This window comes from Chiloscyllium plagiosum, unplaced genomic scaffold, assembly GCF_037043375.1.
Source record: "Chiloscyllium plagiosum isolate Xiang-an unplaced genomic scaffold, Cpla_swu_hap1 HiC_scaffold_52, whole genome shotgun sequence".
In the NCBI taxonomy this organism is placed as follows: domain Eukaryota; kingdom Metazoa; phylum Chordata; class Chondrichthyes; order Orectolobiformes; family Hemiscylliidae; genus Chiloscyllium; species Chiloscyllium plagiosum.
The window spans coordinates 23,239,440-23,383,618 of record NW_028270190.1 but is presented as its reverse complement, the minus strand read 5'-3'; positions in this window follow the sequence as shown (position 1 = coordinate 23,383,618).

Below are 144,179 nucleotides of genomic sequence, written 5' to 3'. Positions count from 1 at the left end.
ATGATAATTGGGTTTAAAAATAAATCGAAAAAAAATTACGGTTCTTCTCTTCCCATAAGGCGGATGTGTAATGAAGTTGACGACATGTAATGTACCGTTAACATAAAGTGAAACCATCAAGCACCTGCCATGTGAGTGACTCGCAGGCAGATTGCACTGGACAATTTAAAGATGTAACATTAATATGTAAACTTTGCTGTCACCGAGATACCTCAATTGATTTCACAGCGGTTCAAATTTAACCAATCAGCTGACATTATGCCTTGAGTTACTAAATCCAAATTGATTTGAATTTTACACTTTTGACAACATTGAACGAATGAAAGATCCGATTATTGAGTTATAAAACGCATGTATTATGGGCAGTTAGGCTGAATAAGTAATACCACCCATTTCAAGTACTGCTACTCAGCATATTGTCTGTCAAATGTATTTTATCACCTGAAACATCTTTGCAACAGAACACCAAAGATGACTGAGGGAGATCTACAATCAAAGGAAGGTCAACACCGGAGACGACAGCTGATGTTCACTTTCTTTTAAAATTGAGTTTCTGTAAGTTTAATAAAGGATTTATTGGATCAGTATGCTGTTATAGGGTTGGAGGTGGATCACAAATCTGTAAGAAGAGTCAGACTTATTATTGTAAATAGCTGTTCTTTTAATGTTCACTTTCAGAGTTAAAAATTAAAGTGATTTATTTTAAAATAGTGGAATTTGGCTAGCTATTTATTACTCATTCTTTAATAGATTATGAACCAATGTGAGCTTTTCCATCTGTTTGGCATAATTAGCAGAAGGTTTGACCTGAGTGTTGTAACATTGTTCAGAGTGAGAACACGGTGGACGAGGTGAATTGTCTTGAACAAATCGATACGAAGGAAGCTGATGTGCTGGAAATGCTGGTGACAATTAACATGGATATTTCTCCCGGGCCATAACAGACATCCCAAGGATACTACAGGAATCGAAGCACGAGATTGATGTGCCTTTGGTTCTGATATTTGCATCCTTACTCTCCACAGGAGCTGTACTGGATGACTGGATGGAGGTCAATATATTTCCTCGGTTTAGGAAAGTAAAAAGGGAAATCCCTGGGAAGTAAAGATCAGTCAGTCTTAGGTCTGTGGTAAACAAGGTACTAGAAAGGAGAGAAAGGACTTATGACGCTTTGGAAAGAAAAAAAAAAGTTTGATTAAAGATAGTCCGCATGGCTACGTGAGGGACAGATGATGCCTCACAAGCCATATTGAATTTTTTGAGAATGTGAAGAGACAAGTTGATGAAGGTCGAGCAGTGGATGTGGTGGATATGGATTTTAGAAAGACACTCAGAGTCACAGAATCAGAAAGATACGCAGGACAGAAACAGACCCTTCTCTCCAACTCGTCCAAGCCGACCAAATATTGCAACCCAATCTCGTCCAACCTGCCAGCATCGGCCCATATCACTCCAAACCCATCCTGTTCAAATACCCAGCCAGATGCCTTTTAAATGCTACAATTGTACTCACCTCCATCACTTCCTCTGGCAGCTCATTCCATAACGGACCACCCTCTGAATGAAAAAACAATCCGTTCGATCTCTTTGAGATCTTTCCCCTCTCAAACTAATCCTATGTCGTCGAGTTCTGGTCTCCCCCAACCCAGGGAAAGTGCATTGTCTATTTATCCTATCCGTGTCCCTCATGACTTCATAAAACTCTATAAGATCACCCCTCCGCCGCCGACATTCCAGAGAAAAACCCTCTCGCCTATTCAACCTCTCCCTACAGCCCAAATCCTCCAAAACTGCCATGATCCTTGTAAACCTATCCTGAAACCTTTCAAATTTCAGAATATCTTTCCGAAAGGAAGGAGACCAGAATGACATGCAATATTCCAAAAGAAGCCTCACCAATGTCCTGTACGGCAGCAACAAGACCTCTGAACGCCTGTACTCCATGCACTGTCCAATAAAGGAAAGTATACCAAATGTTTTTTTTTCACTCTCCTGTCTGCCTGTGACTCCACTTTCAACGAGCTATGAACCTGCACTCTAAGGTCTCTTTGTTCAGCAACACTCCCTCGAACGTAAGTGTATAATCTCTTCTAAGATTTGCTTTCCCAAAATGCAGCAACTCGTATTTATCAAATTTAAACTCCATCTACCACTCCTTAGCCCATTGGTCCATCTGATCAAGATCGCGTTTTAATCTTAGGCATCTTTCTTCGCTGTCCACCACACATCCAATTTTGGTGTTACGAATTATACCTCTCAATATGACGTCCAAGTCATTTATATAAATGACGAAAAGTCGTGGAGCCAACACTAATCCTTGTGGCTTTCCGCTGGTCATAGACTTCCAGTCTGGAAAAACAACCCTCCAACACCACCCCTTGTCTTCTACCTTTCAGCTAGTTCTGTACCCAAACGGCTAGTTTTCTCTGTATTACATGAGATCTAACCTTGCGAAGCAGTCTCCCATGGGGAACCTTGTCGGACGCCTTAATGAGGTCCATATAGAGCACGTCTACTGCTCTTCATACATCAATCATCTTTGTTACATTTTCAAAAGAAAACTCAAGCAAATTCCTGAGACATGCTTTCCAATCACAAAGCCAGGTGTGATCAGATTCCCCACGGTAAGCTCATTCAGAACTTTAGGACGTATGGGGTATACGACATTTGGCTGTCTGGATACAGGATTTGCTGGCCAAACGAAGACAGCCAGAGGTAGTGGATGGAAAGAATTCCACCTTGAGGTCGTAGACGACAGGTTTACCACAGGGATCTTCACTTGGACTTCTTATTTTTATAGTTTTTATGAATGACTTGGATGAAGAAATGGAAGGTTGGGTTCAAGAGATGACATAAAGATTGGTGCTGTTGTAAATCGTGTCGAGGCCTATTGCAAGCGACAAAATGGCATTGCCAGGATGCAGAACTGGGTTGAGAAGTGGCAAATGGAGTTTAAACTGGATAAATGCGAAGCGACTCATTTTGGAAGGCCAAATTTGAATGCTGAATACACGGTTAAAAATAGGATTATTGGCAATGTGGAGGACCAGCGGGATCTTGAGATCCATGGACATAGAATCGGTCAATTTTGACAGCCCAGTTGATAGGGTTGCGAAGAAGAGGCATTGTGTTTTATCTTTCATTAACAGGGGATTGAGTTTAAGAACCACGAGGCGTTGATACAACTCTATAAAACCGTGGTTACACCATATGTGGAATACTGTGTCCAGTTCTGATCGTCTCATTATAGGAATGATGGAAATGTTTCAGGGAGGTTGCACTGGAGGTTGACTACGAGGCTGCCTGGATTGGAGGGCGTGGATTGTGAAGAGCGTTTGCGTGAGCTAGTGGCTTTGCAAACTGGAGAAAGGAAGGAAGTGAGGTGACTTGATATCCGTGCACAAAGTAATGAGAGCAGTAGACAGAGTACATCGCCAGATACAGTTTCATGGGCAGAAGTAACTGCAACGAGGTGCCATAGTTGTGTATGATTTCAGGACGATATTGGGGAAATGTCAGAGTCTTGGATATGTGGAATACTCTGCCAGCAGTGGTAGAAAAGTCAGAGACCGTCAGAACATTTATCGACTGCTGGACAAACAAACAGACGGCAGGTAGTTGATGTGTGTTTCGACTAGGTTGCCTTTAGATTTAGATAAATGCTGGGCACAACATTGTCTGCCGAATTACATGTACTGTGCTGTTATATTCTACGTTCTATAATTCTTTTATTTATCCGCCAGTGCAATGCCATCCTTACCGTACTGTGGATTCCAGATGTTTGTGGGAGTTCAAAAGACAGGACGAGGCTCATAATCTAATGTACATGCTGGACACAGATGAGGGTAAATTCTTCACTCTCCAGAAACCGTGAGACTGTGAAATTCTTTGCCTCAAGTCACATTCGAAGCCAAAACACTGACTACTTTTGTGAGTGTTTGTACCTGGTTCGAATTGCAACTTCTGGTGCTGCCTATGGCTGAAAACAGTATAGAATAGCGGAAGATGCTTCTCAGTTGACAGAAATTCTCTGTGAAAATTATTGGCTGAAGTTGTAGCTAGTTTATCTTCGTAACAAAATTAACTCTATGTTTCGGACTTTTAGTACAATGTAACTTTAATCAACTAAGCCAATGGAGAGAGGAATTGCAGGTATAGATTTATTTACATAATTGTGCTCCGTTGCATTCTGGTCAGGAAAGCCAGAGCAGGAGCAGACATTTCATGACAAGGCTCTGAGGGGCGCGTGGCCGAACATAGACATCGAGGGGTTGGGGGGGGGGAGCAATTCTACGAAAACGTTGAAAGTGGTGTGACAGTTAAGCAGCGTGGTGAAGTTGGCATTGGCCGTCATCAACCAGAGCATTGAGAAGGGAGTTTCGATGTCATGTTGCGGTTTTAAAAAGCATTAGTATGGTTACATTCAATTCTGGTTACCATAGTATCAGAAGAATGCAATTAAATTGGAAAGGGTGCAACAATGATTTGCAAGAATATACCTGCAAGTAGAAGTTTTGAGTTGTAAGTAGTGTCTGGATTGGCCAATACTTCTTCTTTCCTTGAGATTTAGCAGGATTGTGAGTTACCTTATAAACGTTTCGAGGGCTTGAGGGGAATGGATATGGTGAATTCCAAAGGTAACTTTAAAAAAAGTAGAGGATTACAAAATTAGAATGCGTCGGTTTTAGCTCAGAGGGGAAAGGTTTCAAACGGACCTGAGGGGTAACGTTTTTCATATACAGTGTGGTGCTTATATCGAGGGAGCTATCAGCAGAAGTAGGAGAGGCCTGTACAAGTGCCAGATTTAAAACACATTTTGACAGGTGCATAGTTTCGACGGATAAGTACCAAATGCATGCAAATGGTACTAGTTTGATTGAGGAAATCTGATCAATATGGTTGGACTACGTTGGAATGATGAGTCTGTTTCCATGCTCTGTGCCTCTCGACAGGCAACTATCCTATATCCACTGTCAACTACCTGAACGTCCGACCCTGCTGTCTACAAGGACCTGAGGCCCTGCCAAGCAGTAATCTCCTCTACTTTATAAAGATGGGAAATCACACGGGATTCGGAGTAATCTGGAAATATTTTTGAAAAATTAGCTTCGTGACATGAAGGTCATTGTGGAAGGCAGTTTGCATATGATTGGAATACAGTGACATATCAGAGGGATCAGAACTGGGTTGCTATTATTTGCTACTCCCTTAAAGAACTCTGATGAGGATGTGGTGGAAAATAAGCAAGATTGCAGACGACACTAGTATTAGAAAGGTGAGAAGGGAGGTGTTAACGCTGTAGGACGATGCAGATGCATCGGTCACATCACTGGTAGCTTGCGTTTTCCACGAACAATCTTTCGAAGAAGTATAGAGTCAAGGGAGGACTCAATGAATGGACAGATACCAAGAGGCTTTGAGCGCGTTTGGGTCCACAGATCACTGAATGTAGCAGGATAAATTAATTAGCTAAAACTGAAAATATGTTGCTGGAAAAGCGCAGCAGGTCAGGCAGCATCCAAGGGCAGGCGAATCGACGTTTCAGGCATGAGCTCTTCTTCAGGAATGAGGAAAGTGTGTCCAGCAGGCTAAGATAAAATGTAGGGAGGAGGGACTTGGGGGACGGGCATTGGAAATGCGATAGGTGGAAGGAGGGTGGGGCTGGATGCCGAGAGGTCAGGAAGAAGATTGCAGGTTAGGAAGATGGTGCTGAGTTCGAGAGTTGGGACTGAGATAAGGTGGGGGAGGGGAAATGAGGAAACTGGAGAAATCTGAGTTCATCCCTTGTTGTTGGAGGGTTCCTAGGCGGAAGATGAGGCGCTATTCCTCCAGTCGTCGTGTTGCTATGGTCTGGCGATGGAGGAGTCCGTGGACCTGTATGTCCTTGGTGGAGTGGGAGGGGGAGTTGAAGTGTTGAGCCACGGGGTGTTTGGGTTGGTTGGTCCGGGTGTACCAGAGGTGTTCTCTGAAACGTTCCGCAAATAGGCGGCCTGTCTCCCCAAAATAGAAGAGGTCACTATATTAATTGGCCAGTAAAATAGGAAATTAATTGGCTAGTCAAGAAGGCATACAGAACACTTGCTTTTTACAGTTGGGCTTCAATTATAAGAACAGAGTCGTTACTAGGGCTGGCAAATAACTTTGCTCAGACCAGAACGAGAGGACTGTTTGCGATTCTGGTGTCTGCACAACGGGAAGGATGTGATTGCACTCGGCAGGATGGGGGATGTCGGGTGGAGTGAATAGGGGATTCACTAGCGCGTTGCCGTGGGATGGATCTTTTTATCTATGAAGAGAGGCAGGAGAAGCTCGGGTTGAAATTGGTTGGAAAAGGGATGGTTGAGGGAGAAACTGGTCCCTCAATCACAAGATCACTCGATCACAAGGGACATGGAGAGGCATGAAGAAACGTCAGCTGCTCCACTGAGTTGAAGCGTCAATAAGGGTGCATTATTTGGAAGTGAAAGCAGGGGCTTGAGTGAGGATTCGGGTTTAGTTTTCACACTGAGTGTGTTAGGATTCTGGAATGCACCGCCTTGGAGAATAGTTGAAGCAACCAAACTCGCAACAATAAAAGTCTACTCAGATGAGCACTTCCAATGTCATAATGCTGAAGGCCAATGTTGGAACGTTTGGTGGTTGCCAGAAACAGTAACATATTGGATGGACAGAATGAATGACCTAAAGGGATGTTTTTTCCAATGTCGGATTCTATAATCTCGTAAACGGTCAGAGATGACAATTTTTTTTACTTCAAGCCACCAAAGGTCTTCTGTTCGAGCTGGAGACTGGAAGAGACCAGGGGTGTTCCCGTTGAGGGGAATTACGTTCTGGGAAAGGTATTCCAAGAGTTCACTGAACCACATCTGCGAAGGGTCAGGGAGTGGCGAGGCTGTGGAAGGACTTGGAAAGGCAGACGAATAGCAAAGATGTGATTCATAGAAAGCAATGAGATAAAATGTGAAGTTGTGGAACTTTATATAATGTATACATGCACAGTCTATTTTCTGAATGGGAAAATGTTCAATAAAAGTGTATCTTCTGCACTCCCGCATCCCTCCAAGTACAATTACTTCCTTCCTGCATTGCAGACACCAGAATTGCAAACAGCCTCCAGTTGTGGTCTGAGCAAAGTTTTTTTTTGCACTTGAATGGTAGGAAGGGAAGCGGCTGAGGACGATATTTTCATTTTTTATATCTAATGTATATCCAGAAACCACGGTATCTTTTATGCATAGCTATTTGTAAACTTTTTTTACCGGTCAATATCTAATAGTCATACCACTGCTCAATTGATGGTTCCATGGCTGACGATTGAAAGCATAACTGCAACACCATGTGGGAAAATGTCACATATCGTAAATTTACGCAAGGAAAATGCCAGCGTGCGAAAAGATTGCCAAACTATTACTCAGTTTTTAGAGATATGTCCAAAGTCGTCTCTTAAATTAACCTTCTTAAGCCGCACCATTCACCGTGAAAATCCTACTTAATTTCAGTTCAAAAATGCAAGACTTCACACTTATGTATATTAAACTCAATTTGCCATTTTTTTGGCACACTTCTCCAGCTTATCAAGGTCCTTCAGTAGTTTCTGATAATCTTCCTCACTGCCCACGATGCTGCTTCTTTTTGGGCCATCTGTAAAGTTAGGTCTGTGGAAATCATTGTCCCTGATCGTTATGCAGGTCAAACTATTGCGTACAAGTAATACATAGATCCATCTTTCCTTCAATGTTAAGGTCATCAAAGTAGGGAGAAGGCAGGCGAATAGGTTCGAAAAAGATATTGGCAATAGTGGAATGGCGGAACAAGATCATACAGTCATAAAATACGCAGAAATGTACAGCACAGATACAGAGCCTTCGGTCCAGCTCATCCATGCCAAGCAGGTATTCCATCCTAATCTCGCCCAACTGCCAATGCACAGTACATCTCCCTCCAAACCCTGCCTATTCGTATACCATCCAGATGCCTTTTAAATGTTGCAATAGTACTAGCCTCCACCAGTTCCTCTGGCAGCCCATTCCACAAGTCACCACCCTCTGCGCGCAAAGGATGCCCCTTAATTATCTTCTTTATCTTCCCCTCTCACGATAAACCTATGTTTTCTAGTTATTGATTCCCCTAACCCAGGGAAGAGTCCTTGCATATTTAACCTATTCGTAGCCCGGTGGTTTCATAAACCTTTGTAAGGTCAGCCATCACTACAGGGAAAACATCCCCAACCTATCCAATTGGCTGAACGGCCGGATTATGCTCTAATATCTTATGGTATTAGCAGGCATCGGTTGAGTGTCCATAAATCCTGTTCTGATTTGGCAGGCAATGTTGAATCAGAGTGGAAGCAGACAGAAACCGTGTTAAAAGTCTGAAGGTGACACGACTCAACTCCAACATTACAAAAAGGATTTGAGAAACGTCTTGATTCTGGAAAACGGGAACACGGTAAAAACATTCAATCCCTTCAGCCTGTTCCAAACAATCAGTGGGATCGTTGTTGATTGTCCAACTTAGATGGGCTCTCTGAAACCCGCTTGCGATCACTTTGGAGCTAGATCGCAACATCATTATGTTGAACATGCAATGTTTTGACCTCCCGGCTCCACTCTCAAGCAAATAATAACATAGGCTCACACCTGCCTATCCCTCTCCTCTGAATGAAGAAATTCCCCTTCAATTCAGCTCGACGAAATCTCCTCAATCTGTGACTCATCGAATCCGGTCTGATTCCAAGTCCTTTTGAATATACTTCTTGTATTGTCCCGTCTCGTCCTTTTCCAGTTTTAACAGTGAGCAGATGCTCGACCTCCTCGTTTCTTATTAACTTCCAGTGAATCATAGTCCGAACTGATACTGTCACTGCTTGCTCCCCATAACTCAGTGTCCCCGTCAATGCTTTCAGTGTTTCATTTATGTAGGTGCTAGACTGAAGGGATATATGAACACATTGTTTGATCGTCCTCTAAACATTTCCTGGGTGACAGTGTCGTTCCCGGTGTTTGTGCAGCACCTCTGGAACTGGAGATTAAACCTTAATTCTTGGATGCATGCGGACACATACATCAAATAACCCAGATTCTCCATTCGCTCAAATATCAAAGTCACCCTAAACACTGCACACAACATAATGAAATTTGCATTAATAACAAATAATAAAATCATAGATTGCCTTCCACTCTTGGGCTCTCCCCATTGCTGTGAGTACTCACTGAAATGTGGGCTATGCTACTCACTGAAATCTATCTTACGCTGAAAATATTGAGCAACAAAATCATTGCAAGTGGAGCACAAGGTGTGATAATGTTGTGAGAAACTTCAACTGAGTTCTATAATTGTATTTTTGCATCACTGTGTTCCATACCAGAAAACACAAGAATATTCGAGAATCCATAATTAATGTTATGCATAATATTGCAGTTGTTCCTATTTGAATAGTTCAGCACAGTCACTGTTCTGAATACTGAAGCCACTACATTCTCATTACAATATTTACTTTTCAGCTTCTGGCAACAAATGACCACACATCGACCGAAGTGAATGGGGAAGTGAACCAAGCTAAGCAGTCAGATGCTGCATAAAACAGAACAGCGTGAATGATAGACCCATCGATATCATTCGGGAAAAGAATGTATTCCGAAAAAAAGAGTAGGTATATGTCTCAATATCACTCAAAGCTCACCACCAACTGATCTGCCATCGCCCTAGCCACGAGTTACCGAGATACTGTGAGACTGGTGAGTCCACACCTCCACTGGATAGGATCACAATCGTTGCTGCACTAAGTGATGAAAAAGAAACATCGATATAATAAGGATATCTGATGGGGGGCAACTATTATGTTCATCAACCACTGCATCCACAAATGATGCACAGTTGTGACGGTGGTATGATTGTACAATGACGGTTGTACATTGCAGTCCCCTTGAAACTGTCATTCTCCATCTCCTCCGAGGCATTTATAGCGTGTATCATTTGGTAATGTTTGCAAATGCGATTGAACAAATATGTGACAGTTTGCGATAGTTTGCATGTAAATTTGCATGTGTGTGCTCCAATGTCAGTTTTCTGTGCAAGAGGTGATGTGTGCAAGCGAAAATGAGTCAGCGTGTGTTTGTATGTTCATGTGAGACACAGGGTGTGTGTGAGAGATAGAAATTGCTCATGTGTGTCAGCGACTGTATGTGGGAAATAGTGAGTAAGTGTCTGTGTTACGTCCGATAAAGCAAGCATATGACTGAATGTGCGTGTGAGTAAATGAGCAAGACTGTGTGTGTGACTTTGAGTTAGTGTTCAGGATGCAAAGAGAATATTTGAGAAAATGTATGTGAGAGTATTTGTGAACGAATGTGGTGTGAGACAGAGATACTATCTCTGTGAGAGTATGTATGCATTCATGTGTGGTTGACATGAGAACACCTCCTTGAAGTACAACATTAGTAGCTCGTCAGTATTATGTACAAACCCTTGATAGTCAAGGAAACAAATATTGCCAACACCCTGAGCAGTTTGCATGTTGTCCTTCTGCACTTGCCTCATGAGCCTAGTTCAGTACAAGCAAAATTAGCAGTATTCAGTTAATCCAAATTGTCTACAATAGTCACTGTGTAGTCGGTGTAATGTAGACTGGTCTAACATAGGCTTACAATGCTCTGTGTGCTTTAAAAATATTGAGAAGGAAACAATAGCCCATCGAGAAGTAAAGATGGACCAAATTGGTTGTATCTGTTAGTCTCACGGGACGATGGATAAGCGCCTGGGAGTCTTGCTTCAATCTTTGGTAGTAGAGCAGCGTCTGCTGTGGCTGTGGAAGCCCACACGGAAGTGGCAGTTATTACTGAGGAGACTGCACTTGAAGGCGCTGTTTTCCAGTGTTGTCTTGGTGTTTTTTTTTAAATCGGTGACTGCGGTTTTCTTCAGTAGCAAACTTCACCTTCTCTTTTCCTCCTTTTAGACCAATGTGTAATTCCAGCCTCCAGCAAGAGTGTTAACTTGAAATGTCCTCATGGCTCATCCAGCGGAGACAACGGTGTTGGAGCAAAGTGAAGAGGCTAGGCATCTGGGCGCCGGCGTGGATCTTACTTTTGGTGCCTTATCCATCCATGGGGTGTTACAATTGTTCTTCTGAATGTGTTGCCAGAGCCGTGTCGTCTGCAGACAACTTGACCTGATGAGTACTTCAGGAGTTCTTGCCCTCAGGCGGAGCACACTGAACAGCTTCCCATCTGACCTGGTGTGGAGGTGGACACCATCAGTTGAAGTGTCCAAAGGCTTGCTTCTGCGTGACGTTGAATTAGAAATCGGATTGGGTTCGGGGAAGGCACACGGCTCTGCTTGACGCCAGTGCGAATGTTGAAGTCCTCTGATGAAGAGCCGTCAATCGGAATGACACCCTTTATATCTGTGTGGGATGACTGAATTATCCTCAGGAGTCTCGGAGAACAGTTAATCCTGACGTGAATTTTAAACAGACAGTCTCTGATCACAAGGTCAAAGGCCTTCATAAGTTCAATGTCGAGCGTAGCATTTGCTTCTTGCGTTTTTAATATATGTGCTAAAGGAAGAAGATTGCATTCCTTCGGCGATGCTTTGCAGTTCATGCAGGCCCACGCGGGTAATGACCGTCCCAAAAATGTTCTGGAAGGATATTCGCGTGTATTTTTCCAGTTGCATCTGCCCCTTTTGTTCTTATATAGTTGCAGTCTCTCATGTCTTGCGGAAATCCTCTGTCTTTCCAGCATTCGTGCAGATTTTCATGCAGGCGATTTAGCAGAACGCTATTCGTGCACGTGATGGCCTCTCTTGGAATGCCAGCCATTCCTGGCGCTTTCACAGTCGTCAGTTTGTAGATTCCTTGACTCAACGTTTTGGCAGTTGGCAATGCATCCAATTCCTTCGTGACAGACGTCCAGTTGCTTCATTTCACGATGTCTAGATCTCTGTCTGAGATGCAGTTTTCTCCGGAATACAGTTCATAGTAATCCATCTGTCCATCTGCTTGGTTTTGTCTTTGATGGTCTATCCTGTAATTATTTACAGTCGACCTCTCTGGCATTTGGTTGAACCGATGGTTTTCCTGATCCCCTTGTAGTCTCCACGGATGCTGCCAGTCTCAAATGATGACTGAACACTTTCACGTAGTTGTAGCCAATAATCATTTGCACAGTGTCTGGCTGATTACTTGGTCTTGCGTCTTGTTATCCGTAACACTTGCAATGTTGCCTGGGCAAAGTTCCATTTGTCCTCCAGCAGTGCAACACACTATGCTTCCATGACAGCCATGAGCTTCCTTGAGCTCTCTTCAAACCAGTCCTGGTTCTTGCCCTGTTTATTGCTGAAGACCTTGAGTGCAGTGCTGTGAATGCTGTTCCTGAGCGAGTCCCAACCTCTGCTGAGCATCTCCTTCTGGTAAGTCTGCAAGGAACGCATGTTCCAGTGACTTGCTGAACTTCACCGCATTGTTTAGGCGTAGGGTCTTAATGATAATGATGACCTGCCTGCCTGGATGCTTGGCACAGTGCATCTTCTTTTGCCGAATACTGATTTTGCAGCAAAACAGAGAGTGATCTTTTGTTGCAGGGGGCATTCAGAAAGGAGCGAATCATGAGCACGATTCTCAGGTGGTGGTGTCTTGTGAATATCAGGTCTATCTGATGTCTATCTGGTGTCAGCAGAGAATCGACATACGATTTGTGCTGAACTTTGGTCTGGAAGTAAGTGATGCCGACACACCACTCATGAAGCATGCAAAGATCAAGCAGTTGTTGCCCATTGTCATTCATCCTGCCAGTCCTACACCATCCCATGCAGCTTGGAACAAGATTCATGGTCGCCGTCCATTATGGCGTTGAAGTCACCAAATAGCAACTACTGTTCATGACTTTGGATCCCTTGTATTATCATTGAGAGCTTGTTGGGGAACTCATCCTTTGCGGTGTGTGTAGTGTTAAGGGTTGGGGCAGAGACACTGACAAGATTGACGGGCCTGTCAGATGCGAGGAGTCGAAGTGAGAAAATCTAGTCCGTCCGGTTCTTGCTTGGGTCAGCAATGAGTTCTTCATGGCCAAACCGATACCATGCTCTCTGCTTTCATCAGAGCGCTTCCTCTGCCAGGAAGTACAGACTCTGTCGTGCACGGTTCTCAGTTCTGTGGGATGTTTCTCTTGGAGCATTGCGATGCCCTCTTGAAGTCGCAGCAGTTCATTGCTAATCACTGCTGTCTTGCATGCGTCGCTGATCTGCTGAAAGTTCTCTGATATAACAGTGGTCGTCGTCCGTATGTTCCAGAATCCAAGTCTCAGTGCTGGCTTATTTCTTTGTCTGCTTGTTGTGCTTGCTGTGGTATAAACAGTCCGCAGTTCGGGCTACTTGTCTCCCTAAGACCCAACGAACCCAGTGAAGCGGGCGAACTGTGGCGGGTCTGCACATAATCAGCTGGGTGCTGCCCAGTTTGAGGCGGGTAGTAACTGTCCAATGAGGTACGATGATATCTCCCTCCGTTGAAAGCGTCCCCTGCTACGTTGGTCGAGCCCAATAGAATGCAGGCATATAACTGGTAGACTGCTGTTTTGCGAGTTGTCCGTCACAGTGAAGTGATGCTTCAGCATTCTCTCCAGTGTGCAGGTCTGGTCACATTTGCATGGAGAATCAGCAGTTGCACAGTAACTGTTTGAGTCAATATTTAGACCGGTTGGATCTTAGGCTTGCATAGGCGAAAGTGGGGACTGCTGATGCTGGTCAATAGAGTCGAGAGTAAGGTGCTGGAAAAGCGCAGCAGGTCAGGCAGCATTCGACGAGCAGGAAAATCGACGTTTCGGGCAATAGCCCATCATCAGCCCTTCATAGCCTTACATGCCTTGACAGCTCAAGTGCACATCGAAATAATTCTTCAAAGCTGTGAACAGCTCTCACTCGACCAACATTCCAAAGCGTGGTCTCCAGATTGCCACCACCCTTTGCTTGCAAAAAATGTATCTGTTTAAATTCCATCTAAATGTTCTTCACCTTACCTTTAATGCACGCCCACAATCATTAATTCCTCTGTCAAGAGACAACGTTTATCCTGTTTCCACGACTGCGCTCTTCGTATCTTTATTTACATTTCATTCACGTCCCCTCCCAAACTTCCCTGTTCGAAATTAAATAGCACAAATCTGTGCAATACTGTTTCAGTTTTTAACCCTGTTGTCTCACAGTGGCAGGGACTCGGGTTTATTGCCAGCTTGGGGCGACTGTATTTGTGGAGTGCGCACCTTCTTTATTTGTCTGCATGAGTTTCCTCCCAAAGTCCAAAATTGTGCAGTTAGGGTGATAGTCCCATGCCCATCATGTCAGGAGATATGTTAATGTGGTGAACCTTGCATGAGAAACGCAAGGTTACGTGGATACAGATGGTAGATCAATCTGGGAGGGATTCTCTCCACACAGTTGGTGTGGACTTGCCGGGCTGAGTGGTCTGTTTCTGCAATATAGCGTTTCTATGATTCTGCATGAATAGATCACTCCAGTCCGTGGAACATTTTGGTAAATTTTCTATTCATCCTCGCTGACCATTCAGTTCCCTCCAATATTGAGGATTCCAGACATACACGCTATACACCAGCTGTGGCTTAATCAATATTGAATACAATTCCAGCATCACTTCCCTGCTCTAAAACTCTATGTCTCGACTAACAAAGGCAAATATACTTCGTGCCTTCTTTGCCCTAGGTTTTCAGTAATTTCATGATGTATGCTAGACAACGTTATTGTCAGGCCTTGCGATCTGACAATTTTGCACATTAATTCACGTTCCAATCTTAATGGATATGCATATTCTCAGAGATTTGCCAGGCTCGCTTATCTTTGTGAGTAACATTCGAATTCTGTGAGTCGTTGCATTCATTTCTTTACTCATTTATTCACCTTATATTTCCCATTATCCTAATGTTAGGCAATGCACCAGGACGTGGTGGTCGAGTGGCATTGTCGCCGGCCTGTTAACCCAGAAACCCCAGTCATGTTCTGGATGCCTGGGTTCGAGTCTCCTGCCTTGGCTATGGAGTGAAGTGAATTCAGTAAAATCTGCAAATAAGAGTGAATGATGACAGTGAATCCATTTGTGAATGTTGGAAAAGCCCACCTTGTTCGCTAATGTCCATTAGGGAGGGAATCTGTCTTTCTTGCCTCCATAAGACTTCAGATCCACAGTCACATAGTTCGCTTAAACTGTCATCTGGCAATTCGGGATATACGATAAATGTTGCTAAAATATGCTAATTCCAAATAATTGCTATGCATTTCATGACATCACTTCTGAGTTTGTATATTATGTAAAGTTACGTGGTTACTGCGAATGTTATCATTATCATGCTCCAAGTTGTGAGCATCATCAGTCTCACCTCACCTTAAATGACTAGACAATCTTTGCTCCTCTAACGTGGAACTCCATACATTAGTATTCCATTTTTTAAAAGTTTGTCTTAAAGAGGACTTTGCTTCTAAGAGTAAATTTACTGACCCTTATGTAAATGTTGCTACACTGACACTTTTACTTCTTAAGACAAAATAGATTCAATTAATATTCACAAGATTTAAACATTTTTGCAGCTCAACAAGATTCTCTGAACACTTCAGGTTTTATCAAATTTATTCTTCCTTGCCTTTTACCTTATTGTTTATCTTTGTCATTTCTCCCTTGATTCGCATCTGAATGAATTCATTTCAGTTGTCTCGGTCATCATTGACTGACTCACTGTATCGGTCGTGATGCTGTCATTGTTTAACTTCTCGAAGTCAGGCTGGGATCTTTCAGATGGTAACTGATGTCCCGTTTATTGTTCAGTCACACCTTCTGACGAGATGGGGGTCTCCTCTCCACCATCTAAAGCCCCTTTTTAAAGGGAGTTAGCCTAATTTCTTACGTTAGGATTGTTATTTTGTGTGTAATTTATATTTCTTTCTTTCTCAATGTCAAATAACAGTCTTTCTGATGGTAGGAGAATTTTTTCATTTTAATTCTTGCAAAATGCCATGACGGAGTTTTCCGTGTCTAATCCCCTCTTGAACATGTATACCGTTTTGGATACTGTTGGGAGGATAGCCTCTTGGAACAGTACAACAGAGCAGCCAAGCTGGTGGCACCACAACTGACTCTGCTGTACATCAGGGTAGGGCAGAGTCCAAGCGATCGATAGTGATCGGCGACTAGCTAGTTCGGAGCACAGATAGGCGTTTCTGTGGTCACGTTCGAGACTGCAGCGAAACATGTTGCCTGGTGGGTGCCAACGTGTTGACCTCTCTAAACTGTAGTATGACATTCTGAAGGGGGGAGATTGAGCGGCGAGAGCTCGTTGTGCAGACTGGTGGCAGGACATAGGGAAAAAGAGTGGTGAGGTCCTGCGTAGTGAATACAAGAAGTTTAGAAAGTGACCGAAAAGAAGGACTTCAAGGTTTGTAATCTTTGGGTTATTACCAGTACCATGTGTTTGTGAGGCAAAGAATTGGAAGGAAGGACAGATGAACATGTGGCGAAGGAACTGGTCTAAGGGCAGTATTTCAGGTTTCTTGATTATTGGGGCATCTTGTACATGGGTGTCCTGTACAAGAGAGACGATAAGCACTTAAACTGGTGAGGAACACATACATTCGCATGATGGATAGCTAGTGCTACCCTCGACGGCTTATACTCGAGTGGCAGTTGGTTTAGATCCAGAGCAGCAGATCAGCAAGTAGAGGATTAGTGAAATAAATCTTCCTACCAGTAAATGGGAAAGGAATGACAGGCCAAAACAGGTAGATGAACACAATGGTAATCATAAGTTGATGTATTTTTATTTCAATGCAAATATGACAGGTAAAGCTAACCTCCTGTATTAGTTCATGGTAAAATAATGCTGTGGCCATTACAGACCTGGCTGAGCAATGGATAGGACAGGGTGCTCAATGTTCCAGCGTTTCATTATTTTAGACCAGGTAGAAAAGAAGGGAAAAGACATGAACGAGTTACATTATTAATTAGGGAATCAAGAGAATACATTGGATGGCTCATCCACTGAGACAATATGGGCAGAGCTCAAAAATACGATTGGTGCAATTACTCTGGTAGGATTGTACTATGGGCTCCCCAGCAGCCATCGAGTTATTGTCAAAGAAACGTCGAGGCAGATAATAGAAAGATGCAAGAGCAACACTTTTGTCATAGTGATTGAGTTTACGTTCCACAATATTAACTGGAATTCACTTACAGCAATATACTTAGGGCAGAATTTGGATGTAGATTTGCTCAATGAGATGCAAGGTACATTTTCAGACATTTCATCATCATGCTACATAACGTCGTCAGTAGGCCTCTGGATGAAGTAGAGGTGATACCACCTGCCTTTTATTTATGTGTTTAGGTTTCATTGAGTTGGTGACATCACTTCCCGCGGTGATGTTATTTCCCGTGGTGATGTCATTTCGTGTTTTTTTCTCGGTTGTTTGGAAATGCAGTCCAAGTCAATGTGTTTGTTTATAGAGTAACAGTTGAAATGTCATTCTTCCAGGAATTATCGTGCGTGTTTCTGTTTGGCTACTCCGAGGATTAATATGTTGTCCCAGTCGAAGTGGTGTCCTTCCACATCAGAATGTAAAGCTACGACCGAGAGTGGATGATTTCTTTTTGTGGCTAGTTGATGTTCATATATCTTGGTGGCTCGTTTTCACCCTGTTTGTCCAATGTAGTATTTGCAATGTATTTGTAAATTACATTAATTTTGCTTGTTTTCTATATAGGCTCTTTCAAATTCATTTGTTGCTGTTTTAGTGTGTTGATGGATTTGTAGGCTACATGACGTTGGGCAGAATTTGTTAAATGCATCGAAGAATATTTCCTGAAAAAGTATATGGATAGTCAAACTAGTGGAGTAACCATATTTAATCCTGTATTGGATAATGAGCCTGGCCAAGTGACTAACCATTCGGGAGAGAACATCTTGGAAACAAAGATTACCTCCCCTAACGTTTTAAGGTAGCTATGAATAAGAATAAATCAGGAACTTCCGGAGTGGTACTAAATTGCAGAGGGAAAACTATGTCAAAATTAGTGGAGTGCTAAATGGGAGGAGCTATTATCCACGTCTGACTTGTGGGAATTTTTCAACGATCTGCTGATAAGAGTTTGGGACCGACAGGTTCCACTGGGGAGAAAGCACCAGTATGTCAAGGTAAGGGTTGAGGGAGATTGTGAATTTAATGAAAGAGGGAAGAAAGAAACGTTTATTAAGTTTAGGAAGGTAAAATCAGACATAGCCCTTGCGGAATAAGATGAAAGTACAATAAAACTGAAGTCGGAGACAAAGGCGGCGTCATAATAACGACATAAATAGAATCCCAAGACAGTTAAAAGCAGGACGATAGCGCGGGTGAGATTGGGACGAAACTTGCATTTGATACACAGGATATGGACGAATCATAATTGAGTTCTTTTTGCTCCTGTATTCTCCGAGGAGAAGGATATAGAGGACACTGATATTAGTCTCGGACATGTTGGTATGGCAGCTTGAAATCAAAAACCCTGTGGGGTTAAGTCTCTTGACGTATGTTAAGTTGTATAAGTACACAGGGCCCGGTGGATTCGAACCCACGTATTGAGAGAGTCAAGAGATAAGATTGGTGGAATCTTCATCAAGATCTTTCTCTCATGTGCATTGACTGGAGATGTCTTGGTGGCCTGACGAGTAGCTAATGCTGTTCCTCTGTTCAAGAAGGGGAACAGAGATAATCCAAGAAATAATGAGTGAGTCTTGCATCATTGGTTGGGCAGCTTATGCAGAGGATTCTTAGATATCGGAATAATGTGTATGAGGAAAGGCATGGCCTATTTTAGAAAATCAGCATTTCATTGTGCATGCAGGTAGTATATTACTGACTTTATTGATTGTTTTAAGGAGGTGAGTAGGTGAGTGATGATGGTAGAGCGGTGGATGTTGTTTACATCGTTTTTAATTGTGCATTCGTCGAACTTTCGCCTGGTAGGCTCATCAATAGAATAAGATGCACGGTATCCACTATGACTTGACAATTTTGATTTAGAATTGCCTTGCACAAGAAAGACAAAGAGTAGTGGTGGATAGATGTTCCTCTGACTGGAGGTCGTGACTCTTGGTGTTCCGCAAGGATCCGTACAGGGAGCTCTGCAGTTTGTGGTTTTTACAAATGAATTGGATGAAAGCGTAGGAAGGTTGGTTAGCACGTTTGCATAAGACGCAGAAAGCGAGGGAGTTGTGGATTGTGTAGAATGTTTTCAACTGTACAGGATATATATCAGTTGCCGATATGGGCGGAGAAACATCACATAAAATTTAATCTGGCCAAGTGTGAGATGTTCCTGTTTGGTAGAACAAATATTAAGAAAAAGTATACAGTCAATGGCAGACCCGTTTACAGCATTGATGCGCAGAGAGAGCTTAGGGCCCTGGTCCATCACTCCCTGAAAGTGGTCACGTATGTAGCCCGTTGCAGCTGCTCGAATTGAAACAGTTGTATTCAAAACGCTACACTGTTTACAGGAAAGGCATTTTACTGTTTTACCAAGACAGTAGATATTTAAATTTAGCCAATTATTTTAAAACATGCACTAAGGACCAATTAAATTTAAAACTGATTGTTTTGATAACCTAGGATCCTTCCAATTGTACAGAAATGAATAGGTCATGAGGGGTATAAATGAAGAAGTCGTTTGAAAATCGGTGGAAAGCAAACTATCACCTGGAGAGATTAGCTCTCTCAGATCTTAGAGTAACTATCATCTGACGAAAGGTACAGTGGCAATATTAATGAATTTTCCTGACGCATAAATTCTATGGAGAATGGCGCTGCTGTTGCAAGTAGTGGGTATTCCAGAAGGAAGATCAGTGGAGACAATGTGTAACTTTGGTAAGACATATCCCAGCTGGAAATTCAAGAGGGTCAATTCTATTGTTTTGTTGCATATGTGGGACTTTTATTTGTTAAAATAGCACTGCACTTCCATTTTGTTATATTCAGGAACAGTTAGTAGTTACAGGGGAATTGTTTGGTTTGTTACTGGTTCTTTTCATTTCATCATTGTTGGTGTTAAATAAATCAATCTTTCCTTCTTGATTAAGTGAAAAAATGTCATTTGAATTAACCACTCTGTTATAGCAGATTGGGAGGGTGAGAGGTAGGTAATAACAGTGTTCATGCGTCTTTTAACAGAATATGAAGCGAAAATTAGGCTACAGATGCTTTAGATTAGAGTCAAGACTGTAGTGCTGGTAAAGCACAGCAGGTAAGGCAGCTTCCGAGCAGCAGGAAAATCGACCTTTTGGGCAAATTGTTCATCGGGAGTTGAGAGATTATTAAACTAGGCGAAACTCTCTGGGTGTTTCAGTTTCAGTTACCAGAAATGAATCGACATTCACTTTTTAAAAAAAAACTGACTATCAGAATAAGGGTTTTTTTGACCACAGAATGAGTTCAGCGAAGATTTATCTATATTTACTGGAGTTCAGAAGGACTGGGGCAGGATCTCACAGGAACATCATGGTCAACGCACGATTAGAACACAGCAAGGATTTTCTCCCTGCCACAGCAGTACACAAATGAAAGGTTACGTCTATGGGTAGTGAGGGATTGACTTGGGATGGTGACAGAAACGATAGCGCCTAGTTTATTGGTTTCAGGCCAAGCAATGATGCGAACTTCGGGGCGGGAGGTGGAATAGGAGATATTGGTCCTGTGGTTTTGCCGTGGGAAGAGCAACCACAGTAGTTGTGGAGAGTGGGAGAACAGGTCACGAGGTTTTCTGGGTTTGGTTTCAGGGAAGGGGTTGGTGGCGAGGAGAAAAACAGGGGTAGAGACCTCAGCTGAATTCGTGACAGGTTAGTTGTATGGGTGTCAAATTGCATGGATAGAGTCACCTATTGTTGCGAAATTTGCGTGTAAAACTTTAATATTTCAAAGTGGGGAAAGCACTGCGTTGTGCTTTTAAAGGATGGCGTTTTTCTTAAGCTTAGAGATTGAAAGATAATGCATATGCCTTTTCAGGTGCACAGAGACACTGAATTTAATTATGTATATCAACACTGCTGTGTGGTCAGCATTCCATGCAACAGTTTTGTTTTTCTTTAAAAACAACTTTGAATTTGGCTAATCAATTTAAATCAGGCCTTTAGATGACAAAAACCCTATTAAATTTAAGTCTGATGTTTATCACAACATAGAACCAATCGGATTGTAAAAAAGCTGAGAGGTCGTCAAGGGTATAAAAGATGAGGTCACCTTGAAAATCGCACACCACTCACTGCCATTTGCCAGATATCAGTCTTCAGCTCTCTCTCTCTCTGTCTCGAGAGAGAGAGAAATTAACTCTCAATGTCTTCTATGTATTAGGGAAAGTACAAACTTAATAAGCAATTTACATCACATCAGTACTAACGTAGGAGACAGCATTTCGACAGAGGAAAACGTCAGCGAACTTATTTCGGGGAGAGGGAAACGATGGAAGAATGCACAGAACATTACAAAAGATTTGACCTGGCTGTCCTTGGGCATCTCCCAGTGTACTATGACGCAATACTTGAACAATGACTTTTGCTCAGGAACCAAAGTGACTGGTATGATCATCAACATTACGTATTCCTTCGTCACTAATCAGACCATAATGGCGGGCATATGTAAAATGTTAGGTACCTCATGCTGTTTTAATATTCCTGATGAGTCCCAGAATAACACTCGTGTAATAAATCATATGAAGGCGGCGATACGATCGCCTCCCCCAACAGATGACTCCTCGTTCCGATGGCTCACCTCCCTTTGGGGAGAATAGGGGCATTGTATTATAAACGTTCTACAAGTTATAGGAATGGTCATAATCATTGTGCTTTGCAAAGGATTCGGCTTGTGTAACTACCTATACCATTTGCTTATGAGTGCATTGGGATACCAAATGGTAAAACGATCAATGGCCCCACAGCAGAAAGATTGGAGTGTGAGGACTCCATCATACTTTGACGTTGAAGTGTGTGACGTGTGAAAATGGGCAATGTACAGGGCACACCAGAGCAAGCGATGATACTACCACAAAGCTGTGTTATAGATCGGTAGTTTCTGAGGAAAGGCCTGGTGCTCCCTCAGGAATGTAATCTACAGCCATCTGGCTCTGCACATTTGTTTTGTTTCTGTCATTGTTGTCATAAAGTGATAAAAAAAGGGGAAACTTAATGGAAATTAACATTTGTTTGAAATCTGAGAAAGAATACTTTGCAAAGTTTTGCAGGAAGGCAGAAAAGCAATGTCAGGAAAAATGTAAAAGTTAAACCAGACTCACAGTCGTCTCAGAAGGACAGTCAACTATCTTATCAACAGTCAAGGAGTGAGAAAAACAACCCAATGTGTGGAAAGGAGCTCGAATGTTCCCAGATGTGATAAGAGTAAGCGAAGTTTAGTATAAAGGGAATATGTGAAAGCTATTCAGGCACCCCTTAAATGATGCATTTTGGCAAATGTTTTGCGTCGATTCTGCAGATTCCGAATAAACTTTTTCTTTTCCTTTGCTAGCATTTGAGTCGACTCAATTTAATTTGCACGACACAAGCAGGAGAGATTTCAGAGACCAATCCATACAGGAACCATTTGCTGATGCTTGATTGCATCCTCTCGACTGCAGAATCTCATAACTGCCTTTGCTAAAACGAAACCAAACTAGGAAAGACATGAACTTAGAGAACTGGCCACTCCCTACCATTGTTGAACTCTGTCACATAGAAGCCTCTTGGTTTGCTCCGTACATCGAGGAAGTGTGTTCCAGATAGAAAAAACTTAGGAATTGACCAGATGAATTGGGATTTAGGAGGAGATAATGGAGATATGGAGCGATATACCTGGGTGTTTATAAACCAGGCCTTGGTAACTGTACTTCATTTTGACGTGAGGATGGAGCTAAGCACTGAGTATCAGAAGTATTCTGGCTGTTTCCGTCTCTGAGTCTCTGTGTGTGAGAGAGGCCATGGAGGTACGGCTGGAATCTCAAATCCAGGGTACAACTTTATCACACCCCCGACACTGAAAGTTCCAGGGTGAGCCAAACCACAGGAGAAATTTCTGTCATTCACGGGGGAGTTGGATTGTGTGAAAGCACCGAGAGAGAGAGAGAGGGAGAGAGAACTCAGACCCTCAGGAAAATTGAATAGCGTCTCTTCAGACATCGTGCCTTTCCTGAACTACTGTCTCTCTGACTGATCTCTCTGTTCTTCTTCTCTCTGTCTGTCTCTTGTTCTCTTCTCCTCTCTCTTTCTTTTTCTCATTTTTTCTGTCTCGTTCTGTCAATGTCTCTTCACTTGCTTCTGTTTTGTACTCTCTCTCTCTTTCTCGGGCTCCCTCTCTTTTTGTCTCATTCTCACTCTTTCTCTCGTCTTTGTCTCTTGAGTCTCTCTTTCATTCTTCCACTTCCTGGCACCCTCTCTGTCTATGTTCCCGCCCGCCCTCTCCCTTTGCCCACTCCTTCTTTCTTTATCCCCTCCCTCTTTTTCTCTTTTTGTCTCCCCTTCTCTCTTTGTCTCCATGTTTCTCTCTCTCTTTGCCAGCATTCTCCTTTCTCTGTCTGCCTACTCCCATTATTTTCTCTATCTCTCTGTTTTCAATGTTTCTCTCTTTTCTTATTTCAACACCAAACCCCAAAATATTTGGCTTCATCCAGAATTGCCGCAATTGTTTCCCACAAATATACCCCACGAAAATATAGTCCCACAATACTCCTCCCTTAAATATGATTGTTTCCCTCAAATTCCCCGACACTCAAACATGCACTCAAACAAACTGTGTTATCTAATTTTCAGTCCCCATATATCCCTTCATGGCACATCCCTCCCTTCTTCTATTTTAAGCCTTTCAGATATTAGCCCAAGAAAATTCACTGAGTTCCGCATTTGCCCATCTCTTTGCACCCAGAGGTATGTCCTCAATTTTGCCCCCTTCAAAGTTTGTGCTATCCAAAGCAATAGTGCACACTATCAGATATTCACTCCTCCACACAAATGCACGTCTTTCCAAATATTGTCTCATCAAATATTATGTTTCCTTATTTTCATCCCCTAAATATTGCAACCAATGATTGCACTCCATCCCAATTCTAAACCTCCAGTTTCATCGCCCATGAAATATTTCCACCCATAACGTTTTACACCCCTTTAATTATTCACTACCCTGATATTCCACCAACATCCACTTTGAACTCTTAAAATATTTGAAGCCTCAATTTCTAATAAGCACCCTCAATTCTGTGCAGCTTCACCACTCTCCTAATTCCTCCATGACTCCCTCAGGACCTGGAGGGCACTGGAAATATGGCCAGAAAATGACTGGCCTTCTATCTGGGTGTCTTACTGCACAGCAAGCTCCCAGTCCCCAGGAAGATGTCCTCCCACTGAGAAAGGTACTTGATCTTACAAAACCGTTACCTTTCAATTTGGGGAGATTGGGGTGGGTGAGTGGTGAAACGATTCTAACTCAGGCAGGGCGAGGGACAGAAAGATGCAGCTACATTACCAACCCGTACAGGCTGAAGGACAGTGACGGAGATCTTGTAGTGAATGGAGAGAAAGAGAGAGAGAGAGGGGGAGAGAACGAGAGAGAGAGGATCCAAGAACCAGAGGGAGACAGACGGAGAATTGTGAGCAGGGGAACAAACAGACAGAGTTACAGACAGACAGACAGATTTTTATGTGTTAACATGAAATAAACAACATTTCCCATTAGGATGGATGAATCCTGTGAACTTCCAATCTAACTTGTTTTCTAGTTCTTCAAAATTCACATCGAACTGGATGCAGACGTTCACCCCAAAATGCTGGCCTCATAAAATGTATGAGGGAATGTGTTCCTTTGGATGGAACACATTTCTTGCTATCTTGACTGTCATGTTTCTCTCCCTTTCCATTCCCTTAACAGTTTGATCCATGATTCTTCAGAAGCTTTCGTGAAGATTCAGAATTTCCGTTTTGCCTGCACCAACTGCCTCATCACCTTCTCTACGTCCAGTCCCCCATCGGATGGTCTTAAGGCTGTCTGCATCTTCATTGTGAAGGTGTGGTCATGAGTGCCAACATGCCTACCCCTTTCTGGGCTACGTGGAACATTCCTTGTTCCAGTTTTACACAATTCCCTCCTCACAAGTATGCCACTGCTCCATCGATGACATCATCGGTGCTGCATCTCCCTCTCGTTTGGATTTGGAGAAGTTTATCAATTTCACTGCCAATTTACATCCTACTCTCTTCCACACCTGATCCATCTTTAACTGCTCTCTTCCAATCCTCGACATCTTTGTTTCGATTTCAGGGGACAGGCTAGTCATTGTTTTCCAGTACAATCCCATCGAAACCCAGTTACCTTGACTATGCATTCACAAACCCAACTTTCAGCAAGGACGTCATTCCATTCTCGCTGTTTCACTATCTTTATTGCAAGTGTTATTTTGATGCCACCTTCCATGAATGGGAGATGGGTGGCGTGCTCAGAAACTTCTCCACTTTTCCCAAGTGAAAATTCCACACCACCCTTCAAACACAGAACATATAACTGTACAGCGCTGTAAAGGGCCTTCAGCCCTCGATGTTGCACTGGCATGTGAAATTAATCGGATGTGCTTTAACCTACAGCGTTCCATTATTATTCATGTACATGTCCAATGCCCGTTTAAGTGCCCTTAATGTCAGCGAGTCTGCTACTGTTGCAGGCAGGCCGTCCCACGCCCCTACTACTCTCTGAGTAAAGAAACTACCCCTGAAATCTGTCCTAAATATATCACCACTCATTTTAAAGCTGCGTCCCTTCGTATGAGCTTTAGCCATCCGAGGAAAAAGACTGTCACTGTCCGCCCTATCTAACACTCTGACTATCTTTTACGTCTCGATTACATCACCTTTCATCCTTCCTCTCGCCAACAATAACAGCTCCCCCCGCCTTTCCTCGTAAGACCGTCCTTCCATACCAAGGAACACCCGAGTAAGTCTCATCTGAACCATTTCCAGAGCTTCCACATCCTTCCTCTAATGCGGTGACAAGAACTGTGCACAATTGTCCACGGATGTATGCAATTGATTTCGTGTACACCTGCGCTCCTCCAACAACAACATAGACTTTAAAGTCGGAAAATTGCAGAGTTAGAAAGCCAAAGCAGCTTAGGTGGTATCGGAGAAGCAGGGAAGTTGACGTTTCCAGTCGGGAACATTATCACTAATCTGGTCTTTACTCTACCAAGCTCCATATTCGAAGGACCATAAGCCATAATTTTTGCTTCCCCTCGCAGGATGCCATAACTGGGCATACATTCCCCTTCGTCCATGTGAGCATTTGGCAGGGATTGTTCCTGTAAGGTCATACTGCTCCATTCTTCCATTCTCAACACCTCCTAAATACACTTCCCATGCAATCGCAGAATCTGCAACACTTCCTGTTTACCTCTTCCTCCACATTTTCCATGCTTCCATACTCTCCTTCCAGGTGAACCAGTTGATGTTAGCAGCTAGCAATGTTTATCTCCAACATGAAACTGGCTAAACGTTTTTTCAACCAACGTTATCAATTAATCAAACAAAAGCACACTGTTTCGAAATCTTTGTTTTCGCTGGAAAAATCAAAATCTTTCAATGATATCTTGAACATTTTGAAACCTGCGATTATGTGTCATTTTGGTTGTCCAGAATATTTGATCAAATGACACACTTCCTGGTTCCATAGGTGTCTGTTAAGAATAGATTAGCTGCTATGCAAGATGCTAAATAGGATTGAAAAAGTAGATCGACTTCTAGGAGCTTGCACGCACTCCCTGGGTCTGCGTGAGTTTCCTTTGGGTGCTCCAGTTTCCTCCCACAGCCAAAAGATGTGATGGTTATGTCAATTGGCCATGCTAAATTGTCCATACTTTTGGAGATGTGCAGGATCGATAGATTAGCCTTGGGGATATCAGTATTGGAGTGACAGGGTTGGGGGTAGTTCGGGTCAAGATGTCCTTCGGACGGTTGGTGTGGATTTGATGGGCCAAATAGCCTGCTTCCACTCTGTAGTGAATCAAGTCTGTTATAAACAGTGGAGGGACAACCGTCAAAACATTCAAGAATTATTGAGACGGGCACATATGATATTAAGGCATATAAGGCTGTGGGTCATGCGCTGACAAATGGGACTTGTACAGTTAGGATTGGCTTTTAATTGGCAAATGGGCTTCAGAGCCTTTTCCTATGCTCTGAATTTCAATGACTCTGTGATTTAGTTAACAAGACACTGAAAGAAACCGGTTTACAAAATTGACAAGAACTGCATTGCTTGAGAGATCTTATGAATCCAGAGGTAAAGGAAACGGAACTCATTTGATCCAAGGTTTCACCACTCCAGAACTGAGAGGAAAGGACAATCACTTCTTTGTGCATCCTTGTGATTATGAATGTTCATTTTATCACGAAAAGTAATGAAATATTGGCACCATTCTCAACAGGTTTGAAAAATTGTACAAGTAAAACACTTAGAAATAGTGCTTCTGAAAAGACTTACAAAATTAACATGTGCATGCAATTACAATTAAGTGGAAAATAAGCAAATGTGAAAGCAGCAATTTAATGGGGCAACAGAAAAAATACAACAAAAGATCACTGAAGACTAACAGAACGTGGGCGTGCCCGCTTCTCGAGTAGAAAGCATCAAGGATTCACTGAAAATCTCATAAACCCTTGAACGCCTGATAGACTAAGGAAGATATGAATTTGTTCAAACAAGGATCAATTATTTATCAAAATATTGGTGGAGTGTCCCAAAATAAATGTTGCAATGTTAAGACATCAAAAGAACCTGCAAATGCTTTGGAAATATTGTACTGAACGATTGTGGTTACCTGATAATAGTTTATGAGAAAGAACTCCTTTAAGAATAAGGAAAGCCATTCAAAATGTATGGAGCAAAAATACTGTGAAGTTGGAGAATGTGTATTTTGCATGAATACTAAACTGGGATTTACACACACACAAAAACACATGCAAAGAGTAATGACGCAATGATCCCGACTCGTTGCAAACCGTGCGTTTACCAATTTTCGATCGATATAAATTTAACAATACCGTGAGCTCCTAACCTTTATCCCAAACTTTTGTGTACCCTTGCAAAATACCCTCTGCGATCTCAGCATCCTACATCACCATTTCATCAAATTTTCTTGTTATTTCCCCGAAAATCTTCTGCTAAGTTGTCAAACTTATTGGAGAAGGGGAAAGGTGAATACGAGGAGCCAGACATGAGCTTGCAGTGGTCTCAATTTTGAACGTAGGAAATCTGGAAAGAGTTTGCAATGGAGGATCTGAGGACTGTGAATTGACAGGTTAGGGAGTCAGTCAAAATGTTGCAGAGGAAAAGGTTAGGGTTCAGGGGAATAGGAGAATACAGGTGAAAGATAATGATAAGCTTGGTGTTGCGCTAGTGCAGCGTGTCACTTGAGAGCATGCAGTATGGTAATCTAGGAAGAGGACTGAGAGGGCTGAGAGCATGGCATTTGAGATTTCTTCACATTTGGGTAAACATGAATATATCAAAAATAGGCAGCATTATTTTGAATGGGGATGTATATCTAAAATTGATTGATCTGTTTCGAGAAAATGCAAAGTAGATTGATGAGGGCAGGGTGGCAGATGTTGTCTCCTTGGCCTTCCGCAAGGCTTTCAACCAAGTGCCCCATGTCAAGCTGATATAAAAAATTGAAGTCACATGGAATCAGAGGCAGCCTGGTAAAATGGGTTTCAAAGCATGAAATGTCTCCAACGGTACCCAGAGATCTCCTCTCAGATCTGACATCCACCTCATCAGATCTGGGGGTTTCTGCAAGTTTATGTCTCCTGCCTCTTCCTCATTAAACTTTGCATTCTCTCGAATCTGACCATTCGTTTCAAAACTTTCTGTTGTAATAGCTTCCTTTATTTTGAATGCGGATGAGAAGCATTCATTGAAGACCTCACCCACATCCTCTGGCTACCAGCACTGACTGATTCTTTATCTGTAATAAGCCCCATTCGTTACCTTTAATGCTTTTGTTCCATAGGAATTTATAAATGCTATGCGGTGTTGCATAGTCTTGCCTGGCAGATATATCTCACAGCGCCTTTTGACCTCCTGATCCCTTTAATTAGCATCTCGATCACTTCTGTATAATCCTGAAGTGTCTCCCGTGTGATTGATGACGAATATCGAACTGGTACTTCCAATGTTTTCTTTATCAAACTCTGAGAATCGCTTCAGAGAAACTGACGGCTGCAGATGCTGGAAATCAGAGTCGAGAGTGTGGTGCTGGAAAACGCAGCATCTGCGGAGCAGGAGATTTTACGTTTCGGCAATAAGGCCTCATCAGGAATAAGGCTTGTGCGCGGGGGAGAGATAAATAGAATGAAGTGGGCTGGGGGGGAAGATCACTGAGAATACAGTAGATAGATAAATATGGGAGAAGGTGATAGGTGAGAGAGGAAAGTGTATCAGATAGATGGGAAAGATGATGAATATGTCAGGAGAGCGATGATGAGTTGAAGGCTTTGATAAGGTGGGGGAAGGGAAATGAAGAAATTGGTGAAATGCACATCAATCCCGTGTGGTCGCAGGGTCCCAAGTTTGAAGGTGAGGTGTTCTTCCTCCAGGCATTGGATGGTCAAGGTTTGGTGCTGGAGAAGATCCAGGACCTACATGTCCTTGGTGGAGTGGGAAGGCGAGTTCATGTGTTCAGCTATGTGGCAGTGGGAATGGTTGGTGAGGGTGTTCCAGAGATATTCTCGGAAACCGTTCACAAGTTCATGTCCTGTCTCCCCGATGGAGAAGTGACCACATCGGATGCAATGCTTGATAACAAGTGTGCAAATACAAGTAAAATTATTTCAAATGAGGATGGATCCTTTGGGGCCTTGGTTGGAGGTGAGGGGAGAGGTGTGGGTGCAGGTTTTGCCCTTTTTGAGGTAGCAGGTAAAGATGCCGGGAGTGAGCTGTGGGCTGGTGAGGGACGTGCATCTGACAAGGAGCCATGGAGGGAATGGTCTCTGATAGGTTTGGAGAGGAAATATATTCCTCATGGTGTGGCCTGTTTTAGGTAGTGTAAACAGCGGAGGAACATCGCATCTTCCGACCTGAGACCCTGCAACCACATATAATTATTGTGGATTTCAACAAGTTCCTCATTTCCACTCCCTCCACATTACCACCATCCCAAGCTTCCTACTCGGCACCGTCCTCTTGACCGGTTCATTGTCTTTCCCATCTATCCACTCCACTCTCCTATCTCACTTTAAACCTTGTCCCACACCTTCATCTGTCAATTGCATTCTAAGCGACATTCTCCTCAATTCCAACCACTCCCCTCCCATTTATCTCTCAGCCACTCAGTCCAGAAGCTTCATTCCTGATGAAGGGCATTTGCGCGAACCATCGATTCTACTGCTTATCGGCTGCTGTGTGACCTGCAGTGCTTTCCCAGCACAGCAAACTCGTCTCAGAAAATCTTGACATCCAGAGCAACCTGTATTTGTCGATCTCTCCCTTCATTCAGAGGAACAATTATGCCCTTGAATTGTCACAATGCTATTTTTAAAAGATCGTGTTGTTGGAAAAGCAGAGCCAGTCAGGCAGCATCTGAGGAACAGCGCAATCGATGCTTGAGGCACAAGCTCTTCATCTGGAAGAGCTGAAGATCGAAACGTCGATTCTCCTGCTACAGGGAAGCTGCCTGACCGGCTGCGATGTTCTAGCGCCACAATCTTCTACTCTGATCTCCAGATGCGCAGTGCTCACTTTCTCCTACTTTAAAATGATTAAGAATTTGCATAAAATAGACTTACAGCAAGCAGCTGCTCCCAGTCCGTTTGTCAGGTCCTCTGTAATGATATTGAAATTTGCCTTCCTCCAATTTATGCACTTCTAAATTAATCAACACTCTACACTCTTGGAAACTGAAAGAAACGGTGGTCTTGAAGCAGACACGTGCAGGCTTACAAAACAACAAGATCTCGGTGCATTTTGGGGGAGGGAGCAATGCGGATTTATGAGAAGAGGGGCGGCCCATTCGATCAAGGAATAGCTCGAACAGGCCTGTTTTCTTGTCGCGCACCTGACTGCGGGGGTGTTCAATCTTTCAACAAACCTGTTCACTTCCATCTTCTCAATAATACCAAAGCTGAAGGAGCAAAGAACAATGCCATAAAATAATTTTAAAAGACAATCAATCACAATAAAATATTAGTGAACGGACTAAAAGAACACCAAGTGGGACAAGAAAGGGCAGAGTATGCAGAAGTATATGAGGTAAAATGAGAAATAAATGGTAAAAAGGGAACATTAATAGTTCTTTCCTGGAAAATGTGTAGTATTCAGAGCAAGATGGATGTTTCAACAACATAGGTTAATGGACAGACCTTATAGTCTTTATAACCGGGACAAGACGAACAAAACTGGTAAATTAATTTTCTTCCTTGATTTCTCTGGAAAGGACAAGTGGGAAGAAAACGTTGTGGAGTATTAATGGAACATAGGATGGACGAAGCAGATTAGCAATGATCTTGGATGGGAAGAAACAGAAGTCATATGAGTAGAGATAAGGAATAACAAGGGGATGATGACATTGCCAGTAGTGATATAAAATTCCCATTACGGAAGTTATATGGTAGAGGAGAGTTAAATCGGTAGATACTGCAGGCATGTAACGAAATTCTGGCTAACGTTAATGTTCATGTTGATTAGGAAGTACAGATTGCCTATAATAGTCTAAAGGAAAAATTCGTAGAGTATGTTTGAGACACTTTCTGAGAGCAGCATGTTTTGGTTCCATCCAGGGAACAAACTACGTTGGATCTGGTGATACGTAATAAGGCAGTTTTAAAAAAGGATCTATCACTGAAAGATCCCCTTGGTAACGTTTTGACTAACATGGTAAATAAAGGATTATGCGGAAAAGGCAGGAAAGTAAAGTTGAAAAAGATTATAAACCATGATCTCATTAAATGGCGAAGCATAATCAATTGGCTTGGAATGCACAAGGACGTGTTTAACTTTTGACAGAGCGCGAGGAGAGAAGGTGGAGTGAATCGAGGGCTGCCGGGAAGGGTAAGCTTTCCCACTTAAAAAGGGACTTACCTCGGTAGTCGGGGCTCCATTTTGACAGCGCGGCCAAGAGAGAAGGTGGAGTGATGCGAAGGCTGCCAGGTAGGTCAGGACTTAATTAATATTTGGGCAGTCTCTACACCCCAGATACTACACGTGTAGAACCTCTCTCCCGACTCCTAATCTAACTGGAAGAAAAATACTCTGTAAGATATGGCTTTTATTTTTTTCTTTATCTTTCTTTTTCACACATTTAAGTGCATTGTTTGGTTTTTGATCAGTTCATATAAAGTTAGGCTTACAATTGCAGGGGACCTCAGACCAGTGGCATGTGCCTCTTGCCTGATGTGAGAGAATAGGAACGTGTCTGACATTCTTGACTCTTACACTTGCAAGAAGTGTGTCCAGCTGAAGCTCTTGTTTGACCGCATGACGGCTCTGTAGCTGTGGATGGAATCACTGTAGAGCATTCGTGATGCTGAGGAGGTCGTGGATAGCACAGTTAGTGAACTGGTCACACCGCGCAGGGTGGAATTGCTGAGGGAGACAGTGAATGGGTGACCAAAAGGCAGAAAAAGAGTAGGAAGGCAGTGCCAGTGTCCCCTGCAGTCATCTCCTTCCAAAACTGGTATACCGTTTTGGAAACTGTTGGGGAAGATGGTTCACCAGGAGAGGGCAGCATTTGCCAGGATCATGGCAATATGGAGGGCACTGCTGTTCAGAAGGGCGGACAAAGATTTGTAGGTTCATTGTCATGGGAGATTCTATTGTGAGGGGTGTAGATATGCGGCTCAGTGTCCGAAACAGGGACTCACGGATGGTATGTTGCCTCCCAGGTTCTCGGGTCATGGATGTCACTGATCGGCTGCAGAGCATTCTGAAAGGAAAGGGCAAACAGGCAGGTGTCGTGGTGCATATAGGCACCACCGATATAAGGAGAAAACGAAATGAGGTCCTCAAAGAAGAATTCAGGGAGCGAGGAGAGAAGTTAAAGAGGAGGACGTCAAAAGTTGTGATCTCTGGATTGCTACCAGTGCCACGTGCTAGCCAGCGTAGAAATGAAAAAGAAAAGGCAGGATGATCACATGTCTTGAGAAAGGGTGTAGGAGGGAGGGGTACAGATTTGTTGGATATTGGGATCGGTTCTGGGGAAGATGGGACTATTACAAAATGATTGCCTACATCTGAAACAATCCGGAACCAAAGTCCTTGGGGGAGATTTTGCTACTGCTGTTGTGGAGGTTTATACAAACATGGCAGGGGTCAGGGAACCACAAGAGTAAACAAGTAGGCAGCGAGCAGGAGACAGGAGATTGTAAAATAAATTGAAGATTGCATTAATGAAGGGAAGAGAAAGCAGACACCAGATGAGCGCAAAAAAGAACTGGTAGACTGAAATGCATCCACAGCAATGCAAGAGCATAGAACATAGAAAAATACAGCGCAGTACAGGCCCTTTGGCCCTCGGTGTTGCGCCGATCCAAGCCCACCTAACCTACACTAGCCCACTATTCTCCATATGCCTATCCAATGCCCGTTTAAATGCCCATAAAGAGGGAGAGTCCACCACTACTACTGGCAGGGCATTCCATGAACTCACGACTCGCTGAGTAAAGAACATACCCCTAACATCTGTCCTATATCTACCACCCCTTAATTTAAAGCTATGCACCCTCGTAATAGCTGACTCCATACGTGGAAAAAGGTTCTCATGGTCAACCATATCTCAACCCCTAATTATCTTGTACACCTCTATCAAGTCACCCCTAAACCTTATTTTCTCCAATGAAAACAGCCCCAAGTGCCTCAGCCTTTCCTCAAACGGTCTTCCTACCAAAACACGCAACATCCTGGTCAACCTCCTCTGCACCCGTTCCAGTGCCTCCACATCCTTCCTTTAGTATGGCGACCAAAGCTGCACACAATACTCCAGATGCGGCCGCACCAGAGTCTTATACAACTGCAACATGACCTCAGGTCTCCAGCAATCAATTCCTCTACCAATAAAAGCCAGTAAGCCATATGCCTTCTTCACCACACTACTTACCTGGGTGGCAACTTTCAGAGATCTGTGTACATGGACACCAAGATCCCTCTGCTCATCCACACTACCAAGTATCCGACCATTAGCCCAGTACCCCTTCTTTTTATTACTCTCACCAAAGTGAATCACCTCACACTTACCTACATTGAACTCCATTGCCACCTTTCTGCCCAGCTCTGCAACTTATGTATAACCTGCTGTAACCTGACACATCTTTCCTCACTGTCAACAACTCCTCCGACTTTGGAGTCATCCACAAACTTGCTCACCCAACCTTCTAGCCCCTCCTCCAGGTCATTTATAAAAATGACAAACAGCAATGATCCCAAAACAGATCCTTGCGGAACACCACTTGTAACGGCACTTCAAGATGAACCTTTACCATCAACTACTACCCTCTGTCATCTTCCAGCCAACCAATTCCTAATCCAAACCTCCAACTCACCCTCAAAGCCATACCTACATATTTTTTGAAGTAGCCTACCATGGGGAACCTTATCAAACGCCTTACTAAAATCCATATCCACCACATCTACCGCTTTACCCTTTTCAACCGCCTTAGTCACCTTTTCAAAGAATTCAATAAGGTTTGTGAGGCAGGACCTGCCCTTCACAAAACCATGCTGACTATCCTTGATCACATTATTCCTATCCAGATGTTCATAAAGTTTGTGAGAAGATTTGTAGCTCGGGTGCTCTTTGCTGTGGTTCTGTTCGCCGAGCTGGACGTTTTTGTTGCAAACGTTTCGTCCCCTGGGAGCTTCCTGTGAAGCGCTTCTGTGGTGTTTCCTCCGGCATAAATGCGCTTCACAGGAGGCTCCCAAGCACTGAGGATGTCACCTAGGCAGGGGACGAAACGTTTGCAACAAAAAATTTCCAGCTCGGCGAACATAACCACACCAGACGTTCATAAATCCTATCCCTTACAATTCTCTCTAAGACTTTGCCCACAACAGAAGTGAGACTCACCGGCCTATAGTTACAAGGGTATAGTTACTAGGGTTATCCCTACTCCCCTTCTTAAATAAGGGAATCACATTTGCTAGCCTCCAGTCGACTGGCACTATTCCTGTAGACAACGAGGACATAAAAATCAAGGCCAATGGCTCTGCAATCTCCTCCCTTGCTTCCCAGAGAATCCTAGGATAAATGCCATCAGGCCCAGAGGACTTATCTATTTTCACCATTTCCAGAATTTCCAACACCTCTTCCCTACATACCTCAAAGCCGTCCATTCTAATTAATTCTGACTCAGTATTCACATCGGTGACAATGTCCTGTTCCTGAGTGAATACTGACGAAAAGTATTCATTCAGTGTCTCCCCAATCTCCTTAGCTTCCACACGCAACTTCCCACTACTATCCTTGACTGGACCTATTCCTACCCTCGTCATTCTTTTATTCCTGACATACCTTAGAATGCTTTAGGGTTTTCCCTAATCTTTCCAACTAAGGACTTTTCATGTCTCCTCCTTGCTGCTCTTAGTTCTCTCTTCAGATCCTTGCTGGCTACCTTATAACTCTCAATCGCCCTAATTGAACCTTCACGCCTAATCTTTACATAGGCCGCCCTCTTCCATTTAACAAGGGATTCCAATTCCTTATTAAACCACGGCTCACTCACACGACCCTTTCCTCTCTGCCTGACAGGTACATACTTATCAAGGACACTCAATAGTTGCTTCTTGAACAAGCTCCACATATCAATTGTGCCCATGCCTTGAAGCCTACTTTTCCAAGCCACGCATCTTAGGTCGTGCCTCACCGCATCATAATTTCCCTGCCCCCAGCTATAACTCTTGCCCTACAGTGCACACTTATCCCTCTCCATCACTACAGTAAAAGTCACCGAATTGTGGTCACTGTCCCCAAAGTGCTAACCTGCATCCAATTCTAACACCTGGCCTGGTTCGTTACCCAGATCCAAATCCAGTATGGCCTCACCTCTTGTTGGCCTATCTACATATTGTGTCATGAAACCCTTCTGCACACATTGGACAAACACCGACCCATCTAACGAACTCGAGCTATAGCTTTCCAGGTCAATATCTGGAAAGTTAAAGCCCCCCATAACAACCACCCTACTACTTTCACTCTTCTCCTGAATCATCCTTGCAATCCTTTCTTCTACATCTCTAGGACTATTAGGAGGCATGTAGAAAACTCCTAACAAGGTGACCTCACCTTTCTTATTCCTAACCTCAGTCCAAACTACCTCAGATGGCGAGTCATCATCCATCGTCCTTTCCACCGTTGTAATACTATCTTTGACAAGCAATGCCATACCTCCCCCTCTTTTACCCACACCTCTGACCCAACGACAACATTTAAACCCTGGAAGTATAGTGTGTAAGGCAGATTAACATAGGGCTTGAATTGGTGCCTGGGAGTACGACTTTATTGCAATCACAGAGACTTGGTTGACCATGATGATTGGCAATTAAATGTTCCGGATTATAGACACTTCAGACTGGAATGGGAGTGAAGCAAAACGGCGGGGGCGGAGGTGTGGAGTTGCATTGCTGGTCAAGGATGATATCACGGCTGTGCTAAAGGAGCACATTATGGAGGTCTTGGGTAGTGAGGCATTATGGGGGGAGCTGAGAAATAAGAAGGGTGCAGTTACACTGTTGGAGCTGCATTGCAGACCTCCCAAAAGTGAGCGTGAGGTAGAAGAACAAATAGGTAAACAGATTATGGAAAGATGGAGAGGCCATCGGGTAGTGTGATGGGAGATTTTAATTTTCCTAGCATTGACTGGGATACATTTAATGTCACAGGTCAGGATGGGGTAGAATTTGTAAGAAAAGTCCAGGAGAATCTCCTAGAGCAGTATGTCAATAGTCCAACGAGGGAAGGGGCCATATTCGACCTGGTGCTGCGGAATGAGCCAGGTCAGGTGGTAGAAGTTGCGGTGGGGGATTTCTTTGGGAACAGTGACCACAATTCTGTAAGTTTTAGAATACTTGCAGATAAAGAAGAGAGTGGTACTAAGGGAAGAGTACTAAACTGGGCCAAGGCCAATAATATCAAAATTAGTCAGAAGCTCGAAAATGTGGATTTGCCACAGCTGTTTGAGGGGATGTCCACATTTGAGATGTGGGAGGATTTCAAAATAGGTTAAAGATAGTTCAGGATTGGCATGTCCCTTTGAAGGCAAAGGATAGAAAGGGCAAGATTCGTGAACTATTGATGACAGGAGAAATTGTACGACTAACCAAGAAAAAAGTGGAAAGGTCTGTGCAGCTAAGAACAGAACGGGCCCTGGAAGAATATCAAAAGAGTAGGGCAATTCTTAAGCGAGGAATCAAACAGGCTAAAGGGGGTCATGAAATAGCTTTAGCGAGCAGAATTAAGGAGAATGCCAAAGCATGTTCTTCTTATATAAGAAGTAAGTGGCTAACTAGAGAGAGGATTGGTCCACTAATGGATAACGTAGGAAGGCGGTATGTCAAACCTGAGAGAATGGGTGAGATCTTGAATGATTACTTTGCATCAGTGTTCACTGAGGAGAGGAACATGATGCATGTTGAGATTAGAGATAGAAGTTTGATTAGTCTGGATCACTTTGACATAAGTAGGGAAGATGTGTTGAGTAGGCTAGAGGTTATTAATGTGGACAAATTCCCTGGACCGGAATGGATCTATCCCAGGTTGCTGAGGGAGGCGAGAGAGGTAATAGCTGGGGCCCTGACAGATATCTTTGTAGCATCCTTAAATACAGGTGAGATGCCAGAGGACTAGAGGGTCGCTCATTTTGTCCCACTGTACAATAATGGGAGTAGGGATATTCCGTGTAACTACAGACCAGTGAGTCTGACCTCAGGGGTGAGAAAGTTGCTGGAGAAGGTACTGAGGGATAGGATCTATTTATATTTCGAATAGAACCATCTTATCAGTGATAGGGGACATGGTGTCGTGAGGGGGAGATCGTGCCTTACCAACTTAATAGAATCTTCGAGGAAGTGACCAAGTTGATAGATGAAGGAAGGGCTGTTAATGTCACATACATGGACTTTAGTAAGGCGTTTGATAAAATTCCCCATGGTAGACTAATGGAGAAAATGAAGTCACGTGGTGTGCAGGGTGTTCTGGCTCGGTGGAAAAAGAACTGGTTGATCACCAGGAGAGAGAGTAGTATTTGAAGAGATTTATCGAAATGGAGAAAGGGGAGCAGTGGTGTTGCACAGGGATCAGTGGTGGGGCCACTGTTGTTTGTGATATACATAAATGACGTGGAAGAGGGCACTGTTGGTTTTATCACCAAGTTTGCAGATGACACAACGTCTGGTGGAGTAGCAGAAAGCATAAGTGACTGTCAGAGAACAGGATTTAGACAGATGGGAGAGTTTGGCGGAAAATTGGTAGATGGTTTTCAATCCAGAAAAAATGTGAGGTGATGCATTTAGGCAAGACTAATTCTGGAGCGAATTATACAATGAAGGGAAGAGTCTAAAGAAAAGTTGATGGACAGAGAGATCTGGGAGTGCAGGTCCATTATATCCTGAAGGTTGCTGCACAGGTGGATAGATTGGCCAAGAAGGCATATAGTATGCTTGCCTTCATTGGACGGGGTGATTAGTATAAGGGCTGGGACGTCATGTTAAAAATGTACCAGACATTCGTTCGGCCGCATTTAGAATACTGCATACAGTTCTGGTCACCTCATTACCAAAAAAATGCAGACGCTTTGGAGTGGGTGCAGAGAAGGTTTATGAGGATATGAAAGGTGCTTGCTTTAAGACAGATTGAGTAGGTTAGGTATATTTTTATTAGAAAAAAGGAGGTTGATGGGGGAACCTGATTGAGATTTATAAAATCATGAAGGGTATAGACAGAATGGATCGAGACAAGCTTTTTCCTCGGGTGAAGGAGTCCCTGACGAGATGTCACGCTTTCAATGTGAGAGGTGGAAAATTTAAGGGGGATACACGCGGTGAGAATTACACAGACGGGGGTGGGCGTTTGGCACGCGTTGCCAGCAGAGGTGGAGAAGGCAGGCATGGTAGATTCATTCAAGTTGAGTCTGGACAGATGTTTGAATAGGTGGAGAACAGAGAGATACAGACGTTTAGGTTTGACCGACAGGTTTAGACAGCACATTTGGATCGGGTCAGTCTTCGAGGGCCGATGAGCCTATTCCTGGACTCTAAATTTTCTTTGTTCTTTGTTTAACTTTTCCCGTAATTGTCATACATGCCAAATGGCTGGTCAGCGCAGGTGGCAATAAAACCAGCATCTTTATTACCAAGTATTGCATTTGAACAACCTTTCACGTGGGTTATATTTGATTGCAGAGGACCCATCCAAACAAATAAAAGTGAGAACCAGTACTTGTTTACCCGAATAAATTCTAAGAGTGTGGTGCCGGAAATGTTCAGCATGTTAGGTACTCTCCGAGGAGCAGGAAAATCGACGTCTCACGCACAAACCCTTCATCAAGAGTCTACCAGATTTCTGGAGGCAATTCCATTCTGGGGTATCAAGGCCAAAAAATGGTAGAAGAGTTCGTAGCTTTCTTTACACAGTATGGGCTACCCAGTGAGATTCAATTGGTCAAAGGGTCTGATTTTACTGCTAGGCTATTTAATGACATTATGGAAAGCTGAGATATACAGGACAAAATCCAGTGCGTAGCATCCTGAATTTCAGGGAGCTTTTGAAAGGAGGAATCACACTTTGAAGACATGTTGAGAGCATAATGTCAGGACGGCAAGAATGATTGGGATAAAGGTATGCCATGCATATTGTTTGCCATTAGAGATGTTCCAAAATAAAGTATTCAGTTCGCACCCTTCAAGTTAATATTCGAGCATGACGTGAGAGGCTCTTTGAATTTAATTAAAGAAAAATTGACGGGAGCGAATTCAGAGATTTCACGCTTAAATTATATATCTGCAATGAGGGCGAGATTAAATCGAGTAGGTGAGTTACCTAAACTCCACGTAAAGGGGCACACCACAGAAATAAGCAGCTCATATGGAAGTTATTACGGCAGTAATGTAGCTAACTTAGTGTTGCAGTGTATGCAGGTCTCCAGTAACAGAAAATGGGAGTGCATTCTGATAGGTTAGTTAATGACTGGGAGTTGCCCTAATGCTAACGATGATAGTGTTGCAATGTGACAGGTTAAGTGCGATGGAGGTAACCAGTGTGTCAGACGATGATTCGTTTGGAAAGACAAAGCGAGCTGGCATGATTGGTTATGCTAATGTTATCCAAGAAGCGGGGGACCAAGAAATTGTATAAACTGGGGAGAACAAAGAGCTTGCAAAGATTTAGGGAAGACATTTTTGTAGCTCCCACAGCTTTGGTATTTCAAGATAAAACTTTAATTTCATGAAGGATTTTCTGCCTATGCTAGCAATGTTTTTATAGAACTATGAGCAATCCTGCCACAACATATTTGGCACCCCAGCAGGGATCGGAAAGAGACCTTTTCCTCTGCAAAGAGGCTGACGCTGCAGGGCACTTCCCACTTGAACCGAGAGCTCTCCTGAGAAAGACAGAATAAAACAGTTGGCCACACACAAAAGAAAAGGTAAGCGTGTCGCTGTTAATTTGGTTGTATTCTGTCAACTAAGGACGGTTCTCAGGAGCGCAGAAGTGCAAAGAAAGCTGCTGGTGGGTCTCTCCAATACAAAGAACCAGAAGCTGGGTGGAAAAATAAGGTTTGAGTAGATGCAGAGGATTTTTCTGGAAAACAGCACGGTGGTGGGGTGTTTACGAGTGTCGAATAAAGAGACTGAGACAAAATTCCACGTGGTGCGAGTAAGTTTCTGTGGTTACTGCGTAATAAGTTGCATGAGGGTTTCGCAGAATGCGTGACGTTCTGCTCGGGCAGGGCTGTGTAGTGTTAGTGATTTAGGATGAAATTGAAAGCCAGCAGATTGGTAGTTGATGATTAAAAGGAAAATTGTAGAGAATAGACATAGTGTTAAAGTGTTACTAGATTGTTGATTTTTTAAGACAAGGCCTGCATGATAATTAGGCTGTATTTTTAGAAATGGATAAAAGATCTGTTGCGGAAACGATCTGTAAGAGAGAGAGCAGCTCAAGCTTGCAGAAAGTCTTTTTGTGTGTCTGTGTGTGTGAGAGAGAGAGACAAAAAGAGAGACAGAGATTGTATGGATTAACCATTGTGGTCTGGTTTGCATGCATAATTGTTTGTTGGTGGGTGAATGTTTGGCATTTGCTCCCCGGAGCTCCAGGTCCAGGGTTGTTTTGATTTTATTTTTCCCTGTAAGAATTTAAGATAGTTTTTTTTTTAAAGCAGGTTTTTCGAGGAGATTGGTGCATTCTGCAGATGCAGTCGCAGAATGGTTCAGGCAGAACAAATGAGAATATATTGTATTTATTAATTAATTGAATCTAAAGATGTTTAGGGACTTGTAGATTGGTAAGGGACGATTGCGAGTTATAGAGTTAGGGAATATTCATAACAGGTGCTACCAGACTTGTATGACATACGGAAGTGGATTATGAGACCAGAGGTAATAGATTAGCTGGACTGAAAGATATGTCAGGATGAATGAAGGGAATGTTGTTAGAATTTTGGTTAAGGAATTTCCGGTAGCAAGACATGATTTTGTAAAAACAAATTCTGAAAAATGTGGAAGAGCAACGAAAGATTGATTTACTAATGACTGAAAGAGGGTACTTTTGATATAAATGTGTGCGATGAAATGGAAAGATGAATTAAGAATTACAGATCTAACATAAATCAACACAGAGAATACTGAAGAGAGAACAGGAGTTTCGAATAGAAGGGGAGAATTAAGAAAAACTTTTCAGGCGCCAGTTACGACCAGAGGGCGCCAGAGAGCAGAACGAACAGGGCTTGGGAACAAAGACTTTGGAAGAGAAAATCCCACCGTGTTTAGAACAGAACAAAGAGCCGTTGGGTTTAGAGTTTCAACAAGGGAAATCATTTATGAAATCCAGATTTCGACTTTCAAAAACCCTAGTACCCTCCGACCCACTGTTCTGTAATAAGTGGGACATGAGAGATGGAGGGGGAAATTGATTGAAAAGTAGCTGATCCAGAGCAGAAAGCGGTAAAAGTAAGAGTAGAACAGGCGAGGAGGCAAACAGAATTACGAGCTTTACAACTGGAAAAAGAGAGATTGCAAGGTGAAATACAGATGTTACACGTGTTAACAGAACAAAGATTATGTGGCACCTCTAAATTATTCCAGGAGCGTTGTATAGAAACAGGCAGAGAGCGATGCGGGGGGAGGAGGGGAGCAAAGGAGGCAGTAACAAAGGCACGGAGATGGGAGGAAAACCAAGTTACAATGAGGAATTACAATGTCGTAATTTTAATAACGGAATGAAGCTCATACAGGGGAAGATGTTGCAATTGTCTATCAAAGGGGGAAGACAGCCACAATACACTCCTTGGGGAACCCAGGATCTGATAAAGCCGATAAATGTGTTGTCCAGTTTACATAATGGAGCAGGAAAATGGATTGGAGGCTTTGAATATGAAACCACAGGACAGTTGTTGGCGATGAAGGATTTGAAGCCACTGCTATTATACGTGATGCGTATCCCGCAATTGATACAGATAACGGACTGAGCCCGCCGGAAGAATGTTGTGGACAATCCGATGATTGATGGTGCTGGCTTTGATGGAGAACGACAAAGGATATGGCAGGCTCTTAGACTGTTACCCACTTAAGGTCGATCCCAAAAGATTGAGCAGGGATCTATTTGGAGATACTGCAAACGCAGCAGAGCATTACGAAAACCAGTTTCAAAGGTGGAGGCTTGAAACAGAACAAGTTGTGGAAAGCAGTCAACTGTTAACTGCAATGCCCTGAGCTGCTACTGTCGAGCCAATGCCCCTTAGGTCAAACCTAATCCAGAGGAGGTAGTGGGTCTAACGTCCATGGCCCGACAGGAATTCAGAAATCATGTAGTCCATGTGGTCAAATCACAACCGTAAAGATAAAAAGAAGCTGGCTGATCAACAAAAGAAATGTGACCCAAATGCAGTACAGGGAACTTAAAAAGTCAGAGAAAGCGAATACGAAAATGATGTTGCCAGTGACTATCGGGTTGATTGGTGATAATAAAATGATTAACATGCCAATCCAGGGAGAACCCTCTACCTGGGGGCTTCATAGACAAGGACAAAGAGGTGAGGGGTCAAACGGTATGGTGAGAAATCAGATTCAGAGAGGATGAGTAATAATGTGTCGGGGGTGTTACCAACTCGGCCTTTTAAGGGGAATTGCCCATATTGGCCCAGGCCCTCAAGGGCTCAGTGTGCCCTGATCAGTCCGGAACGTCCGGCTGTCCCGCCACAAATCCCAACAGACCCGACCATGTCTGTAAATGCACATAAGATGCGTTGGGGGTGCCCAGAGAATCCAAGTGTAAAGGGGCTATAGACTACGATGACACGGGAGGCTGAACAGGAACCTATGTTTCAGGATAATGTCGAAGGGTGGTTAATGCTTATGATAATAAATGCTATAGCTAAATATTCTTGCGTCCAACCGCACTATGCCTTCCACTTTCCCTTATCAGGTAAACTTACGACAGCTGGAGAGTTCTCGGGTAGACCGTTGTTGACTAGGTTTACCGCTCGTGCCAGTTCATAAATGAATAATAAAATAGTCGTCTTGCCTTTATTAGTCTCTAAGTGGACTCCAATTAATTTGCTCAGGAGGTACACTTTATTAAACTCAAAATTGGTATTGGAATGAGATCAAAAGTGATTGAGTGTTGATAGAGTGAATTCTTAGTTGGTGTTGCAGTACGCCAGGAAGGCAGAATACATAATGGATAGGCGACATGGATTGTTATATTTGGGAAACTTGGAAAAAATGGTGGAAAGATGATTTTACCTTTACTGCTTTTGGCTGAGCCACCCTAGTCTGAGCTGCATTGAACAGTGATTTCTGACGATATTCAGAGTAAAGTCCTGTGGAGTGTTAGCACTGTGATGTTGTCAACCCACAGCATTTACAGGGTGTAGAGATAGTGATAAGAAAGCAATGGTGTTTCCAGAAGAGCAATGGGTATGGCATACAGCATTGTCAGTGGATTGTCGAGTTGATAACCGCATTGATGATGCCTCCAGATTGAGCTATTATACAGTGTCGGTTGCACAAGGTTGGTGGTGATTTGAAGGTCAAGGGTAATCAGGCAGCAGATGAAGGGACTGGGTTTGCTTCTGGCGCGCGTCAGCTGTCATTACACCCCATTGCATCTGGAATACTCCATAGCCAACATCACAGCAATACAAGTTGAGGCAACCTTAGCTGAACAGCTGTTGTGGGGACAAAGTGGGGCCAGGCGTAACCAGAAACGCCTGTGGTGCACAGAGCAACGTTTATTCGTGGCACCTACCCCTATGTTGACCATTCTTATCGCAGAGGCACGTAAGTTAGATCATTATGCTAGAGGCGCAGTACTGCGGAAGATAAAGAGGAATGGCTTTTATTCACCTTATTTGCAGGATTCAGTGGACTACATATTATCACAATATAATGTTTGTGCTCAACCTACTGTCAGAATGGCGATAACGACCACTATAGGACATATACCCTGAGGCGCCATTTAATTATTTGTTAGTTTAATATGTGGATACGATAAGGACGGAGAGAAAGCAGAGATCAGTGTTGGTGATCATTGACAGGTTTAGTAGATGGGTAAAAGTGGCCCCCGTCAAAAGATTCATGGTCAGGCACTGTGGTAAAGTTTTTAACAACTGACGTTATTCCGAGGTTTGTCATATCATCTGAAATTATATTGGATAATGGATCTACCTTTATCGAGAAGGTGGTTAATTTTGCTGCTGCGGACCTTGTGGGTTAAACAGAAGTTTGGATATGTGTATCAGAGTATGGTGGAACAGGTTATTCGTACATTGGAAACTGAGTTGAATCTACTTTGTTCCAGTACTTATCGTACCTGGGTTGATGGGCCAATGCTGGCATTAATGGTCTACCGTATTACAGACTAACTGCCTGGCTAACTGACGCTGCCTGAAATGCTAACTCGTAGACACATGCCAGTGCCTGAGTGGAAGAGCTAATTTGATGGAACTATCTTAGAACGATTGGAGCTTATGATTAATTAGTGCATGCAACAGCTAACTATGAGTCATGAGTCTATTCACACAGAGGAAATGCTGAGGGAGCCAGTGTCTGCTAACAGGAAGCCCCCTCCCCAGTGCTAAACCTTTCTGCTCCTGTGCTGACTTAGGGTCCATTTTTTTGAGGACTTGGCGGATCTCGCTTGGTAGTGCCTATGCCCTATCACAATCGGAAGCATGTCCCTGATCCGGCAATACACGTTGTGGGTATAGGTTAGCCTAGGGGTTTCCCCAAAATGTTCAAGGTCGGGAATGCGATTGCCCCGGACTGGAAGTTGCTTATCCCTGCCATTGGTGTTACCAGGACTGCTGAGTGGATTCGTTATATCTATTACAATCAGCAGAGATTTGTTAAATACTCTGATGATGTCTCCTCTGTGTTAGGTGAGCAATTGGATGCGAGCAGTCCGATGGCATGGCGGACTCAGTAGGCTTTGGACTGGTTGTTGGCTGAGAAAAATGGGGTCTGTGTACTGTTTGAGGAACATTGAAGTACATTCATTTCCCATAACACTAGCCCAGAGGGATGTATTAATCTGGCAATGGGCAAGCTGTGGACTTTACAGGAGGGGCTTAAGGAGAATATGGGGTCTGGCCATCGGGTATTTGGCTGGTTGGATGGTGTTTTGGGCAGATCGAGGGCTTGATTCGCTAAGATTGGGAGTGTTCCTGGTATTGCTTATTGTCGTTTACTTTTACTGTACTCTACCTCTTGTTAAGTCTTTTTTAAGTGTGTCTTGCTGCACGATTATTCCATGTTGTTCCAGTGGACTCTGACCAGCTCCCTCTTCCACGTCGGGTTCGCTGCTCTACTTCTATGGTCTGACGTCAGCTGTGGTGCTGAAGTTTTGTTTGCATGGAGACGCCGGACTTGCATGTGTTGTGTCTGCATTTAGATTGTACAGGATCTTTGGCTCTTTTTTAGCCTGTTCCAGTGAATTATGGACGGTTCTTTGCGGCCGTGGCTCCAGGTGCACAGAGAGAATGCTTTGAGGTTTAGACCCTGAAAATTGTTATTGACCTTTGTCAGTTGTTACATTCCCTTTGTGCGTTGTCATCGGCTAGCTAAATCACTGGGAGATGTGCTAATGTCGAAGATGATGGTGTTATAATGTGATAGGTTAAGTGTGATGGATAGATCCAGTGTGGCAGATGATGATTAGTTTAGAAAGACAAAGCAAGCCAGCATGTTTGGCTGTGGTCAGAACCGATAATTGTATCAAGTGCAGATGAACAAACCGATTGCGGGGAGTCAGGGAAGAACTGTTGCTGGCTCCCTCAGCTTTGATTTGACAAGACTAAAGTTTAATTTTCTGAAGGAAATTCTTCCACCAATCTTCCTGACCCACTCTCTTCCCAAAGCTCTCTCTCTCTGACTCTATTATTCTGAGACGCTTTCCTTCTGCCACTCTACCACAACTCTCACACTTCCTCCTAACTCCCGCTCTCTCTATGAACAGCTCACGCTCTCCCTGATTCTCTCTCTCCCTCTTTCCCAGTCTGTCTGAAAATCTCGCTCTCTCCCCCGCCTCTCTCTCCCCCTGCAACTCACTCTCTACGAATATCACACTCTCCACAACGTTCTCCTTCTTTTCCAACTCTCTGTCTCTCTCCTTGAACCTGGTTCTTTATCATAGACTCTTGGGCTCTCTCGCAGACTCTCACGCGCTGCCTCTCTCTCAGACTTTCTCTCCACCCCACCCCCGACTTTGCCTTTCTGTCTCTCTGGCCAACATTCTCACTGTCTTCGAGTATCTTTCTCTCTATCTCGCTTTCCCCGACTCTCTCTCTCTCCCCCAGATGCTCGGTTTCTCTCTCCCCGACACTCGGTCTCTCCTCGAGTCCAGGTCCCTCTCTCTGATCGAGTCCCGCTCTCTGTCTCTCTCACTCTCCCCTTATTCTCGTTCTTTCTCCAAATCTTTCCCTCCCTCATTCTCTATCTAATTCTCTCCCCGATTCTCTCTCCTCCTGACTTTGTCTCTTTCCCCGATCCTCTTTTTCGCACCGAATCTCTCTCTCTCCCCGACTCTCGTGCTTTCTCACTGACTGTCGGTTTTTCTCACCGAATTTCACCTTCTCCTTCTTTTCCTTCCTGCCTCCCTTTCCATCTCTCGCTATGACTCCCTCTTTCTGTTTATCTCCATAACTTGCTGTCTCTATTTATCTATACCTGACACTGTCTCTCTCTATTCCCAAATCTCGCTCACTCGCTTTCTCTGCCTGACCATCTCTTTCTCTCACTGACAGAATATCTCTCTCTTTCTCTCACTCTGTTTCTCCCTTACTTTCTTTCACTGCCTCACCGACTAATTATCCCTCCCCAACTCTCTCTAGACGACTCCGTCTCTCTCCAAATGACTCTTGCTCCACTCTCTGAACAGCTGTCTCTCTCCATCGTTCACCCTGTCTCTCCGATTCTCTGTCGCCATCCCTGTCCCTCTCGTTCTCTCCCTGACACTGTCTCCTTCTCCCTGACTCTGTCTGTCTCCCGATCTCCGTCTCTTCGAATCTCTCTCTCCCGGAAGTTTTTTCTCACTCTTCCTGATTGTCATATTCTCCCTGACATCTCTCTCTTTCACTAACTCTCCCATGCCCTCCGTGAAATACTCTGTCTCGGTGATTCTGTCCCTCCGACTCTCACTCAACTTCCCTGAATCTCTCTCACTTTCTCTCCCCGACTCTGTCTCTCTTACGACTCTCTCTCGCTCTTGCAAACTATCATTCGTTCTCACCGACTCTCGATCTCTCTCTGCGATTCTCACGCTTATTCTCCCTCTGTCTGTCCCTGACTCGCTCTTACTCTCCCCACTCTTTCTGTCACTCTCCCAAACTTCCTCTCTTCTTTTCTCTCTCTATCTCCCGCTCCCCGACTATCCCCAACATTGTTCTCTCTCCCTGACAACATTTTCCTCTCTTCTGATCCTCTCTCTTCCTGACTCTCTCTCCTTCTTTCTCTCTCTGTCGACTCTCTATCCCCCTCTGACTCTCTCTCTCTCTCATTTCCGATTTTCTCCAGTTCTCTCCATGACTCTCTCTCTATTACAAACTACCTCTCCTCCTCCCTGTAATTGCTCTCTCTCTATGACCGACTCTCTCACTTCCTGACAATCTCTGGCTGCCTGTAATTCTCCCTCTCCCTGACTCTCTGCCTCACTCCTCGCCTTTCCTCCCACTCTCTCCCACATTTTCTTTCTTTCTTTCTCTGTCCCTGACTAGCTTTCTCCCTGATAGCCTCTCTCCGATTATCTCGTTTTCCCTCACTCTCCCATTCTCTCTCTCTGTCTCCGACTCCCTTCCTCTCTGTCCCCAACTCTCTGTCCCCAACTCTCTGTCACTGGAACTCTCACCTTCTCCCTGTCGAGTTCCTTCCCCATCTCTCTGTGCCCCCAACTCTCTCCCTCCCCCCGCGAGTCTATCTTTATCTGCTGGACTCTCGCTGGCTCTGCATAAATCTCGACCTCTGTCTCTTTCGCCTTGACTATCTATCTCTCTCTCCCACATTTTCTCTTTCCCCCTCCGACTGTCTCTCTATCTCACTCATTTTCGCTGTGTCAGAGACTCAGTCTCTCTCTCCCCGACTCTCTTTATTTCCCCGAGGTTGCTCTCTCTCTCTCTCTAACCCTGACTTTCCCTCTCTCTCTCAACGGGTCTCTCCCTCTACTTGAATCTCTCTCTCTCCGACTCCCACAGTTATTTTCTTTCTCTCTCCACGTGACACTCTTGCTCTCCACGAATCTGTCTCTCTCCTTCTTTCTCTACAAGAATTTATCTCTTCATGAATCTCTCTCTGTCCCCGAATCTCTGCCTCTCTCTCTCGCCCTGTCTCTCGTTCCTTCTGAACGACTCGAGATCTCTCTCCCCGTCTGTTGCTCTCTCTCTCTCTCTCCCTGACTCTCTCTCTCCCCGACAGTCTCTCGCTGAACCCCTCTCTCCCCTCTTCCTGATAACCTTTCTTTCCGTAATCCTCTCTCTCCCTCCCAATTTCTCTCACAGCTCACTCTCGCTTGCAGTGTCATACATACAGTCGCTCTCTCTACCACCCCCCAACCCCGATTCTATCGCTCTGTCTCCGGCTCTCTCTCGCAAAGACTCACTCTCTCTTTCTCTCCCTGTCTCTCTCTCTCGACTCTTTTTCTCTCTCAACGGCTCTACCTCCCTCCCCCTGATTCTCACTCTGTCTCCGATTCTTTCTCTTGCTCATTTCGCTCTCCCCCCAGCTGTGTCTCTCTCCCTAAATCTCTCTCGTTCTCTCTCTTTCTTTCGCTCATTGTCTCTCTCTTTCTCTCTCTCTCTTCCTCCTCCTCCCCGACTCTGTTGTTTTCGCACCGACTCTCGACCTTTCTCCCTGACTTTCGCCCTCTCCCTGACTCTTTCTCCCTCTTGCTGACTCTCTCTTTCGATACCTAGCCTTGACACTCTTTCACCCCACTCTCTCCCTGTCTCTCTATGCTTGGCTCTCTCTCTTCTCGAATCTTGTTCTCTCGCTCTCCTTACCTGACCAACTGTCTATCACTCTCTGATTACATTTCTCTCTCCGACGCTGTCTCTCCCTCACTCTCTCGTTGTCTGACCAACTCAATCTCTCACCCCCGGATATTTCTGTCCCTCTAATCGACTCTTGCCCCCTTTCTCTCTGAACAGCTTGTCGATCCCCAATTCTCCCTCTCTCTCTGACTCTCGTCTACATCACTCTTCCTCTCCCTCTCTCCCTGACACTCACTTTTCTCCCCGACTCTTTCTCTCTCTCGATTCTCTCCACGAATTTCTCACTCTCCACGACTCCCTCCATGTCTCCACGAATCTGTCTCTCTCCATTTCTCTTTTGCAGCGATGCTCTCTCTCTCTCCCCGACTGGCGTTCATTCTCACCAACTCTTTGTCTCTCTCCCCTCTCTTTCTCTCGCTCTGTCCGTGACTTTCTCTTTCTATTTCCCCGAATTTGCTCTCTCTACCTGACCATTACTGTCTCTCCGTGATACTCTTTCTCTCCGACTGTGTCTCCCTCAATCTGTTTTCACTCTCTTCCTGATTCTCTCTCTCTCTCTCTCTCTCTCTCTCTCTGTCGCTCTCTCTGTGTTATACGCTTCCTCTCTCACCCGACAATCTCTCTTTCTCTCTCTTGATACTTGCAGGCCAGTTAGTCTTACTTCGGTGGTAGGCAAAGTAATGGAAAGGTTACTGCGGGATAGGATTTATGATTATCTGGAAAGACACTGCTTGATTAGGAACAGCCAGCACGAATTTGTGAGGGGTCAGTCTTGCCTTACAAGTCTTATTGAATACTTTGAGGAGGTGACCAAGCATGTGGATGAGTGTAGAGTAGTGTATGTAGTATGCATGGATATTAGTAAGGCATTTGATAAGGTTCCCCATTGTAGGCTTATGCGGAAAGTCAGGAGGCATGGAATAGTGGGAAATTTGGCCAGTTGGATAGAGAACTGGCTAACTGTCGAAGTCAGAGAGTGGTGGTAGATGGTAAATATTCAGCCTGGAGCCTAGTTACAAGTGGAGTTCCGCAGGGATCAGTTCTGGGTCCTCTGCTGTTCGTAATTTTTATTAATGACTTGGAAGAGGGAGTCGAAGTGTGGGTCAGAAAATGTGCAGACGATACGAAGATTGGTGGAGTTGTGGATAGTGAGGAGGGCTGTTGTCGTCTGCAAAGGGACTGAGATATGATGCAGAGCTGGGCTGAGGAGTGGCAGAAGGAGTTCAACCCTGTCAGGTGTGAGGTTGTCCATTTTGGAAGGACAAATAAGAATGCGGAATACAGGGTTAACGGTAGGGTTCTTAGTAAGCTGGAGAAGCAGAGGGATCTTGGGGTCTATGTTCATAGCTCTTTAAAAGTTGCCACTCAGGTGGATAGAGCTTGTAAGAAGGCCTACGGTGTATTAGCGTTCATTAGCAGAGGGATTGAATTCAAGAGTCGTGAGGTGATGTTGCAGCTGTACAGGACCTTGGTAAGGGCACATTTGGAGTACTGTGTGCAGTTCTGGTCGACTCACTTTAGGAAAGATGTGGAAGCTTTGGAGAGGGTGCAGAGGAGATTTGGCAGGATGTTGCCTGGAATGGAGAATACGTCGTACGAGGATAGGTTGAGAGTGCTAGGCCTTTTCTCATTGGAACGGCGAATGATGAGGGGTGACTTGATGGAGGTTTATAAGATGATCAGGGGAATAGATAGAGTAGACAGTCAGAGACTTTCCCCCGGGTACAACAGAGTGTTACAAGGGGACATAAATTTAAGGTGAAGGGTAGAAGGTATGGGGGGATGTCAGGGGTAGGTTCTTTACCCAGAGTGTGGTGGGGGCATGGACTGCGCTGCCTGTGGGAGTGGCAGAGGCAGAATCATTGGTGACCTTTAAGTGGCAATTGAATAGCTACATGGATAGGTGCTTAAGCTAGGAAAAATGTTCGGCACAACATCGTGGGCGGAAGGGCCTGTTCTGTGATGTATTGTTCTATGATCTATATTGCTAACTCTCTCACCCGGAATCTCTCTCTCCTTCATAACGAATCTCTTTCTTTCTCCCGGATTTTGCTCTCTCTCTCCCCGAATCTTGCACTCAAGGTCCTTCCCTGATCATTTCTCTCTCTATCTCTCTGATAGTCTCTCTCCTTCTCTCTCTGATTCTCTCTCCCCCGTCTCTCTCTATCTCCCCGACTCTCACTCTCTCTGTCTGATTCACTCTCTCTCCCTCGACATCTGTCTTTCTCTGATCATTGGTTTCGCCTCAGACTCTGACTCCCTCGCTCACTCTCCCACTGTCTCACTGACTCACTCTCTCTCTCCGAATTTAGTCACACTCTCTTCGTGACTCTCTCTCTCTGAACAGTTCTTTAACTCCCTGATTATCTCTCCATCTCTCCGATTCTCTCTCCCTGACTCCCTCTCGCTCGCTCTTTGACATTTTTTCTCTCCCCAATCTTACTCTCTGACCGGCACTCCACCTCCCCCTGACTCTCTGTCTCTCTCCCTGAGCCTCGTTGTTTCAAACCGAGTCTCGTTCTTCTCTCTGACTCTCGTGCGCTCTCTCGTTCCCTGACTCTCTCTTCCCCGACTGTCTTTTTCTTTCTCTCTCCCTCACTCTGTCTCTCTCTGTCCGAATCTCCTTCTGTCTGTCACTCTTCCCTACTCTCACCCCTTCTCTCTTTCGCTCTCACCCATACTCCTTTCTCCCGACTCTCGCTCTCTGCCCAACTTTGCTCTCTTTCTCTCCCCGAGTCTCTCTCTCTCTCTCCTTGAGTATCCTCTCTCTCTCCAAAACTGTCTCTCTATATCACTGACCATGTTAGTCCCTGCCTGATCCTCTCTGTCTTTCACGCACACTTTCTCTCTCCTGCTCTGTCTCTCCCTCATTTTCTCTCGCTGTCTCACCAACTCTCTCTGTCCCTCTCTCTCCGAATTTGTCTCCCTCTGATCCTCTCACACCCACCTGATGCCTATCTCTCTCCCAGACTTTCTCACCCCCTGTTGCCCGAATATCCATCTCACTTGTTTCTCTTTCTCCCCGACTCTCTCTCTCCTGGAGTCTCTCGCTTCAAATCTGTCTCTCGCTGTCTCTGTCTCTCTCCCTTACTCACTCTCACTGCCCGAGTTTAGTTTATTTTCCAGCGACTCTCTCGCTCCCCGTCTGTGTCCCTCTCTCTCCCCGAATCTCTGTCTCTCTCTCTCGCTGACTCTGTCTCTCTCTCTCCCCAACTCTCATTTTTTTCTCATCGACTCAGAGTGTTTCTCCCCCACTCTCAAGCTCTCTCTGTCTCCCTGACACTCTTTTCCTTCCCATTGCTCTCTCTTTTTGTCTCTATCCCTGACTCTCTCTCTCTGGATCTCTCGATTTGAGTCTACCGCTCTCTGTAGATCTCTCTGTCCTCGACTCTCTCTGTCACACACCCCCGCCACCTTCCCCCGGAACTCGATCTCCTCCTACCTCTCCCCTCGGACTTTTGGCCTTTCTCGCTGACTCAAGATTAGTGTGGTGCTGGAAAAGCATGGCAGGTAATGCAGCATCCGAGGAGCAGGAAAATCGACGTTTCGGGCAGTAGCCCTTCATCAGGAATGGCAGAGCAGATGTTCTGGTAGTTGCAGTGAGAGGGAGAGATTCGCTCAGATCTTTGTCAAGAAACGAGGAGAATCTCTTCAAGGTAGGCATCCTTGCAAGAGGATTCACAGTCTTCTTGACACACACTCTCTTTCTCTCCCTGACTCTCTCATCCTCTCTCCCTCACACCATCTGACTCTCTCTATTGGGATTCCCTCATTCCTTCGCTGCTCTCTGATTAACTTTCTTTCACTGCATCAGTTCGTTTGTCAGACTTTACCTCTCCTCTGTCCAATTCTCCTCCTGTCCGACTCTTTCTTTATCTCGCTCCTTCCTTCCCTCTTTCTCTGTCTGTTTCTCTCTTTCGCTTCTGACTCTGTGAGTACAGAGAGACAGAGTGAAATTGACAGCAGGGTGGCTCCGTGGTTATAACTGCTGCCATTCAGCAACAAGGACCTGATTGCAGCCTCGGGCGAACTGCCCAAGTGGGGTTTGCATATTCTCCACGTGTCTGCGTGGGTTTCCTTTGAGTGTTCCAGTTTCGTCCCACAATCAAAAGATGTACAGGCCAGGTGAATAGGCCATGTTACATTGCCCATAGAGTTCAAGGATATGTAGGTTAGGTGCATTAGTCAGGAAATACAGGGTAATCAGTTGGGGGAATGGGTCTTGGTGGGTTTCTCTTCAGAGGTTCGGTGTGGACTTGTTAGGCAAAAGGGCCTTTTTCCACACTGCAGTGATTCCATGATGATTCTCACTCTCCTTCCCAGTGCCTCTCTCACTCATTCAACCTTTCCCTCTCCCACTCTGTTTCTCTCCCTCTGTCTCACTCATTCTGACACTCTCTCCATGCACTTCGCTCAGTACTTGACTCCCTATCCCTCTGTCTGTCTTTCTCAATCTCATTTGCTCCCTTCCTCCCTCTCCCTCCATGTCTCGCCCTCATCCTCTGTCTAACTATGCTCGCTCGATCTCTCTCTGTCTGACTCTCCCTCTCCCCCTGCATCTCTCCCTCACTCCATGCCTCTGACTCTGTCTTGGGTTCATTCGTTCTCTCTCCTTCCATCAGTCCATTGTCACTCTTCCTCTCTCTCTCACGCTCCCTTCTTTTCCCTCTATCCAACTTTTTTTCTGTATCTCTCTTTGTCAGCAGTTCCTTCCAGCTTCTTCTATCTGCAGCCCACCCACCCTCCCTGTGTCTGACTCTCTCCCTATCTTACTCATTTTCTCCCCTCCCAATCTGATTCGCTCTACTGCCTCCCTCTGCATCTGTCTGTCTTCCTCGATATTCCTCGCTCCCTTACTCCCTCTCCCTGTCTGTCTCTCCCTCCGAACCCATCGCTCGTTTAGACTGTGCCTCGCAGCCTTACCCTATAGCTCGATTTCTCCCTTCCTCACCCATTGTCTGACTCTTGCTTTCTCCCTCCCTCCTCTCTTCTCCCTCTCTCTGACTCTTCCTCTGTATCTCGTTTGCTCGATCCCTCTCCCTCCTTCTGACAGTCTGTCACTCCATGTCTCTATTGCTCTCTCCCTTCCTCTCCCTCTATATGACCTTTCCCTTTCTCCCCTCCTCCATCCGCATCTCTCTCTCTTTGACTCACTCTCTCTCTCTTGGTCCCTCCTGCTCCCGCTGTCTGACGCTGTCGCTTTCTTTCTCAGCCTCTCACTCCCTGCTTCGCTCTGCCTGACTCGCTCTCTCCCTAACTCTCTCTCTCCCTCTCCCACACTTTGACTCTCTTGCTCTCCCCGCCTTTCTTTTTCTCTCTCCGTCCTTCCCTCCCTTTCCTCTGTCTGTCTCCCCTTCGCTCTCTCTTCCTTCCACTATCTCCGTCTGTGTGACTCTCTCTCCCTCTTTTTATAACTGACACTCTCTCGCTCTGCTTCCCTCCCCTTTCTCTGACTAACTCATTCCTTCTCGCTCTCACTCGATCGCTCCCTCCCTCTCACAGACACTCTATGCCCCTTACTCTGTCTCTCTCTCTCCCTTTGTCTGACTCTCCCTCTACCTCACTCTGTCTCTTCCGCTCCATAGTCTAACTCTCTGTCACGCCCATCACCAATAACAGAGACACTAACCTCTTGTCATTCAACGGTATTACCATCACTGAATCCCCCACTGTCAACATTCTTGTAGTTAATGTTAATCAGAAACTCAACTGGACTCACCACGTAAACAGAAGAGCTACAAGAGCAGCAGGTCACAGACTACCAGGGATAGCACAGGGAGTAACTCACCTCCTGACACTCAAAAGTCTATCTTGCCTCTGCAAGACATAATCCAGGAGTTTGATGTAATACTCCCACTTGCCTGGATGGGTGCAGCTCCAAAAACACTCCATAAGCTTGCTACGTTCCAGGGCAAAGCAACCCACTTGTCTGGCACCACATCTACAAACATTTAATCCCACTCTCCCACCAGGGCTCAGTATCAGCGACTGTGTAGTATCTACACGTGGCACTGCAGAAATTCATGAAAGATCCTTAGACAGCACCTTCCAAACCCACGAGAACTTCCACGTAGAAGAACAAGGACAGCAGGTACTTGGGAACACCAGTACCTGCAAGATTTCCTCCAAGCCGCTGAGCACAGTGACTTGGAAATATACCACCGTTCCATCACAGTGGTTGAATTAACATCCTGAAATTCCCTCTCCACTGGTATTGTGGGTCAACCAACAGACAGTGGACTGCAGCGTTTGAATAAGGCAGCTCACAACCTCCTTTTCAAGAGCAAATAGGAATGGGCTATCAAGGCTGGCCAGTCAGTGACGCCCAAGTCCCCCAACTGATGTAAAATAATATCTCGTTCCATACCAAAGCTTCTTTCTGTCTCTCACTCTTTCTTTCCCTTCCTCCATCTTCATGTTTTTTTCTCTCTGAGTCCCTCCATATCCCTCCGTCTGACCCTCTTTCCCTTGGGCCCTCCCTTCCTCTCGTCTGTATGACTCCCACTTTCTCTCACTTATTTCCTATCATTGGCTGTCTGACTATTTCCCTCTCCGTCACCCTGTCCCTGACGCTTACCCACTCCTACCCCTTTCCCTCTCCCTGTTCCTGTCCCCCTTCCTCCCCCTCTGCCTGAACTTCTCCTTCTCCCTGTTCCACTCCAAGTCCCCTTTCCTCTGTTTGACTATCTCTGTCTTCCTCACCTCATGTCTTAATATCACCCTCTCATTTTCCTGCCCATCTCCCTCTCCGTCTCTCTCTGTCTGATCATCTCCTTCTCATTCGGTTTCACGCTCTCTCAACCTCCCTCCCTCTATCTGTCTCTCTTTTTCTCCGTCTCTCTGACACTGTCTCTCTCGCTACCTTCCTCCCAATCGCCCTCTGAGATTCTCTCTCTCGCTCATCACTCTTTTTCCCTGTGTGATTTCCTCTTTCTCGCTAACTGCCTCCCTTCTTATCCATTTGTCTGATATCCCCTCTCCCTCGCTACCTGCTTCCTGCTCCCTGAATCTGACATTCTCTGTCTTCCTCCCTCCTCCCATCTCTCTCCTTCACACCGACTCGCTCTCTCACTCACTGTCCCACTCTATGTCTGTCGGATTCTCTCGATCTCTCCTTCCCCTCCCATGTCTCTCACTCTGTCTGCTTCTTTCTCTACTCCCATTCTCACGTTCAGTCTTTCTGATTCACTTGATCATTTTCTTCTACCCTCTCCCTCTGTCTGAGTCTCGCTGTTTACCTCCTTCCCTTCTTCTCTCGTTGTCTGATTCTTTCTCTCTCTGTCTCCCTCCGTCTCCGTCTGTCTGACTCTCCTTTTCACTCCCGCCCACCACCTCCTTCTGTCTCTTCAGAAATATTCTCTAACTCTCTCTGATTCACCCTCTCCCTCGCTGCCTCCTTCCTCTGCATCTGTCTGGCTCTGGCTCCGTCTCCCTTTCTCCAATTCGCTGTCCCTATGTCTGACTCATTCTGTCCCTTTCCCAATATTCCTATCCCTCTGTCTGATTCTTCCTCCATCTCGGTCCCTCCATCCTTCCCTCTCTGCCGGACTCTGAAATTCTCTCACCCCTTTCTTACTATTGGCCGTCTAATTCTCTTTGTCTCCCTCTCTAGTTCTCTCCGTCTCCTACCTTCTCCCTCTCTGAATCACTCTCTCACTTCCTCTCTGCACTAATTCCATCCGTCTGGCTCTCTCCTCGCTCCTTCCCTCCTCACCTTTTGACTTCATCTCTCCCAACTTCTCCGTACCTCTCTCTGACTCACTTCTTCCTTTACTTTCTCTCCGTCTTTCCGACTCTCTCGCTCTCTGACGTTCCCTTCCTCTATTTTGCTTTCTCGCATTCCCTTCCTCCCTCCTTCCCTCTTCCACTCTCTAACTCTCTCTATTCCTCGCTATGTCCCTCCTTATCCATTTGTCTGACCCTCTTTTTCTGTCTCCTTCCCTCTCCTTCTATCTCACAACTTCCCTCTCTGTCTGTCCGAAGCTTTCCATCTCTGTCCCCGTCAGTCTGACTCTCTCACTCTATCTTGATCCTTCCACCCTTTTTCTGTCTGTCTTCCCTCTCACTCCCTTCCTGTTGGTCTGTCAGACTGTCTCCCTCTCATTCCTCGTCTCTCTCCGTCCCTCCCTTTCTGTCTGTCCGACTCTCTCTTTTTTTCTCTCTCGGTCCCATCCTGCAATTCCCTCTGTTTGACTCTCTCTCCCCTTTTCTTACTATCTCCCTCTCCCACTGTCTGACTTTCCATCTCGCTGCGACTCCCTCCCTTCCTCTGTCTGTCTCTTTCTCGCTCCCTCTCCCTGTCTGGCTGTCTCTCTCTCTCTCTCTCTCTCTCTCTCTCTCTCTCTCTCTCTATCTCTCTCTCTCTCTCTCTCTCTCTATCTATCATTTTCTTTCTTATCTGTCTTTCATTCCTGTATTCCCACTATGCCTGACTCTCTTTCAGTCCCCTTTTCCACCCTCCAACTTGCTCTGTCTGTTTCCATCCCTCTCTCTCCCGCCACCTTTTCTTTATTTCCCTATGACTGAACTTCTTTCCCTCCCGCCCTGCTCCTCTATCTTCCTCCTTCTCTCTACTTCGTACCCAGAAGCAGAAAGGGATGGAGGGCTGGGGATTAGAGAGGTTGAGGGTTGTTGGAGATCACAAAAGGATGCGCGGGATGGGAGAGTGTAAGATGGGCGCAACGTAGAAAGGTAGGAGAGAGACAAAGACAGCAGGAGAATGGACGAGAAGGTGGGGGATAGATCGAAGAGTGGAAGTATTTAGAGTAACAGTGTGAGAGTGAAAGAGAGAAGAGAGGGAAATGGTGAGGGGAGCAGAAAGGGAAAGGGTACAGAGCGAGCGAGGGAAATTAGAAGAAAGAGGGTGAGGAGGTAGAATGAGGGATGGATAGTAACAGAGAGAGAGAGGGATGTGGTTGAGTGACGATGGAGGGAGCGGGTTAGAGAGAAGAATTGTGGTCGATTGGAATGGGGACACCAGAGGTTAAAGCAAGAACAGAGTAAATGAAACCCTACTCCTGAGCTCAGGCCCAACTCTGAATACCAGGACTTGGGGCTGAGTTTGTATCTCTCCAACACAGCTTGTTCAACACATATTCAAATAGAAATATCGTTCACTCTGCTGCTTGGCATTCTTGAATGAACATTTTTATTTTATAAAAATTGAAGTGACAGACATATTCAATGGGATGATGCCTTTTCTCTCTTGCACCTGAGTTGACAGAAACACTGACCTGAAATGAGAAAATCCCCGATAGATTGATTAATGAGTGCATTCGACTGATTGATGATTTGGGGTAAAGGGAAATTTCAACACATTCTTCAGCTGCTGTCTGAACTTAGTCTGGGTAACGGCATAAATCACAGTATTTGTGCAGCAACTGAGGAGCTGCAGCATGAAGCCCAATTCCCGCACAAATCGACCTAGATGCACACGGGTGTCTACAACAACACGCATTCGGAGCCATAAAAAATACATCATTAACGTTGACGATAAGAGGATGAAATTGGCCGAGATAACGAACAGTAAAATGATGGATTTTTTTCGATTTCTCATTTCTGTGTCACACTTAGTGTCCCAAGTGATGTGAGTCCGGAGTCTCTTGCGGGCTCTGCTGGTCACTAAAATGTGTCTGACAATGAAGCCATTGAGCAACAGAATCAGTACAAATGGGAGAGCCGGGGTTAAAATGTAGTGGAGGAACTCGATTGTGGCCCAGACGCGGGAATGATAAAGACCAGGTGTTCCATAACAAAACCAGGGGCGGTTAGACAGCTGATACCGAGCTGTTAGCAGAAAATACCAGAAAATATTCTTCAAACAGCTGAGCACAATTACTGCTCCCAGAACCACAGCCGCTGTTTTCTCACTGCAATATTTACTTTTCTGATTCTGGCAACAAATGGCCACAAAGCGATCAAAAGTGAAAGTGACAGTGAACCAGACAGAACAGTCAGTGGCTGCATACGCGAGGACGGCATGGATATTACACAAGGGAATGGACTTCAGGAAATAAAACTGTTTCGGATAAAGAATGGGAATATGTCTCAATATCAGTTCGAAGATAATGACCAGTAGATCCGCTAATGCCATGGCCCCCAGGTAACGTCTTACACATGGAGATAATCCACAATCTTTACAAAGTAGGATGTAGATCGTCACTACGTTAACTGTGAGGATGGAAAACAAGCAAATTATGTAAAAACATAGGAACAGGTAGTTTCAAAAACATTCCCACACACTTGATCACTCGAGAGCAGAGACAGGACACTTCTCTCTACTTCTTAAAATGGAGGGAGAAAACGTTGTCGTCCTGAAGAATTCTCTCCCAATTCCTTGAAAACAATTGGAGGTTGTAAATTTCCGTCAATTCGTCTAAATTGTGTTCGACCCTTTGTCGTGAAAAAATGCAAACGAAGGGAAAGTGCATTCACCACTTTAACTGCCTGAGAGAATTTCGAAACATTGTCTCCTACTACCGAGAATGGAATACCTTCTTAGTGAAATTTGTTCATTTCACCAATGTCGAGTCGTCCACAAATAATGGCAGTTATTGATTGATCTGGAGAATGTCAGTTATAAAATCTTCCGTGGAACATCTGGGGACAGAAGATTACGGAGAACATCGGGTACAGAATGTTCCAGAGAATGTCAGTTGTGGAATATTCTGGAGAATGTCAGTTATACAACTTTCCTGGGAATATCGGTAATAGAATGTTCCAGGGAATGACGGTTACAGAACGTTTCGAGAAAAGCCAAATACAGACTTTTCTGAGAAATGTCGGGAACAGAGTGCTCTGGAGACTTTTAGTTACAAAATGGTCTGGAGGACGTCAGTTATAGAATATTTCAGGAATGTCGGGTGCAGAACATTCTGTGGAACGTCGAGTGTAGAATGTTCTGGGGAATGTCCGGTCTAGAATGTTCTGTTGAATGTCAGGAATAGAAAGTTCTGGAGAATGTAGGTTATAAAATATTCCAGGGAATGTACGTCTGTAATGCTCCAAACAATGTCGGTTACAGAATGTTCCGCGGAATATCAGGTACGGAATATTCTGGAGAATGTTGGGTCCAGAATATTTCGGGGAATTTTCGGAAGATAATTTTCCAGGGAATGTCAATTACACAATGTACTGGAGAGTGTTGGTTACAGAATGTTCCAGAGAATGTCTTTTGTAAAATGATCCAGTGAATGTCTGTTACAGAATGTTCCAGAGAATGTCGGTTATAGAAAGTCATGGCGTCATAAGAATCCACATCACAAAGGCCCCACTGCCCATAAAATTTGGTGAGACCCACTTAGCCGTCATGGTACGAAGCTCTCTCCAAACTAAAATCAACAGGCACTTTGTTCACAAAATGAATAACATAAAGATCATAGTTCAAACATTTCATGTAAGATCCACTTACATGGTTAAACAGATGTAACCCGTTATTCAGGTATTCCCTCCACCTCTTTCTTCAGTTCTATCCAACACTCCCAGCTCTAAAATATATTTGATATACAGTTCCCAAAATCATTTACCATTTGTCATGTCTCTCTAATGTAATTAAATCATAAACATTTCCATCAATGCATGCACTGATTTCCTCAGTCTGGTTTGAGAATATCACACACATTCAGATGGAGCACCTTTCATTCAACTTTTTAATCCATTATTCCCTGCTCCATTGTTCCTTTATTTCTCACATTGAACCGGTCAAAAGCAGTCTGACATTGTCATACTCACAGAAACTGATGTGATAGGGAATGTCTCATTCAGCCCAATTACCATACCTGGGTATATTCTGTCCCACCGGCTGGGCGGACCCACCAGTGGTGGGGGCACCCTGGGTTACAATTCGGAAAGGAATTCCCCTGAAATTCCCCAACATGGATTGCATAACCCAGAAAATGTCATGGTAACAGGTCAGAGATGGTCAAGAAAATCGCCTGATAGTGTACATCTACTGCTGTTCACACCACCTCGCCATAATAAATCAGATCCCCTCGTGGTTGAAAACAAATTGAAGGAAGCACTGAGGGTGAAACGGACAAAGTACGTACTCTGGATGTGGGACTTCCGTGTCCATAATCAAGAGTATCTCCACATGCCCATAGCTCTGACAATGTCGAGTCCTCAAATGAACAGGCTATGGGACATGATGGGGAAACCAGGAAGAGGGAAACAATCTCACCAAACCGTTTGCCACATACAGTCCTGGCGGAGTGAAAGTCACAGCCACGTATTGAAGATACCGCTCACTATGTTATGTCAAGGACGGAGTACTTTGAAAGGACAGATCAAACGAAACCAGGCATTTATGAGGCACCGTGGGCAATCAGCAGCTGCAGCAGCAATGGCCTCCCCTTCATCATATCGGGAGAAGTGGTCTGTTCACTGATGATTTCACACCGACACTATATTGAAGCAGGCTATTCAGCCCATGGAGAGTTTTAATCAGGAACAGAATGAGCTTCTTCGTCAGCAATTGGAGCATATCTATGAATCTCTCATGTCTGTTACATAGGAAGTTGAATTGATCATTCAGGCTTTCACATGAATATGAAAGGACTGGTTATTGGCGGGAAGCAGGGATACATTAGCCTTTACCAGTTTAACACAAATTTGTGGACATAAATAAACAGTGAACAGTGCAGGGAGCTGAAATATTTGCAAAACTATGTTAAACACGAAACAAACAGTTCTTCCTAGCCATATCGGAAATTAAAGACGGTAAGTAGCAAAAACTTTCATGCACTTACCCCCACGCTCCAGATTCCTCAACCGTTCCAGAATCTTCCATCGGTCTCGGGAATTGCACGGACGCCATTAACCACGCGGCCGCTAAGCAGCCGCCGCCGCGAACCATGACGTCACTTCCGCCCCCACCGACCATGCAACCTCCGCGATCGCCGCCCAGACGACTGCCTCCACGATCGCCAGGAAAACCATCGCCGACATACTCGCGGCCTCCGCGGGGTCCACAACCACCGGGAACAACACCGTTTCCGCCGTCGCCGCAGCCACTTCCGCACCCGGAGTTTCCGTCGCCAAATCTACCTCCGCCCCCCAGTGACGTCACTCAGCTGCAGAAAGAACACGCCGCATGTGTCTCCGCCCCTGCGCCGATCCCCGCCTCCGCGCCGATCCCCGCCCCCGCGCCGATTCCCACCCCCGCGCCGATCCCCGGCCCCGCGCCGATCCCTGCACCCGGGCCGATCCCCACCCCCGGGCCGATCCCCGCACCCGCGCCGATCTCCTCCACTTCCCGCAACTCCTATCACCGCCACCAAGCCTAACCCCGCCACTACACCCAGCTCCAGCCCCACACCTGGTCCTCGCTCCTAGACCTGCTATATTTTCACCATCCCTCCAGACCTCCCCCTCTCTGAGGATGAAAGATCAGCCCGCAGCAGAGGCCTCACCCTCATCCCCCTACCCTCCCGGATTATCGAGTTCAAAACGAGGAGACACATCGAACAATTCTTCCACTGCCTTTACCTCCGCGCCTACTTCTTCAACCAGGATTCGTGCCCACCCTCTGACGACCTCTTTTCCCACCTCCAACACACCCCATCCACCTGGACACCCCGTGCTGGCCTCTTACCTGCCCTCGATCTCTTCATAGCCAACTGCCTCTGCGACATTGACCGCCTCAACCTCTCCACTCTTCTCACCCACACCAATCTGTCACCTCTACACTCCCTCTGTTCCAACCCGAACCTCACCATCAATCCAGCAGACAAGGGAGGCGCAGTGATAGTTTGGCACACTGATCTTTATATTGCTGAGGCTAAATGCCAGCTCGCCGACATCTCCTCCGACTGCCCCCTTGACCATGACCCCACCTCCCACGACCAAACCATCATCTCCCAGACCATCCATACCCTCATCAAATCAGGGGATCTCCCATCCACCGCCTCCAACCTCATAGTCCAACAACCCCGCACTGCCCGCTTCTACCTCCTGCCCAAAATCCACAAACCTGACTGTCCCGGCTGACCCATTGTCTCAGCCTGCTCCTGCTCCATCGAACATATCTCTGCATACCTCGACTCGGTCCTGTCCCACTGAGTACAAGAACTCCCCACCTACGTTCGCAACACCACCCACGCCCTCAAACTCCTCCATTATTTTCGCTTCCCTGGTCCACAACGCCTTATCTTCACCAGGGACATCCAGCCCCGATACACCTACATCCACCACCACGAAGGCCTCAAAGCCCTCCGCTTCTTCCTTTCCCACCGAACCAATGGACACACTCCGACTGACTGAACTGGTCCTCACGCTGAACAACTTCTCTTTTCAATCCTCCCACTTCTTCCAAACCAAAGGAGTAGCCATAGGCACCCGCATGGGACCCAGCTATGCCTGTCTCTTCGTCGGATATGTGGAGCAGTCCATCCTCCGCAGCTACACTGGCACTACACCCCACCTTTTCCTCCGCTACATCGATGACTGTATCGGTGCTACCTCGTGCTCCCACGAGGAGGTTGAACAGTTCATCCACCTTACTAACAGCTTCCACCCCGACCTCAAATTTACCTGGCCCGTCTCAGACTCCTCCCTCCCCTTCCTAGACCTCTCCATTTCTATCTCGGCCGGCCGACTCAACACGGACGGTTACTATAAACCGATCGACTCGCACAGCTGCCTAAATTACACCTCCTCCCACCCTGTTCCCTGTAAAAACGCCATCCCATATTCCCAATTCCTTCGCCTCCTCCGCATCTGCTCCCAGGAAGACCAATTCCATGACCGAACAACACAGATGGCCTCCTTCTTCAAAGACCGCAATTTCCCCTCAGACGTGTTTGACGATGCTCTCCACTGCATCTCCTCCACTTCCCGCACCTCCGCCCTTGAACCCCGCCCATCCAATCGCCACCAGGACAGAACCCCACTGGTCATCACCTACCACCCCACCAACCTACAGATACATCGTATCATCCTTCGTCATTTACTCCACCTCCAAACAGACCCCACCACCAAGGATATATTTGCCTCACTTCCCCTATCAGCCTCTCTCCGTGACTCCCTCGTCAGGTCCACACCCCCCACCAACCCAAACTCCACTCTCAGCATCTTTCTCTGCAACCGCAAGAAATGCAAAACTTGTGCCCACACCTCCTTCCTCACTTCCCTCCAAGGCCCCAAGGGATCCTTCCATATATGTTGCAAATTCACCTGCACACCCACACACATCATTTACTGCATTCACTGCACCCGATGTGGCCTCCTCTACATTGGGGAGACTGGCCACCTACTTGTGGAACTTTTCAGAGAACACCTCTGGGTCACCCGCACCAAGAAACCCAACCGTGGCTGAACATTTTAACTCCCCCTCCGACTCCGCCAAGGACATGCAGGTCCTTGGCCTCCTTCATCGCCAGACCATAGCAACACCACGCCTGGAGGAAGAGCGACTCACCTTCCGCCTAGGAACCCTCCAACCACAAGGAATGAATGCTGATTTCTCCAGCTTTCTCATTCCCCTCCCCCCACCTTATATCAGTCCCACCATCGTACTCAGCACCGCCTTCTTGATCTGCAATCTTCTTCGCGAACTCTCCACCCCCACCCCCTCTCCAGCCTATCACCCTCACCTTAACCTCCTTCCAGCTATTGCATTCCCAACACCCCTCCCCCAAGTCCCTCGTCCCTACCTTTTATCTTAGCCTGCTTGGCAAACTATCCTAATTTCTGAATAAAGGCTTATGCCCGAAACTTCGATTCTCCTGCTTCCTGGATGCTTCCTGACCTGCTTCGCTTTTCCAGCAACACATTTTTCAGCTCAAACTGTGTTAATGGTTTGGATAAATAGAACAAGTATATTCAAACTATGTTTGTCAATCACGCCAAAATATGCAGGAAACTAAGATATCAAGAGGAGGCAGTGAGTCAGTGAATAGATAAGCAATGGGCAACAATTTGGCATTTTTAACCTGTATAACGGTGAACCTGTCAATTTTTCAGGAATAATAAAAGACTATGTATTATATAAATGGAGAGAGATTGCAAGACTGAGTGATAAAGTCTGGACTGTGGGATTCGCTTCCAATTCAGACATCGAAAGTGTTGCTCCACCTCTCTGATGGTCTGCTCTCTAATATTCCCATTCGCCCCATTGCTTTCAGTACACATGGGATATTTTGATGTGGTTGTTTGGCGGTTTGGATGTTTTGAGCGTGAGGGTATTTTGAGCCATGTATCAACGGGACGTCCTTTATCCAAGAAGCCATCCTTGCTTTCCATGTGGAGGCCCGAAGATGAATAATTGACTGCTTCTGAATGAAGACGCCGTGGCTGCTGCGAGGATAGTGGGTACTCACCAACATGATTAACTGCACATGAACACAATGCGACATTAATGGAATGAGAGACAGAGGGTCCACTCACAAGAATCAGATCCTAAAATAAAGGCATTGTCAAATCAGTTGATATAGTTAGATATATCACATTCTCAGTCCACCTCACAGAAACAATTCGGACACCATCAACTCAGAGGAGATGTCTGTTGAGCACGGAGCACTGTGCATATTAGGTTTTGCCTTGTCAAATCATGCAATCTACCGACTGTGGAAAACTGTGCAGACCACAGCAGTGCATTGATATATCAACCTGGACTAGATATCTGAAAAGCACCAGGAGCTACAGTGACCACAACAGTGCATTGATCAAAAACACGGATTGAATATCTGTCCAGCACAGGGATCCATTCAGACCACAACAGTACATACATCAATACACCCAAACTGGGCACCAAGAGCTGCCCAGATTCGGGGGCGGTACGGTGGCTCAGTGGTTAGCACTGCTACCTCACAGCGTCAGGGACCTTGCTTCAATTCCGGCCTCAGGCAACTGTCTGTCTGTCATTTGAACATTCTTCCTGCATCTGCGTAGGATTCCTCTGGGAGCTCCAGTTTTTTTTCCCACAGTCCAAACATGTGTAGGTTAGGTGAATTGACCATGCTAAATTTTCTGTTACCCTAGGTGCACGGTTAAATGGGTCTGGGTGGGTTGCTCTTCGGAGGGTCGGTGTGGACCTGTTGGGCCGAAGGCCCTGTTTCATAATTTAGGGAATCTAATCCATTCTAATCTAATCTAATCATCGGACAACAACTGTATCTGGATCCGTCTGAGTAAATCACCCTGGGAGGTATTGAGATGACTTTTTATTGTACTTCCACCCTCTTTCATTGTTTTTGATGTACTCTTCCAAACCAAAGTGAGAATGCATTGTTAAGTCTGGAAACCAACCCAATGCCAGCATGCGGCCATGTTCATCTCCTTCCCTTCATATCCTGGGGGGGGGGGGGGGTAGTATTGCAAGGAATCGGACAGAATTTATCCGAGTCGACAAAATCATTCTTTTAAATGGAAACAGCCACGAAGTGTCTTAAAGGTAGTGGCAGATTCGGAATTTTCCAGCAGGTGCTCCTCTGCTCGGCCCGTTATTCTTTTTCTATTTTTCTTTTTTTTGTTTTCTGAAGTGTATTTTTTTCAAAAGTTTAAATTTTTAAGCTGATTCAGATAGGAATGGGGAGGTGAGTCACAGACCAGAGGCTGGCGTGAGGAGGTCTGTCCCAGAGGGAAGTCCCAGTTCAGAGGTTGGTGTGGGCGTGCTGAGTCCTCGGGATTTATCCCACAGTTACGTATGGAGACTGGACCGAATATGGTCTGGAGATTGCTGCTGGTATGGCCGAGAGATTAAGTCCACTGCAATCTGGAGATTGGGCTTGGTACCGTTTGGTGACTGGGCCAGGAGCAGTCTCGAGACTGGACCCAGCGGTAGTCTCAAAACAAGACCCGCTGCGATCTGGACACTGGGCCTGATGTGGTCTGGAGACTGTGCGCATTCCATTCTGGAGAGGAGACCTAGTGCGGGTTTTGAGATTGGGTCAGGTGCAACCTGAAGGCGCGGCCCGGTGAGGGCTGGAGACTGAGTATGGTGTGGCGTGGCGACTGGGTCCGATGTGGTCTGGAGACAGGACCTCGTTTGGGTCTGGAAACCAGGCACAGTGCATTCTGGAGACTCAATGCTGACACAAACTGGTGTGAAGGGACTGTAAAGCAAGTGTCTTTTTTGTTGTACTTCTACAAGACTTTCCTTTATATTTCTATCAATGATTTTACCAAATGCTCTAGAATCTGTACCTCGCTATCTTGCACCAAAGATGGCACCATAAACAACGACATTACAAACGTTTGACTGCGCTCATTAGCGTGCACGTGACAATAAATGCAATTCACTTCAGATGTGGGAGAGTTACCGTCTTTGATGCCTTTTCCAAGCAATGCAGATGATTCTGCAATAGTGTGAGTTGGTCAGCACATGGTTGGCACTGCAACGCGTTAAACACAAGAAGAAGAGGCAGGAGAAGAAAGAAGGAATGAGTGAGAAAGGACATTTTGATCCCCATTTCAATGGATTCACTCACAGAAAAACAAATCTAAATGCTCAAAGATGCAGATACAGCGATACACACATAAATACACTAAACATATATATAGAGAAAGGGAAGGCAAACACAAATACACACGCGTGCACGCGAGGGCGTGCGCGCGCACACACACACACACACACACACACCCACACATACACATACACAAACACAACCAAAAGCACGCAGATACTTCAGACTCCAGCTACTCAAGCTGGAATACCGTACCATTCAATAAATTCATGGCTAATTTGATATAGACCTCAACTTTAGTTCTCCTTGGGAAATAAGGCAGGGCATGTCACTGAGCTATTGGAGTGACAAAACATTGGGACCAGTAACTTTAATTCTATTAGGTTGAAACTAGTTCTGGAGAAGTATAGACCTGATACACTATTAATGTTTTGAATTATGGCACGGCCCATTTTGATGGTATTAAGCAAGAACTTGCAAAATATGTTGTCGTGAAAGCTGTTCACAGGCAAAGGGACGTCTGCCAAGTAGAGCCGTTCAAAAGCGAGATAACAAGAATTCAGGGACAGCATGTGCCTGTGAGTATGAGGGGCAATGCTACCAGTAGTAGGGAACAGTACATGAAAGGGGCTATTGATGCTCCAGTCAATAAAAAAAGGAGGTATATATCGTGTATAGCTGAAAATGTGTTGCTGGAAAAGCGCAGCAGGTCAGGCAGCATCCAGGGAACAGGAGAATCGACGTTTCGGGCATAATCCCTTCTTCAGGAGAAGGGCTTATGCCTGAAACGTCGATTCTCCTGTTCCCTGGATGCTGCCTGACCTGCTGCGCTTTTCCAGCAACACATTTTCAGCTCTGATCTCCAGCATCTGCAGACCTCACTTTCTCCTCAAATATATCGTGTATAGGCAGCTGCGATCAAGCGAATCCCTTATGGAGCTTTAGAGGTGTAGAAGTACACTTAGGAGGGAAATCAGGAGTACAAAAAGAAGGCATGAGATAGTTTTGGCACGTAAGGTTAAAGAGAACTGAAAGCGAGTCTACAAATAAGGCAGAATTGAAACTAGTGAGAGATTAGGGCCTCTTAAAACTCAAAGAACCAACTATGTGTTTTTTCGAAAGGAGATTTATTAGTCGTTTATTATTGTATGTACTCACTTGAGGACATTCAAAAGCTTACAAGTCTCCACGTGATGCAATCTTAGATAAAATTGTACCCCATGGGTATGTACTCTTGGCACAAAGCAGAAAAACAAAGAAAACAAGTTAAATTGTAAAGCATTGCCGTCCTTCCTATAAAAGTGGATAACACACAATTAACTGTTCAACAACACAGTCCATTAGTGCTAGGCCATGCTGGGTTCACACGGCTCACATGGACTCTACATCCTCCACTACGCTGCCTCACAGACTATTCTTGCCTGATAGGTGAGATTCCACATGAATATTTAGTGATTAGGTTAGATTCAAGTCCAGAATAACCCTCCGAAAGGGAACCACCCAGACCCATTTCCCTCTGACTAATGCACCGAACTCAATGGACATTTTAGCATGGCAAATTCACTTGACCTCCGCCTCTGCGGACTGTGTGAGGAAATCCACGCAGAGACAGGGCGAATGTGCTTACTACACAGAGAAAGCTGCCCGTGGATGTGAAGCAGGAATGCTAACCGCTGAGCCACCGTGCCACTCCATGTCAGCATTTACTGTGGAGAAAGTCATGGAAGCGAGGGCACTCAGGACTGTCAAGAAAGTTGTTTTGAAACGGAGACACATTACAGAAGAGGATGTGCAGTAGTTCTAAAAATGCATAACAGTGGATTAATACCCAGAACCTGATCAAGTGTATCTTAGGCCATTGTGAGGATCTAGGGAAGAAAATGCGGGGCTGCTAGCTGAGATATTATTATCAATTCATAGACTTGTGTGGAACGGTCACTGAAACCAAAGCATTAACCCTGACTGCTCTGCAAAGATGCTGCCAGACGGTGTGAGCTTTTCCAGCAACTCCTGCTTTGGTTTCTGAACGAGGGCATGCACAATCCTTTCCGATTGTGTTTGTATCTTTGACAGCCACGGGTTAGGTGCTGCAGAACTGGAAGAGAGCTAAAGTTTTGACATTATTTTTCAAAAGGCTATAAGGAAAAGCCAGAGAACTACAGACCGATTCGTCTGATGTCAGGGGTAGACATGCGCTTGGAGGAGATTCTGAAAGACAGGGTTTATATGCTTTCAGAAAAGCAATGACTGATCTCAGAGAGTCAGCATGACATTGTGTGTGGTCAAGTATGTCAGAAAAATACGATTGATGTTTTTCAAGTGTTGAGCAAGAAGATAGATGAAGGTAAAGCAGCACACATGGTCTATGTGGACTGAAGTGAGGCTCAACAGTGTTCTACACGGTAACCTGTTTAATAAGGATAAATGACAGGGATCAGGTCGATCCAGCCAATTAGATATAAAATTGGCTTGACAATTGGAGACAGAGGGTGATGAGAGAGATTTTTTGTTCCAACTGGAGGTCAGAGAGCAGTGGTGCAAGGATTGGTTCTGGGTCTACTGCTGGTCGTTATCTTTATAAATAACTTGGAAAACAATATAGAAAGTTTGGTTACTAAGTTTGTAGATGACACCAAAATTATTGCTATTGTGGGCAATGACGAAGGTCGTTAAAACGACAATGAAAGTGAGATCAATTGGGCCAATGGGCTAAGGAATAGCACATGATACAGATAGTTGTGAGGTTCTGCATTTTGTAAGGTGATCCAGGGCAGTATTTACACCAATAAAGGTAGGCTCCGAGGGAGTGATGTCTAACAGAAAGTTCCAGGGGGACAGGTACATAGTTCCTTGAAAGTGGAGTCGCAGATATACTGTGAAGTGAAGAAGGCATTATATTGCTTGCCTTTATTGGTTAGTGCATTGAATATAGGCTTTGGAACATCACGATGAAGCTGTACAAGTCAATGGTCAATTTGGATTTGTAAAATTGCGTACAGTTTGTGTCGATCTGCTTTGGAAACGCTGGAATAAACTGGATAGGGTGCAAAATTATTCAAATGTTGTGACAGAGACTGGTGGTTTTGATTTATAAAGACAGCCTGGGATAGTTTTCCCTTAGGGTAGGAGGCCGTGGGGTCAATATTTACATGTTTATAAGGTTATGAGCAACATGGATAGAATGAAAAACGAGGGTGCTTTCACAAGGGTAGAGGTATCCAAAACCAGAGAACATAGTTTAAGGTGAGAGGAGAAAAAGTAATAAAAGTTTTCTAAGATGCAGCTCTTTCTCATAGAGGTTGGTATGAATACCTAACGAGTTGTCAGAGAACGTGGGAAAGGCGAGCAGAATTACAACAATTAAAAGACAATTGCATGAGTATATGAATGAGAAAGGTTTGGAGGAGTATGTGCCAAGCGTAGGAAACTATGATTTGTTCAGTTTCGGAAACCTGGTGATCATGGACGAGTTGGGCCAAACCGTCGGTTGGCATATTTTATGACTTTATCACTCCTCTTTCATCACTAATTCTTCGTTGTCATCAATTTATTTCCGAGTGAATAATCCTCTGTAAATCATGCCAATGATCTAGCTCTCCAAACTTTCTTGAAAGAGTATTTCTGACGTTGATGAGATGCGAGACACCCATGCAGCTGCAGAATCAGCATTGAATTCAACCACAATGTGTAACATTTCGCCTGGGATAATCCCACAGTATACCATAACCATCAAGCCGGTCTATGGTTCATTGACAGGTGTGAGTGAACATGTCAGTGTCAGAACCATGTCAGTGTCAGAACCTAAAACTGATTACTACTCGTTAAAGAAACTGCTCTTGACTGCTTAAATTCCAAACAGCAGAACTGCATCTGATGGAGAGGGCAAAATAATCCTAAAACGAACAGATCAGAACTAAGTTCTGATTTCTGCCACATCCATTCATAAATGGTGATGGAGAACTATACAACTCACTGAAGGAGAGGACTCCACAAATATCTCCATTCTAAGTAATAGGACAGTGCTGTACGTCAGTGTAAAATACAAGATGCAGTGTCTGCACGCTTCCCAGCCAGAGGTGTGGTGTGGATGATCCTCCTTACGTTCGTCATGATGCCCACAGAATCACAGATGCTAATCTTCAACCATTTCGTTTGGCTGCACATGACATGAAGAAACATCTAAACACAGTAGATGTGAAAATTGCAATGGGCTCTGACACCATTCCTGTAATAGGACTGAAGACTTATGGTGAGCAACACGCCGTGTCCCCGGGGGAAGCTGTTTCGGCCAGCTCCAACTCAGAGATCTCCATGGCAATGTAGGGAATTACTTAGCTATGTACAGTTTCCGAAGAGGAGAATAGTTACAATCTGACGAATCAACACATCCACAGTCCCATCACTACAGTCAAATAGTTGGAAATTCTTTTTGACAGAGCTGTCAAGCGGCACAGAAATAACCTGTTCACTGTGGTTTCCAATGTGACTCAATTTGGAATGCTGCAGTTTCGGATATATCACTGAATTACTAATCCAGTCCAGACCAATACTCTGGCAGCTGGTCGAAGTTAAAACAATTAATTCAATATCGAAATCTAAAATATGGTGTCAGTGATAGTGACCTTGAAGACAATGTAGATTTACAACTCCAATTAGCTTCCCCAATGTACTTTCAGGAAGCAAATCTCCCGTGATTTCCTCGTCTGGTCTCAACGTGACTCCAGACAAACAGAAATGTGGTCACTGAAACAGCCAAAAAAGACACTCAATTTTATAAAAGTGCTTCGAGATCTTCAAGGATAAAACTGGGCAGAACACATGACAACAGACTCGGTATTGGAAAGGAGAATGGAATGGGAAAAACATTCCTGTTGACCCTGCAGAGACCTCCTTCCTAACATCTGAGAGCTAGTGATAACATTTACAGAGCTTTTCTGCAGACTGCATAGAAACATCAGGAAAGGAGGACACCGGTTCAACACATTGAGCCATCCCAATTCTAGTTCGTGTCCGAATATCTTCTCACTGCAACCATACGAAAAACGTGCATTCGTCATCATGTTATTAAGAACATAACAAACATAATAATAATTGCAATAGTCACTTCAGTTATGCTGGCTATTCAACATAATAGTGGCTGATCTTCATTCTCCACGCCATACTCTTTATCACTCCCCATAACTTTCGAGTCTAGATATCCTTATGTATAGTCAGTGCCTTGGCTCCACAGTAGAGTGGAATTCTCTATGCAGTAGAGAATTCCGCAGGTTCACTTGCCTCTGAGTGCCAACATTTATTCTCATCTCAATGCAGAGTGGCCTGCCTGAACCTCATACTGTGGACAATTGTTTTATATGTCCCAGAATTATCTTCCCTTCTTCCAATCTATCTCGTCCTGTCAGAGTCTTATACATTTCACTGAGATCTCCACTCCTTTTCCTAAACCCCATGGAATACACGCTCATTTGACACAAAGTGTGCAAATACGACAGCCCTGTGAACCCACAGATAAGTCTAATTATCATTCTTAGTTGCACTTCCTCAATCAGTGGTTTGTTCTTTATTCGGCAAGGAGACCAAAACTGCACAATGATCGAGATGAGCTTCCACATAGTCGCGGTAAAGCTGCAGGAAGACATCCTTACATGTACTCAAATCCCCTGAAATGAAGGTCAACACACCATTTATCTTCCTACCGGCTTTCTGTTCCTGCAATATTGCTTTCAGTGACTGGTGTACAAGGAGATCCAGATCATTTAAAATGTTACAGCTACCCAGTTGGTGAATTTATGTACACTTTTCAGTGTGCCAATGCCATTCCCAATATTGACATCTAGCTCCAGAACTCACTGACATGCATGGACCTTGGAAGTCTGTCGAGAAGAAAATGATTAATAAAAAAAAGCAGTGTTCACTTTATAGATCAACATTTCTTAAGGAATCCGTCTTCAAATGGAAGACTGTTGTTTTCTTGTTCCCATTAAAGTACATTACGTCACATCTAACCATATTGCTCTTCATCTGCCACATATTTGCCCAAATGTCACTTGTCTCAATCACCTTGGAGCTTTTTTTTTAAAACGTCCTCCTCACCCACTCATCTCACTTACTGCCATTAGCAGGCTTGGAAACATTGCATTTCATTTTCCCAACGAAATGTTGCTTGGAAAAGGTGTCACCATATTTTTTTCTGATCCGTCACACTCACTGTACGTCTGTCATACCACCTACCCCCGAACAAGGCACACGCTCCACTACTCTCACTTTTGCATGCAGCATGCACTTACCTTCACTCTCTCTGGCACTAAGATCCAATCGAGTTTGGATTTATTGTTTTAGCAAACTCAAACCAGTGAGACGATCTGATTCTTGGGATATAAAAATGCAGACAGGGTGAAAATTGAAGACAGAACAACTGCCATTGCGATAGACATGTCCGGGGAGGTAATACTTTGTTTTCCAAGAAAATATGAAACTCTCTAGCAAAGGTATCTTCCTATGAAACTTATTCGCAGTAGATAGGGAGAAGACGACCCAGGAAATTCAATAGCACGAATAGCGAAGTTATGGTGGCAATCACCAAGAAGTTGCGAGAAAAATTGAATGGGCTGAAGATGAGTAAGTCTCTTGGACCAAATGGACTACACACGAAAGTTCGAAGGGAGTTAGCCGAAGAAATAGTGGAGGGGTTACCAGTGATCCTTCCGGAATAATTGGAAACAGGAACGGTCTCAGACGACAGGGAAATCGCGAACGTGACATCCCTGTCGAAACAGTGTTCAAGGCAAAAGACGGAAAAATTAAAGACGAATAAAGCTGCACTTCGTCGAGGGTGAAATCGTGAAATCCATGTGACTCCAAATAGGTTACTGTGACATTCCAGACATTTTACTGGAAGTTATACCAAACTGAAGGTTGTGTGGACGGGCGGCAAAACTGGAGTCTTTTTTAAGGATCTGCATCTCCCAGGCCAATATTCTGTTTTATTCTTTAAAAATGGAAGTACAGGATGTTTCCGCTTTCAATCTTTCTATTTCACTCTTAAATGTGAACTTTAAAATCCTCTCTAAGACTCCTGTTTTAAGGCTGGAATGTACGTTACCTTCTATTGTTAAAGAGGGCCAGACGGCCTTCAGTAAGGACCACAGGTCCCCCAATAACGTTTTAATACAATAATATAATTCAAGCATGTTATCAACAGTCAATACAGGGATTGGTGATTTCTGCAGATGCAGGGAATGCATTTGACCGAGTTGACTCGCCGCACAGCTTTTATCCTCTGGTGCAGTTTGGCTTGGGGGAAGTCTTTACAATATGGATGAAGGTTCTCCACTGTGGTTTTATAGCTGCAATCATCAACAATGGAGTGCAATATACCAACTTTAAGATTTGTATTGGCAGCCAACAAGGCTATCCGCTTTTGCCACTGCTGTTTACAATGGCGATTGAACCATTGGCAAAGGAAATTCGGAGGGATCCCAGTATATCAGCTGCAGCTTTGAACCAAAATTACATAAGAGTTCATTGAACACAGATGATGTCCTTTTTTGGGGTCAAATGCAACAGTTTCTGTGTCTCACCTGGTAAAATGCATCAGTGCATTTAGTGCATTTTCGGGGTGCTAGATTAATCTTGCAAAATCAGAGGCTATGCCTATATGTGATCTTATGAAGTTGCGAGGTCTGGAGGGCGAATATCGATTCCCATTGAAGTGACCACAGGGGTTTTTATGTATTTGGGCATATTCTTTCTTCCAGTTCTGGATCAGTTGTTCAAAGCTAATGTTGCTTAATTATTTGACAAAATTAAACACAATCTTCAAAGATGGGACGGGCTTCGGTTCTCATGTTTGGTCAGATAGTGGTTATAAAGTTGCAAATTCGCCCCTGTTTGTTGCACCCTATCCATGTGCTCCCCCTGATTTTCGATAAGCAAACATTCAGAAGACTGCATTCCCTTATTAAATTACCCAACTAGAATTGCCTCACAGAATAGGGGCAGTGGATCTCCTAGGCAGTAAAAGCTACCAACTGAGCTCATTTTTATCCTACAACAATGATTGTGTTTTTGAGAACCTTTTTCAATATGGTTAGACATCAAAACCTCCCAGGCCAGGTGCCCACTTACTAGCTTGCTGTTTTGGACAGTATAGGGACAGTTATAGAAAATTGCCATAACCCAATAGTTATCAATACTATTATTAATACTATTATCAAACGCATGGGTATCAATTCGGCAGAGGGGAGGCAATATTGGCAGAACATCTTCCGTTATACCTTTCGTGGGTATACCGGATTTTCAACCGGGAATGATAGATTCAGAATTCAAACGTTGAGCATTTAGGTGTGTGTCCGGCATGAACGATTTATTTAAGGTAGACACAAGGATATCCTTTGATCAATTAGCATGGAAAAACGAGCTGTCTAACAGGGGCATACTTCGTTTTTTTTTCAAGTTCAGGATTTTATCCCAAAAAGACTACACTTACAGGTCCGATATAGAGTGGAGTGCGCTCAGTGCAAAGAGCACACTTTCTGTCAGCACCTAATGTCATAGATTCGGAGATGACACCCCTCCCCACCGGCGATGAGCTCGATCGACTCTGAAGGGTGTTGGAGAGAGAGTTAGGTGTTGAGGTCTCATCAGAGGCATGAGAAGATATTTGGGAAAACTTAAACGTTGAATAGTCTCCACAGTATCGACTATGCTCAGGACTGTTTGTCAAAAGTTAAACTGAATGTATCTTCAACATGCCCCAACTGCAAGTTTGGTACAGGTTCTCTTACCTATTGTCTCTGGTCCTGTGATAGGTGTCAAACAATGTGAAGCACTGTAAAGGTTGTAATTGAGGGAATTTTGAGTGTAAGGGTGGAGAAGGACCCGATCTCTCTTGTTCTTAGCCTGCACAGTGTTGATGCGCACAAGAAGAAAAAAATACTTTGCAACATTCTCAGTTTCTGTGCAAGGAAGAATATCTTGCTCAGTTGGGTATTCGAAATCCCACCAGGCTTGTCGAGGTGGTGGGAGATTATTATGAAGAAGATTCCCGTGGAGTTTCTGACAAATATGAGAATTTTTACAAGCATGCCTGCCCTTTTTTGAATACCTGGACACAAAGGTATCTGCAACACGAAATACGGGCTCCCGTATATAATCGTAAAAATTGTGCCTCTTATTTCAAAACCTGGCAGCTTTCAGTTTTCTTTGTATTCCTGTCTTCTTTTTTCTTCTTCGGGATTCTGCTTCCCAAGTCGTTGACAGGTAAAGGAACTCTTCACAGAATAGATATTTCGGCAGCAGGCTTGTTTGTGTTGGCTGCAATTTGCTGCTCTAGCTAACTGTTCAAAATATCTGCTATTTATACCCCAAAACATCAGATCCTTTCATTGGGTTTGATGTCATCTAAAATAGTAAGATTCAAATTCCATTTGACTTTTTCCCTGAGGTGTAATTTAAACCGAATGGACAAATCTTTAATTTGTCTTGGTACCCTGGTAACACAGAACCAGATATGTGTTTCAACCCAAATATTACAGTTTGAAATATTCTGCACAATTTGTGCCAGCCAGAAATGTCATCTCCCTTAAAGGTACAGTACAGCCACAACTTCACAACACCAGGGAGGCTGATATTAATCATAGATGCTGAAAATTGCTTTCAACCAACGGCTTTCAATTCAATACTGTTTTATTAAAATTCAAAACAATGATTAAAATTTACCATTCTGAATGGGATATGTGAGAGCAAGTGAGGTAAAGAATGTGAGAGATGATAGATAAATTTTGTTTACCATTCAAAGTGCCTTGGACATAGGAGTATCGCAACATAAGCATGCTTCTCTGTTCATAAATAGAAACATACAACCTTTCTTTACTGATCAAGTATTAACATATCAGTGAAACATTGAGAAATCATAATCTGAGAGCAATATTTGCAGAAGATAATGCGGGTTTATAACAGGCAATCTGCATCGGTATGTGAACAGAGAATTATACCCCGGAGACAATGCGGAATGCAGATGCTGGACAATTTAGAATGTATAAAGTGTGGTGGTGGAAAAGGCACTGTAGGTCAGGCAGCAAGAGAATCAACTTTTCAGGCAGGACCTTTCTTCAGACTGGAGCAAGGGAAGTGTGCTGGGCGGGCTGGGGCTGTGGTAGGGTATGTGGTAGGGGCGCGAATGTAGGAAGTGATAGTCATAGGTCGGTGGGAAGTGTGGACTGGATAGTTGGGAAAGAAGACTAGCATTTAGGTCCCTTGTAGAGGGCGGAGGACTGTACCTGGGATGTTGTTGGGGAGGGCAAGTTTGGAACTCTTGAATTCAATGTTGATGCGTGTGTTTCTCGGCTCCAGAGGCAGAAGATAAAATGATCCCGGCAATATTCTGATAAATCTCTCCTGAACCCTCACCAGATTAATAATATCCTTCCTATCTCAGGATGACCAGGCCTGCACACGGTACTATAGCGAAGCTTCACTAATATCCTGTGGAATTTCGACAAGACTTCACAACTGCTGAAATCAAAGTTCTGAGCAATGAAAGTTCCTTAAGCACCATGTCTATTTGTACCACAATTTTCAAACAATTATATCTGCACCCCGGTTCACTCTTTCCTATAACAATATCAAAACCCGAGCATTAATTAGTGGGAGGCACGGTGGCACAGTGGTTAGCACTGTTGCCTCATAGCATCAGAGACTAGGGTTCAATTCCCGCCTCAAGTGACTGACTGTGTGGAGTTTGCACATTCTCCGCGTGTCTGTGTGGGTTTCCTTTGGATGCTCCGGTTTCCTCCCACAGACACAGAAATGTGCAGGTTAGGTGAATTGGCCATGCTAAATTGCCCGTAGTGTTAGATGAAGGGATAAATGTAGGGGAATGGGTCTGGGTGTGTGGCGGGTCGGTGTAGACTTGTTGGGCCGAAGGGCCTATTTCCACACTGTAAGTAATCGAATTGTAACAGCCCTCCCGTTGTTTGATTTGCCAAAACGCTGTATATTGCATTTATCCAAGACAAACTCCAGCTGCCAGGCTCAGCCCTGTGAGTGACATTACTGCCCCTTCACACGCCCCTTTCAATTCTAAAGCATCTCCCCCTCTCCAGAAGGCCGACAATCTCCAGAATTGATTGTGCCAAAGACCCAGATCTTGTTTTGCCTTGTGTTGGCAAGGGAATGAGCGGGTAAGGACAGGCTGGAAATCAATATGGTGCCACGTGTCACTTTATGATTTTAGCAAGACAGTATCCATCTGTTGGAGGTTGGGAATAGTGACCGGTGTTTTGGGACCAGACATTGCCCTTTTTCGTCGTCTCTTGTGCTCAATGTTGATGTCCAATCGAGATCCTTCATAGTGCAGTGTGTCTGCAGGATTTCAGGCGAAAGATAATAGGCAAATCAGCTGGAAATCTTAGCCAAGCAATGAAAGGTTTTCATCGTTTATCTCCAATGCAGCTTATAGGCACTAAACATCCTATGGTTGAGGATAATACCTTGCGTTTGTGCAACAATGAGAAATACCCTCTGTGTTAGTCAGTGATTCGCACAGAGCTGACTGGGCAGCACGCAAGAACTGCTGCACTGGTTAATATGACTTTCAAACGGTCGAATACGTTCTGGCATTGACCTGTCCACTGAAACCTTCGCCATTTCTGAAAATGGTTCCTGGTAGTATCCAACTTTGGGGTGATGTAACTGGTTTGTCCAACATTCTTGATACTGTCCTCCAATCTCAGAATTCGATGTGAGTCCGATTTTGTAACAGCGCTGACCTGCCGTAATCTGCAAAATCGGTTATTCCCTTCCGGTTTCAGATTGAAGTCAATCGGTGAACTCCACTCAGTCTGGATCAGTTTGATGATGTTGTCATTGAGCATGGCCTCCACCTCCTTGAGGACCTGTCTGGATGTGAAATGATTAATGTGTTGGGGGTGTTGTGTTGTCTGCGCAGTATTCCTTACGTCTACCTTACGTACAATAGCATTAGTTCTCCGCATCTGATACTTACGTATGTCCTTATATAACAGTAACAAACCTTTCAACTGCATTCTATGCTCCAGTCACAGATAGTTTGCTGACGTATCCTACACCTCAAGGACGTCTTCATTTTTTGACATATTTTGAGGCACAGCAAAATCCAAATCATCTGGATTTGATTCCTCACTATGTGGAGGCAGTAACGAACAACTGTTTCTCCAGTAGATTCGTTTCGGGCATGTCTAATCGCAAATAATACGAATGGGATACCTTTATCCCAAGCATTCAGGTAATCCTGACAGTATGCTCTCAACTGATCTTTAAATTTTGATGCTTCCTTTCTCAAGCTTCCTCGGATTCGGCATGATACACAATGCATTTGAAGTGCGATATAATTAAGCTATCCGTAACTTCCTTAAATAGCCTAGCAGTAAAAAATACTCTTGGTCCAACTGAATCTCTCTGGGTAGTCCATTCCATGTGAAGAAAAATATTATCTCCTCGACCACGATTTTGGATTTGATACTCCGTAGTGGAATTGATGCTGGGAGCCTGGTACAGCCATCTATTAAGGTTAGCAAGTATTGGTTCCCACTTTTACTTCTTGAGAGGGGATGTACACAGTCAATGATAACTTGTGTGAAATGTCCTTCAAGTTAGGGAATAGGCAACAAATGTGCAAGTTTTATTGCTGCCTGTGGCTGACCTGCCATTTGGGAGGAGGGCTCCTGCCTGAAACATCGATTTTTCTGCACCTCGGATGCTGTCAGACCTGCTCTGTTTTTTTCTGCACCACTCTAATCTTGACATACGACAAACGTTAACCACATCTTTGTGCTTTCCAGACCATTAAGAATGTTGTTGTGCGTTAGCCTGAATCTTTAGGACCCATGGTAACCTCCTACAGGTAGTTTATGTATTACTGTAACACCTCCAGTCTGTATGCTATCAGCAACACAATGTGGCGCACTTGTACCCATTTCTCCTCTGCACTAACCAGCCGTGGTCTCCATTTCCATCTTAGGATTCTATCTTTCATTTACTAACTATCAGGATTATCTTCTGCCTCCTTTTCGACCTACGCGGCCACTGATATTCCTTTTATTATTTTGTCTTTCTGTTTCAGGTTCCTTGGCCGTTCAGGACCAACCACTTATGTCTGAACCTCTGCTTGATCAGGATTTTCCTATGCTAATACGGCAAACGTCAAACAGTGGGCCTGCTCACTGAACCTCAACTCCTTACCTTTACTTTAGTCTTTGCAACGTGTTGTAACTTATGATAGTTGGATCTTGTAACAACATACTCTGGGATAATGCCTGGATATTTCTGTTTTAATTCCTTTTTTTTCTTGATCTTCCGAGAGCTTCTCCACGACAAGGTGTTTGGATCCTGCTAAATCATTGCCAATAACAAATTGGATACCTGGAACTAACCCTCTGTCAATGACTTCCAATATTACTTCCCCAGTCTTGAGTTGGCATTCCAAACTGACCTTACATAGTGGAAAGCTAAAGTTCTCTCCATCTGTCCCACAAATACAACTCATTCTGCAACTGATCAGAAAGTGTGCAAATTCCTTCATCTCTTACTAACAGGGACTGGTTATATTCAGTTTCTGTCCGAATGACAACTTCTTGCCCCTTCTCCCCCTGTTCTTTCTGCGTAAACTGTATCCACAGAGACGAATTCTTCATTGAGATCAGGTACCTACTCCATCGCCAGCTCCTGCTGTGGACCCTCCTGCAGCTGCTTGGCTCCTCCAGGAGTTTCCTTTACTATTTTCACTAATGCCACTGGCTAAGCTTCTTTCACGACATACTGCCTTTCTTTAAAGACCAGCATTGTGACTTTACGTGTCACACGTCACCACAGTAGATATATATATATATATATATATATATATATATATATATATATATAAGGCCTTTCACTTCTTTCCACCTTCTTTGGTGTTATTCCTAACTGTCTTAAACTCTTACCAATGTTCGCTACTCTTGGTTTTGTAGTGTCGGATCTCCCCATCTTGCAACTTCTCTCCCTCATAGGACGATATTCCAGCTAGAAGCTTGTCTTATGCACCAACATGTATTCATCCGCTAATTCTGCTGCCCTTTTCACTTCATGAGCTTTTTGTTCTTCCACGTGCATTCTTTCATTATTTTAAGTGAGTTTTTAAACTCCTTCGGCAGAATAATCTCTCTTCGAGTCTAATAGGTTGTATCTATCTTTAAGGCACGCACCATCTTTTGAATTGACGATGTTTAATTCTTTCAAACTGATCATAAGTCTGACCTGCTTCCTTCTTTACGTTTCTGAAACGCTATTTGTACACTTCTTGTTCCAATTCGCAAATACTTTAAGCAACATGTTTGACCTCTTCATAATCTCTTGACCTCTCGTCTGACTGCGCAACAAATATTTCACTTGCTCTGCGTACCAGTTTCGTCTGAACTAGCATTACACATAAATCCTCCGACGACTCTATCTGCCCAGCCAATTTTTCAAATGAATTTTAAAAAGACTTAAACAGCATTGTCATTAAAATGTGGCAGAGTTTTGGTATATTTGTTTATATTCTCTTTACCGTCTCTTTTAATCTCCACCTGTCAACTTGACTTTGCTGACTCAGTCACAACATCTCGATATCAAGTCACCACTCTTTCTTTCTCTCTCTTCTCTGTCTTTCTCTCTGCCTTTCTTCTCTCTCTCTCTTTGCTCATTTAAGAACCTTCTCTCACTCCTTTTCCTGTTTCTCTCTTCTCTCTCTTTCTCTGCGTCTCTCCCTTTCTCTTTTTTCTCTCTCTTGGTTTATCTTCAAATTCCATTTTTCTCAATTGAACTTACTTTTTTTTCTACCCGACCACTCATGTCCATTTCTCTGTCACGCCAAAATGTTTGAGTAACCCACTTACAAATTCAGATTTACTTTTGTCCTTAATTAAACCCAAACCTAAATTAGTTGCTAATTCTAAAAGTATGGTCTTGTCCTTTCTGTTTAAACTTTTTTGGCAATTTTGAAAATCATCTTCAAATCCCAGAACCTCTTTCGAAACTTTAAGAATTCTTCGTGAAACGGAAGTCTAACGTCTTTGCTAATTCTGAAATAACGGCCTTGTTCTTTCCTTCCAAACTTTCTTGGCAAGTGTGAGAATCATTTTCAAACCCCAGAACCTCATCAGCAATTTTGAGAGGCATCTCTCTGACTTTTAATTTAACCAACCGCAGGTCACCTAAACTAAACAGATAGTCTCACTTACGTTTTATTTAAAGACCCAGGACACTCACGAGCAAGTTGCTTATATCTAACGCGCTTTCTCCTACCCCAAATCTATTCAGTTCTGCCCAAATCTTAGACTGGATCTGTCTAAACATGTTCAAAATACGGAAGAAATCTCCCAACCTGTTATGAGACGCGGGTAAGCACTTCTCCTAGTTTAAACCAGCAGCACAGAAAAAATGCACCCTGTGTGGTAGTTTGTTCAACTTCAATAGCTAAAGAACTATTCCAGAGGTCACTACTTAAAGTAAAAACTAACAACGTTATTTTAAAGTCAAACAGAGAATAGATGAACCAACAACTATTTACAACTCCTTTCCTTTAACCTTGTCTTTTACCTCCCACTCAATGATACTAGTCAAATGGAAAAGTATTGAAAAATACTCCTTTCAAAACCAGTCTGCTCCTTGGACTCTCCATTGTAGATTTTCCTCTGTAGATTCTCACGAGGTCAATTTCGATGTTCTGCTTGCAGAATCATTTCACAGACAGGTACACTTAAGACAGCCCTAAAACTAGCAGTCTGCTTCTGCTGGTCTTTTGCCAGTTCTCCATGCACCTGATCAAAATGACCGGTTTTATAGCCCAAAACATGGGACCGTTTCATTGGTTTAATAATATCAAAGTAATAAATCAAAATTTGATTGGATTCTGATATCTTGGTGCATAATTTAAACTGTTTGGTGGAATTTGAATTTGTTCTTTTATCCATGGCAACACACCTACTGCTAGAAGCTACGACCAGCTGTTACATCGTTACCTTGTTCCAGACTCCCTGTGCTTTGTCCTTGCTAGCTTTTCAAGGTATAGCACATCTACACTTTCACAACAAATACCGTCAAGTTAGTCTGAAGATGCAGCAAGTGATTTGGAATTGATTGTAGCTGTTCCTTGCACGGGGTAGTGGGTACGATCTCAATAATATTTTTCTGCATCTGAGCAGAGAATGTCTGAGACGACAAATGATATATCGTAGTTATGTGTAGTTATCTTGCCCTAAAATGAGAAAAATGAAACAATCTTGCCTTTCAAATATTTCAAAGATATTTTACTTTCTTTTAGGAGAAAGGCATTCTGTTTTTAGGATAAACTGTTTAGGCCTGAGAAGTAGAGGTGCTCTTTTTTAATATATAATATCTTGTGAGGAGTGTATTTGGAGAATACCTGATAGATATTCCCTCTTATATGGGAAAATAAAACGGGGGAAATATTTTGCGAATAAGGCAGATTCTGAGGAAGTGTCACTGGACCTGAAGCGTTAACTCTGATTTCTCTTCATTGCTGCTGCCAGATCTGCTGACCATTTCCAACAATTTCTGCATTTATTTAAGAATAATACACGTTTATTTTAAGGACAGATATTGTGAAGACATTAAATGTTTTATTTTTAAATTATGTAGGCACATATAAACACATCTTCAAAAAAGTGGTGCCACGTTAAGGAAACGGTTCCATGTCTGACAGCAACAATGATTTATCCACAAGAGCAGGAAATGTGATGGACTCAAATAGTTTAGACAATATTCAAGGAGTTCTCACGTGCTCAAATACGTGTCTGATAACGTTACTGTTTCAACTCAAAGAGGGGAAAACGTTATCCTTGCTGAAAAGGACAATCATATTGCTCGCTCGCTCTTCCCTTTTCTCCACCAGAGCAATGTGAGTGAGCTTAAAAAAACAACAAATCACCAGTCTTCCGTGCCACTCATAGGGGACTACTGATGAGTATTCATTGGAAACAAAAGGTATTCAGACAAATCCAATTATTCTAAGAAGCATTCCCATTGTCAGCAGCTTGTGTGAGCAGAATATCTTCGAAGCATAATAACATTTGATACAAACTCTACGTTTTTCTTTTCAAGAGTTCAATTGATAATTGGGCAAAGTTCTTTCAAATTATACCATGTCTCACAAACTTTCTTGAGTTTTCTGAAGAAGTGCGAAGAGGATTGATGAAGCTGTGTGGATGGGATCTAAACAGACTTCAGTAAGGCGTGCAACAAGTTTCCACATGGGAGATTTAAACAAGGTTAGATCACAAGGTAAACAGGGAGAGCTAGCTACTTGGATGCTGAACTAACTGGAAGATAGAAGGTGGAGAGTGATAGCAGAGGGTCGCTTTTCAGACTGAAGGCATGCGACCAGTGTTATGCCATAATGATCTGTGCTGGGTCCACAGCTGTTCGTCCTTTATATAAATGACTTGAATGTGAAAATAAGAGGTTGGTTTGTAAGTTTGCAAATGATACCAAGATTGGAGGTGTAGTGGATAATGAAGAAGGATATGTCAAAGTACAACGGGATGTTGGTCATTTGAATGAATGGGCTGAGGAGTGGCCAATGGAGTTTAATTTAAAGAAATGTGAGGAGTGCATTTTGGAAATGCAAATTAGAGCAGGACGTATGCACTTAATGATAAGTTCCTGAGGAATGATGTTGAAAAAAAAGATCTTAGAGTGCAGGTACATGTTTCCTTGAAAGTGAAGTCGTAAGAAAATAGGATAATGAAGAAGGCGTTTGGTATGCTTTCCTTCATTGGTCAGAGTATGAGTATACGATTTAGAAGGTCATGTTGCATCTGTGTAAGACTTTGGTTAGGCCATTTTTGTGAATTGTGTGCAATTCTGGTCTCGCTCTACCGTTACAACGTTGTGAAATTTGGAAGGATGCAAAATAGATTGACAAGGATGTTGCCAGGTTTGGATGGTTTCAGGTACAGGGAAAGTCTGAATAGACTGAGTGTCAAAGGCTGAGGAATGCCCTTATAGAAGTTTATTAACTGATGAGGGGCATGGATGAGGGAAATAGTCAAGGCCATTTTCCTGGATTAGAAGAGTGCATAGGCTTAGGGTGAGAGGAGAAAATGTTGAAAGCAACTGCAGAGGCAACTGTTTCATGCAGAGGGTGGGCCGTGAGGAGAATGAACTGACAGAGGAAGTGGTGGAGGCTGGTAGAATTAAAACATTTAAAAGGTATCTGGATGGGCACCTGAATGAAAATGATTTATGGGGGTATTGATTAAGTGCTGGCAAATGCAAAAGATGAGGATAGAGTATATGGTCTTCATGGATGAGTAGGACGAAAGAGTCTGCTTCCGTGCTGTCCATCTCAGTGACTCTGAGTTAACATCGCACTGTTTTTGTTTTTTTATCAGTTTGTTGTCGTGTGCGTGCATGTGTGTGCGCGCAGGCGCGTGCGTGCTCATCAATCGTTTCAGAAAGGGAAATATCGATGTCCATATGAGCAATATCCAAACGGCTTGTCGTTCAATTTTCTATCATAGTTTTAGCAATTTAGTTTTGGTCATAAACGTCTTACTTTCGCAGATTAAGGAAAACTGACTGACTTGTTCCTAGCACTGACTCTGACTCAGTTTGTGATCAAGTTTATTGACTATGTCACCAAACTGGTGACATTTAAATTTTAATATGACCAGTGGAAGTATGGGGCGGAAAAGAAAACAGTGACTCGAACACTCAGGCATCTAAACAGCAATGAGTCTTTCATCAGTAGCGGTTAAGTTGTTGGAGGGGATTTTGACGGATATTGTCTTCATTCAATTTGAAAGGCAAGGACTGATTAGGGTTAGACAGCATGGCGTTGTGTGTTGGAAATCATGTCTCAGTAATTGATTGAGAAATGTGAAGAGGTGGTAAAGAAGATTGCTGAAGGCAGTGTGGTACACATTGTCGATATGGACATCAGCAAGGCCTTTCATAAGGTTCAACATGTAGATAGATTTTTTTAGGTTAGGTCACTTGGGATCCGTTGGAAGCTAACCAATTGGATGCAAAATTGTTTTGAAGGTAAATTATTTTTTCCAGACTGAAGGCCTGTAGCCAACGGTGTGCTGAAAAAAAATTAGTGCGAAGTTCACTACTTGGGATAACTGGTATTAACAATTTGAATGCGATATCGAAGGCATGATTAGTAAGTTTGCAGATAACACTTAAAAAGTGATGCACTGGGCAGTGAACAAAATTATCGTGTGGTACACCGGGATCCTTGATTCCCAATATGCCAAAGAATGGTAACTGGAATTTAATTTAGATGTTTATGAGATTTTGCATTTTGTTAAGGTAAGACAGGGTACGGACCTTCAGAATGTTGCTGAACAGAGAGACCTTAGGGTAGGTGAACAGTTTCTTGAAAGGGGAGTCACAGGAAGACAGGGTAGTGAAGAACACAGTTCGCACACTTGCCTATATTAGTCAGCGCATTGAGTTTAGGAGGTGGAGTGGCGTGTTTCACCTGTACAGGACATGGCTGAGGCCACTTTAGAATTGCTGTGTACAATTCAGATTGCTGTACTAAAGGAAACATGGTGTTAAAGTTGAGAAGGTGCTGCAAAAAGAATTACAAGGATATGCTAGAACTATAGGGTTTGAGTTATAAGAAGCTGCTGAACAAGTTGAGACTTTTGCCTGGGATTGTTGGAGGCCCGAGTGCTGACGTGGAAATGTTTTAGAAATTCATGAGGGACATGGATAGTCAAAACAGCGAAAGTCTCCAGGTAGGGGAGTCCAGAACTAGAGGGCAGAGGTTGAAGTTGAGATTGGAACGATTTAAAAGGGATGCTCAGTTATACATTTCATGCTGGCCGGGGGTGGATGAGGTGTACGTTAATGGAAACTGTTGACAGAGGAAGTGGTGAAGGCGGGTACAATTATACATTTTCGATATTTCTGGATGGATACATAGAGAGGAATAATATAAAGTGATATATGCAGAATGCTGACTAATGGGATTAGATCCGATCAGATTGGGCTAGCTGGTCAGTTTGGACAAGTTGGACTGAAGGGTCTGTTTTTCTGCTGTATGACATGCTGATTCGAACCAACAAATGAGGAGAAATTCTTAAAGGGCATTTCGAGTGGGAATCCTTTTCTCCAGAATTCTGTAGTCCCCGTCTGTTTCCATTTGTTTAAAGTTGCATTAATAAAATGTTTAACAAAGAAGTGAGTTTCGGATAATGGAATATCGAGTGCAAAGTGGGGCTGAGGTGAAAACCTGATGAGCCAATCTTAATGCTTAGAGGAGCAGTGACAAAATATCTCATGACTTACACTTGCTTCTTTGTGCTTGGGTTATTGTGTTCCCTTTCAACCCCTCAGACTTGCTAGACAGGAGCATTTGTAGGCCATGTGCTCCTAAAAACTGGTGCAACGAAAGAGGGGAGACCATTCGGCCCCTCAAGCCCCTCAAACCACACGGTTTCGGGTAGTTTTCGAAAATGCAATTGGAAATCATAGGCTGTGTATGATAGGTGCCCTTCATCTCAGTTTACAGAGTTAACCCGCTCTGTAACTTGTGATTCATTTCTTAGTTACGAATTAGACCCAAATTCACTGGGAAAACAGACCCAGAGATGCCTCTCAAAATACTCAGGTCAGCCTGACTGCAACGTTCAATAACAGCACCTTCAGGAAAATAGCACCCACGAACTTTCCAATAACATAATGTGAGAACATGGCACACAGGAGCTGGTCAACCTCTGCTGAGACCCCAGTAGCTTCTGATATTACTGAGAAACCAAAACCTCGAAATCCCAATCTGTGAGAGCTGGTCACTATCATTCAGGCTGCCGTAAAATAACCCCAAGGCTTCCCAATCTATTTCCTCCGATTCTGGAACAGAGGATCGACTGATTTAACTGATGTTCCAACACAAGAAACAAATCGAGTCGAAGTTGCACAGACAGACGGTTCCTCGTGGCTGCATTGCTCACGGTACACTTGGGACTTTAACGTCGTTTTCTATCACTAAGGAGGAAAGCCAAATATTTTGTGTGGGGACTCAATGATGCATCTTCCATGTCCGAGAAGACAGACTGGTCTTCTGTATGGAGGTCAGAAGCCGATGGAAAAGTCTTAGTGTTTCAGAATGATTGTATTATGGCTGCTGTCAGGGCTTGTGTACAACATGATACTCAGTGCATGGTCACACACAGCGAGTGCATATTAATGTGGGGAGAGTTCATTCAGACCTGCCCTTCTCTGTAAGTCACTGTGGGGTCCCGAAGTGCCACATCAATCATGAGCAATGCCCTGTTAGTCTGAAGAATGGACTCTCCAACTGCAAATAAAGTTGACCTTGTTTATGTTGCTCATTTCTGGTGCACTCAATCTGTACGCCTAACTCTGTCAAGTTTTATTTAGGTCAAGCAGAACTGCAGTTGTACACTTTCAATCCAGTTTCCAGTCATTGCTGCTCACAATGAAGTCTCATTTACATTGGAGACCGTGTTGATAAACACTTCCATTCCATCTGTAGGAGCAACTCTGACCTTCTCATTGCTTTCCATTTCAATAGCCTATCTTGCATTCATGCTAACCTTTCGGTCCTGGATGCTACAATGTTCCAATGAATCACAATCCAAGCTCCAGTAACACCCCATTTTACACTTTGGTACACTACAGCCTGTCGGAGTTAATATTCTGTTCCAAAACTTCACCGCTCGGTCCTGTTTTGACCTTTCCCCATTCATCACATATTTGCGCTCCAGGGCTTCCTATGACTTTGTCTTGGTTGTGTCTTTTTCTTTTGTAAGCAATAGAGAGAACCCATTTCCAACAATCACATCTTAATTTACATCTATTCCTTTATTCATTCTCTTTTAATACAACTAAACGCCATTTGTCTTTTGCACTAGGCCTCCACATCCACTGTTTCCCATCGCCCCTCCTCCACCTCTGTCAAGCGATAAAAAGCCCGTTTTCCAATCCTTTTCAGTTCTGAAGAAGCGTCAAGCTGGTCTTCAAATGTTATCTGTGTTTCTCTGTCTCCGCTGATGTTGCCACAGCTGCTTGGTTTCTCCAGGAATGAGCAGGCACAGGAAAAATTTTCAATAAAACAAGTAACTGTGGATACTGGAAACCTGAAACAAAGAAGGAAAATGCTGGAGAAATGAGAGATTTGAAGAAGGAGCACTGGACCCGAAAGATTATCTTGCTTTCATTTCACAGATGCTGCCAGAGCTGCATATCTTTCCAGCAATTAATAATTTGAATAAATTCGAAGATGTGTGTGAATTCTGCTCAAACGCCCTGTCCAATATGTAGGGCCTGGCATCGGAATGCAAATGATATGGCAAGGTTCACAAATTCATTGGTCCTGAAAAGACGTAAATCTGGCATCACTGACTCTACACAGGTCTTAATCACGGTCAGGAAGAGAAACTGAGGGAAACACATTAACATGTAACACAGAACTTGGCATTACCAGAAGGGAAAGATTCAGATGAATATGTGAAAGGATTTTGAGGAATGTGGTAAATTGGAAGCATGACAACATGGAGAGACCGTCGGCAGAATGAGAATATGAAAATGAGTATTTTAGCACATTAGGAACTACAGTAGGTTACATTTTAAATGGCTGTCAGGCGAATGGGTCTCGGTGTGAACTGGGGGACAGAATCTGCAGAATTGTATTGCAGATGCTGGACCTCAAACTGACCGTTTGTGCTGTAGAGCAGGAGCAGAAGCAGAATTGTAATCAACCACAATCTGTGACTTTTTGCCTGGGATAGGTCCTCAGTTTACCATGACCATCAAGCTGACCTATGGTTCAGAGTCGAGTGTGAGTTAACATGACAGGGTCAGAAATATGTACGTAAAATTGATGACAACCCGCTAAAGTTACCCGATTTGGCTGCTTACATTTCAAACAGCTGAACTGACAGAGAGCAAAATGATCCCATGACCAATAGATCACATCTAAGTTCTGGAGTGCTTCCACATCCAGTCATAGATAATGATGGAGTAATAAACAGCTAACTGGTGGAGACGGTTCCAAAAATATCACCATCCTCATGAATGGAACAAACCTCCACAGCCAGACGCGTTGAGATTGATGTTTCACCTCCTCTTCATGATGCCCACAGAATGACAGATGCCGTTTTGATTCACTACACGTGACATGAAGAAACATCTGAGCACACTAGATACGACAAAGGCAATGATTTCTGACACTATTCTAGCAAGAGGACTGAAGACCTATGCTGCACAACAAGCCGTGTCGCTGGGGAAGTTGTTCCATTCCAAATCAAACTCTGACAAAGTGGAAAACTACTCAACTATGTCCAGTCCCCTAAGAGTGGAATAATCACAATCTGACCAATTACTAACACCCTCAAGCTCATCACGATAGTCAAATTGTTAGAGGCTCTTTCTGACAGAGCTGTCAAGCAGGACAGGAATAACCGGCTCAGTGTAGCCTCAATAAGTCACCATGTGGAGATGGTGCTGTTGTGGAAACATCATTGAATAACTAATCCAGACCAAGCTAATCCTCTGGCAGGTGGTGGAAGATAAAACCAATGAATGAAGTATCGATATCGAACATTTGGTACCAGTAAAAGTGATCTTGAAGCCCCTGTCGATTGTAAAAACCAAATTGCCTCACTAACATATTTTCAGGATGCACACATCTCTTGCTTACCTGGTCTGATCTAAATGTGACTCCAAACATGCAGACATGTGTTAACTTCTTCAATGGTCTCTGAAACGGCCAAGCCAGACATTCCTTTGTACCAACTGGCTCAGAGGTCTGAAAGGATAAAACGAGAAAGAACACACGGCACAAGCCTCAGCACCAGAAAAGAGAAATGGAAACACAGTCGTGTCGACCCTGCAGCAATCACCTTGCGAACATCTGAGAGCTGTGACAACACACAGAGCTTCCCCCAGACAACTCAAAAACATTGGGAACGGATTAAGCAATCAGTGGTTAGCGCTGCTGTCTCAAAGCACCAGGAATCCGGGTTGAATTCCAGCCTTGGGAGATTGTCAGCGTGCAGGTTGCATATTATTCTCAGTGTCTGCTTGTGTTTAATCAGTGTGCTCTGGTTTCCTTCCAAAGTCCAAGTATGTGCCTATTAGGAGAATTGATCATGCTAAATTGCCCATCGCTTTCAGAAATGTTTCGGTTAGGTGCATTACTCGGGGGTAAATATCGTATAATGGGGCAGGGTAATGAATGTCGATGGGTTACTCATCAGCAAATATGCACTGCTAGCTGCAGAGCTCTTGAAAAGGTACCTGACCTTATGAAGTTTGTGGATCAGAATATCGAAGTTCATCTAGAGAAAAATCTACAGAAGAAAATCTACAAAGGAGAATCGCCAAAACTGACTGGAATTAAAATGTGCTTTTCTTTTGTAAATCTTAATTGGATTTAATTTCTTTAATTGGATCATTATTTTACATTGCGAGGTGAAAGATAAGTTGAAGAGAAATGAGTTGCAAATAGTTGTCCAATGTTCTCTTTTGTGCTTAAGGAATAAAATCCTTCATTCTTTACTTTAAATAGTGAAATCTTGTATTGTTCTTTGCCTCTAGACAGAGAGGGAGGAAAGCAAAGTACGAGAAGAAAGAGAAAGAGATAGATAGAAAGGAAAAAAGAAACAGATAAGGTTCTTAGCTGAGCAAAAACGGAGAGAGAATTTGAACAGGTCAAGTTGTGACTTCGTCAGCAATGCCAAGTTAACAAAATAGAGGTTAAAAGAGATGGCAGTGGTATCTACAAACATATCAAACTCTGTCATATTTTGATGAGGAAGATGCTTAAACCTTCTTTATTTCATTTGAAAACATGGCGAGGTAGATGGAGTGCTTTGAAGATTTATGGGGAATGCTAGTTCAGAAAAACCAGTAGGCAGAGCGAGTGAGGTTTTTCAGCGCTAAAGATTATGAAGAGACGAAAGAGGTTATTTTAAGAGCTTATGAATTGGTACCAGAAATTAAAAGATAGCGGTTAATCAACAAAGAAGGAAACAAGTCAGATTAATTGAATTGGAAAGAATTCAACATACTCATTTTGATAGATGAGTGCGAGCCTGAACGATAGATTAGAACTCTAAGGCTCTAAGAGAGATTACTCTGCTGGAGCAGTTTGAACAAAAAACTCAATTCCAGAGAAAGTAAGAATTCACGTGGATGATCAGAACGTTCAGGACGTGAGAAGGGCAGCAGAATTAGCAAATGAATTCATGTTGGTGCATAAGACAAACTTGTGGACCGAATTTTGTCCTGTGAAGGATAGAAGTTGAGAGAAGCGGTTATGCTACACGATGAAACAAAGAGTACAGAAAACTGGGATGTGTTTACCACAAGTTTAGAAATCAGTGCCAGGAGTTTAAGACGGGCACGAGCAAAAGGTGTTTTCACTGCCAGTTGGTGGAACACATGAAATCACAGTGCTGATCATTGAAGAAAGGCTCTGTGGGAAAATATTTAGTTAATAAAAAAACCTAATCCAGTGGTATTCGTGCAAGTAGTAAAGGAAAATCCAAGAAGAGCAGAGGAGCTGCAAAAGAATTCACAAACTAGGCAGGTTTTGGTCATGTAGTTAGTACCTGATCTCTATATATTACTCGCTTCGGTGGATAAAATGCAAGTAGAAAGAACATGGGGAGAAGGGCAAAAAAGTAAAATTGTTTGGGTTACAGGATCTAACCAGTCTATATTTGTTCGAGATAAGCGATTTGGAACTCTTTCTGATCTGTTAACCGAGAGTGTGGTGGATAGTAGGACAGATATTTCGTGTTCCACTATGCAAAATCAGGTCGGAGTGCCAACTCAAGTCTGGGGAAGTAATAGTGGAAGTGATTGATAGAGTTGCAGTTCCAGGAATCCAGTTTGTTCTTGGGAATGACTGAGCAGGTTCCAACGTCGGTGTGACACCTTGTTCTGAAAAATAAACAAAGGAAGATCAAGAAACGGAGTAGGTCAAATAAAAATATCACAGCATTTTCTCAGAATGCGTAGTACCAAGAAATCACTAACAGAAATCACAGTTTGAAACCAAAAACTAAAGTGAAAGATGAAGGAGCTGAGAATCAGTTAGCGGAAACCTAGTTTGACGTAATGGTGCAGGAAAGAAAAAAAAACTGAACAGACGGAGGTTCAGGAAGACGTGTTTAGTCCTGAAATATTAAGGGCATCCTGAAGAAGTGCTTATGCCCGAAATGTCGATTCTCCTGCTCCTCGAATGCTCCCTGATCTGCTGTGATGTTCCAGCACTACACTCTGAAAGGCGAAGATAATTGCAAAAGAGAGACAAGACAAAAAAATAAGTGGATGCATACCCAGGAGTGGAGTCAGAAAATAGTTCCTCGGAGTGTCGTCTGAAAGATAGGAGCCTATGACGGAAACAGATACCACGACATTTTAGTGCAGAGCACAACTGTGCTGAAGTGCAACAGATTACCTTGCTGGTAGCAAACAGACAGGAAGTGCTTCAGGAAAAACACCAACCACCACAGTACCCAAAGAGGGCAAAGAGAGGAATGAAGCAGGTGGCATATAAAAACCCTGAGACTCAGCCGTTTTTCTGAGGGATTGACATGTTAATACTGTCACCAATCGTAGGCGATCCCTTCAAAGCCAGGTATAGTGGTCCCTATCAAATTGAGAAAAACAAACGTTGAGCCAGGTGAACTATCTAGTAAAAATGCCAGATTGAAAACAAGAAAAAAAACTGTATCGGGTATGCCATATAAATATGTTGAAACCAAGTTATACTAGAGAGAAGGAACTGGAGAAACGTGTGTTAATTACTTTCCCGCAGTGTGAGGAATCGAATTCAGAGGTTTTCGATTTTGATATGTCTCAAAATATGTTTACAAAATGAAGAAGTTCTTGAGGAATGGTTCGTGAACTATCTGTCTATATAGCATGGAACGCAGTAGAAAAGTGTGTTTCAGCTGTATGAGGGCATGGGTAAGAACAGTTGGAGGGTACTAATGTGATTGCATATGATTTAGACGTAGGGAGTACTGTTCCGAAAAACAACACCACAATCGGCATAATCCTTTCAACGTCAGACAAGTCCACAAGGAATTGGAAGCTATGCTTAACGAGGATATCATTAAACCAAGCTAGAGCGAGTGGAGTTCACTGACAGTCATATTTCCCAAACTGGACAGGACTCAAGGATTTGGCATGCTTTATCTGAAGGTCAACGCCGTTACAAAATCCGACTCATACCCAATACGGAGATTGGAGGAGTGTATCGAGAACGTTAAACAAGCCAGTTGCATCACAAAGTTGAAATTCCTGCTTGGTTATGGCCATGTACCTTCATCACAGATAACAAAAGATATTTCTGTGTTTGTAACCCTAAATAGGCTACATCAATTAAAAATGATGCGCTTTGGAATGAAGAATGCACCTGCCAAATTCCAAAAAATCATGAAAAGAGTTGTGACTGGGACAATAAACTGTGCAGTCTATTTGGACAATGTGGTGATCTTTAGTAATTTATGGACCGATCACATGGTACAGTTGGCAGAGCTTGTTGAACAAGTACGAGAAGCAAAACTGACAATAAACTTGAACAAAACTGAATTCGCAAAGCAAAGCTGACATTCTTGGGACATAACATCGGTCATGGAAGGTTAACCCCACGGAACACAAAGGCGAAGGCCATCGAGGAATTACCACGACCAACCTCAAAGAAAGAGGTCCTGCGATTTTTGTCATTAAGCAAATTCTATTGGAACTTTGTTCAAGACTTCAACAGTACAGTGGATTTGCTGACGAATTTGCTGACGAAATATACAAAGTTTCAGTGGACAGAGCAATGCGAGGAGGGATTAGACCATTTGGAAAAAATATTATCCACCAATCCAGTTTTGTATACACCAGACCTTCCAAAGTCTTTCAGAGGTGCCATCGATGCTCGTGACATAGAATTTAGAGTTGGACTGCTGCAGGAAGATGATGAGGGGATTGAACTGCCTGTTGGTTACTGTTTGAAGAAACTCAACATCCAACAAATGAAATATTCCATGATTGAAAAAATAACTACTGAGTTTGGTACTGTTCTTACACCATTTTTATGGGTATGTCATGGACAATGCATTGGAGACGGTTGTCGGAGGGAGATTCTTTAGGATGTTTCTTTATTTACGTAAGGGTGGAGGTTTTATGAAGGAGTCGGTGAGTATGAAGGAATCGGTGAGCATTTTACCTTGAAGTCAGACTGGAATCCTGCACGGACTGAGAGACACAGACTGTGCTGAAAGAATCTAAAAAGTAACATTTGATTGTGAAAGCAATAGCGCAACTGACTTCCTATGAAACAAAAACAAATTTAAATTCCGCCAATCTGTTAAAATTATGCGCCAGATATCAAAATCCATTCAAATTTGAAAATATTAATTTGACAACATCAAACAAATGAAATGATCCGAAGGTATAGGTCTAAAACCAAATTCCTAAAAAGACAGACAGGAATGTGCTACTTCAAGCGCATTTATACTTTACAAGACCTGTGTTCTAACCACTGAGTTACAGAGCCAGTATATTACCATGAGAGAGAGAAGGTCTCATGCATGAGAAACTGCCAGATAATAGATGAATTGTCAGCCTGTATAACATAAAGCAAGTCAGTGTAACAAAACACAAATGGAAGAAGGGATCATGTCCGATAAGCTGGGAGGATGTAATGCTAAATCACACCGTGCTCTGAGTACTTTAGAAATATGATTTACTTTTGTCCATTGTAATCTAATACTGTAGATTGGAAGGTGTAAGATACGTTTAAGAGAAAGGAGTTGCAAATAGTTTTGAGTTAATATTCTCTGTTGGAGTTAAAGGATGTAGTTGTTAATTTTTACTTTAAATAGTGACTTTTGGGACAGTTATTTGACTCCCGAATTTTAATACATTACAGCTCGGGATGAATGTTTTAGAACATAGAACATAGAACAATACAGCACAGAACAGGCCCTTCGGCCCACGATGTTGTGCCGAACTTCTAACCTAGATTAAGTACCCATCCATGTACCTATCCAAATGCCGCTTAAAGGTCGCCAATGATTCCGACTCTACCACTCCCACGGGCAGCGCATTCCATGCCCCCAACACTCTCTGGGTAAAGAACCCACCCCTGACATCTCCCCTATACCTTCCACCCTTCACCTTAAATTTATGTCCCCTTGTAACACTCTGTTGTACCCGGGGAAAAAGTTTCTGACTGTCTACTCTATCTATTCCTCTGATCATCTTATAAACCTCTATCAAGTCACCCCTCATCCTTCGCCGTTCCAACGAGAAAAGGCCGAGAACTCTCAACCTATCCTCGTACGACTTCCTCTCCATTCCAGGCAACATCCTGGTAAATCTTCTCTGCACCCTCTCCAAAGCTTCCACATCTTTCCGAAAGTGAGGCGACCAGAACTGCACACAGTACTCCAACTGTGGCCTAACCAAAGTCCTGTACAGCTGCAACATCACTTCACGACTCTTGAATTCAATCCCTCTGCTAATGAACGATAATACTCCATAGGCCTTCTTACAAACTCTATCCACCTGAGTGGCAACCTTCAAAGATCTATGTACATAGACCCCAAGATCCCTCTGTTCCTCCACCTGACTAAGAACCCTACCATTAACCCTGTATTCCGCATTCTTATTTGTTCTTCCAAAATGGACAACCTCACACTTGGCAGGGTTGAACTCCATCTGCCACTCCTCAGCCCAGCTCTGCATCATATCTAAGTCCCTCTGCAGCCGACAACAGCCCTCCTCACTGTCCACAACTCCACCTATCTTCGTATCATCTGCAAATTTACTGACCCACCCTTCGACTCCCTCATCTAAGTCATTAATAAAAATTACAAACAGCAGAGGACCCAGAACTGATCCCTGCGGAACTCCACTTGTAACTGGGCTCCAGGCTGAATATTTACCATCTACCACCACTCTCTGCCTTCGACCGGTTAGCCAGTTTTCTATCCAATTGGCCAAATTTCCCTCTATCCCATGCCTCCTGACTTTCCGCATAAGCCTACCATGGGGAACCTTATCAAATGCCTTACTAAAATCCATGTACACTACATCCACTGCTCTTCCCTCATCCACATGCTTGGTCACCTCCTCGAAGAATTCAATAAGACTTGGAAGGCAAGACCTACCCTTCACAAATCCGTGCTGGCTGTCCCTAATCAAGCAGTGTCTTTCCAGATACTCAAATCCTATCCCTCAGTACCCTTTCCATTACTTTGCCTACCACAGAAGTAAGACTAACAGGCCTGTAATTCCCGGGGTTATCCCTATTCCCTTTTTTGAACAGGGGCACAACATTCGCTACTCTCCAGTCCCCTGGTACCACCCCCGTTGCCAGTGAAGACGAGAAGATCATTGCCAACGGTACTGCAATTTCCTCTCTTGCTTCCCACATAATCCTAGGATATATCCCGTCAGGCCCGGGGGACTTGTCTATCCTCAAGTTGTTCAAAATGTCCAACACATCTTCCTTCCTAACAGGTATCTCTTCTAGCTTACCAGTCCATTTCACACTCTCCTCTTCTACAATACGGTCCCTCTCGTTCGTAAATACTGAAGAGAAGTACTTGTTCAAGACCTCTCCTATCTCTTCCGACTCAATACACAGTCTCCCACTACTGTCCTTGATTGGACCTACCCTCGTTCTCGTCATTCTCAGGTTTCTCACATACGCATAAAATGCCTTGGTGTTATCCTTGATCCTATCCGCCAACGATTTTTCATGCCCTCTCTTAGCTCTCCTAATCCCTTTCTTCAGGTCCCTTCTGGCTATCCTGTATCCCTCCACTGCTCTGTCTGAATCCTGTTTCCTCAACCTTATGTAAGCCTCCTTCTTCCTCTTTACCAGACATTCAACCTCTCTCGTCAACCAAGGTTCCCTCACACGACCATTTCTTTCCTGCCTGATAGGTACATACATATCATGGACACGTCGTATCTGCTCTTTGAAAAAGTTCCACATTTCCACCACATCCTTCCCTGACAGCCTATGCTCCCAACGTATGCTCCTCAAATCCTGCCTTACAGCATCGTAATTTCCCTTCCCCCAATTATAAAATCTACCTTGTTGTGCGCACCTATCTCTCTCCATAACCAAGGTGAAAGTCACAGAATTGTGGTCACCATCACCAAAATGTTCACCCACTAACAAGCCCACCACTTGTCCCGGTTCATTACCGAGTACCAAATCCAATATGGCCTCCCCTCTGGTTGGACAATCTACATACTGCGTTAGAAAAGCTTCCTGGACACACTGCACAAACACCGCCCCATCCAATCTACTTGATCTAAAGAGCTTCCAATCAATATTTGGGAAGTTGAAGTCGCCCATGACTACGACCCTGTGGCTTCTGCACCTTTCCAAAATCTGTTTCCCAATCTGTTTCTCCACATCTCTGCTGCTATTGGGGGGCCTATAGTAAACACCCAACAAGCTGACTGCACCTTTCCTATTTCTGACTTCAGCCCATACTACCTCCAGAGGCAGATCCTCCTCAAACTTCCTTTCTGCAGCCGTTATACCATTTCTAATTAGCAATGCCACCCCCCTCCTTTTTTCCCACCCTCCCTAATCTTACTGAAACACCTGTAACCAGGAACCTCCAACAGCCATTCCTGTCCCACATCTATCCACGTTTCCGTGATGGCCACAACATCGTAGTCCCAGGTACCGATCCACGCCTTAAGTTCACCCACCTTATTTCTGATACTCCTTGCGTTGAAGTATACGCACTTGAGCTCCTCTGTGTCCGCAAGTAGTCCCTGTCAGTGCTACCTTCTCCACAGCCTCCCTACAGTCTTGGGCATCCTGACAAACAGCTAACCTACTTGCTGGACTACAAGTCCGGATCCCATCCCCCTGCCAAATTAGTTTAAACCCCCCCGAAGAGTGCTAGCAAACCTACCCCCCAGGATATTGGTGCCCTTCTGGTTCAGGTGCAACCCGTCCTGTTTGTACAGGTCCCACCTTCCCCAGAATGCAGTCCAATAGTCCAAATATCTGAAGCCCTCCCTCCTACACCAGCCTTGCAGCCACGTGTTCAACTGCACTCTCTCCCTATTCTTTGCCTCACTGTCACGTGGCACCGGCAACAACCCAGAGATGACGACTGTCTGTCCTAGCTTTTAGCTTCCAGCCTAACTCCTTGAGCTCTTGAATGACCTCCCCACCCCTCTTCCTACCTATGTCGTTGGTGCCAATGTGCCCCACGACTTCTGGCTGCACACCCTCCCCCTTAAGGATTCTGAAGACACGGTCTGAGACGTCTCGGACCCTAGCACCCGGGAGGCAACAAACCATCCGCGAGTCTCGCCCATGTCCACAGAACCGCCTGTCCGTCCCTCTGACTAGAGAGTCCCCTATAACTAGCGCTCTCCTCCTCTCCCCCTTTCCCTTCGGAGTCTCAGAGCCACAGACCCCTTCACTGCAGCTTACACCTGCAACGCTGTCCCCCCCAACAGTTTCCAAAGCTGTATATTTATTTTTTAGGGGAACGACCACAGGGGAACCCTGCACTGCCTGCTTCTTCCCCTTCCCACCTCTAACTGTTACCCAGCTACCTCTGTTCTCCGGCGTAACTATGTCCCTGTAGCTTCTATCAATCACCCTCTCGGCCTCTCGAATAATCCTCAGTTCATCCAACTCCAGTTCCAGTTCCCTAACTCGTTCGGTGAGGATCAGGATCTGACTGCATTTCCTGCAGACGAAGTCGGCAGGAGTATCGGTGGTCACCCCTACCTCAAACATCCTGCAGGAGGAACATTCCACCGCCTGCGCTGCCATGACTGTACACTTTCTCCAAAAACAAGAACACTGAGTCACTTACCTGGGGTCTAGAACACACCCACTCAAATACTAATCACTTACCTTCCCGCCCAGCTATGCGCTCCAACCTCACTTGCGCTGCTCCCACTCAAATGACCGTTGGTGATTAAAAGGTGAGTATTTATACTCACAGTTCTCCTTCCCGGCTGCCCCTGTTTGCCGTCACTTCCTCTGCTGCTCCCGCTGTTTTTGTGAAGAGAGAATAAAAAACACCGCTGCCCGCTACAGGTAAGTAATTTTGAAACAAACTGTTTTACCTTAGCTGTAGTCTCCCGGGTTCGCCTTTACTCGGCCGCTGCTCCCACTCAAATGACCGTTGGTGATTAAAAGGAGAGTATTTATACTCACAGTTCTCCTTCCCGGCTGCCACTCTGTTTGCCGTCACTTCCTCTGCTGCTCCCGCTCTTTTTGTGAAGAGAGAATAAAAAACACCGCTGCCCGCTACAGGTAAGTAATTTTGAAACAAACTGTTTTACCTTAGCTGTAGTCTCCCGGGTTCGCCTTTACTCGGCCGCTGCTCCCACTCTGTGTTGCTGTTTTAATTTAGGGGAGGGCTTCACATGTGCCGTAACAGTTTAGTGGCGTTTGTCCACGATTTGAACAGGTTTAGACAAATACAGTCGGAGATTTGGACAGTTGTGAGTAGATGTGGTGCACGAAAACACCCAGTACATTTAAACAGTTGCAGGTTAGTGTCCTCGAACTTAAAATAAAATGTAAGTGAAGACATTTGTTTCAATTCGGAGACTTGTGATAGGCTAAATTAAAAGTGAGACAAATGGCTCTTAAAATTACAAAAGAAGTCCTGGGATTTGAAGATGATTTTCAAATTTGTCAAAGAAGTTTGAAAGGAATTACAAAAAAAACACTTCTAGAATTAACAAATAAGTTAGATTTGGATTTAATTAGGTACACAAATAAAGCCGAATTTGTAAGGGAGTTACTCAAACACTTATGTGAATCACAGAAAGAGCCAATTGCAGTAGAAGTAGAAAAACCTAAATTGCAATTGAGGGAAATGGAGTTAGAAGGTAATCAAATGGGGAGAGAAAGAGGAAGAGAGAGAGAGAAGAAAACAATGAATTCGATAGTGCAGTTGTGGTGCAATGGAAGAAAAAAAATCAAATTCGGCCAATCAGTTTAAATTATCTCGCAAGAAACCAAAATCCAATCAAATTTGAATAAAACTTTTTTGATGACATCAAACCAATATAATGACCGGTATTTTTGTAGGTTGAAACCGGACATTTTGAACAGGTCGGGGCAGAACATCAAAACCGACTGAGAGGAAATCAACAGAGGAAAATCTACAAAGAAGAATCGACATAGGTAACTGGTTTTTAAAACGAGGTTGCTTTTCTAGTAAATCTTAATTGAGATTTTTATCTGAACAGATTTGTCCATTTCGAAATAATATTATCCACCAAACCAGTTTTAGCTGCACCAAATTTTCGAAAACCTTTTAAATTTGCCATCGATGCTCGTGACGTAGGAGCCGAGCTGCACTGTTACAGAAAGACGATGAGGGGATTGAATTACGAGTTGATTCCTTTTCGAACAAACTCAATATCCACAGAGGAAATCCTCTATCACCGAAAAGGAACCAGTGAATTTGGGACTGACGTTGCAACATTTTAATATGCAATGTCATGAAAAATGTTTATTCCCTGTCCGACTTAAAACACAAAATGCTTAATTTTGACTTTAAATAGAAAACTCTGGCATATTTTTTCGTCTGTCGAATTTTAATATATATCAGCACGAAGTGAACTTTTTCTGTGTGACTGTTTTAAATTAGCAGAGAGAATTACTCCGTGTCATAACACTACACACTCCATTTTACTCACACAGCAACTGTGTGTTTGGGCCTCTTATTTTAGCACGCATGCATACAATATCAAAGCGAAACACATTCATTATAGTGGAAGAAGCAAAAATTGTTTTGAAATGTCAGCTACTGTTACCAACAGGTTTTTATTACCCATTCCTCATCATTCTCAGGAACACCTTGTCGAACTATTGCTGCCTTTGGAATGTTGAGACACGCAGTTAAGGAAGTAATTACAAGTATATGACCCTGTGACAGTGAAGAACTGGTGGCATACAGAGAAAGTCAAATATAGAAGCACTGAGGTTTAGAGCGTCTCAGCAGGCCCTACGTCCCAACCTGCGTATTCTGCCCAATTTTCACAATTAAACAATTCCCATTTGCCTGCGTTTGCCCCATTTCCCTCCATACCTGTCCCATTCATGTATTTCTCCCAAATGGTTTTTAAATGACAAAATTTTACTTATCCCCACCATTACATCAGCCAGCCTGTCCCAGACCCCTTCACATTCACTCCGTCACTGACACCCTGGCAAACTCACTCACTCCCTCACTATCACCCAAATGTCCTCACCTTCACACTGTCACCAAAACCTTGAAGCCCTTAAACTCACTCCCTCACTGTCACCCTGCCCCTGACACTAGCGCCATCACCATTACACAGCCATCCTCACACTCACTCAGTCACCCTCACCCTAAGCCCCATTGTCATTCCTTCACTGTCACCCTGAAACCCTCACACACACTCTATTACTTTCACCCTGATACATCTCACACTCACCCCGTCAACCTCATACTGACTCCATCACCGTCACCCTGATCCAATCACACTCACTCTATCACCCTTACACTAACCCTCTCAATCTTTTACCCTATCCTCCTCGCACTCACTCCATCATGGTCACCCTGACCCTCTCATTGTCACTCCTTCACTGACACACTCACCCCCTCGCATTCATTCGGCCACCCTCACCCTGACTCCCCTCACACTCACTCCGTCATCGTCACACTGGCTCCATCACCATCACCAGGACCCACTCACACTCAATCCTTTACTGTCACCCTCACCCCTTCACTCTCAATGCAGCACCCTCAAACTGGCTACCTCCATGCTCACCCGGTGATTCTCACCCTGACACCCTCGCAATCACTCCTTGAGCCCCTCATACTCATGCCTTCACTATCAACCTGATACACTCAAACTCACTCCTACCCTTTATTTCTGAAGCCTTCGCATTCACTCTACCATTCTCTCCCTGACCACATAACATTCACACCTTATTATTCCCGCGTAACACGGGGAAGCCTGAATGTCACTCTGACCCACTCACACTCACTTAATCACTATCACCCTGACCTTCTTACACTCAATCCTAACGGACGTTGTGTCCCTCTTACACTCTCTCCGTCACCGTTAAACAGACACCCACACATTCATTCCATCACTGTCAACCTGGCCCCCACACAAACACTCCATCATCATCACCCAGACCCCTGACAGTCACCATGACACTGAGTCCCTCACACTCACACTCATCCCAATCCCCTCACAATCACTCCATCGCAGTCACCCTGACCTACTCACAATCACTCCCTCAAAGTCAACATGTCTCTCTCTCTTATTCTATCACCCTCATACTGACACCCTCACATTCACTCCGATATCGTCAGCTATCACACTGACCCACACACACTCACCTACTTATTGTTACATAACGCTCTAATACTCAATCCATCACCTTCAACCTGACCCCCTCACACTCACTCCATCAACATCACTCTGACCCCTCAGACTCACTATATCACAGTCACCTTGTCGTTGCCACAATCACTCCGACACAGTCAACCTCACACCTCACTCTCACACCGACATGGTCACCCAAACCACCTGAAAGTCTCTTCTACACCGTCACCCTTACACATTCGCAATCACTCCCTTACTGTCACATTGGCACCCTTACATTCTCTCCATCATCGTCACATTGACCTGTTCACATTCTCTGCATGTGCATCACTCCGAACCTCCTCACACCCACTCCATCATTGCCACCCTGTCCACCTCAAACTGTCCCCATGACCCCCTCACACTCACTATGTCGCCATCACAGACCCCTTCACACTCAATCCATCACTGTCACCAAATGCAAATCACGCACATTCCATCAAAGTTACCCTGAACCTGTCACAAACACTCCGTCAGTTTCACCCTGTTCATCTCACAATAACTTGATCAACACCACACTGATCCCCCCTCACACTCACTCTCTCACTTTCATCCTAACTCCCTCACTATCACCCTAACTGATTCACTTTGACACTGTCACCAACACCCTGACACCCTCACAGTCACTTCCTCCCTGTAACCCTCACCCACTAACATTCACTCGGTCACCCTCACCTTGACCCACTCACACTTAGTCCTTCTCATTAACCTTCAACCCTCACTCTCACTCCGTCACACTTAACCTGACCTCCTCACGCTTAGCCCGTCACTCTCACCCTGACCCCTTCACATTCACTCCATAATCATCACCTTGAACCTTTCATACGCAGTCAATCACTATCAAACTGACATATTCACAGTCACTCATACACTATGAACCAGATATACTCACAGCCGCTCCCACGCAGTTATCTTAATCCCCTCATATTCACTCTCCCACTGTCTCCCTGACCGTATAACATTCAGACCCTACTGTCTCCCTGTAACCCTCACGCTCAATCCTGACCATCGCTCTGTCCCAATCACACTCACTCCATCACCATCACCATTTCCACTCACACTCATTCTGTTACTGTCACCCTGAACTCATTGGCCTCACTCTGTCACGTTCAGTTGACCCCCTCACACTCCACACCATCATCCTGACCCCCATATACTCACTCCATCACTCTCAACCTCGCCACGAACACGCTCATTCCATCAAAATCCCCCGATCCCTCCTTGCAGTCTCTCTTTCACTGTCATGCTGAGAGCAATACACTTACTATGTCACCATCACCAGACACGCTCACACTTAATCGATCACCATGAGGCTTAAACCCACCCTCTCACTCTGTCACCATGATTGCCCACATTAACTCCTTCACCGTCACCCTCTCCCCCTCATATTCACTCCATCACTGGCAGCCTGTCCACCTCACAATCACTATTGCCATACCCCTGTCGCCCTCATGCTCATCCGTCACCATCACCATTTTCCTAAACACACTGTAAATGTCAATGTGACCACATCACACTCTCTCCATCACCTTCAACCTGACACCCCCACACACTCCATCACTGTCATTCTGACTGCCTCACATTCAGTGTGTCACTATTACCCTGACGCCCTCACATTCACTCCCTTACTGTCTCACTAACCACTGACACTAGCTCGGTCATCAACACCCTGTCCTCCTCACACTCACTCCTTCTCCCTCACCCTGACCCCTTCATTGTCACTCTTTCAATGTCACCCTCACCCTCTCACAGTCACTACTTGACAGTCAACCTTAGCCCTCACTCTTATGCCATCACCCTCAAACTGACCCCCTCACCCACACCCAGTCACTCTGAGCCTGACCCCTTCAGATTCACTCCGTCATCATTAACTTGACACCCTCACACTCACTCCATCACTATCAACCTGATATACTCACACTCACTCCTACGCTTTTATGCTGATCCCCTCGCGCTCACTCCTCTACTGTCTCCCTGACCGTATAACCTTCATAGCCTACTGTCTCCCTGTAGCCCTCACACTCAATTCTGACCGTCACTCTGTATCCCGCACACTCACTCTATCACTGTCAGCCTGACCCCTGACACTCTGTGCATCACTGTCACACTGATCTCCTCGCACTCACTCCTTCAGTGTCACCCTGAACCCCTCGCACTCAATCACTGTCACCATTGCCCTTTCATACACTCACTCCATCAATCCGGCTCCCTCACACTCACTCCGTCTCCGTGACCCTGACTCCTTCACATCACCATCAACATGATCCCACACAACATCACTCCGTCATCGTCACCCAGATCCCCTCACACTCACCATCACCATGAGTCCCTCACATTCACTCTGTCATCCCAATCCCCTCACATTCACTCGTCACAGTCACCGTGTCCACCTCACAGTCACTCCATTACAATCAACTTTACACATCACTCTCACACTGTCACCGTCACCCAAACCACCTCACACTCGCTCCTACACCAGCACCCTCACACCTTAGCAGTCACTCCCTTACTATCACATTAACACCCTCACGTTCTCTCAGTCATTGTCACACCACACTTACATTCTCTCCATCACCATTACTCAGAACTCCCTCACACTCTCTCCATCACCATCACCCTGTCCAACTGAAACTGACTCTGTCACGGTCACCCTGACCTCAAACTCACTCCACCACCGTCACCTTGACGCCCTCACATTCATACCGTCAGGAACACTCTGACGCCTTCACACTCCCTCCCTCACTGTCAACTGACATTTGCACTGTTACCACCACGCTGTCCTCCTCACACTCACTCCGTCACTGTCACCATGACCCCCTCACATTCACTACATCAGTCTTACCCTGACAACCTCACACTCATTCCCTCACCATCACCCTAACGCTTTCACACTGTCACCAACACCCTCATGCCCTCACACTCACTCCCTCACTGTCACGCTGTCCCCTGACACTAGCTCTGTCACCATTAATGTCCTGCTCATACACACCCGGTCACTGTCACCCTGACCCCATTATTGTCACTCATGTACTGTCATCCTCACTCTATCACAGTCACTCGGTCATCCTCACCCTGAGCCCCTCACACTCACTCCATCACTCTCACACTGATTCCATCACCCTGACCCAATCACACTCATTCTTGCACGTTCATACTCACCACCTCACTCTCACAACGTTACCCTAACCTGACGCCCTCACGCTCACCCGATCACTCTCACCCTGAGCCCCTTTGATTCACTCTGTCATCATCACCTTGAGCCTCTCACACTCACTCCATCACTATCATCCTGATATACTCGCACACACTCCTACACTTTCATCCTGATCCCCTCGAAATTATTCTCCCACTACCTCTGTGTCCGTATAGCGTTCACACCCTACTGTCTCCCTTCAACCCTCTCACTTAATCTTGACCATCACTCTGACCCACACACACACACACTATCATTATCACCCTGACCTCCACACCATCCATCCTAACTGTCACCCTCACCCCCTTACACTTACTCTATCATTGACACCCTGACTCCCGTACAGTCTTTCCATCACCGTCACCCTGATCCCCTTACACTCACTCCATCACTCTCACCCTGGCCTCCTCACACTCACTCTGAAAACTGTCACCATGAGCACCACACACTAACTCTGTCACCCTTACCCGCTCAGACTCAGTATGTCACCGTCACTCGGACCTCCTCACACTCACTCCGTTATGCCACTATGATCCCTAATAATCACTCCATCGCCGTTACACTGACCCCTCACACTCACTCTGTCAGTGTCACCCTGACTCCCTCACACTCAATTCATCACTGCCACCGTTACCCCCACATGCAGTCACTCCTTCATACTGATTTCCTTGCACTCACTCCATCACAGTCACCCTGACCTCTCACAATCACCATCACCCTGTGTCCCTCACACTCACTTTGTTACCCAATCCCCTCACATTCACTTTGTCAGAGTCACGCTGATGCACTCACAATCACTCCTTCAAAATCAATCGGACTCTTTCACTCTCACTCGGTCACTGTCACCCTGACACCCTCACACTGAACCCTATAACGCCAGCCTAACCCCTCTTTCGCGGTCGGCAACTATCACCCCCTCACACTCACTCCCTCACCGTTACCGTCAGTCCCTCACCCTCACAAACACCATCGTAACCCTGAGCTCCTTACACACACAATCACCATCACCCTGAGCTACTCAGACTCACTTCATCACCGTTACCCTGAACCCTTACACTCACTCTGTCGCCGTGACCCTGACTCCCTCACACTCACTCCATCACCGTCACCCTGACTCTCTTACACTCACTCTGTTATCGTCATCCTGACCTACTCAGACTCACTTCATCAGTGTCACCCTGACCCCCTCCCCCGCATTCCGTCAACATCATCTGGACCCCTCATGCTCATATTTCCTCCGTCACATTGACCCCCTTGCACTCACACGGTCACTGTGACCTTGTCTCCCTCACAATGACCCATCACTGTTACACTGGTACCCTCACACTCACTCCTGCACCAAAACCCTGACTGTCTCATCACCCTAAACCCCCAAACTCACTCCGTCACTGTGACCCTGCCTCCCTCAAACTCACCCATCACTGTCACCCGGACACCCTCATACTCATTCCATCTCACTGTCCTCTTCACAATCACTCTGTCACGGTGACGGTGACACCTCACACTCTCTCTGTCAACATCATCTGGACGCCTCATGCTCGCTCTTTGACTGTCACCTTGAGCCTCTTGTACTCACACTGTCAGTGTGACCCTGTCTCCCTCACACTCACCCATTACCGTCACACTTGCACCCTCACACTCACTCATGCAACAAAACCCTGCCCGCCCCACCCTCACTTTGTCACCCTCATCCTGACCGCATTACACTCACTGTGTCACCCACATCCTGACTCCCTCACACTCACTCTGTCACCACCAGCCTGGCACCCCACACACACACTGTCACCATCACCCTAACACCCTCACAGTCACTCCAGCACCACCACTGGGATCCCTTGCCCTCGTACTGTCACCATCACCGTAATACCATCACATTCCCTTCATCAACATCACCCTGACCCCCTCTCACTCTACTCCATACCGTTACCCTGATCTCATCACACTCACTCTGTCACCGTCACTCTGACCGTTCACTCCGTTACGTCACCAATACCACTAACACTCACTCCTTCACAACCCTGACCGCCTCACACTCAATTTGGCATCATCACCCTAACACCCTAACACTCACTCCAGCACCATCACCCTGACCCGTCGCACATCATCACTTTTACCCCATCTGACAAACTCGCATTCACGCCATCCCCATAATCGTAACCCACATGCTCTCACTCCATCACCATCATCACTGACACTCACTCGCTCACTGTCACACTGATTCACTCACACTCACTCTATCACCGTCATCCTGAACCCCTCACACTCACTCCATCTCTCTCAGCATAAAACCAACACATTCACTCCAACACCCGGACACCCTCACACTCACTCCGCCATCATCACCCTGACTCCTCACACTCACTCTGTCACCATTACCCTGACCCCTCACGTTCGCTCTGACACCCTCACTTTGACCACCTTATCTTGACTCTGTCATTGTGACCCTGACACCTCCCACTGACTCCATCACCGTCAACTTTACAGCCTCACACTCACTCCATTACTGTCACACTGACTTCTTCACATTCGCCGAATCACCATCAGCCCTGACACCCTCACATTCACTCCATCATCTTAATCCCGACGCACTCACACTCACTCGCTCACCGTCACTGTGACATATCAGAGTCACTCTGTCACCATCATTTTTACACCGTGAGACTCACTTCATTTCCCTCACCCTGACCCCGTCACACACACTCCGTCACCATCTTCCTGACACCTCACACTCAAACTGTCACTGTCACCATGACCCCCTCACACTCAATCTATTTCCGTCTCACTGACCCAGACATACTCTCCCCCTGCCCGTCACTCTGACATACTCACACTCACTTCATCCCCGTCACCCTCAACCCTCCCATACTCTGCTCCATCACCATCACCCTGACCCCCAAACACTCACTCCGTCACGGTCAATCTGATTCCTTCACACTCCCACACTCACCCTGACCGTCTTACACTCACCTGTCATCATCATTTTTACACCCTCAAACTAACTCCCTCAGCCTCACTCTATCACCGTCACACTGATCCCGACACACTCTCTCCCTCCCTATCATCCTGACGTGCTCACACTCACTTCACCTTCATCAATTTCACCCCCTCAAACTCACTCCATCACTGTCGCCTTGACACCATCACACTCACTCCTTCACTCTTGCGATATGCTCTTCACACTCACTCCGTCACCGTCACCCCTGAGCCCCTCACACGCACTCTGCCACCGTGATCCTGATCCGCTCACACTCAGTCCATCGCCATAATCCTGACACCCTCATAGTCGCTCTGTCACCGTCACCCTGACATTCACGCTTGCACTCCATCAACATAATCTGGACCTCGTTGCTCACACTTCCACTGTAACCTTGACCCTCTCACACACACGGTTTCTGTCACGCTAACCCCCCACACCATCTCTGACACACTGAACCCATCACCATCCTCTATCACTGTCACGCTGATTCCCTCACACTCACTTCATCATGTCACTCTGGCCCCATCTCATTCAGTCCATCACGATCACCCTGATTCCTTCACACTCATCTGTCATCATTCACAATGACCACCTCACACTCACAGTTAGCAGCTTTTTAACACGCTCAAACTCAGTCATTCAACCTTACCCTGGCCCTATCACACTCACTCCGTCACCATCTTCTTGACCACACACACTCACACTGACACTGTCACCATGACCTTCCTCACATTCACTCCATCATAATCACAATAACTCTGACACAATCTATCCGTCACTGTCAGCCTGAGATAGTCACACACACTTCATCCCGTCACCCTCATCTCCTCATACTCACGCTGTAATCATGACCTTGCCCCCCATACTTAAAGCATCGCATCACTTTGAACCCCTCACACTCACTCCATCACCGTCACACTGACCCCGACACTCGCTCCAGCCGTGTCACCTTGACACCATAACCCTCACTCTATCACTTTCGCCCTGCCCTCTTCACACTCACCCCGTTAACATCACCCTCACCCTCACACTCACTCCATCGCCATTACGCTGACCCTGTCACCTTCACTCTGTCACTGTCACATTGACCCTGTCACACTCACTCCGTCACTATCATCATAAACACTACACACTCACTTCATCACCCTGACACACTCAAACTGTCTCTGTCACTACGACACTGATCCTCTCACACTCACTCCATCATCATCACATTGATGTACTCACACTTAATCCGTCAACATGACCCTGACCCCACACACTCACTCCATCACCGTGAACCTAACACCCACATAGTCACTCCATCAACATCAGCTTGACACCCTCATACTCAAAACATCACTGTCACGCTCACATCTTCACACTCACACCATCTCTGTCATTCTGACACCCTCACACTATTGTCACCATGACCCTGACCCCTTAACACTCACTCCATCAGCGTCACCCTGACACCCTCAAATGCACTCCATTACTGTCATACTGACCCCATAACACTCTGTCACCATCACCGTGACTCATTCACGCTCGCTCCATCACCATCATCGTAACCCTCGTTCTCTCACTCCAGCACCATCATCCCTGACACTCACTCGCTCACTGTCACCCTGATCCACTCACACTCACTCCATCACCGTCATCCTGAACCCCTTATACTCACTCCGTCACTGTCAGCAAGAAACCCACACACTGACACGATCACTCAGCCTCCCTCATACTCACTCCACTATCGTCACACTGACCACTCACACTCACTCTGTCACTCTCACCCTGACTGCCTCATCTTCACTCTGTCATCATGACCCTGACCCCTCACACTGACATCGTCACCTTGACGCCGCACACTCACTCCATCACTGTCACCCTGACCTCCTCACACTCAACAGGTCACCATCACCCTGACACTCTCACATTATACATCACCTTAACCCTGACGCCCTCACACTCACTCAGCTACCGTCACCCTGACCCAACAAACTCACTCTTTCACCATCATTTTTACACCCTCAAACTCACTCCATTACCCTCACCCTGACCCCCTCACACCCATAACCTTCGCCGTCTTCCTGACCCCTCACACTCACACTGTCACTGTCACCATGACCCACCCACACTCAATCCATTGCCGTCACTGACCCCTTCACATTCTCCCTCTCCCTGTCACCCTGACATTCTCACAATCACTTCATCCCCGTCACCCTCACACCCACGTACTCTACTCCATCACTGTAAGCCTGACACCCTCACACGCAATCCGTCAAGGTCACCTTGATTCACTCCCACTCACTTCATCATGTCACTCTGACGCCATCACGCTCATTCTGACATGTTCACCCTGATTCCTTCACACTCACTCTGTCACCCTTCACTCTGACCACGTCACATTCATTTTGTCACCATCAATTTAATACTCTCAAACTCGCTCCTTCAGCCTCACCACGACCCCTTCAACCTCACTCGATCGCCTTCACACTGACTCCGACACACACTCTCCCTCACTGTCACCCCGACGTACTCAAACTCACGCCATTCCCGTCACCCTCACCTCCTCGCACATACACTGTCATCGTAACCTGACCCCCTCACACTTACGCCATTGCCACCAGTTTGACACACTCACACTCACTCCATCACTGTCACCACGACCCCCTCAGACTCACTCCATCATAATCACTCTGACCCCGACACAATCTCTCCATCACTGTCAGCCTGAGATAGTCACACTCCCTTTATCCCCGTCACCCTCACCCACTAGCACTCACACTGTCATCGTGACCCTGCTCCTTCACACGGATAGCAGCAGCCTCACTTTGACCGGCTCACACACACTCCGTCACCGTCTTCCTGACCCCACACACTCACGCTGTCACTGTCTCCATGACCCCCTCAGACCCACTCCATCATAATCACACTGACCCTGACACAATCTTTCCGTCACTGTCAGCCTGAGATAGTCGCACTCACTTCATCCCCGTCACCCCATCACACTCAAACTGTAATCGTGAGCCTTCCCCCTCACACTTACAGCATCTCCATCACTTTGACCCCTTCACACTCACTCCATCACTGTCATACTGACACCGACACACTCTCCCCCTCCCTGTCACACTGACACGATCACCCTTACTCTGTCATCTTGCCCTGCTCTCTTCACACTCACCCCGTCACCATCACCCTCACCCCCTCACACTCACTCCATCACTGTCATCCTGACCCACGCACACTTACTCCATCACCATCATTCTGACCTCTTCACATTCCCTCTGGCACCGTCACCCTGACCACCGCACAATCACTCCATCTTTATAAACCTGACCCACTCACACTTGCTCCACCAATGTCATCTTGACACCCTCACACTCACTCTGCCACTTCCACCCTGACTTCCTCACGCTCACCGCGTCACTGTCACCCTGACCCTTTCACGTCACTCTGTCACTGTGACCCTGACCCTTTCACACTCACTCCATCGCCTTCAACCTGACCGCGTGACACCCACTCTGTCACCATCATTCTGACCTCCTCACACTCACTGTGACACCGTCATCCTGACCCCCTCACACTCAATTTGTCTTCATAAAGCTGACACCCTCACACTCGCTCCACCACTGTCACTTTGACACCCCCCCACTAAGCAAGTCATTGTCACCCTTACCGTCTCACAGTCACTCTGTCACTGTGACACTGACCCCTTCACACTCACTCCATCGCCTTCACCCTGACACACTCACACTCACTCCGTCACTGTCACCCTGACCCCTCACTGTAACCTTAACCACTTTGTCCTCCATCACTGTCACCATGAAACTTATGCACTCACTCCATTACCCTGACACCTTCACAGTCACTCTGTCCCGACGACACTGACCCCCTCACACTCACTCCATCACCATCACCTTGACACTCTTACACTCACTCTGTCACAGTTACCCTTACCTCTTCACACTCACCCAATTACCGTCTGCCTGATTCCCTAGCACACCCTCCATCACCGTCACCCTGACCGCTCACACTCACTCTGTCATCGTGGCCCTGACACCCTCACACTGACTCCATCACTGTGACCTTGACAGCCTCACACTCACTCCATCACTCTCCCTGACGTCTTCATACTCATCCCCTCACACTCCCTCATTCGCTGTGACCCTGACCCCCTCACATTCATTCCACGACCACCACACTGACACACTCACACCCATTCCCACACCGTTACCTTCACACTCACTGTGTCACCATCACCGTTACGCACTGACATTCCCTTCATCAGCATCATCGTCTCCCATTTATTCTCACTTACTCTGTCACTTTCACCCCTCATAATCACTCGCTAACTGTCACGCTGATCCCCTTGCACTCACTCCGCCATCGTCATCCTGGCCGCCTTACACCCATTCCATCATTGTCACCATGAAACACACACGCTAACTCCATTATCCTCACGCCCTCACACTCACTCCATTACTGTCACCCTGATACATTCACACTCACCCTGTCACCGTTACTGTCACTGTCCCACTCATTCTGTCACCATCATTTTGCACCCTCACAGTCACTACATCACCCTCACCCGGACTCCCTCACAATCACTCCGTCACACTCACCGTGACCACTTCACAATCACTCTGTCACCATAATTTTAACACCGTCACACTGACTCCATCATCCTCAGACTGATCCCTCACACTCACTACAGCACTATCACTCTGACTCCCACACAATCACTCTGTCATCTTGACCCTGACCCCCTCATACTTACTCCATCACCGTCAAACTGTCACCCTCACATTCACTCTGTACTATCACACTGACCTCTTCACACTCACCCAGTTTCCATCACTCTGATCCTCGCATACTCACTCTGTCACCATCACCCTGCTCCATCAGACTCACTCTGTCACCAACATTTTACGCCCTCACACCCACTCCATCACCTTCACGCTGTACCCCTCACACTCACTCTGTCACCCTCACACTGACCACCTCAAACTCAGCCAGTCACCGTCACCCTGACCCCCGCACTAACTCGTTCACGTGACCCTGAACCCCTCACACTCACTCCATCACTATCACCCTGAAATCCTCACACTCACTCCAACACTACCACACTGACACCCTCACACTCACACCATCACCGTCTTCCTGACCGCTCACACTGACTCATTCACCATGACCGTGACCCACTTACACTCACTCAATCACTGTCACCCTGACCCCATCACACTCACTCTGTCACCGTCTCCCTTACTCCCCACACTCACTCATTCACCTTGACCCTGACCCCTGGACACTCACTCCATCGCCTTCAGATTGACACACTCACACTCACTCCAACATCGTCACCCTGACCTGCTCACAGTCACTCTGTCACCATCAAAGTGACTGACTCACACTCGCTCCCCCCCTGGTCATTGCAACCCACTCACTCTCACTTATTCCATCACCGTCACCCCGAGAGTCATTCGCTGACTGTCACTCTGAACCATCGCGCGCACTCCATCACTGTCATCCTGACCCCCTCACACTCACTCTGTCACATCATCGTAACCTGCTGTTCTCACTTACTCTGTTACTGTCACCCTTCAGGCTCACTCGCTCATTGTCACACTGATCACTTCACACTCACTCCACCAGCGTCATCCTGGCCCCCTTACATCCACTCTGTCACTGTCACCATGAAACCCACACACACACTCTGTTACAGTCCCCCTGACCCGTCAGACCCACTCTGTCGCCATCAATTGTCCACCTTCACACTCACTGCAGTTCCCTCACCCTGCCAGCCTTATAGTCACTCTGTCACCATCATTTAAGCACCCTCACACTGACTCCATCATTCTCAGATAGACCCCTCACACTCACTACGTCACCGTTATTATGACCCCCACACTCACTCTGTCACTGCCACCCTGAACTCTTCACACTCACCCAATCACCGTCACGCTGACTCCTCACAAGCACTGCATCACCTTCACCATGACCCTCTCACACTCACTCTGTTACCCTTAGCCTGATCCATCATACTCGTTCCGGCACCATCATTTTACATCCTCACACCCTCTCCATTACCTTCACCCTGACCACCTCACACTCACTCTGTCATTGGGACCCTGACCCCCTCATACTGACTCCACCACCGTCACCTTGACACCCTCACACTCACTCTGTCACCGTCACCCTGACCTCTTCACACGCACCGAGTCACCATTACCCTACACCCCACACTCACTCCTTCACCATGACCCTGGCCCATTCACACTCACTCGATCACCATTATCCTGACACCCTCACGCGCACTCCATCACTGTCACCCTGACCCCATCAAGCTCTCTCCATCAACGTCACCCTGACCCCTCAGACTCACTCCCTCACTTTCACCTTCACCACCTCACACTTACTCCATCACTCACCATGAATCCCTCACAGTCACTCTGTCACCGCAACACTGGCCCACTCACTCACTCCATCATCATCGCATTGACAGACTCACTCTCACTCCTACAGAATCAACCTGAACGCTTCACACTAACTCCATCACCATCACCGTGACACAGTCAAACTCACTCCATCACACGCTCCTGTATGATCACGATTACATCCGTGCATACTGTCACACCATCTAGCTCACTCACCCACATACTACCCCACTGTCAGGCTCACTCTCTCGCACACTCACGCACTAACACGCTCACTCCTCTGCACACATCCCCCATCACGCTCATACTCCTGCACCCTGTCCATCCGTCAAACTCACCCCCACACTAAACGCACCATCACACCCACTCTGCTGCACACTTCCACATCACCATGCTGAGTCACCCCCTCACACACCTTTTGTCATGCTCACTCTCCCGCACATTACAACTCTGTCATGCCCAATCCTCCAAACACCACCCACTTTTACTCTCACTTACCGCACACTAAACCCACTGTCGTGCTTCACCACACACGAGCCCAGCGTCACAAATACTTTCACCCATTACTACACCATTTCTCTCACACCTGTACACACTAGAACACCATTACGCAATTCTGACCTCTCCCTGACTGTCACAATCACTTCCTCACACACTCCCCATCATCATGCTCACTTCCTTGCACACACTTCCCAACCATCATGCTGAATAAACTACACACTCCACCACCGTCGCACTCACTTCCACCACACGGTCGTCTGTCATGCTCCCTCCTCCACACACCCCATCATCATGATCCCACCCCACACACAACCCCAACATCACGCTCCTTCCCCCACCGTCATGCTCACACTCTGCATACTCGCAATCCGTCACGCTCACCCCCACACTATCTCCATATTCATTCTCACTCGCCAGCATAATCCCCCACCGTCATGCTCACTCCCCCGCACACTCTCCCCACTGTGTTCACTTCCCTACATACTCTCCACGCTCAAGCGCACTTCATCACACAATCCCCCTCCATCACGTGCACTCTCGCTCAATCTCCAACCGTCATGTTCACTCCATCACACAGTCCCCAACCATCATGCTTACTCCCCCACACCCCCTCTGTCATGCTCACCACCCCACACATTTCCCTCACCATCACGCTCAATCCTCTACACTCTTCCACACGTCACAGCGACTCGACTGCTCACTCTCCTACTGTCACGCTCGCACCCCCACACATTCCCCCACTGTCTCGACTACTCACCTGTGTGCTCACCCACTGTCACTCTGACTCTCCGACACACTCCCCACCATCTCACACACTCCACTGCACTCTCGCCCATCATCACGCGCATGAAAGTGCACTCTATCCCATCGTCACACTCACTCCCCCACACACTCCACAACCATCATGCTCACTCCTCAGCTCACTCACACACCATCACACTCACTCCGGCGTCCACTCCCCACCCTCATGTTCTCTGTCCCACACATTCCCCCACTGTCATGCTCACTCGCCACACGCTCACTCTCCATACACTCCCTACCCTGTGCACTGGCCTGCGAATCCCTCACCAGTTAATCACTTTCAGGGTCAGCTTTGATCACATCCATGATCTATTCCCTGCGTAACAGACAATGGGTCCCACACAATATCTTCCACGTGTATCAGACTGTTGTCCCAATTCTACAATTGATCCCCAGCCATAGCCTATGCTCCCATCGCTGTGTTTACCCCCGAGTAACGGCCAATGCTCTCACTTCCATCATTTCCCTACCAACGGCATTTGACTCAAGCCAGACACTGCAAACCTCGTATCGGCCTGAAGATCCACATCCCTCCTGTGTTCCCCCAACAACGGAAGTTTGGAGAGGATTCGAGGCAGAGAGTATAGGAGAATGGGAGATTGGAAGAAGTGAGTGCAGGACAGAGAGTGAGTGAAGGAGAATGGGGAAAGGCTAACAGTGAAATATAGTGTGTAAATGGGAGGGGAGAGAGATAGAAGCACAGTGTAATGCTGGGAGGGAGATATGGAAGGAGTGGTACAAAGGAAGAGAGATTAATTATAACGAGGCCAGGTGGATTGGTTGACTTGGATTTGAAAGCAATGACAGAGTGACTTTAACCCAACTTCTGAGGTCAGTCCCTGTTCCGCTCACCATCCATGAGTACGAGAACTTGGGTAGGAGTCTCTCCCTCTCTCTCTCTCTCTCCAGCTCAGCTTCTTCAACACAAAGTCAAACAAAAATATTGTTCTCTCTTCTCCTTGGCACTTTCTAATGAGCATGTTTTTTATTGTTTACAAATTGAAGTGATCAATACAATCAGTGGGATGGTGCCTTTTCTCACTGGCCTCTGAATTGAGAGCAACATTGAAATCTGTCCCTGTATCCCACTGTGGGATAGGGTTAGACAATCCAGCACGACACTCAGTCTGTTACCATACCAACAGGCTGCTTCATTGTTGAATTGCTGAACTGAATGAGAAAATTCCGGATGGATTGATTAAAGAGTGAATTTGATTTATTGATGAATTTGGGTAACTGGATATTTCAGCACATTCTTCAGCTGCTGTCTGAACTTAGTCTGGTTCACGGCATAAATCGCGGTGTTTGTGCAACAACTGAGGAGCTGCAGCATGTGGCCCAATTCCATCATAAACCCCGGTGGAATCAAAGGAGAATATCCATTCGCTGCCATCCGGAACCATATGGAATACACCATTAACGTTGACCATAGCAGGATGAAATTGGCCGAGATCACAAACAGTAAAATGATGGATTTTTTTCGATTTCTCATTTCTGTGTCCGACTGAGCGACCCCATCGGTGTGAGCCCGGAGTCTGCTGCGGGCTCTGCTTGTCACTAAAATGTGTCTGATGGTGAAAACATTGAACAGCAGTATGAGGAGGAATGGGGTAGCTGGGTTCAGAATGTGGTGAAGGAACTCGAGTTTGAGCCAGAAAGGGGATAATAGAACATCCATAGTTAGAGCACAAAACCAAGTGGGGTTCTCCAACCAATACCAAGGTGAATACATAAAATACCAGAAGACGTTCTTTGAACAGGCCAGCACGGTCACTGTTCCCAGAACTACAGCCGCTGTTTTCTCACTGCAATATTTACGTTTCAGCTTCTGGCAACATATGGCCACAAACCTATCAAAGGTGAAAGCGACGGTGAACCAAACAGAACAGTCAGTTGCTGCATAAAGCAGGACGGCATGGATATTACACACGGGGATGGAGTACCTCAGGAAATAAAACTGTTCGATATAAATAATGGGAATGTGTCTCATTATCAGGTCGAGGATAATGACCAGTAGATCCGCCACTGCCATGGCCCCGAGGTAACGTCTGATGCACTGAGACAATCCACAATCTTTATAAAGCAGGACGTAGATCGTCAATACGGTAACTGTGAGAAAGGAAAGCAAACACATTATACATCAGTCTGGGGGAAAGTGACCAGTTTGATTAAGGAGCAAGTAAGATTTTCAAATATTTTACTGTCTTCGGAGATCTATTGAATTAATGGGAGCTGAAATAACAGATGGGAAGTTCTGAGTTAGTTACAAAATTATTACGTAATGCACAAGAAACTGTCTGTCCCCAAACACACAGACACACATCCATACAAACAGATTGTTTCAAGAACAATCACAAATACTTGATCACTCAAGAGTAAAAATACTTCTTTACCGTTTAGAATACTCGCAGTTCCTTTAAGACAAACGGAGGTTGGGAATTTCTATATTCAAGTCTAAAATGTCGTCAATCTCTGTCTTGAATAATTGTAAACGCAGAGGAAATGTCCTCACCCCTTTACATGCGGGTGGGTATGTCATAATAGTGTCAACTTCCTGCCGTAACGTTACTCTTCCCTTGGGATCTTATTTTTTTTCAGTTAATTGAATCTGGCAATTCCCAATAAATGTGAAAGAGTATGCCACAGAACGTCGGATATAAAATGTGATAAAGACACAAATATTCCTCTCACAAGGGCACTTATGTCCATTAACGTTGATGAGTCTCACTCAGCCTCTGTCGGAAATCACTCACCAAACTCGACTCAACCGGCACGTTGCACACAAAAACAAAAACATTAAACCAATACCTTAATTATTTCTGGTAAGATTCTCTTTTGCAATCACGCTCTGCTTTATTCGGAGATCTACCTGACTTCGTTCTCAGTTTTGTATAAATTTCCCAAATATAAAATATGTTTGATATTCAATTCCCATTGTCGACCACTCTGTCACCACGTCTCTCTAACGTATTTAAATCATATCCATTTACCTCAATGTATACATTGAATTTCTCGAACATGTTTGAAAACATCACACACCTTCAGTTAGAGTGCGTTTCTTCCGTTTTCTATACCATTATTCCTCCTGGTTGCCTTTCATCTCCATATTGTCCCGGTCAGGAAACAGTCTGACACCATCATACTCACCGAATCAGGCTTGATGGGTAATTTTTCACGAAGCCCCAGCACCAAACCTGGGTATATTCTGTCCCACCAGCAATACAAACCCAACAGTGATGGGGGCACCGTGGGATACAGTCAGGAAAGAAGTTACTTTGTAATTCCCCAACATTCATTTCAGAACCAAGAAATCTAATGATAACAGTTCAAAGATGTTCAAGGAAAGCGCCTGATGATAGAAATCTACTGCCCTCCACACCACCCCTCGGCGATAGCTCAATTCTCCTCAATGTTGAAAACAAATGGGAGGAAGCATTGAGGGACACAAGGACACAGACCGTACTCTGTGTTTGGGACTTCAATATCCAACACAAAGAGTGTCTCCGCACGTCCACCACTGACTAAGAAGGGCGAGGTCTCAATACGATGCTTGTGAGAGTCAAACCTGGCACAAAAGTAGATTGTTGAGTTTATGTAGGGTCTGTCATAGAACATAGAACATAGAACATAGACCAGTACAGCACAGAAAAGGCCCTTCAGCCCACGATGTTGTGCCGACCACTGATCCTCATGTATGCACCCTCACATTTCTGTGACCATATGTATGTCGAGGAGTTTCTGAAATGTCCCCAATGACCCTGCCTCCACAACTGCTGCTGGCAACGCATTCCATGCTCTCACAACTCTCTGTATAACGAACCCGTCTCTGACATCTCCTCTATACTTTCCTCCAACCAGCTTAAACCTATGATCCCTCGTGTTAATCATTTCTCCCCTGGGAAATAGTCTTTGGCTATCGACTCTATCTATGCCTCTCATTACCTTGTATACCTCAATTAGGTCCCCTCTTTTCCTCCTTTTCTCCAGTGAAAAAAGTCCGAGCTCAGTCAACCTCTCCTTATATGATAAGCCCTCCAGTCCAGGCAGCATCCTGGTAATCCTCCTCTGAACCCGCTCCAAAGCATCCACATCTTTCTTACAATAGGGCGACCAGAACTGGACGCAGTATTCCAAGTGCGGTCTAACCAAAGTTTTATAGAGCTGCAACAAGATCTCACGACTCTTAAACTCAATCCCCCCTGTTAATGAAAGCGAAAACACCATATGCTTTCTTAACAACCCTGTCCACTTGGGTGGCCATTTTAAGGGATCTATGTACCTGCACCCCAAGATCCCTCTGTTCCTCCACACTACCAAGAATCCTATCCTTAATCCTGTACTCAGCTTTCAAATCTCTGCTGAAATCCATCAGGGTATGTCCTATGTCCAATAATATTCAGATGCGTCATCAATTACCTTGCTTCTGTCATAAAGTCATAAGTGGGAATGTTCACCAATCATTGCACAACTGGTGACTCCTCAGATACTGAAGCAGTCCATGCTCAAATGCAACAAGATCTGGACAATATCCGGGCTTGCCCCGACAAAGGGCAAATAGAACTCGCACCACACAAATACCAGACCATGATTCTCATCAATAAACGACCCTCTAACCACAGGCCCTTCAAATTAAACTGTAGTACCATCAAGACATCCCCCACTGTCAACACCCTTCAAGTTACAATTGAACAGAAACTGAACTGGACCCACCACATACACACAGTGGTTACAAGAGCAGGTAAGAAACTGGGGACACTGCAGCAAGAACTCACCCCCTGATACGCAAAAATCTATCAACCATCTCCAGGGCACAAGTCAGACATGTAATGAAACACACTCCACTTGCCTGGGTGGGTGCATCTCCAACAACACTCAGAAAGCTCAACACCATCCAGGACAAAGCATCTCCGTTTGATTGGCATCATATCTACAAGCGTTCAATCCTCCACCATTGACACTCAGTAGCAGCAATGTGTACTATATAAAAGAAGGACTGCATAAATTCACCAAAGAACCTTAGTCAGCACCTTCGAAACCCACGATCACCTCCATCTGAAAGGACAAGGGTACCTCTGAAAAGCAACACTTGCAAGTTCCCCTCCAAGAACCCCACAACATTGACTTGAAAATATATCACCTTCAGAGCCATCGGATCGAATTCCTGGGATTCCCTCCCTACCGACATTGTGGGTCAACCCACAGCAAGTGGACTGCAGCGTTTCACGAAGGCAACTGACCACCACCTTCTCAATGGCAAATAGGTATGGGCCATCAATCCTGGCTAGCCAGCGAAGCCCAAGACCCACAAATTAATAAAAGAAAATAAAGCAGCCAGACTGTGGGAAGTTATTAATGCATTAACAAGAGGGAAACATTCTCACCAAACTCCTTGTCACAGCTGTATCTCTTCCTAACAGTATCTGTCGGAGCAAACAGCACACAGCCCTGGCGAGGGAAAGTCTGACTGCGGTTGAAGATGCAATCCTTTCGGGATAAATTAGTGTCGCGCAGTTTAAGCAAAATCACCGATGAAAGTGACAGATTGACCAGTCCTGGGTCCTCAACTGTTTGCAAAATATATCAACAATTTAGATAAATGGAACAAAGGTATTCTAAATACATTTTGTCATGATGCCAAGATAAGCAGGAAACTAACTTATAAAGAGGCGATCGAGACTCTGTAAACAGGCAAGCAAAGGAGTGAAATTTGGCAGTTGAGTAAATGCAAAACTCAATTTTTCAGGAAGAATAAAAAGCTGCATATTACATAAGCAGATATAGATTATAAGTCATACTGATGTAATGTGCACTGGAGGGTTCACTCTGACCCTTTCAGGTATCACAAGTGTTACTCCATCTCTCCAATGGTCAGCGTCCTGATGTTTCCAGTCGCCCTGCTGCTGTCGGTACACGTGGAATATTTTGATCTGGTTGGTTGATGGTGGGAAGTGGGGAGGGGCGGGTGCATTGAGCCGTGTATCAAGCCAGACGGCATGTGTCTGACAGTCCACCCTTTCTTTATACGTGGAGACCCGAAGGCGATGGGAATGGCTGACTCATTCTGAACGAAAGAGGTTTGGGCTGTGGCAAGGACAGTCGGTATTCACCAACATGATGAAATACATGGATAGAAAGGATTAGACGGGTATGGACCAAGTTGAGGGAAATGGGGTCAGCGATGATGGACATTTTGATTGGCATGTGCTAGTTCTGGCCAACAGGGCCTGTTTCCGTGCTGTAGGCCTCGATGACTCGATGATAGTGCATGATAACACTACAACTTTAATGGAGTGAGAGTTTAGGTGTTTCAATGAAATGAATGTGAACATAAAATGGAGGTAGTGCCAGATTAGTTGGAATGGTTAGTTTCATCACATTCTCAATCCATCCCAGCCCATCCAATCCATCAGAGAACCAGTTAAGATACCATAACCACAGAAGAGATAACTGTTATGCACGGACACTGTGCAGACCAGTCTAGTGTAATGCTCAATAAAACCTGATGATCTGTACAGACTATATCACTGCATTGATCTATAAATCAGGAATAGCTAACTGTCAAGCAGGGAGCGCTGTGCAGATGACATGTGCATTCATCGATTAATCCAGAGTAGATCATCTATGCAGCATGCAGAGCTGTGTCGTGAACAGCAGTACAGTTAGCCATAAACCGAGAGGAGTTATCGTCCCAGCATGTAGAGCTGTGTACACCACCCAGAACATCGCTCGGGAACACCATGTTTGCTCATTGGCCAACATGGGAAAACTTGCAGCCCATGCTGGAAGTGACAGGATGTGCAGCTCCCACCCATTTACCGCTCCATATCTCAACCATGCCATGACAGAGGGTGCTGTAAGTATGGAAGTCACTGCCAGAGGGAGATGTTGGTGGAAACAAATGGGAGGGATTAAGACAATGTCACGGACGGATGTGTTCCCAAGTTTCAGAATTCTGAAATGTAGATAGCTCGATCGCATCTTGCAATATGAGCCTTTGCTTTCAGGAACGATGGGTGAACAGGATGTTAGTGTGAGTTTAGATGATGGAGAGTATGAATGACCATTTGTTCTGCAGTTTTGTAACTGGGAGTGGGATTAGCAGATCCTTCGACTCATTAGGCTGAAACTCACAATAATTTGTCTCTGTCATTTTCATTGAATGTTTCAGAAGGATCGTCTGCATGAGGCCGAGCTATTTTCCTGGTGCTACTTTATCGATTTTTCCTCATTCATGAACTATTCTACACCACGATGTCCCTCTCATTCAATGCTAGCTCATTCTCCCAGCCATCACCCCTGGAGGTACTCACCATCGCCCGGATTGCCCGGGATATTCCGTGATCACTGACAGTGGTGCCATCTTTAATAGGACAATGGGCACACGGTTGAGCTTTCTCAGTTCAGAGCTGTCCTGCACGGTTTACCCCCAGCAAATAGCATTTATATTACGATTTGTCTACAGGGACATGAACAAACATCAATAACCTTCAATACAGGGACAAACATCAATAACCTTCCACACTCTGCCAGAGAAAGTGTCACCATGTTCTCTCTGCTCCATCACACTAACTGTTATAGCACCTACCCTCCAACAAGGCTAATGCTCCACCACCCTCATTACTGCATGCAGCACATTCTCTCTCTCTCTCTGTCTCAAGTATGGAATGCCACCACACAATTACAGAACGGTCTGCAGATGTTGATTATAAAATAGTTTCCTTCAAACATGTTTTCGGGAGCTAGTTCCCATGACGATGGACTCCATCAGCTTTATATTTTTCTGTAATGGTAAGCACAATTCATGCACACCAAGCAAAATATGCACTTATTTTATGTTTATCAACATTCGAATACAATTAGTAGTTCTGATTGTTTCACTTGTCATACCTTATTCTATTCAGTCAAAGACAGCATCGAAACAATAGTCTCAAAACAAAATGCAATTTCTAGCAGATAACGTTTTTAAATATTCATTCGTTTTCCTCACTTGTAGCTTCTTCATTGTTATCGAACTTTCTACTGTCCTTTGTCTATGACTCTTCCTGCCTATAGCAGCTCCATACTCTGCACTCAGTTGGGTAGACGGCTGGTTTTTGATGCAGAGTGAGGTCACCAGCGCAGGTTCAATTCCCCAGACTGACATAAGTTGCCATGAAGGGCCCGCTTTCTCTACCTCACACCCTCGCCCGAGGTGTGGTGACGCTAAGTTTTAACCAGCACGAGTCATTTGTTATAAAAGAGCAGCTGATGGTCCTGTGGAACTATCGTGACTTTCTACTATCACCTTCTTGCAATTTATTCTTTCTTTCCACATTGTTATTTTGTTTTTCGTTGCATTTCGGAGAGTTCTCATCTGGACTTTCATTTCGTACCCCTGTCAGTGTTTTCCCACACATTGCACATCCCTACGCTTTCCCCGATAATCCTTGACTCTATTGTTATTCACAAATATATCTGTGCCTCAAAACATTTAATGTCTCTGCCTCCAATGCTCTCTGGAGATGACAGTTTTAAAGGTAAAACAAAATAAATCTCCTCTTCTCTGTAATAGATTGACGATGCTTTTGAAAAGAAAATACACTTACAATGTGCCCGCTGCCTCTACATTCATCACATTTGTAGGAAGGAAGTGTTACTGCAGCTATACCCAGTCTGATTGAGAACACATCCAGAGGGCTAAGGATGACGCTTTGTTTAAAAAAGAATCCCTTCGCCATTGTCTTATCAGACCATTTGGGCTGCTGGCTTATGAGAGAGAAGTCAATGGTGGTACTTTAACCTGAGGGCCACTAGACCTCATCCGAGGGAAGAGGTTGAGAAGCAGAATCATTCGTGGTGAACTCAAACTGGTGATGGGAATTGCAGCAACGCTGTTGGCATCACACTACTCTGTAAACCAACAATCCTGCCAATTGAGGTAAACCACTTTCCTTTATCTCCTTAGCTCGGAAAGGAAACCATGACACTGGAAGCCGTTCAGAGTTGTGAAACTTGACTTACTTCTGGAATGAATGGTTTATACTATTTAGGTTTAATTGGTTGCCGTTTCAATGAGATCTTATTGAATCATACAATATCTTGAGGAGATTGAATCAGTTGAATACTCGATAAGCTTGTATCCGACAGAACTGTTATTTTTGGGCTATGCAGCTTTGCTTGAGGAAGCCTGTTTGAAGACAAAATAATTAATTTGTCGTTGACGAAAGAAAACGCACTAACCTAGACTGAGACTTATGTCGTTGTCTATATCACGACCCACACTGCATTTAAAATGTGACCAGTGGAGAAGTGGGAAGAGGAAAGCAAACAGTGACCCGTCCAACATTTGCCAGAACAGGATTGAGGAGAAAATCACGAAGTGGAAATTCATTCAAGTGAGAATTCTCTCTCCCAGAAGGTTTTGGTGCCTGTATTTTTAAATTATGTCAAAGCTGGCATTGTTAGACTTTTGGTAGACAGGTGAATCAGAGATAATACTGTGTTGACAGAAAAGTGCAACTGGGACAGCAATAAAATGAGTCATACATTTATTTACCGTTGGAATAACTACAAAGGGTTGATTGGATTACTCGTGCTCCTCAGTGCTATTTTAATGTTCCATTCAACCCTTCAGACACGTTACACGGAACCGATCGAGGCCACTTCAATTGTGAGGTGGAGGTTGGGAAAATGTACATGGAAAATCCAGGGTTGGGTTAGAAAAAGCACCGCCCCGCTCCCTTCTGGCAAGCTTCCCCTCTCTGCTACTTTTGCTCCAGACCTTGGTCATGCTGCAGGCCCAGATTCACTCCACATAGCGCCCACGTAACTCACCCAGGGTTAGCTCAACCAAATCCTCTTCTTTGTCTGAATGTAGCATTGCACAACACAACTTCGATTTAGAAAAGTCACTTCCCAAACACAGAGTATGAGAACGTAAGAAATAATAACGGGATATCCTATTCAAATCCTCAAGCCTGCCGACTGTTGCAAAATTGAAAGAGTTTATGTTCAATTTAAGAGAGGAGTGTTTTCTGAATGTTAAAGCAAATTTAAAGTACAGCCATAGCTGCCAAAACCTAACAGCTAAGAGACAATCAGTTCCAAAATAGATGCAGGTAAGTATTAGCTGTTAAAATGACACCTGCGTTTTGGTTGCTGTTTAGACAGCAAATCAAGTTTAACGGATTGTTTAAATTACGTCCAGGAAACTAAAACCTCATTGAGTGTGCATTGGTTGTATTAACAACATCGAAACAATAAGACAGAACAACATTGGGGCATAATAAAACACAGACATTTTGAAACATTTTTCAGAGCAATTTCCATCAAGCCAGAGAGCAGCTGCCCATCAAACAAAAAATTTCTTGAATCAGAAGGAACTCTCAATCAACATGATTCTTTTCATGTAAAAACACTCGCAGTAAAAAAGACAGAAGGCGATCAAGGAGCAGAAAACAGATTCGGGAAAACGAGGAAGAAAGGTTAAAGGAATCGGAGAAGATTAGCGGTATGGATTTTAAGAGATTGAGCTCATTTGCCATTCTCATTAATTGTGTTATTGGAATAGCATATTATTAGAATTGTGTTCAGCGAAAGGATAGCAATTCCTTTGGGGCAAGAGTGTTTGTTTTATTGCCAATTTTTTTTCGTGTTTATGATTCGAGCTAGGATAATATATATTGTTTTTTCTTTCTCTAAATAGTGGAAATTATGAGTTATCTTTGGTTTTAGTTAGCAGAAGGGTTCAACTTCCACGTTGTAACAATTCTCCTGGACAAGCCTCCAAATTGTTATGAAGGCTGTTACTTTAAAATAAATCTAACTTTAGATTTGCAACCGAACTTTATATTTATTACACCAGAATACACCAATCCCTTTGGACTGCACTTTGATTTGACTTCTCTCGATTCAATAGCAGCCCACCTTTTGACTGATAGTACCAATGTGCGTGACCTCAAACATATATTTAAAATAAACTCCCTCTGCCAATTATCTACTCACTGACCTTATTGAAATCCCCACTCAGATTGTTTACAACCTCAATGCAGCATACTCTCCCACATATGTTTGCATCATCCTCAATTTCGGATAAATAATGTACTCAGCTCCCATCTTCAATTCATTCGTATAGGTTGTAAAAAACTGATGACTTAGGACTAATATTTGTGGGAGTGCACTAGATACAACTTTTTAACACGATACAACCACATTAACCCGGACTCTCCGTCTTTTGTGTGTTAACAAATCCTGATTCCAAGCTAATAACTGTACTTAATTATCTTCACGCAAAACTATGCTGACTCTGATTGCAATTCTTCCCATAATAACACATATTAGCGAGTTCCCGGCAAAGACTGTCAAGCTAAGTGACCAATACGTTCCTGTTTTCTGTCTCGCTCGCTTCTTGCAGACAGGTGCCACATTGGTGGTTCCCCCAAATTCGTTGGCACTCTCTTGCAATCCAGAGAGTAACAGTTTATTTCAAACAATGCCCACAGTCACCCTGTAACCATTTCTTTTAAAACCGTGTCACAGTTGCTGCTGACCTGTCCACCTTTATTCTGAATTGTTTGTTAGAAACTTTTTGCAGCAACAGCGAGAGCAGTGCAAGTACCGGGAACCTTAGCTTTCCTCTTGAAGATTTATCTCGTGAATAGGCGATTGATGCCTCGCACCTGCCAGGGTCAGGGATATTTCTGAATGCGCCGACAGGTTTCGGAAGGAGGAAGGAGAGCATCAGAAGTCGTGGTACATACCGGTAAAAATGACACAGGCAGGGAAAGGCAAGAGGACCTGAATAGGTAATATATTGAGTTAGCTTGGAAGCTGCAAGGCAGGACGAGCAGAGTAGTAATCTTAGGATTTCCAATGTTGGCAAGTGCGAGTCAGGCTAGGAACAGAAAGCGAGTGCAGATGAACAAGTGGCTGCAGAGCTAGTGTAGGATGGAGAGCTTCAGATCTGTGAATCATTGGGATACCTACTGGGAAAGGTGGGGCATTTATAAGAAGTATGGATTGCAACTCAATTGGAGATGCACCAATACCCTGGGTGGTAGTTTTGATCGAGCATTTCCGGTGGGTTTGAACCATATTAGAAAGGGCATGGGAACCTGAGATATGGATCAGATGATAGAGTATATAGTGATCAGTAAGCTACAGCAAGCAGAGAGTCTGTGAAGAGGGATAGGTATTTGCTATTGCAATTTTGCAGTCAGTGTGATGGATTGAAGTGTACCTATGTTAATGCAAAAATATCAAGAATAAGGGTGATGAAGTCAGAACATGAATCAGTACTTGGAATATGATGTTCTGGTAATTTCATAGATTTGGATATTATAGGGGCAAGAATGGTTGTTGGATGTGGTGAAGCATAGATGATTCAAAAGTAATGGGGTGGGGGAAAAAGTAAAAGAGGTGGAAGTGCGGCATCGCTAATCAGGAATAGTATCACAGCTTCAGAAAGGGAGGGCGTCAAGGAAGATTTGTCTACAGAGTCAGTATGGGTAGAAGTCAGGAACAGGAAAGGATCAGTCGCTTTATTGAGATTTTTCGACAGGCCTCCTAATAGCAACAGAGATACGGAAGAGCAGACTGGGAGGCAGATTTTGAAAATATGTGGAAGTAATCAAGTTGTTGTCATGTTTAACTTTAACTTCACTAATATTGATTGCAGTTGAAAAATGTCGTGCTGGAAAGCACAGCCTGTCAAGCAGCATCTTAGGAGCAGGAGAGTCACCGTTTCGAGCAGAAGCTCCTCATCAAGAATGTGAGGGTCCTCAAGAAGCCTGCGAGAAAAATGGGAGGTGGTAGGAATTGGGGAAAAGAAGCTGGGGATGGGATATTTAGATGAAGGTGGGGATGAAGTTGATAGGTTGGAGTGTAGAATAGATAGGTGTGAAGGAAGATGTTCAAGCAGGACAGTTCAAGAGTGCAGTGGTGACTTGGATGGTTGAATCTGGGATAAGGTGGAGGTCGGAGAAATGAGAAAACTGGTGAAATACATATTGATTCCGCGTGGTTTGAGTGTACCAATGCGAAAGATGAGGCATTCTTCCTGCTGGTGTCGAGTGGCTTGAGTTTGGTCCACGTCCCCCACCAACCCACACTGCACTCACGGCAGCTTCAACTGCCACAGCAGGAAATGCAAACTTTGTGCTCACATCTCCCCCCATCTCCGTTCAAGGCCCCAAAGGATCCTTCCACATCTGTCAGCCATTTGCCTGCACTTCCACTTGTCTCGTCTACTGTTTCTGTTGCTCTTAATCTGGTCTCCTTTACATCGGGGAGACAGGACGACCACTTGTGCAACCTTTCAGAGAACATGACTGGTACACACACATGAATCAATGCCACCTCCCTGTGCCGAATACTTTAACTCCACCCCCCACTCACTTCACCAAAGACATGCTGGGCCTCCTCCACCATCGAACTCTCGCCACCCGACGCCAGTAGGAAGAAGCCTCATCTTTCACCTTTGGACACTCCAATCAAACGGGGTCAATGTGGATTTCACCAGTCCCCCCAAATCCCCTCCCTACACCTATACCAGATCGAATCTTCCAACTCAGCACCTTCCCTTGAACTATCCTAGGTATCCATCTTCCTCCCCAACATCTCGGAATTTCACCATCACCCCCGTCTTCATCTAGCTATCGCAATCCCAGCTACCTTGCTCCCGTTCCCACCCCATCCCATTTATCTCTCAGCACCATTGCACCACTCCGATTCCTGATGAAGAGCTTATGCTCGAAACGCTCTTGGTCTTCAATACTGCCTGACAGACTGTGATTTTCCAGCACCACACTGTTCGACTCCGATATCCTGCTTTTCCAGTCCTCACTTTCCCCTCGTATTGATTGGAACCTACTTCATTCAAATAGTTTGGATGGAGCTGTTTTTGTCAGGTGTGTCCAGGAAGGGTTCCTGACACAATATGTAGATAGGCCAAAGAGCGTGGAGGCCATATTGAATTTGGTGCTTGGTAACGAACCACGTTAAGTGTCAGATCTGCCAGTGGGAGAGCATTTCGGTGATAGTGATCGCAACTCCCTGACCTTTAAGATATTCATGGAGAAGGATAGGAGCAGAGAGTAGGGGAAAGCATTTAACTTGGGATGGGGTAAATACAACGCTATTGAGCAGGAACTGGGACACCTTCATTGGGAACAAATGTTCTCAGGGAAATGCACAACAGAAATGTTAACGCTATTTAGGGTGTACATGCTGATAGTGCTGGATACGTTTTTCCCACTGAGGCAAGGAAGGGATGGTAGTATGAAAGACCCTTGGGTGACAAGGGATGACATTTAGTCCAGAACAATAAGGAAGCTTACTAAATTTTGGGGAGGCAAGGATTAGATAGTGCTTAAGAGGGTTTCAAGTTAGAGGAGAAGGGACTGAAGAATTGATTTAGGACAGTTAGAAGGGAGAATGGAAAAAATTAACGTTTAGAATAAAGGAAAAGTCTAAGGTCTTATACACTTATGTGAGGAACACGATGATAGCCAGTGTCCGGGTAGGAATGATTACAAGTACTGGAGGGAATCTTTTTCTGGTGTCAGAGGAAATAGGTGACGTTTATAATGAATACTTTGCTGCGGTATTCAGTACTGGGAGGGACGTTAACATTTCTGAGGAGAGCATGAAACAGACTGAAATGCTAGAACAGGTTGATGTTTGGAAAGAAAATATTCTAAAAATTTTGAAAAACACAAGGATGTATAAAACCCCTGGAGCAGATGGAATATATCTTTGGTTATATGCAGGAAGCGAAGGAAGAGGTTGCTACATGTTTGGTGATGATAGTTGTGTCCTCACTGTAAACTGGAGTAGTGCCAGATGAATGGAATGTGTCAAATGTTATTCCCTTGTTCAAGAAAGGAATAGCCCTAGGAATTACTGACCAATCGGTTTTACATCGTTGGAGCACAAGGTTATCGAGAGGATTCCGAGAAACTGGAGTTATGATTACTTGCAAAATCATCATTAGAATAGAAATAGGAAGCATAGCTTGGCGAGAGGCAGGTCATGCCTCAGAATCCTGATTGATTTCTTTGAGGATGTGACAAAACACATTGATATGGTACTGCAGTGGATATTAGCAATGCGTTTGATAAGGTTTCCCTTTGTAGGGTCATTTAGAAAGTAAGGAGGCATGGGACACAGGGAAACCAGCGTGTCTAGATACAGAATTAGCTGGCCCATAGAAGACAGAGGGAGGTTGGAGACGGAATCTATGCAGCCAGGAGTTTCGTAACGAGGGGTATTCTGTAGGAATTGATTCTTGGACCTGTGCACTTTGTGATTTCTATGAATGACATGTATGAGGAAATGGAAAATTGGGTTAGTAATTTTGCCGATGACACAAAGGTTGTTGGAGTTGTGGATAGTGTGATGGCCTGTCGTTGGTTGCAATGGGTCATTGACAGGGTGCAGAATTGGTCTCAGTGGCATATGGAGTTCAAACTGGAAAAATTTGAATTCGTTCAGTTTGGAAGGTCGTATTTGAATGCAGAATACAAGGTTAAAGGGAGGAGTCCTCGCAATGTGGAGGAGCAGAGGGATACTGAGGTCCACGTCCAAAGAGTCCTCAATGATACCACCTGAGTTGATAGGTTTGTTAACAAGGCATATGCTGTGCTTCTTTCCATTATGAGGGGAATTGAGTTTAAGAGCCGTGAATTTATACACTGTCTAGAGTTCTGGTTAGACCACCCTTGGAATGTTGTGTTCAGTCTGGTCACCTCATTAGTGGAAGGATGTGGATGCCTTTGCGAGGGTGCAGAAGAGATTTGCTCGGACGCTGCCTGGACTGAAGGGCATGTTAGATTAGATTAGATTCCCCACATGGTGGGGACAGGCAATTTGGCCCAGCAATTAAACAGTGACCTTCGGAAGAGTAAACCACGCAGACCCATTTCCATATTTTTACCCTCTGACTAAGTGGACCAAACACGATGTTCAATTTAGCATAACCAATTTACCTGACCTGCACATCTTTGGATTGTGGGAGGAAACTGGAGGAACCCCATGTAGGTAGAGGGCGAATATGCAAACTCCACACAGACAGGCTGGTATTGAACCCGTGTTCCTTGTGCTGTGAAATTGCAGAGCTCACCACTGAGGCACTTGTCGCTATACCTTATGCGGAAAGATTGTGAGAGTGAAGAATGAGAGGCGACTTGATAGAGGTGTACAAGATCGTGAAAGGCATAGATAGGGTGATTTTCCAGCGACTTTTACCCAGGGCGGAAATGTCTATCACAAGGATGAATATTTTCAAATACATTGGAGGATGGCACGGTGGCTCAGTGATTAGCACTGCTGTCAAGGATCCGGGTTTGGTTCCCACCCTGGGTGATTGTCTGTGTGGAGTCTGCACATTCTCTCCATGTGGCGTTAGTTTCCTCCGGGTGCTATGGTCTCCTCCAACATTGCAAAAGATGTGCTAAATTGCCCAAAGTGTTCGGTGTGTAAATCAGGAGGAAATGAATCTGGGAGGGTTACAATTTGGAGGGTCGGTGTGGTCTTGTTGGGCTGAAGGGCCTGTTTCAACGATGTTGGGAACTAATACAATCTGGAGGAAGGTTGAGGGAAGAGCTCCGATCTAGTTTTTGTACTCAGAGACTGGTGAGTGCGTGGAAGCAGTGGAAGGAGTGTCGGACATTGAAGTACACTCGGATAGACAAGGCAGTTTATCCAAGAATGGCATGTAAGTTAGTTTTATCTCAGAGTAAGATGAAAGTTCGGCACATCATCCAGAGCCGAAGTGTCTGTACTGTGCTGTACTGTTTTATGTTATACATTCTTTGTACAAGACTGCTCAACTTTATTCATATTACTATTTTGCTTACATATTTGTAATAATTGCAGGGCTTTCCCCTCTGAAAAAGAATGGAAATACGGGTTTACATTCTCTGCCTGTTTCCTGTATCTAATTCTGCAGTCGCATCCTCTAGGTGTCTCATATATTTTCCTGGATTTCTTTCTTCCTATGCTTACACACTCAATTTGAACATCTGAGTTTTATGGAAGTGGAATAGTTCCAGCTGATTTTTAAAATATTTCTTCTGAATTTAGTCCTTAATATTTTCATTCTGTTTTGCTTCGTATTATCTACCCCTGGTTCCTCAAGTAAGCGAAACAAATCTTGCTTCAGCAAGTTCTCGCTAGTCTGATTTCATCCATTGTTGACTCAATACTACCCTTGGCATCTTTTGTGAACCATACATAGCTCATCTGCTGATCGAGTCCATCTTATTGATCAGAAACCATCATTGCTGATTTTTATGAAATGTTTTTGAAGTGTCTGCTCCTGTATACCCACTGACTTTCCCTTGGGTCTATTTTCATATCCCACTTTAGACCAGATGCCAGACAAATGTCCGCAATTTCGAAGCTTGGTTCTTTTCAATCATTTGAGGGGAACTTCTGCATATGACTGAACCAAATTGCAGTTGAGGGGGACTCCATTATCCGAGTTTCTCCCTTTCTGTCTTATCTGTTTGACGGTACCAGTTTCCAATCGGAAACCTCCAACATGATCTCCTTTTCTCTCAAGCTAGATACCCCGCCTACAGTAGACTGTTACTTTAGCAGTGACTGATCCACCTCCTTAACATCTGCCATCACCTCTACCCTTCCTTGCCAGAAAAATAGGAACATTGAAGACAGGAAAAGTAGGAGCTTTCTCTGCCCTTGGAGCCTCCACAACCATTCATCACGATCATGGCTGATCTTCAAACTCAATAGATTAATTTTGTACTCTCCCTATAATCTTTGACTCATTTCACCCCAAGAGATCTGTACAGTCACTACTTGAATACATTCAATGTTTTGTCATCATCTACTTCCTTTGGTATTGAGCTCCACAGGCTCACTACTTTTTGGGGGAAGAAATATCTCCTCATCTCCGTCCTAAATGGTCCACCCCGAATCCTCAGATTTGACTCCTTGTTCTAGACGCAACCAACACTTATTCTCCCAGTGTCGATGCTGTCTAGGCCATTGGAATTTAATAAATCTCTATGAGATCACCCTTAACGCGCCTGACCTCCAGCTGGAACAATTCTAACCTCGTCAATCCCTCCTCGTACGTCAGTCCCGCCATCACGAGAATCAGCCGGGTAAACCTTTGCTGCGCCGCCTCAATACAAAGAGTATCATTCGTCATTAAAAGGGACCACAACTGCACACAGTGTTCTAGATGTGTCCTTACCTGTGCAACCACAGCAACCATCCCTGTTCCTGTACTCAGAACGTCTCGCAATTATTGTCAACGTATCATTTGACTTCGATACTACCTGCTGAATCTGCAAACGTACCTTCAGCGACTGGCGCTCAAGGACACTGAGGTCCCGCTGCACACTCCCCTCCCCGAAATTACAACAAGTCAGGTAGTAGTCTGCCTTCTGGTATTTGTTTCCAAAGTCAACAACGTCGCATTTATTCAAATTATACAGAAAGTGTCAATCATTGTGTTCCCTTTGTCCACACTTCCCAATGCTCTGGATTCTGCATTCATAGAAACATTCTTGACGACTTCCACCACTGCCAGCAGATCAGCACCACCAAATACAGCTTCCCCTCCCGTCCACTGTCAGCATTTCACAGGGGCCACTCAATCTTTGACACTCTCCATCATCCAGAGCACTTCCTCACTCCCCAATGGCGCCTTCCCATGCAATTGCAGAAGCTGCAATAGCTGCCCATTCACCCCTTCTGTTCTCACTCACCAGGCCCCAAACACATCTTCCAGGCAAAACATTTCCCCTGTACTCTTTCAATCTGGTCTCCGGTCATTGCTGCTCACAGTGTAGTCTCCTTTACATTGGTGAGACCAAACAGAGGCTGCTTCGAGAAACACTTCTGCTCTCTCTTTAGGAACAACCTTTATCTTCTATTTGTTCTCAATTCAATGAGCTACATTGTTCTCCTGTTCCGAAGAAGCACAACACTTGTTCTCGCAACACTTCACTTTACAGTTTGGTAAATTACAACTTGGAGGAGTTAACATTCAATTCTACAAATTCACAGCCTGACCCCATTGTAACTGCTTTCTCCTTCCTTGCCTCCAGATCACCTTGTCTTTTTTCTGTCTTGCTTATCTTCACTCAATAAAGTGAAACCATTTCCCCATTCACACCTCAGTTTATACACATGTTACACCTGTTTCTCTTTTGTCACAATTAAAAACCCATTTGTCTTTTGCACTACACCTCCAAACCTTTATGACCTGTCACCCCTTGTCCACCTCATAAGTATTAGAAAGCCCATTTTCCAATCTTTTCCCGTTCTGAAAAAAGTGTTATGCTTGATTCAACGATTAACTCGGTTTGTCATTCTCTGCAAATACTGCCAGATTTGCTGAGTTCCTCCAACGATGAACAGTCGCACAATAAATTTTTCGGTTAGCAAAGAACTGTGAATACTGAAAATGTGAAGCAAAAACAAAGAATTGTGGAGAAACTAACCAGGTCTGAACAATGAAAGCTGAGTTAATCTTTCGGTTTCAATTACAATTCTTCAACGTTCCCATTTCTCCATCAATTTTTGGTTTTGCTTCATATTTTCAGTATTCACAGTTCTTGTTTCAATAATGCTGTTTTCACTCCACAGACCTGCTTAACGTCTTGAGCAATTTATATTTTTGAAACATTTTAATGACGTGTGTTTAAGCTGCTCGAACGGCTTGTCCAACATGGAGCACCATACACTGGGAAGCGAATAACAACGCAAGGTGCACAAATTCATTGGTTTTGAACTTACATGAGGCTAGCATCACTGACATTATGGAGCTGCAAATAATAGTCAGGGACAGAAACGGGGGAAATACATTCACTTTAAATGCCGAAAACGGCAGCACTGGAAGGGGAATGTTTCAGATGATTATGTAAAGTGTTTCGAGGAATGTGACAAATTGAAGCCAAGACATGACAAAGAGACCCTTAGAGGAATGAGAATAATAAAATGGAAGCGTTTCCACATCAGAAGCTAGAGTGGAAACCAAACTCATTGCAGGGCTAATGGGTGAATGGGTCTCAGTGTGAAATAAGGAGCAGGTGACAGAATTGCATTGCATATATTGCATTTCAAACTGAGTATCCATCTGGTGCAAAACACCACAGCAGCTGCGGAAGCAGAATTCTATTCAACCACAATCTGTAACTTTCCTTCCCGGGATAATACCTCCGTCTATCATTACCATCAAGACGAGATATGGTTCAGTGACAAATGTGGGTGAACATACCAGGGTCAGAACCATATGTATCTAAAACAGATGAAAACCCGTTAATGCTACTGAATTCTGTAGTGTCACATGTCAAAGGCGAATAAATATGAGACAAGGCGAGGAGAAAATCCCACAATAAAAAGATCAGCTCTAAGATTTCCAGTCATTCACATCCAGTCATCAATGATGATGGACTGTCAAAATATTCATTGGAGGAAAGCGCTCACAGTCATCCCCATCCTTAATAATGGAACAGCCATGCACATCAGTGCAAACGACAACGACACAGTTGTCTGCACAATCCTCAATGAGAATTTATGAGTGGATGAGTCATCTCCTCCTCTCATGATGCTTACAGAATTACAGATGCTCATCTACAACCAATTCTATTCGGTGCACGTGACCGGAAGAAACAGTTGAACGCACTTGATACAACAAAGGCAATGGTCCCTGTGTGGGAGAAGGAAAAGCCACTTTTCCTACAGACCACTTGCTTACAGACACTATGGTTGTCTTTAGTCAAAGAGGGCTCACTCATAATTCCATGCCAGCTCAATTTGGCGACATTTAGGAACATGTTATCTCGATGACCTGCTAATGATATTCTCTACCTCACAATGGCATCGCAACTGTGAAGACCTGAGGGCATACCCTCTCTTCCCAGAAACTCAGTCATCACAATGCCCATGAAGGCTAAGGGGTACCAGGATATGTGATATGAATGCTCACTGCCCCATGAAACTATTGCAGCCAGGAATCACCCATTTCTGTCGATTAACTCACCTCCTGTTGCCATTGTTAACGGACCGATACTGCTGGACTAGAGGCATTGGCTCTGTCAACTGTAATCGAAACTGCATTGTCCTGTACTTAACATCAATCTCCTGTAACCCTCTAAGAACTAACTGTGCCTGAAGCTCGGGGAAGAGAGCAGAGACTCATTTGTACTGATTGCCCATTACGTATACGAGCAGTCAGTTCTTTTCCCACGAAATCGTGAAACAAACCAGTGTGTGACGATTTCGCAATGTTTGCATACGGGCTTTATTCATAATTTGTCAATTGTCCGACAGATTGGCGTATTCCGCAGGTCCCCCAGTGTACATAGGGCCACAGACCACATCTAAATGTGAACAATTTGGCAAGTTATGCGTTCTGCACATCACGCAGCGGTTGGTCCTGAAGGAAAGGGCAGACGACTGGGCACGAAGGTAGACAGGAAGGAGAGCCTAAATTGCAATCTCATTAAATTGTCGTACAATTCGGCCGCTTGGGAATTCCTTACCTGAAACAGCAGAGACATCCAGAAGAGGACAGACGACTAAGTAAGGTGGTAGACTGGAGAGATTACGTAAAATCACTCCCTTCCAAATTTCTCATAATTTGGCTTTTGCGTGATCAGCTAGAGTGCTGGTATACACATACAATACTTGCCTGGCAAGAAGTACGACTGGGAATCTCACCCTTTAAAATTCTTGATTTCAGACTGCTCAGATCTTGGGAAATTGACCAGGACACCATTGCTTGTTTTGGTCCTTTCGTCTCGTGCACTGCACTCTTTGTCTGTCCTGCATGTTTGTTTTTGTCTGTGCCTCTGTCCGTCCGCGCTGCAACCTGTTTTTTGTTCTCAGCTCGACCATCCAGAGGGTAATGGGTTTGCAGAATTGAAAATTGTACTGAGACGGATTGACCACAGTGACACGTCTTGCTGGTAAGAGAGATCTGCAGCCATTGATTCTATCACGGAATACACAGAGGCGCTTTGGTAAATGCATGTGCTGAAAGACGAAGGAAACAGGGGACAAGAGATATCGGATCCTCCTTAGCGACGGTTTGTCCACATATTCCTATAGACATTGCCCACATTGAGTGAAATTGAATAATGGAGGGCAAGTACAGCAGGTGGGCATGGGGATCATTTCTGATCCTTCAGTACACACTTCAGTGCCCAGACAAATTTAAATAAATAGCAAAGGGACACCAGCCTCGTAAAATTAAAGCGTATTGCCAGGCTCCATATAACACAAACTCACTGGAATCTCTGCCAACTTCCCTGCCGCCGTACAACAACCCACGACTGTAATGTTGCCCTCCTGACCCCAGATCTAAACCTACTCATAAACGAGGTCACATCTTCCGTTGTATCAAAACCCCGGAAAGTTGCAAAACAAGGGGTGCCAGACAGAGAACACCCTGACCCGGCACCTCCACCAACTGATCCCGTGCAAAGCACAAACATTTACACGCAGTGGGGTCACTGCTATGTAATAGCAGACGCTTGATCACCAGCTCTAATGTATCATGATGGGCACGAAGCTCCTTGACAAGCCCGGGGCTCACACTGAGTTCCGGTGCATCCTCCAGGATGCCCTACATCCGCTGAAGGGCCCGAAAGCTTTTCACAGCTAGCTATTTCAAATTTTCATTATTTACAATGTCTACCTCAAGACGTCCAGATTCCATTGCAATTGGCTTCGGGGAGTCACTGGACAACTCTCCGACCCTCTATTCAATTTCTCTCCGAGTTGTAGGAGACTTTGCGCGAGCATATTAGCTGGTTAGAAAATAATGTCAAAGGTATCATTAAGGCAAGTGCAAGATAACAGACCGACTGAGGAGAAGTTACCCGTTGCCTGCAGAATGCAAATGAGCCCGCATTCAACGCTGTCTAGGACTCCTCAGCGGCCATACTCTTACGAGAATAGGGGAAATTAGCTGCCCAAACACTCGTAAACTGTATGTTGTCCTGACACGCTCAGGTTTACAAGTCACAAAATTTGACCAGTCAAACTACCATGTGGGTGGACACACTAACCACTCTAAACAATTTCGTTTGACAGGGACTGTTTGGAATTAAAGAAGAGAGGGATGCAAAAAACCCAGCTCACGCAGGCAGAACATGTTCATGGTCAGTACAGCGGAGAGAGAGTCATGGTCAGCAAAGCAATGTCATATCAGAGACCAGTGTAGAGTCTGTTGGAAGTGAGGACATGGGGAAAAATGGCCACCAACCACCACCCAGCAGCCGAATGCTTCCAACTTCTCCATTCCCTCGCAAACCCAATGAAATCGTGCTCCTCTGCAGAGACAGCCTCAGCAGGCACCCTTATCTATGAATGAGCCATTTCCCACACTACTCTCTCCAAGACCATGAGCCTGCCATTGCAAAGTGGTTTTACAGGCCACCTCTGTACACCTCCCATTTTCACTGTCTGAGACTTCAGTAATGGACTCAGGAGGTAGGGGGTCGATGTCGGTTCTATCGGACTCTGGGGCCACGAACTTATTTGCGACTCCCTCTGTGGAACTTTCCCACAGTTCTGAAACTGCCTGTACTGTGGGCGTCTTCGGATTGCCGATGTAAGGGCCACTATCAAATGCAGGACTCTTCAGCATCGGATCTGTGACGGTCTCTGACACAGCCAGAATTGCCTCATCCTGTCCAGTAGCCCTATTTGTCCACCAAATGCTGTGTAAATTAAACATCTCCATTCACTGATCTCCCCAGGGTCTCACCTTAGAAATTCTCGGCTTTCGTTACTCTATACTGCAGGCACAATTGCCAGCAGCTCGCACCTCCCCTCCCATGTCACGAATGTTTAGATTTGGTGACCTGCGCATACCCTGCTAAACCCCCTCTTATTCCTCTGGCCCATGGCCCCTCCATCCCTCACTACTTCCTTCCTGTGCTGTGTGTTTATGGTGGGCCACTTTCTCTGTAAGGTTCACTGCACTGCCTCAGTCCCACATAAGCTGGAATCCCCCTCCTCCGAGCTTACTGACTCCCAGCCTGCTTTGCCCTCCCAGCTAGCGCTGACTGTCTTTTTGTTGGACCCGAGGGACTGCTGAGCAGACAGCATTGCCCTGAAGCTATCCGCCCCGTCACATAAAGTCACAGTTAAACAGCGAGCTGTACTGCCGTCAATACGACAGCACCCATTTTCGCCAGCCACAGTGGAGGTAATTAAACTTGTCATCGTCTCCCTCCTCTAACAAAGCAACCTAGTTCCCACAACCAGCCCCTGCAATGCACCCATTATCTTCCGTAACATACATCTGTCTCTCTCAAAACCAAGCAGACCAGGGAAATGGTGTTCTATCCAGGACCTCCAAGCCGACAATGTTGTCGTTGTTCTCTGCTCCCTGATGATTCCTGACACGAACGCCATCCTCACCAGCATCCAAACGTTCGCCATTTTCTCCATCAAATTGTCTCCTGAGAGCCAGTGCCGTTTCACCTTTACTTACAGTGGCCACAAATGCATATAAATGTGGCTTCTCCAAAGTATACGGAGAGCCCCACGGTATGTGCCTCTGCAGTACACCGGATGATCAGGACCATCCTCTTGTCATGTCAAAGCAGCTTGTTCTTATAGGCTGATGATATATTAGGACCCTTCGCCTCTACTGATGGCTGCATGAACGACACTGTCGCCTTGCTTCACTATCTGGCACAGGATGGACACAAACTCTCCATAGAAAACATGCAACTCTGCCAGGGCACAGTACATTATCTGGTATACGAGCTATCGCACACCCTCAGAGAATTGTCTAAGGAGCACATAACCGCCATCACTAAGCTCTCCTTGCCTGCCACACGAACTGACCTGTGAACATTCTTGGGTATGATCAACTACTGCGAGGCATTCTCCTGGAAGCATCCAACGAAAATGCTCGGGAAATCTGAAATGAAGCATGTTTTAAGGAACTCAATAAGCGCATAACTTCCTCTACTGCTGTCGGGGTCCCTGACCATACACAGCTACTTCAACTCTATATGACTGACAAAGAGGTAAATATGTCCGGTATGGAGACACCAATACGTTGGGACCTCCAGCTTCCTGTAGCCTTTTACTCAGCACAATTGGAACCTGTTGTAAGGGGAAATGCAGGACTGTTTAAGAGCCGTGGCGGCGACCACTGTAACTGTCAAAAGGTCCACATCTGTTGTGCTGGATTACCCATGCACTGATTTGGTTCCCATTCGGTCGGCCTGCTGCTTAATTCGAATGCAACACAAAATTGCACAGTCACTCGGAGAACAGACTATGAGGTCACACTGCGTGCCAGACTTTCCCTTCAATGCGCACCCGCTTGAAACCCTGCTGCCTTTCTTCCTGTCACCGAAGAACTCCAGGCAGAAGACCATGACCGCTTAGACCAAGCTCAGCACGTTCTCGCCGCACACCCTGACATCTGAGACTCTATTATACAACCCTGACCTAATCCTACGGGTCTCACTCATTCCCTCAGGCCAACACATGCTAGCGGGATATGCTGTCTGCATTCCTTTTGAGACCCTCAAGTCTGCTGTGCTACTGGACGGGACATCCGCACAAGCTGCGGAGCTATTCACCCTCACTGAGGCCTGAATTCTTGCTCAAGGTAGATCAGATAAAGTTTACACGGACACCAGAAATGCCTTTGTAGACGTGCACAACTTTGGCACACTCTGGAAGTAAAGGTGATGCGTTACTCTTCGGGAATATAACTGCAGCATGCACAACATGTCGACAATTTACTAA